This window comes from Sorghum bicolor, chromosome 3 (genome assembly GCF_000003195.3).
Source record: "Sorghum bicolor cultivar BTx623 chromosome 3, Sorghum_bicolor_NCBIv3, whole genome shotgun sequence".
Lineage (NCBI taxonomy): Eukaryota > Viridiplantae > Streptophyta > Magnoliopsida > Poales > Poaceae > Sorghum > Sorghum bicolor.
The window spans coordinates 53,563,794-53,705,163 of record NC_012872.2 but is presented as its reverse complement, the minus strand read 5'-3'; the positions used below and the strand labels follow the sequence as shown (position 1 = coordinate 53,705,163).

The following is a 141,370-nucleotide window of genomic DNA, read 5'->3' as shown; positions in this document are numbered from 1 at the left end:
AGACACTATAGAGGGTGTGATCATATTTAGTATAGATAGACGTACTATAAAAAGGTGAATTCTTTTCTAAATGGTCTATCGAGTGCCACTAGGTGTTATTAATCATGTGCATGCATTTAGAACCCATTGAAAATATTTATAAAAATATGCTAACACGCGTGCACAAGGTGAAACACTTGGTGGTTAGCACGTTTAAGCATGGGTTGAAGTGGTAGAGCAGAGTTGGATTTCTATCTCTCTCTCCTTCCCGCCAAGCTTGCAAGGTAGGATTTGGCGTTTTGAGAAAATCAAATGTATATTTTCTATTGCATCGACACATCAGACACTGACTCTTTCTATTGCATCGACACATCAGACACTGACTCTAGAAGCGTCGGACACTGGGCCATTGTCCAACGCGTGCTGGCTGAGTGGTGTAGTTGTGTACAGTGTGTCGGCGCATCTGACGGTTCCGCGTCGGACGCTGGCCGAGCACTGTTGAGCGTCTAGTGAGTGCAGTGACGTCAGTAGGGTTGCGATCAAGGATTTTCAGTGTTGTGCGCGTCGGACGCTAGCTGTGTCTGATGGCCTATCGTTGGATGTGTCCAATGCGTACCCGAGCGGTTTCTAAACTCTTTTAGTAGTGTCGAGTGCGTAGAACCTAACACGTTCGATGCCTTATAACTATGAACTTTAACATTTAAGTGATTGTTGGAGATCAACGGATCATGTTTGACTAAGCACATATGGCAGTGATCTGGCAGTGCTGTCAAGGCAGCGTTGGACAGTGGGGCTGTATCCGATGCCTAGCATCGACATATCTGACTCCTAGCATCGGCGCGTCCGATGCCCCGGCAGAGGCTACTTCTAGAGCCTAACGGCTCTATTCGTTGAGGGGCTTATAAATACTTGTTGGCTGGCTCAAGGGTGTGTCTCTTGATACTTTGATATACTTGACATTCTTATGAGCCTAAGCAAACACCTCCCACTCATCTTCATCATTGATTCATTATCATAGTGAAATTGAAAGTGATTCCAAGTATATTTGCATGAGTGCTTGCATCTAGTGGCATTTGGAGATCATTTGAGTTATGGTTTTCTTGTTACTCTTGGTGGTTGCTGCCACCTAGAGCGTTGGCATGAGTTGGTAATTGTTTGTGGCTATCTTCCAGTGATTGTGAGAGGTTCTTGTGCCTTCCTCGGCGAAGCGCCAAAGACAACTCTAGTAAATTTCTCGTGGCTTTGAGTTATCTTACTTATTGCGGTGTCCAATTGTGTGGACGAGATTCATGCAACACCTCTTAGCCACCGAACCACCAAGTATTGGTCGACACAACAGAGACTAGTGTGCCGATAAAAGGTCCTAATATGGCTTGGGGGTGAATAGCCTATTTAAAAATTCTACAAACTCACTAGAGCAAGAGGTTAGTAAATAACAAAGCGAAGCCTTTTGCTCTAGCTCTAATGGGGTGTTTGCAAGCCACCTATCCAACAAATTTAGTTGATATGATCACTAGACACACAAGAGCTATGTCACTACAAGCTACACTAGTGAACTATGCTACACAAGGCAAAGTAAACAATTAAACTAATTACACTACTTTGCGGTAAGTAAATAGATAGGATGAAATATTTATACCACCGTGTAGAGGATGAACCAATCACCAATATATGAACAATCAAGTGGAGAATGCTAATCAAACATAATTAAGACACCAATTTTTCTCTCGAGGTTCACGTACTTGTCGGCATGCTACATCCCCGTTGTGTCGACCAACACTTGGTGGTTCGGTGGCTAAGAGATGTAGCACAAACCTCATTCTCACTAAGACACCACAAGAACCTACCCATAAGTGAGATAGCTCAATGGCACGAGCAATCCACTAGAGTTACCTTTCGGCTCTCCGCCAGGGAAGATACAAAACCTCTCACAATCACTGGGAGATGGCCACGAACAATCACCAACTCATACCAATGCTCCTCCGTTGCTTCAAGCCGTCTAGGTGGCGACAACCACCAAGAGTAACAAAAAAACTGCAGCCAAATCGATCCTCAAGTGCCACTAGATGCAATCACTCAAGCAAATACACTTGGAATCACTCCCAATCTCACAAAGATGGTTAATCTATGAAGGAGATGAGTGGGAGGTGTTTACTTAGGCCCACAAGGATGTCAAGTATGCTATAATGCCAAAAGCATAAGCCCCAAGCCAACCAATACGTATTTATAAGCCCCTCAAACAAATAGAGTCGTTGGCTCTTTCAGTACTAGACAAAATATGGGGTCACCGAACGCACAGTAGGTGACCACTGGACGCTCAAACCCTACGTCCGGTGCTCCAGAAGCGGCCACGTGTTAGCTACTTGAATCACACGCGTCGATCTCTAATGGTCAAATTCAAACCATCGATCGCAGTCAAGTGAGCACCGGACTCGTCTAGTACACACCGAACCCATACGCAGAGAGGTTTGTCAAACGTGCGGGGTCACCGGGCATAACCATCGGACGCGCCAGTTTAGCACCGAACCCTTACTCAGAGAGCACTGCAAACTCATTGCTGATGCCAAGCCACACCGGACGCAGGAACAGGGTCTACCCCGCGTCCGGTGCACGCTGCTATCTTCGCCAGAGACTGACAACACACCGGATGCGCAAGCTCAGCGTCCGATGCCTACGGTCAGAGCGTTCGGTGAGTGTTTTTCAGTGAGAAACACTCCGGCGGCTTATCCAAACTTTCCATCGGTGCAATAGAAAATATGCATTTCATTTTCTCAAAAGCGCCGAACCCAAACCCCTCTCTACCCTTCAAGCTCCACCTCCTTCTTAAAGTGTGCCAACACCACCATGTGTGTACCAACAAGTGCAAGTGTGTTAGCGTTTTTACAATCATTTTCTTTGAAGGAGTTAAGTTAGCTCACTAGGTTCTAAATGCATACACATGAACAATGACACCTAGTGGCACTTGATAACCGCTTAGCCAAAGAATTCTCCTCTTTATAGTATGGCTATCTATCCTAAATGTGATCACACTCTCTATAGTGTCTTGATCACCAAAACTAAAACCCTAAGCAATACCTTTGCCTTGATCTCCATAGGGTTTTGGTTTTCTATTTCTTCTTTTCCAAGTTGAGCCCTTGATCATCTTTTGGTCATCACCATTATCACCATGATCATCTCTTGCTCCATCATTTGGCGTGTACCAACCTCATTAAGTCTACACACACTTGGTGTAGAGGTTAGTACTAGGGTTTCATCAATTATCTAAAATCAAACTAGGGCTTTCAGCCGACAAGCATGTGAACCTTAGGAGGAAGAATCTTTGTATCCATCTCTTGTGATTAATTGGATTTCTTCCAGTGATTGGTCTTTATCATATTGATTGGTTCACTTGCCTCTACACGGCGGTATAAAAGTTCATATTCTACTCTTTTATATTCCCACAAACTAGTATAGCTTGCTTTCTTGTATAGAAACTTTAGGTAGTTTACTAATATAAGTAGTGACTTAGTCTTTATTTGAACCTAGAGATTATAGCTACAAGAATTGTTGGATAGGTGGCTTGCAATCCTTATAGAGCTAGAGCAAATTTGCATTACGCTATTTGTTATACTAATCTTTTGCTCTAGTGCTTTGTAGATATTTAAATAGGCTATTCACCCCTTCTAGCCATATAGACCTTTCAGCGTAATACCTACGTTCTACGTCAGATTGTATTATTTCGTATGATGATATATGCCATGAGGGGGTCCCGTGTCCGCCTTTATATAGTCTAGGAGGCAGGGTTACAAATGTGAAAACTAATCCTAGCTGATTACAACTGCCACAAGCACCCAGATGATGATTCCTATTTTAACCAACTAGAATCTTGCTTAATCTCCAAGTTTGCTTTCCTTCCTTGCGCGGGATGCCAAACAGGTCAAGTGGGCCACACATCGTGCTTTTGGTGGGTTGATCCCTCAGGTATGGGCTAGCCCAACCCTAGCCGTGAGGATATAGGGGTTAATACCCCTACACGAGGCGGGATCAGTGCTCCCAGTTCTCCTTATTTTCCTTAAGATAAGGGAAGAATATTTCTTTGCAATATTTCATTGTCGTCTGCAACACTTGATACCATGCCAAAGTACTTCTTTCTAAGAATTGAGCACCATTTTATCATGCTCACTAGATCTAAAACTACAATCCTATTTTTTTTGAAAATCTTTGGCATACAAGCACCAATGCCAACGTACCATTATTATGGCAACCACCTTAGCAACAACAATATTGCAACTAACATGAAACTAACCTTTATTTTTACTGTCCTCACCAACCTACAATCTACCACACCATATGATACATGTGAAGGGTCGAGATGGCAGACTAGAGGAGGGGTGAATAGTCCTTTCTAAAATTTATCACGCCGGCTAACCGAAATAAGTGCGAAATTAAAACTATCGGTCTAGCCAAGACTACACCCCTCTATCTAAGTTCTCTAGCACCTTGTAAAATATTCTAAACAAGCAGACAAGGTACCTCCGTAGCAAGAGCTCACCTAACCAATTCTATGAGCAATGTCACACAAACTTATGCCACTAGTGTTGTGCAAACTAGGGAGCTCCTACACAACTAGTAAGCAAAAGCACAAAGCTCCTAAGCTCACTAGCAATACTCAATAACAAGACAACTAATGCCAAATTAGAGAGCACAAATTACTTATCTATACAAACTAAGCAATGTGATTAACAAAATTACACAAATCAAATTAGCCACGTAAGAAAACTACTTCTAGCTACACAAGTAAGAAGATAACTAGCAAGCTACACAAACTAATTAATTACAAGAGAACAACTTCACAAAGCACAAGGATATGAATATAAATACAAGCTTGTGTTGGGGATTTGCAAACCAATGAGAAGGACAATGTTGACACGATGATTTTTGTCTCGAGGATCACTTGGTTGCCACCAAACTAGTCCCCGTTGAGACAAGCTCCATGGTTGTCGTCGGTTCTCTTGCTAGTAGTGACCCACAAGCTCTAGCACTTGACTCGGCCAAACCACTTGTCGCCCTTCACATCTCGCTCTACTAGAGTTGCTCTTCGCGATCCCCGCGGGGTGAGCACGGTACCTCTCACAATCTTCTCTGGAGCACCGTACAATCTCCTTACGTGCTTTGACGGAGTCACAAGCCACCAAACCATGTAAAAGGTGGCAACCTCCAAGAATAACAAACAACATGGGCTTGCAATATGAACACCTAGTACCACTCGAAGCAATCTCTCAATGCAACACACTATGAATCACTCACTCGCTATTTGTTCGCAATCTAGCAAGCATAAGTGAGTTAGAGGGCTCCTAAGCACTCTCAAGCAAGGACACAAAGTCCCCAAGGTGCTCAGCCATAGCCATGGCCGAGGCACACTTCTATTTATAGTTTCAAGGTCTAAACTAGTCGTTGCTTCCTCACTGGACAAAACGCGTGGGCGTCGGATGTTCCGACGCTAGGGGTTGGACGCACGACCCTAGCGTCTGACGCTCTCCATGCTGCCACATGTCGCTAGCCGTTTGTACTCGACCATTGCCGCCAACGGCTAACTCGCACGAGCGCCACACATAGTCACATCGAACGCTTTGACGGTCCATGTCGGACACGGAGCCTCAGCACCAGACGCTACTTAGAGAGTGAAGGATCTTGATGTCGTCTAGGAGGCCTAGAGGAGGTGAGTAGGCCTGCAAAAAATCAGCTCAAACAGAAATAAAAACTCAGGGCGACACTGCCTTTCTTTGAGGGCGGCACTGCCTTTCTACAACTATGTGTCCAACACAACCCAAATTTGGTGAAGATGTACTAGAGATATCCAGTGACATATCTACAAAATTTCAACTTAAAATTCTATCAGATTAGAGGGTGGCACTGCCGTCCTTTAAGGATGGCACTGACGCCCTATGCAGGAGAAACTTAGCACAATTTAAATTTAATCAAGGAAATTTAGATCAATTAAATCTCCTAGCTTCCTACAAGTATGTTAGTCACTAAACAACAATTATACGCAGCGGAACAAGTACCACTAAATAGATCGGCCACAAACCCTATAAACACCTCAACAATAATATGAATTTGCAAGAATATAAATCAACACACACGATATTTATCTCGTGGTTCAGTGTCACCACTAAGGCTGGCCTATGTTCACATTGTTTAGATGTCCACACAAGAACCGGCTTGCCATCAAGACTTGCCTTTTTTCTCGTTCCCTAAACAAGAGTGTTACCTCTTGAAAGAGGGGTAATTTTACTAGTTGTAAGAGTGTTCCGGCTGCTCACCACAGGCAGAGGAGTTCACCGGGTGATGCCGCTCTGCTTGTGAGCCATATGACATTGTTCAAAATCTGATCAAAAACCACGCGTGACTATGTACGAGCCGTGCTCGTAAGCCACGTGTAGCCGTGTGCGCGAGGTATACATTAGAGGTCCGGAGCAGTCGACGAACACTGGGAGTCCCCGAGCTCTGCAGCTCTGCTCGTGAGGTCGAAGGAACAAGTCCCGAGCTCCGCTTGATAGCCACGTAGAACCATGAGCGAACTCTAGGAATTGAAGCAAAGGGAGTATATCGGGGCAAATTAAACTCCCAGCCAAAGACAGAGATGGAACAAACAAACAGCGGCAAGCACCGGAGAGCACGCACCTGCTGCAGGCTTGGCACGTACGTCGCAGAAAGTTCGGTTCGCAGAACAGGTGAGAGGTGACGTACACACGTCCAGCCGCAGATCCAACTATATATCCAAGAGACGGTGTGCCCGAAGCGACGATCATGCCGGAACCATGAGCTGCCGCATCACATCCGCGTTTCCCGCCCCGGCCTCCTTGGACCTCCGGAGTCGGCCGCGCGGCGTCCCGCGGGCAGTGCATGCGGAGCAGGCGTCCGTCCCGGAATCCCCGGCAATATAAACCGGACAACCAGATGCGCCATCCGTCCGTCCGCGACGACCGAGGTGAGAGCTACTAGGTCTCAGACTCTGATCACGCACCAGCGGTGCTAGAGGCACGCGGCCGGCCGGCTGACCGCGCAAGCAATGGGTATCGGCGGCAGAGGCATGGCCGCACCCGCACCCTTGGGCGTCATCATCGTCGTCATGATCGCGGCGGTGTTGTCGTCGTCCGCGCCCGGGGCAGGATCCGCGGCGGTGGATCAGGGCGGGCGGCCGCGGCCTTGGCCTTGCTGCTTCCACGCGTGCTTCGACCAGTGCGTGCTCCGCGACGAGTTCTGGTTCTGCCAGTTCTCCTGCTACCGCAGGTGCGCCGCCGCCGCCGGAATCGCCCCAGGTCGGGACTGCGAGCACTCGTGCGCTCGCTCCATGTGCGGCCAGCTCCGGCCCGGCAGCAAGATGATGGCCGCGTGCCGGGACACCTGCCGGAAGAGCTACGCGGTCGCCGCGTGCAGGCAGTAGCGCGGCTGCGTGATTGACGACTTGATTAAAGTGCCCGTATCTATCACGCGAATCGATCCGGAACAATTCACACAATAGTTGGTCACTCCGCCGTAAGTAAAAAAGTTGCTCACTCGGTTTTTAAATAGGAAAAAGTCTACATCACCTCTAGACTATGGAGTGGTGTCTACTTTTTATCCTCAAACTATAAAACGGTCTAATTTATCCTCTGAACTATCCAAAACTGTTCAAATCACCCGCGGGCGGTTTTTTATGACAATGGTTTTGCTACCGTAGCTGTGGTTTTGACTTTTTCCTATTTGTTTTCATATAATCTTTGAAAAATCATAGTAAATCACAGAAAAATCATAAAATAGAAAATCTAATTTTGTTGGACTCCGCATGAATAGATCTACACAATAAATATATAATATGGTATAGTTTAGTATAAATTTCATACTCATTTGATCATATATAACTTAGTTATAGATTTATTCAGGTTTACGCTCGTTAAACATAAATGTTGATGCAAAAGCGGATCTGCAAACACAAAGGGCTAATACCCGATTTAAATGTTAAGGCGTGCTACTTTGGTCCCGACAACAGCGATGCGCCCGGATGCCACGGTCAAGAGGTATTCACGCGGAACTTGAGAACACGTGGAGCTTAAGTCGACGAATTCCTAAGAACTCGTAACGAAAAGAAAAAAGTATGACGAAATCGTCGAAAAGTAGATGCTTGGAATATGAGTAAAAACGTGTGTTTGATTGATTGATAGATGTATGTTTACAAAGCCTCAGGGTCTACATTTATACCCTGTTCGTCGACGTGGCAACAATCGGCAAGGAAAACTCATACTTCCTTCCCCGAGGGGAAATTAATACTATGTCGATTCCTGCCCCCCGTTCACACGTGGATCCATCAAAGAAGAGCATCCAAGGTACAATTTCCAAAGCCTCCACTACACCACAATGTTGAGTTACAAAGTCGGCCATAATCTGTCCCTTGACTGCCTTGGCCGATTCATAACGCAGATCGAATTCTGACAGCGCCAAAATCCATTTACCGATCCTGCCACTCATGATCGGCATAGACAACATGTATCGGACCACATCATCCTTGCAAATAACAGTGCATTCGACCGATAGCAAGTAGTGCCTTAACTTGACACAAGAGAAATACAAGCACAAGCATAATTTCTCAATGGCCAAATACCTAGTCTCAGCATCAATCAACCTTCTGCTTAAGTAATAAATTACACGTTCTTTCGCTTCAAATTCTTGAATTAAAGCCGAACCGATAACCATCCCATCGGTAGACAAATACAATCTGAAGGGCTTCCCTTGCTGAGGTGGAATCAGAACTGGAGGATTTACTAAATAATTCTTGATTTCGTTCAGAGCCAACTGTTGTTCTCTTCCCCAAACAAATTCTTGATCGGCCTTTATCTTAAGAAGAGGACTGAAAGCACGAATTTTACCAGACAAATTAGATATAAATCTTCTGATAAAATTTACCTTGCCGATCAAGGACTGGAGCTCAGTCTTATTGGTAGGGGCAACTATTTTGTTGATGGCATCAATAGATCTTCGACTAATTTCAATCCCCCTTTGATGCACCATGAAACCAAGAAACTGTCCTGCCGATACACCAAATGCACACTTATTGGGATTCATTTTCAAACCATGCTTCCTTGTGCACTCTAACACCTTTCGTAGATCGGCAAGATGCTTTGTGAAGTCTCCAGACTTAACCACCACATCATCAATATAAATTTCCACCAACTCACCGATGAATTCATGAAATATAAAATTCATGGCCCTCTGATAAGTAGCACCAGCATTCTTCAAGCCAAAGGTCATGACTATCCATTCAAACAACCCAACATGACCAGGACATCTAAATGCAGTCTTTGGAATATCCTCTTCAGCCATGAATATTTGATTGTATCCTACATTACCATCCATAAAGCTAATAATCCGATGCCCAGCCGCAGCGTCAACTAGTAGATCAGCAACTGGCATTGGGTAGCCATCCATCGGTGTAGCTTTGTTAAGATTCCTGAAATCAATGCATACCCGAAGCTTCCCGTTCTTCTTGTAAACCGGAACAACATTGGAAATCCACTCGGCATAGCGACACTGCCGAATAAATTTGGCCTCAATAAGTTTAGTTATTTCGGCCTTGATGTCAGGAAGAATATTAGGATTACATCGGCGAGCTGGCTGCTGATGTGGCCGAAATCCAGACTTGATAGGCAACCGATGCTCAACAATCGATCGGTCTAAACCAGGCATCTCAGTATAATCCCAAGCAAAGCAATCTTTATATTCTCTTAACAAATCAGTTAACTGTTGTTTACACTCAGGATCTAACTTAGCACTAATAAAAGTAGGTCTAGGTTTATCACCACTACCTATATCTACTTCTACCAAATCATCGGCCGATGTGAACCCTTGGCCTAACTTTCCATCATCGGCGAATCTATCCATTAAAAACCTTCGTCAGAACCGACTGCTTGGATCGGTGGAATTTCATAATCGGCAACCTTGAGGAAATCTCTTTCCCAGACTTCTCCTGAAATACACCTAGTCCTTTCGTAAGTGTCCGCTTCTGCCGATGCAATAACATAGGAAGAATCTCCCGGGACAATTTCAATCTTGTCACCTACCCACTGAACCAAGCATTGGTGCATTGTAGACGGGATGCAACAATTGGCATGAATCCAATCTCTTCCTAGCAACAGATTGTAGGCACCTTTCCCACTGATCACGAAGAAGGTCGTCGGCAAGGTTTTGCTGCCGATGGTCAATTCTACGCAGATAGCTCCTTTAACTAGAGACACATTGCCCTCGAAATCCTTCAACATCATATCGGTCGTGGTCAAATCTTGGTCTCCTTTTCCAAGCATCCGATACACTGCATACGGCATGATATTGATAGCCGCTCCACCATCAACTAGAATCTTGGTCATCGGCTGGCCATCTACTCTTCCTTTGACAAACAGAGCCTTAAGATGTTGCCTTTCATCATCGGCAGGTTTTTCAAAGATAGCTGTCATCAGATCTAGAGCCAACTGAGCTATCTGGTCGGAAAATTCTAACTCATCATCACTGGGTGGTGCAAGGAACTCTGTCGGCAACATAAATACCATGTTGACATCTGCCGATGGACCTTTCCCCTTGGGATCTGGTTGTTGCTGATCCTCAGGCTGTCTAGAGTTCTCCCCCTTGCTTAACTCTTCTCGTCTTTCGCGCTGCAGTCTTCTTTTCTGTGTTCTGGTCAACCCCTCTGGACACCATGGAGGAAGTTGCTGCTGCCTTACCGTTGGGCGACGATTTTCCCTTGACTCCATCCGATAAGTATTGGCATCCCTGCAAAATATGAACTCATCGGGAACTCGTGCATTAGCCATTTCTTCAAGTTCTTCCTGGTTCCTGGGAAAATATTCAACACAAACTCCAAGCCTGTCGTGCACACTGAGCCTGCCCCCCAGCCGATCATGAACGGACACTCTTCCCCTAATCGGCCCGTTAAATCGTCGATCATCTTCGTGATAGCGCCGATCGGATCTGTCATACCGATCATAACCGTTGCACTCAGGACAATCTCCGATAGTTGGAAGCTTTAAATTCTCCTCCCAGCAATGGATGAAGAACGGACAGTTCCAGTGATCCCTATGCCGATTCCACTCCTGCCGGCGTCTTTCTTCTTCTCGGCGATAATCCTCTTGCTGGCGCCGATACCAATCCTCACGTTGTTGCCAAGTCTCCCGAGGCCTTCTGTGAGTTATCACAATACCAGATCGGAGAGGCCGCCCTGAGTTGGCTCCGTCCTGGACTAGGCCTTTTCCTTTTGCATCGGCAGTAGTGATTTGATGCTGAGGATCCACCGATGCACCTCTTTCAGCTGCTTCCGATGTTAAGACCTTGGCTTTTCCCTTAGCATCCAGCATGTTTGTTGGGAAAGGATGTTGATCAATCTTCATCGGCTTCTGAGCTTTGGAGCTGTCAAATTTGATCCTCCCTGACTCTATAGCCGATTGCAGCTGTTGCCTAAACACCTTGCACTCGTTAGTGTCGTGAGAAGTTGCATTGTGCCACTTGCAATATCTCATCCTTTTTAATTCTTCAGCCGATGGGATCACATGATTAGGTGACAGCTTGATCTGATCTTCCTGAAGTAGAAAGTCAAATATCCTGTCGGCCTTAGTGGTGTCAAACACGAACTTTTCTGGTTCTTTGTGTCCAAAAGGACAAGACATCGGCTTTTTATTTTTCACCCATTCCGCCAAGCCGATGACCGGTTCTTCATCAGAGAGCTTGCTGCTTCATCAACAAAGGACACCTTCTTGTTCCATGCTCTCTTGGGCTCGAAACGCTTGATATCTTGATCATAAATCCTCTGCACCAAATGACTTAAGCTTTCAAACTCCTGAGATGCATACTTGTCCCTTATGTGTGGCAACAAACCCTGGAAAGCCAAATCGGCTAGCTGCCGATCATTCAGAACCAGGCTATAGCATTTGTTCTTGACTTCCCGTATCCTGTGCACAAAACCTTCAACCGATTCATCATTGTGTTGCCTCAATTTGACCAAATCGGTGATCTTCTTCTCATGGACCCCAGAAAAGAAGTATTTGTGGAATTGTTTCTCCAAATCGGCCCAAGTAATCACTGAATTGGGAGGTAACGATATAAACCAGGTGAAAGCCGATCCGGACAATGATGACGAGAATAAGCGAACCCTTAACTCGTCCCTGTTACCAGCTTCCCCGCACTGGATGATGAACCTGTTGACGTGTTCCATGGTTGACGTGTCGTCCTGCCCAGAAAACTTAGTAAAATCCGGTACCTTGTACCGATTTGGAAGCGGGATCAAATCATACGCGGGAGGATACGGTGTCTGATAAGAGTAAGTGTTGATTTTGGGTTTTATCCCAAATTGATCTCTCATTACTTCGGCAATCTTATCGGCCCAATAAGCATCGGCGTCTTGCCGATGAGGTGGTTGCAGATCTGGCGCCTGCTGGTAAGCTTCCACGTGTCGGTGCAGTGCGCGATCTGCATGGAACATTGGATTAATAATTCATCCCCCAATCTGAGGACCACCGAGCTGTTGTGCGCCGATCTGCGGCCCGCCGATCTGCTGGCCTCCCAGATGTTGACCTCCAAATTGCAGACCAGCGATCTGTTGTCCGTGACTCATCGGCTGATTGACTGCCCCTTGGTTCTGGAACCCGAGATAGATCTGGCATTGCTGGAACCCTGTAGCCTGATGATTCGGTTGGGGCGTTTGCGGAAAGACTTGTTGCCCAAGCCATCCACTATTAGCATTCATCGACATAGGTCCTGCCGATGACTGGTAATTGGGCATCATCATTGAATTAACATACCCTGGCTGAGTCACAAATCTCTGTTGCATCAGTATTGAGTCTACCGATGCGTTAGGCATCTGGAACGTCAGAGCTTGAGAATTCCCAGTATAAGGTCTTGCAGTGGTAGTTGTAGTATACTAGGGACTCTGATTCATCGGCATGCTTGGGGGTGCCGATGCCGTAGGAGCCTTGCCTCTGACATCAGTTGTCTGTGATGTACCCGGTGTTAACTCTGGAGGCATACCATAACCCCACCAGTTAGGAGGAGGAATCGATCCTGACATTGCCGATGCCAACAGATCTGTAGCGAGTTTAATCTGCCTATCTGAAGTCGGTGGATTAGTTGTCATCGGCGTAGATCGTGCATTAGTGGCTCCTAACGTGCTTGGAGGAACAGGAATTTCCGTGCCCGCAGCGGCCGTAGCAGCCGATGGAGCTGTGACCACTGGTGACCCTGGCTGATGATGAGAGGGGCCCACATAATCTGGTGGCAATTGTCCTTCCTTGAAAGTTCTAGCCACGACATTGAAAATCGTATTGGACAGCACACCAGCTTGGTTGATCAAGGCACGGTTGATAGCACTATCGACCATCTCTTGAAGTTTACCAGGATTGGCTTCGAAAGTAACCTGCCGAGGCATCGGCAGCGCATCCTTCTGGATCACCTCGCCGCTCCTGTTTATGCTGAAGGACCTCAGGCATTGCTTCTTGTAATCCTCCATGGCTTTAGCAATAGCTAGCTTCTGCTCATCTTTGAGACTATCTTCTGTCACGGGTATAACGTTCTCCAAGTCGAACTCAGTATTCGACATGTTGATTTTGATCTTGAATCTTGAATCTGGTCCCACTGGGCGTGCCAAAAGATGTGTTGATGCAAAAGCGGATCTGCAAACACAAAGGGCTAATACCCGATTTAAACGTTAAGGTGTGCCAGCCGATTTGACCTTACTATCGGCGAAGGTGGTAACTCGAATACTTTGGTCCCGACAACAGCGATGCGTCCGGATGCCACGGCCAAGAGGTATTCACACGGAACTTGAGAACACGTCGAGCTTAAGTCGACGAATTCCTAAGAACTCGTAACGAAAAGGAAAAAGTATGACGAAATCGTCGAAAAGTAGATGCTTGGAATATGAGTAAAAACGTGTGTTTGATTGATTGATAGATGTATGTTTACAAAGCCTCAGGGTCTACATTTATACCCTGTTCGCAGAGCTACAACCAGACACGACTAGAATTCGAATTCCAAATTAAACAAAATCCGTATACAAAACGATCTAAATAACTAAGGAAAACATAAAACTATCCTCCCATGACAAACTGGAACACCTCCACAAGCCGATCGGCAACCTTTAGGTTCTTCCTCCGCGTCGTCGGCAGACTCCCCTGTCGTAGTCATCGGCACAAACACATCATCACCTATTGACTTGGTCATGTTCAGCCGTCCCTCCATCGGCAACCATCCTCATCGGCAACTCATCCTGTAGACCAAGCACTGCCGTTTTGTCTTGCCAACCTGTATTCTACCGACCATGGACACGTGCCCAAAAACAGTGTCAACAATAAATAAATCTATAACTAAGTTATACATGATCCAATGAGTATAAAATATTTACTATAGTTCAAGTATAAAATAATTAGTCCACCATAAAAATTTCACCACAATTGGACCATAGAAGTTGCAGCTATGAATTATTCTAATTAATTACAGATAAAATTTGATTTTTCTAACTAATTTAAAGCTACAGAAAAATTTTGTACTAAAGTATACCATATTATATATATTATTGCGTAGATCTACTCATGCGGAGTCCAACAAAATTAGATTTTTTATTTTATGATTTTTCTGTAATTTACTATGATTTTTTAAAGATTATATGAAAACAAATAGGTAAAAAGAAAAGTCAAAACCACAGTTACCGTAGCAAAACCGCCATAAAAAACCGCCCGGGGGTGATTTGAACGGTTTTGATAGCTCAGGGGTAAATTAGACTGTTTCATAGTTCGGTGGGCAAAGTAGACACTAACCCATAGTTTAGGGAGTGATGTAGACTTTTTTCTTTTTAAATATATGACGTTTACTAGGTTCATGCCGGTGCGTTGCTACGGGTTTAAAAATCTATATTTTCTAGTATTTCAAGAGATCAAGTGATGACTCTGATTGTAAAATATAAATTACTGATGTAATCTCATAACTATTTTCAAAAGCTACTTATATATTTTGCCATTTTTTAAGCAAGCAAGAAAAAAAGCAGCTTTGCAAATCTGTAGCATGCATGGTGCTTGCCATGCTTCCACCCAAGTTTTTGCTTTCATCTTGCAATCACAAACATAGGGAGCTTGGCTTCTCAAACTACCGATGTCGCCCTCCTCCAGAAGCCATATGCTATGGCCGCCCTCCATTTCTCCCAAACTTGTGTGGCAGTTGTGGTCTTGCTAGCAGCGGTTTACATCCCTTCCGGAGCCCATCGAATCAAGAGCTCTCTTACTGTAAGCTCACATTGATATTTGCTAAAACCTGCTAATAGATAATCAGTTACAAGCCAAGTCATAATAAGGCCATTTTATTTGCTCGTGCAATAAATAATTTGACTGTCGTAGTTTTCTGACAGGCTTGATGCTTGCAATTTGCTGACACAGAAAAGATCTTATAGATAAGAATATTCACTCGTCTTGTTTGTTTGGCTGATAAATTGCAAAAGTTGCATCCAGGTGGATTCACTAACTGCAGTGTTTGATGCATGCAGTGAGTTGGGTGCAGATAAAAAAAACAGATTGCATACTACACTCAATAGTCTATATCTATGAAATAAGAGCATGAATAAAGGAGGGTTTTCCTAAATACATACCTAATCTAGCTAGTACATGTAAAACTGTAGAATCACTTTTCTGAATGTAAAATAATTATTCACAATTGGCTACAAAAGTGAATCCAAGAGATAGAGACTGAGATAACAATGCAAACCTAAGCTGAATTTAAGAGAACTGCTTTTGTAATATGAACAACTGAACATGAAGTTGACATATAGAAGTACCTGAATTTAAGTAATATGCTCTTTGTTGCTCCCCCTCTCCGATCTAGTCGATGGCAATTCCAAGGACCAGGACACAGCTCCAAAGCTGACATATAGAAGTACCTGTAAGCAAGGTATGCCGGCTGTTGCAATTAAAAAGGAACAAAAAAACACATATGTGGCATCTATAATCGAGAAAGAAGAATTTTGAGTAACCAGACCAAACTGGCCACTACCGAGCTGGGTTGAAAAACCAACAAATCAATGTAAATCATGAGTGGACACTTCAGCCTATAAGAAATTAAATGTCTGATCATACAACAAAACTATGATTTTACAGAGTCCATTAACACGGACCAATGAATCACAGATAACATACACGATAAAAGTGATCAATACCAATTTAGACATGCAAATATTATCCGGGAAATATAGTGTAAGTTAAATAAACAAGAAAAGGGTTTCTTTGTGTATTCCTATAAATCATTATTTATTAGTAGCACTTATGAAAACAGGAGGTCCTCCAGTGGTATAAACTAAGTCGTATGAAAAAACATTGTTTCTTTCATAGATTCATGAATAGAAGTTAATTTTTCATGAATTCCATTTTATCTGTGAAATTCATAGCAACAAGGGCAATGCAATATATACTATATGCCAACGAATAGTAATGAACCAGCAACTAATAGAATAGACCCTCTCGTCCAGAACTTACAAAAATAGCTTGCAAAAAAATACGCACCTGCACAAGCCTGTATTTCTGAAGAGTGATCTGCATAAGTATTTGATATGTTTCGATCACATAGAGAGCAGCTTCTCTTATGATCTTACCTTACGAAGCAGAAAAAAATGTTCTACCACTCAAGATGATCCAGAGTAGAAAAAAAATGAAGTCTATGTTTTGTTATTTCAAGAAATTTGTAATTGTAAGTAGAAGTTAAATTCTGCAAGCAGATATGATCACTGAACAATAAAATTATGAACTTGAAAATATTCAGGAATGACCATTATTTCATATACTTGAGTACTTGGTTGTGGGCAGACCATGCTTTAGTTTATGCTTTATTATGAGATGGTTGCATGCCAACACTTGACGATTGGTGCATTGATTCAGACGGTGTATCCCCCAAGCAAGGTTGGTCCCTTAGGTAACAAAAAAGTAAGGAAGATGTTGGCAGTACTGGCAGAGATAACACAAATATCCAAATACCTAATAATGCCCTATATTTGCAGTAGTGGCACAGGAAAGCACTATATAGTAACTCATTATCTTGGAACTTGAGTACTCATTAATTTGTAGGATAAAAAAATTGACAACAACCATATTAGCATTTTGTGCCCTTTTTATTTTTTTCCAACTGAAGACTACCATTTAATAAATTATTGTCACATGCATGTTATGTATCATATTTAAAGCAATCTGCAATCCAGAATGTTATATGATACTAACCCATGTGAAGTGAAAACTGGATACTAACTCTGTTGCAAAGCAAGAAACCAATATTTTGTAAATATTGTATTTCTCTAAGATGTAATATCTAGAAGCAGAAGGTACAATAATACAAAACTATAGCCATACCAAAATTCTTATTTATCCAAAGCAATTAAGTGATATTGATTCCCATTTACACATTATGATTCAGGAGTAGTGCTGATGGTAACTATTATCAGGCCTAATTTACGTGTTCGACTGCTAAGATATAATTTCCAGCAATGAAGCCCAGTTGAAATATGCATCAAGTAACATAATTGTCTTATACTCAATTTTCAAATATTCAGTAAGCAATTGATCCTTGTCAGGTTATTGATCCTTGTTACAAAAAAACACACCTCACACAGGGAATTAAGCATGCATGCAAAGGTAACCATATCTTTCAGTAACTGATATCAGCGGGCCCCAATCACTAATTGCCTAAAAAATTTTGGTGGGAAATTGTAGAGGAATTTTTTTATCGATTGAAGAGTTCCACGAATTCTTTAATTAACCAATTTTTTAGGATCAACATCAAGACGACAGAAACAAATCATTGAACCTTTTAATGTCAACTACCTTAAACTCTGAAGTGAGGTCTTGAACAGGGAGGCTACCTGGGCGTGACCTGACAAGATCTTGCTAATAGGAAGAGAATGGAGGGAAGAACCAGATGGGAACTCACCAGGCACTGGGGCCGCGACGGTCCGGGGCGCCGGTCTTCGGGGATGTGGTGGTCGACTTAGGAGCCACTTGGTCTAGAGCAAGGAAGCCATCATCGATCCGCTGGCTAGAACCTCACCTCTTGCCAGCGGTCGTGGAAGGGCATGCACCAGGCGAGGATGAGATGCTCATCATCTCTCCCTCGGTGGTGGCAGACGCGGCTCCTTCTCCTTCTCAGCTTGGCGCGGCTCCTCCTTATTACCGAGCACTGGTTGGGGAGAGGGGGAGCCGGGAGACATGGAAGCGAGAGATCGAGAGCTGACTGGGGAGGGGAAGCGGGAGGCACTGGTTGGGGAGGTTGGCCATCTCAGCCAGCACCAGGCCCTCCGGCGGCTCCTGGAGTGCGAGACAGCGGCGGCCCTCCCGTTCAACCGGCGGCGGCGGTGCACCATGCACCCTCGCGAGCACACGCAGCAGCAGAGGGCACAGGTGAGCGCTCTGCAGAGGAGGGAAGGGGGGTCGGGGTGCGTTGGGAGAGGAGGGGATGGGGTGGGTGCGTTGGGAGAGGAGGGGATGGAGTCTGGATGCGTGGGAAGGAGTGGAGGACAGGCACGCTCTGATTGGGGAGGTGCAAGGAGTGAGGCGCGGGCTGAGGAGACTTTACCATGGGAGTTTGGTAGACCCTAGATACATGTTTTAAGTAGGAGAGATGACAAGTTAATCAGTTATAACTGGCCTCTCAGCTCGCAATTCTGCATGCCTGAAAAAAACATGGACGTTTACTTTAACCAAACAATACAATGAAACACACATATAACCAAACCCAGCACGTCCCTCCGCATATGCACCCGTGCATTTGCTATCCGGTGAATCTATCAGCTCCAGCGGCATTGCCGTGATCCTGGCAGCCGGCGGGATCGGAATGGTGGGTTTCCGCTTTTTTTTTAAGTTTTTTTAATCTATTTTCCCATATGGGCATTCTGACCGCCTGCGGAAAGATGTTTTGAAAATAGATTAAAAACAACCTTGACGAACAAATGACCAAATAAAAATAAAAATAGACGTTGAATAGTAAAAATTAAGTACTAAAATTTGAATTTTTTTAAACGATTTTAGATGGAGAAATGATTAAAACAAAAGTTGTAGATCTCGAAAAGTTATAAAACTTGATGTTTACAACTTTTTTATTTGAAATAATTTAATGCTTCAAAATATTGTTTGAAATTTAAATTTTAAATTGTTGAAGAACTTTGATTTCACTTTTAATCTGTGGCTAAAATTTATAATTAGTCTTTTTCCCTCGTACTAACTTCAAATTTGATGATTTTTTGCTAAAATTTTCTAAAATCTTGCTTTATCAATTTAATGTGTTCTTACCGCTATTATTTGAGCCAATCTTTTTATGTGACTTTTTTTTATCAATTTAAAATTTGAATTTTAAAAAGACAACTCCAAACAATATTTTGAAGCAGTAAATAATTTTAACTCAAAAAGTCACTAACATAAAAGTTGTAGAAGAGACCAAGATCTACAACTTTTATTTTGATCATTTTTTATCTAACAAAATGATAATAACATTGTTCACAAAAATTTACTATCAATTTATCGGATGAACAAACAACCAAAAAAAGTTGTAGATCTTGATGACTTATACAACTTTGTTGTTGGTGACTTCTTCAGCTAAAATCATTTATTCTTTCAAAATATTGTTTGAAGTAATCATTTTCTTAAAATTCAAATTTTAATTTGTTCAAACAAGATCACATGAAAGGATAACTAAAAGGAAAATTGTAGATCTAAAAAGTTATAGAAGTTTGTAGTTGACAATCTTTTCATTTGAGATCATTTTGTCAAGTAAAACTATATTCGAATTTCTCAAATTTGAATTTTGAATTTTTCAAATGACCTCAACCAAAATGAAAGTTTTAGATCTGAAAAAATTATACAACTTTGTAATTGACAACCTTTTTATTTAAAATCATCTTGTTAAAGAAAACTACACTTTGTGGCACCTTTTTTAAAGTTTGTTTAGTGTCCGTGTTTTGGAGTTGGGTCTAAGAATCTCCTTGTAATTTTGGACCATAAGCATTCAACCGTGGATGTGAAAGCTAAAATGGTTGTTCTCTTATTAAAAAAACACTTCGGTTGCTCGTCATGCGCCCGTTCTTGCCGCCTCCCGCTGTTAGCCACCGTACTAAACTATAAGTCATTTTAAAATTTTTTGAGAATTAAATTATCCTAAATTTAACTAAATTTATATGATAAAATAATAATTATTATGATACCAACTAATAAGTATCATTAGATTTGTTCTTAATTCTATTTTTATAGCATACTCACTTTATGTTACAAAATTTAGTATTTCTATCTATACTTTTGGTCAAATTAAAAAATGTTTTGACAATTTAAGATTCTTAGAATGACTTATAATTTGGAATGGAGAGAGTAATTAACAGCGACGACGGATTGGATGCAGCTAAAAAAAATTCAGCACAAGTGTGCAAACATACATCTCAAAGCAGTTTCGTATTGAGAAATGTGTTTGTACACTTCTTAAAACAAATTCAATTAATAGAAGAGTGAGGGCACGTGCTCTCAACAACAAAAAAACAAACTTTACTGATTGTCCACGCGCCACGCAAGTTTCTTCATTGCACAATCACTGCTAGATAGCAGGAGCCACTCGCGTGCGAAAGGTGCCACGAAGAAGGCACGGACTAGTAGTATACTTATATAACAATTAGAAGGAGAACTTGAAGAGCATGTCGTGGCGGTACACCCCGCCGGGCCTGACGATCTCCGACGGGAAGTTGGGGTGGTTGACGGCGTCGGGGAACGCCTGCGTCTCCAAACACAGCGCTCCGTACTTCTGGTACACCTTGCCGCCCTTGCCCTTCTCGTCCTTGAGCCAGTTGCTGGTGTAGAGCTGCACGCCGGGCTGGTTCGCCCACAGCTCGAACGCGCGCCCGGACGCCGGGTCCCGGACGAACGCCACCTGCTGCGTGAGCGCGGACGACGGCGACGACCCCTGATCCACCGCGTAGTTGAGGTCGTAGCCCACCGCGCCGCCGCCGGAGACGAGGCCGATGCGGGCGCCGACGCGGGTGAGGCGGCGCAGGTCGTAGGGCGTGCCGGCGACGACGCCCGCGACCTGCCCCGTCGGGATCATCGACTTGTCCACGGGCGTGTACCGCGACGCCGACACCTGGATGAGGTGGCCCAGCACGTCGCCGCTGCCGTGGCCGCCCAGGTTCCAGTACGCGTGGTTCACCAGGTTCACCGGCGTCGCCTTGTTGAGCGCCGTCGCGTTCATGTGCAGGCTCAGGTCGTAGGGGCTCGACAGCTGGTACGTCACGTACACGTCCAGGTCGCCCGGGAATCCTGCACTTGATTTGAACAAGTGCGAAATCAGCTCATCATCATCGGCACTAATTAACTGGGCACAAGGTCAGAAGCTAAATAAAATAAATAAATATTCTTTCTTTTTTTGGCCCGTTTATTTTGCGTTCGTTTTTACCTTGCTCTCCGTCGAAGCTGTGGTAGTAGAAGGTGATGTAAGGGGAGTCGCAGTCAGGCACGTACTCCTTCACCGTCCAGATGACCTTGCTGAAACCCCTGTGGCCACCTGATGAACAACGACGGCGAGACTAAGCTAGCTAGTGAATCCGATCCATGGAAGATAGCACGAGAGAGTGACCTGCTGAGAACGATCAAGAGCGTACCGTGGAGTGCGTTCTTGCCGTCGTTGATGTACAGGTGGTAGGCTTTGCCGTCGAGCACGAAGCGGCCCTTGGCGACTCTGTTGGCCACGCGGCCGACCAGCGCCCCGAAGTAAGAAGAGCCGTTCTGTTTGAACACCGGAGGAATAAAGAGGAATGATGCATGCACACACACGGCAAGCACTAGATCGAGTGTGACAAGGACAGAGAGATGTGTGATCTTACCACATACTCAGCAACGGTGTCATACCCAAGGACGACATCAGCCAAGTTCCCTGCAGCAAGAAATTTTCACATGATCGAGCGAGCATGCATGTATGTAGACCAGCGTTATGATGCAGTCACAAATTAAAGCATGCATTACGAAATTAAAAAGGACTCTGCTTGGATGGGGAAGCTAAGGAAACCATGCTTACCTTTGGAGTCAGGAACGATGACAGACATGAGGGTGGCTCCCCAGTTGGTGACCTTGATGGAGAAATCCCACTTCTTGTTCTTGAGCTCGTACACCCCAACCGTCTTCCTCGCAGCATCGGCACGGCCGGCCAATGCAAGGCACAGCAGTAGAGCGGCAGGGAGGACCAACGCAGCTCTCGCCATTGCTGCCAAAGCTGCTGCTCGCACACACTAGGTACCGTGCACGTTACAGAGAGGAGATGTGGCGGGCTGACGGCGCAGCTGGGACGACTACTCGAGGGTGTATATATGCAGATGATTACCTGATGATCAGCTGATCTTCTCCATTCTGCTCCCCAAATGGTCTTAAACAAAAGGATCAAGTGACAGCCTTTTCAATTCCTATATATGCTGGCATCCAGTGCTTCTTTTCTTTCTACAGATCTGAGATCTACTCCTATAGTTTTTGGCGGCTAGTCTCAGCTTATTATTATTTGCACGATCGTTTACTTTGTCACATTATTCATGGCACGTTGTGCCACGTTGCATCTTTTGACCCAGAGATCTGAGATGCTGCTAACCATATATAGGCAGATGAATGGTAGATCTCTTCGGTTCTGATCTGCCTCTAGTTCACTGACTTTGGTTAATTGTGAAAATATTTTGTTCAACAGAACTCTACAAACCAGCAATTGTTCTAGGGCAGCAATATATGTTTTCCCACTGACAGGAGCTACATCTCAAAAACTGGTGGGACCAGCTAAAGCTCAACTAACAAAGAACCCTACAAGTCTTTACTGCACACATTCTTTTTCTCAAATACAGTGTGCGTACCATTGTATTAGAAGAAAGCAAGTTTACGTTACAAGAGATTGTGACCTGAGGCCACCAATGGAATGCTCTTCTTTGCCGGTAGTCGGCAAAGGCCATAAAACAGGTGGTAAAGACTTTGCCGACTACTTTTCAAGTGGCAGTCGGTAAAGAATACGTGGCAAAGATTTTATCGGTAAAGAAATCTTTGCCACCTGCTAAGTGGAAAGCCATCGGCAAAGCCTTTGCCACCCGTCAACATAGCAGTCGGCAAAGGAGATGTACGCCGTTGTGAGATGACGGAGCGCGTTCTGTTTGCCGACTGCCACGCGGCAGTCGGCAAAGGCTTTTCTTAAATTTTTTATAATAGAATTTCTTTGCCGACTGTCTAGATGGGCAGGTGGCAAAGACATTTAATTTTTTTCAGAACAGAAATTCTTTGCCGACTACTTTTATTGGCAGGTGGCAAATGATTCTTTGCCGACTTTATTGGCCGGTGGCAAAGGCTTCTTTGCCGACTGCCTTTATTGGCAGGTGGTCATATTGGAAATGTCTGGGTTTTGTTCATTTGATACTGCAACTTGCTCCAAACTTTCTCAATTTTTTTATAGGGTCCACATGTGATAACATTAAACCTCAAAAAGTTTTGTAATTTTTTGACTTTTTTGAATTTTATATAATTAATAATCACCTCTACCACACTTGGATGGTCATGTTCCATAGACAAGAACTTCAAAATTTTGGGTAAGTTTCTGGACACGGTCTCAAAATAGACTCTCCAACATAAATATCATTTTTTGAATGGCTAAGTTTCAATATTTTATGCACATGCAGATCAAAGTTGGATTAGGCGACCAAAAATACAATTAAAAAAAATACACAAAACTTTTTAAGGTTCACTCTTAATGTATCTAGAGGCTATGAAAAAACTTTGACCAAGTTTGGAACAAGTGACGATATCGAATGATCAAAACCTAAATTCAAATTTCAAAAATAAAAAAAATGAGTCTTTGCCGATTGCCTAACGGCAAGCCAGGTGGCAAAGGGACCGGTCCAATTATTTTAGGGTAAAGACCTTTGCCGACTGCTCCCAGGTAAAGGCAGTCGGCAAAGGCACTGGGCAATTTTATATTATATCCTCTTTGCCGACTGCCCTAGACCATGGCACGGCAAAGATTTTTTGTGTTTTCCTCCTCTCTTTTTTCAGCTACAACTTGCTTTTAATTTTTTGAAATTTTTAACATAGGTTCCACAAATGATAGCATTAAACCTCAAAAAGTTTTGTGATTTTTTGACTTTTTTTGCTATATTTCATTAATTAATTTCTTTAAATTGATTTTTCCGCTGCATAATCCTACTTTGAACTATAGGTGCATGAAATAGTAAAACTTAGCCATTTGAAAAATAATATTCATGTTGAATAATGTATTTTTAGACCATATCCAAAAACTAACCCAAAATTTTGAAGTCCTTATCCACAGAACATGATCATCCAAATGTGGTAGAAGTGACATTTAATTATATAAAACTCAAACAAAATCAGAAAATTACGAAACTTTTTGAGGTTTCATGTTATCACATGAGAAGCCTATGATAAATATTTGAAAAAAATTTGAAGCAAGTTTGTGACGTCAGATGTACAAAACTCAAACGCTTGCGCATGTGATCATATTGGAAATGTTTGGTTTTTGTTCATCTCATACTGCAACTTGCTCCAAACTTTCTCAAATTTTTTTATAGGGTCCACATGTGATAACATGAAACCTCAAAAAGTTTTGTGATTTTTTGACTTTTTTGCTATATTTCATTAATTAATTTCTTTAAATTGATTTTTCCACTACATAATCTTACTTTGAACTATAGTGCATGAAATAATAAAACTTAGCCATTCGAAAAATGATATTCATGTTGAATAATGTATTAATAAAATATAGCAAAAAGGGTTACAAAATTACAAAACCTTTTAAGGTTCACTCTTATTGCATGTGGAGGCTATGAAAAAACTTTGACCAAGTTTGGAGCAAGTGACAACGTCGAATGACCAAAACCTAAATTCAAATTTCAAAGATAAAAAAAGAAGTCTTTGCCGACTGCCTAACGGAAAAGCAGGTGGCAAAGGGGACGGCCATGGGCGTCGTTTGGCCCCAGCCACCTTTGGCTCTTTGCCACCTGCTTTTCCTTGCCACCTGCTAGGCAGTCGGCAAAGGACGTCTTTGCCGACTGCTGACAAAGAGCATGTTTGCCGACTATCCTATATTTGGCAGGTGGCGAAAGGTGTTAGCAGTCGACAAAGAAGAGTTTTTCTGTAGTGGCCGCGCCAGATCTGAATTAAGGGCTACATGATGACATAAACAGCCAGATTAAAGAAGCCTCAAAGGACGACGATACACCATTACCACCCCACCAAGCTTCTGAGCCCGTTCACGCCGGCTTGTATCCATCAAGCTCCTTCGTCCTTGATGATCTGTAAGAGGTCGTTCACTGAGGACGAAGAACCACTGAAGCATCTAGCGTTGCCCTCTTTTCACACATGCCAAGAGACAAAGGGTGAACAAATTAAGAATGCTTGCCGGATCGCTGCAGGTTGTCACAACCGGACTGAAGGCGCTTCCACCAGCTCAAGCTCAAGGTTGTCGATGCAGGTTGCGGTAATTGTCGGCCTAGGACTTGGAGGATGCGGTGCCACAGGTCACAACGTATAACGTGTGGTGATGATGCGATCGATTGATTCCTGCTCTTGATCACAAAGGAAGCAAGTCTCTCGCCTCTAGACCATGTCTCAGTCGTCTGTCCCCGGTCCAATGTCCACGTCAAAGGGCTAGCCAAAGAAAGATTTTCACCTTCAGCGGCTTCCATGTCTTCTAGATGAGTTGGTGACCGCGGAACTTGGTGGATCCAGTATGTAGCATCTTATATGAGGACTGGGCGGAGTAATTACCATATGAGCTTGTCCGACTGTTTACTGAACTGGATGGACTCCATGGCTTCCCAAAGCTCCAGCTATTTGCAATGGCTATTGTTGATAGCCCACCCGTGATGCTCCGAACCCTTTGCCTTTGTGTCAATGCTTGCCTGACCGTTTGGGTTGCACGAGTGTGCCTCGATACTAGCTGGTAGAGACATGATGCCTTGTCCTTGTTCATTCTCCTTGCAGCCAACGGTCTTCCCAAAAGAGGCCCATGCGGCCATCACCGAGCATCATAAAAGTTTGACGCCCTAAAGAAATCCTCTGAATCCGTGGTGCAGTCTTCATCGGCAACTGGCTCCACGCCCGATCGTGATCCGTCTTCTACAACCAAAGCCATTTGGTCTGGAGAGCATACCCGACAAACTTGAGATCGCAGACCCTGAGCCCCTAGCATTATTGTTGGCTTGCAGACTGACGGCCAGACCACCATGCATTTACCTTGTAAAGACGCGTCCGAGCCTTCGCAAAAGAACTTCCTGCACTACAGGAAAATCATACTTTGCCGAGCGCTGTGGAAGAGGCACTCGGCAAAGACGGCCCTTTGTCGAGCGCCACGTCAGACGCTTAGAAAAGACCTCTTTGCCAAGTGCCAAACACAGGCGGTCGGCAAAGAGCCTCTTTGCCGAGCGCCACGCACTCGTAAAGGCGCGCGCTCGGCAAAGTTCCAGTCCACCTAACGTCGGCGGCCGCCGTCCCCTTTGCCGAAAGTCTTCCGTTTGGCATTCGGCAAAGACAGGTTCTTTGCCGAGTGCCAGCTGGCCCGACACTCGGTAAAGCCTTCTTTGCCGAGTGTCTATCGTGGCACTCGACAAATAATTTTTATTTTTTTTGGTTTTTTGAACTGAGTTTTTTTTATGCTTTGTGTCACTATTTGAAACTCTATTTTAAAGTTTGGGGCCATTTTGACTTTTTTTTGCTATATTTAACTAATTTATTTTGTTTTTTTGTGTTTTTTTGGATAATTCAAATTTCAACTGCAGGTACATGAAGTATCGCAACAAAGTGATTAAAAAAATGATAGTTATGGTATTAGGTGTATTTTGAGTCCGTATTCAGGCCCTCACATGAAATCTCGACCATCTCGCTGAGGTAACATGTCGAGTTACGTGCGTGGAAAGTGGATTAAAATTATATAAAATCCAAACAAAGTCCGAAAATCACGAAACTTGGCGACGCGTCGTGTTATCGCATGTGGAAGCTATGGTTAAAATTTGAGAAGATTTGGAGAAAGTTGCAACGTCGGATGTCTAAAATCCAGACATCGCCACCAGGCCCGCACCGCCCCCCTCCCCGCCGGTCGCCGGCCGCCCCACGCTGGAGTGCCGCCCCTGCTCAGCCCCCACGCCGCGCCTCCCCCGCAGCCCGCCCCCGCCAGCCCGCCTAGCGCCGCCCCGCCTTGGCTAGCCCATCCCGCCCGCCCCTGCCCCCATCCCAGGCCGCCCCTGCCCCCATCCCGGCCAGCCCGCACCGCCACTGGCCAGCCATCGGAGCCGGGCTCCCCATTCGGGACAGAGAGGAAGAGGAGGGAGGTTGGAGTAGGAGAAAGAGGAGAGGAAGTGGAGGAAGGAGGAAGAAGAAGAAGAAGAAGAAGAAGAAGAAGAAGAAGGGGAGAAAAAGAAAGAAGAAGGGAGGTGCCGTGGATCCTCACATCGCTTCGGTCGTCCCCGCCGTCGCCTTGGTGTTGTCACCGGCAAGGTGGTAAGTTCTACTATTACTAGTATTAGTAGTAGTAGTAAGTAGTTAGTGTTAGTAGTTCTTGTAGTAAATAGTTAGTGTTAGTAGTAGTTGATATGTATGTGTTAGTAGTTGATATATATATGTGTTAGTAGTAGTACGTAGTTAGTGTTAGTAGTAAGTAGTTAGCGGTAGTAGTAGTAAGTAGTTAGTGTTAGTAGTAGTAAGTAGTTAGTGATAGTAGTAGTTGTAGTGTTTTTAATTGTTTTTTGTTCTACTACTTTGAAGCAATGTCTACATGTAAAGAGAAGTTTAGTACATGCCTTGTGTTGATATATATGTGGTTGTTGGCCTTGTGTGGCCTTCGTACCGTATATGTGCTGTTGGCCATCGAGCTGGCTTCTTTTTTGCAGGTTTTGGAAACCTCTCCGTATAGGAAAGGTTCTGCCGAAATTTTTTTACTTATATTGTTGTTTTTCTTATTTTTGCAGAGCAGGACCTGTCGAGGGGACTCGGAGCACCTCGGCACAGCGTCGCCTCGCCACTGCACCGACTCGTCACTGCGCTGCTAGCCTGTCTTCACCACCACCCTAGACATAATTAACCTGCATCCCTTATTCTTATCGTACTTAGGTCGCGTAACCCAGTTAGGCGTCTCCCGTCCAAAAAAGATACAGTCATTGGTATGCGTGTCTGTGCATATTCGTCAGCTGTATCTGCTTAGGATTGTCCACGTTTTTTGGACAGCCTATGGATGCGTAGATGGTTAGCTTCCATGTTCTGCTCCCGTCCGAGTCGGAGTTTCGGCAGCACCTCCCCGTTGTTCTCCACGGGTGGGATTAGGACCTATCCTTCACCTATTAGATGGTAGGAACGTCATGTAGATGCAATTGCTGGTTGTATTACTCGCTTGCACATATGTATGATAGAGGATGGCTAACCGTAAGTGGATGTACAATGGCTTTGCAACAAAGAGCAATGCATGAATTAATGGGACCGTGGAGTTCTTGAATAAAACATTTGGTGAAGTCGCAAAAGCGTTCTACCTTATGATGTCTTCGGCCCAGAAGCCCCTTCATGAGAAAACTTCAGTTTCACAACTGGATGCCATTTGGACGTCTATTACATGTGAAGTCACGGTTGAGCCTCAGTTGAGATGGCTTTGATTTCTTGTTGACAGTTCTGGGCACAATGCTTCCGGAGGGTCACACGCTGCCCAAAAATACGTACGAGTCACAGAAACTCCTTCATGCACTTAAGATGCCGTATGAGTTGATCCATGCTTGTTCCAATGGGTGTGTCCTATTTAGGGGAGACGACCTTAAGGGAGCAACGCACTGTCCAAAGTGCAAAGCCTCTAGGTTTATGGAGGTAGAGAGCAGTCCTGACCAGAAGAAACAGTCTATAATCCCCGAGATGGTCCTATGGTACCTTCCATTCCTCAAGACGGTGCTTCTCCAGCCATGGGTGCCCGGTTGGGCAGACTCCACAGTAGACATGGCCAGGTGGCGCTCCTCCTCCGCCTCAGACGCACGGGTGGTCGTCGTGGTCAGGTGGCGCGCCTCAGCACCCAGTAGGTTGGCCGCCGCACTACGCGCAGCAGGGGTGGCCAGGTGAGGGCTCTTTTCAGGGACACGGGGACGCCGGGTCGCAGCCGGACTTGTGATATGGACATGTTATGCTTGTGGTGGACATGTTATGCGGATTTGTGAACTTTGTGTATGCTGATTTGTAACTGGATGAATGTGAACTATTGTGTATGCGGATTTATGACCATTGATGGATGCATGTGTGGATTTGTGACTATATATGTTATGTGGGTTCTATTACATATGTTATGTATGTTGTCGTATTTGTCTAGTGTGAATTGAGTGAAAAACAGAAAAAAAAAACTAAAAAAAATAAAATCCCAGCTTTGCCGAGTGCAGGCACTCAGCAAAGCTGGGCACTGCGTGGCTGTGGTTCCCAGCTTTGCCGAGTGTCAGCCACGTGGCACTCAGCAAATAATTTTTCAAAAAAAAAACTTTGTCGAGAAGAGCCGTCAAGTAACGCCTCCCGTGAGCCGGCTGTTAGCCTTTGCCGAGTGCTGACATGGCACTCGGCAAAGCCTTGGCCGAGCGCCTGCCACGTGGCACTCGACAAAGACTGTCTTTGCCGATTAAAACTTTACCGAGTGGACGCTCGGCAATGCCTTTGCCGAGTGCTAGAGGGCCCTTTGCCAAGTGCTCGGGCGCTCGACAAAGTCCGATTCTATAGCGTGCATATGACATCTATTTCTTTGCGTGCCCAAGGTGGTAGGATAAATTGGGACCGCTCGAAGCACCGACCTGACCCAAACCAGACGGCGACCACTTCTGGCCATGAGCGAGCCATGTCATGGTGGCAGCTTCCGAGCGACCGCTTCCACTAATTGGGATTCGGGGATCGACTTTGGCCTTGTTTGGCAGAGGTCAAGAGTTGTTTTTTAAAAAAAGAGCTTTATGAGCAACTTTCTAAATAAAAATGAATTATTTTAAAAAAAATGTTTTAGCAAAATAGCTTTACCAGCAATTTCATGCATAGATGAAAAAAATAAATAAAAGAGAAAGAGAGCGCGCACTAAGATAAGCTACTTTTTTCAGCTTCATTCTAATTCATGTCTTTGCAAGAAGAGAAGAAAAATAGCTTTATCTATAAAGCTATTTTAGAAAAGAGTGTTTGGTAAAAAAAAACAGCTCGCAACAACTCATAAAGTTGCTGTGAGCTACGCCAAACACATCCTTTGTACTGAGTGGCAAGTACTAGAATGGAAAAGGTTACACTTAACTAGAAATGAAAACGGTACGGATATTTTCCGACCGTATTCGAGACCGAATTCGTTTAGAGGGGTTCAGATCTGTCTGTATCCGAGTCCGAATATTCAACATCCGATATCGTATCCGTATCCGAATATTTAAATCGTATATTTGTGATGTCGACATCCAATTATATCTTTTCCGACATGATTGACATGATCCGTATTCGAATCCGAATCTGATCAAAAATATGAAAATAAATATAATATCAGTGATATCCGTCCGTATCCGATCCGTTTTCATTACTACACTTAACAATCGAGAATGCTGACTATTGTCTAGCGCTTTTCCTCTGTCGTATATTAGAATGATAAAAAATTTGGCCACGTTTGTCTTAAGCCCAGAAGCCTCTTCGAAGATGATTAGGATTTGCTTGACCGCCCTTGCCTCCTAGATGGTTGGGCAGATGAATAGAATCACGTCATCAGCGTACATGGCTGCACTAAAATTGGATTTCTGGTGGTTCCATCTTCCGCAGCACCCCATCGGCCCCGGCCTTGAGGAAGAGCCCATGCAGCACGTCCATGGTGATGATAAAGAGCATTGGTGATAGCGAGTCACCCTATCGCACCCCACTACCCCCTTTCCTGGCGGATGGTTGATAGATTGCCATTGATGGCTGTTTAAGAAGGATCCACGACGATGCCGTACGTGCAAAGAGCTGTCTCGATCCATCGTCGTCAGGTTTTGCCAAAACCCCGCGCTTGCAGGACCAGGACATCTAGAAACGGCTAGGATATAAGGTGTCGAATGCCTTGTAAATGTCTAGTTTCAGCAGTAGCATTGGAATCTTCTTTATCCTGATCATCACCATTGCTCTCTAGACATATTTAAGTTATCATGAATTGTTCAATTCCTGATAAATGCATTCTGATTCTTGGCCACCATGTCAAGTCGTGGCACCAACCGCAAAGCCAGGAGCTTGGAGAGCAGCTTTGTGAAGCTATGTATCATCGTGATTAGATGGGAATCACCGGGGGAGGACCTGGTAGGGCGATCGCCCTATCTTGTCCGCCGTGGATCCCGAACCCTAAGCCCCTCCCGCTGATAGTTGGTAGCCATAGCGTAGTTTGGAAGTTTGAATGACTGAGTCTGAAATCTGAATATGAACACAACGCCCTGGTAGAAGATGAGCATCAGTTGAGATGAAACGTTACTTGAACTGTGGGCTAGGCACTAGACTTAGGATGTTGTTGGCCTGATGGGGTGCTGCCGGCACCAACTTACCGACTTTCGGTCTGACCGTCGACTCCGATAATTTGTGATCTCGCCTTTTCGTCTTCTCCACCGTGAGATCGTGAGGGCACTGGCCATCAGGGAGGCATCAGGCGTTAATGGCGACATGCCAATATATACAGCACTTCCTGATTCATAAACTTTCTGCTCTTTCCTGCTCCTCTATAGCAAGGTTGCAACAGGCCAACAATCTTAGATTGAGACCGTTCCTCCACTTCCTGCTCCTTCTTGCATCACGGCCACAAGGTAAGGCCTAAAACCTGAAAATCACTTTGCTATCAATATTATTGATTTCGCCATACCTTAACTTTTTCCGTCCTCTGCCATTGGGGTAGCAGGACAACAAGCGCATTGTTGAGCTTGCCCATCTTCCTGGTCTCGTGCTGGGCTAATAGTTTATGGCTCAAGTTATTTCCTTTTCACCTTACTTTGTATTCAATCTCATCGTGTGATTCCGACACATAGTTAGACTGAGCAAATACCTGTTTTACTGTTTAAAAGGAAATAGGCTTCATTTAGGCCAACGTGGGCCTCGGCCTCACTGCAATTGAACAATTTCAATGAAACAAAATCAGGGCTGTGGCCATGCCAAGGCTTTTTTCTGTTTTTTTTTCTAGGATATACATTGGTTTTACTGAGTTGAATTTTCCCCCACCAAAACCTAGCTAAGGACGAACTCCACGCATACCTCATTGGTAGAAATTGATTCGAGTGTTGAAACCCAAGAAACCAAAAGAGTTGCTGTACAAAAATGATGAATCAGATCAAATTATTGTACTACAATGGAACAAATAACCGAGCATGATCGCAAGGATAAGTATTCAACACTCACTTGACACGTATGGTATGGATGGAACGCATCAACGCAATGCGCATGTTTTCCGGTTTATTGTGGTGGTCTGATGGGGGATAAGCAGGAGAGGACCTTTTTTTTTTCGACAATTGCTAAACTTTTTTTTTATCATCGCGGGAGCATTCAAATTACTAGCTTATAGTTTGTTTAGTGCCTGACTAGTCTGTGTGGTTGGGTATTTCAGTGGTGTATATTGACCTACAAATTCTGTGCATACCATCGATCATTACATTCCCATGGCACATTTTTTCCCGATTGAAAATGACGCTCCGATCCATCCATGCATCCCAGGCTCCCTGCCGTTGAAATATGGAACCGCGACATGCGAAGCTGCTCATCTGCCACCCTGCTGCCAGTGCCATGCATGAACAAGAAAAACATGAATCTAACCGCGCGGATCTCACTCACTCCATCGGCTCAGCGCTCACTCTCCGTTTTCCGTGCACGCATCGTCCCCGGCGGCGTTGGGCACCGCGGCCTCACGCGTTCGACGTGCACGCGCGCGTGAGTGGACTTGTCGGTCTAGCTGCGGCTCTTGTTGCATCACACACACACACTCGACCCATCCACGCACATAAATAAGCTACAGCATCTGCTCGCCTACCTTGGACGGTGGAGCGAGACACCAGCCAGCTAGCTAGCTCGCTAGCGGGAGGATGGCCGGCAGGGCGGTCGGCGTTCTCCTGGCCGTGGCCGTGGCCGCGCTCCTCGCCGCGGCGGCGAGGGCGGCGGACGACGACGACAAAAAGCAGCCATGGAAGTGCTTCAGATCATGCGCCAGGGGTTGCTACCACCACCACGACAACTATGCTGCCACCGTGTCGACGGACTTCCCCTCCTCCGGGGACGCCGCCGAGGTCTCCGCCGTCACCGGCGAGTGCAAGAACGGTTGCCACGACGACGAGTGCTTCAAGGACCTGCCGGCCATCAGCCACACGCAGTGCGCCATGGCCACCTGCCTCAGCCATCCGCACAGTATGTGCACAGTCAAAAGCCCATCAAACATTTGATTTTAAGCAGTAATTCATCAGTAAATCATGTGATGCTTCTCCTGCCCGTCTCATTTTACAGATAGCAGAAAGAAAACGGCGTGCTTGAAGGACTGCTGCGAGAAGTGCTTCGGCAATAGCCCACCTAAGCCCGGCCCACCTAAGCCTGGCCCACCTACGCCTGCCCCGCCAGAGCCTCCTGGCCCACCTGCGCCTGGTCCCGGCCCGAAGCCGACATCTCCGCCAAATTAAGCCGAAGCAATGGGCAAACCGAAGGAATACTTGCTTATAATTCCTACAAAATAATACGTATAGGAGTACTTACTTGGAAAAAGAGATCTTATGGCTGTTGCCGGAAGTGATATTTTCTCTTGTGTTGGCCTATAACAGCAGCCAACCAACTCCAAAGCTATTTGGCATTCCATTCCAGTTTCAATATTGATAACAATACACTTAGGCCAATCTCAATGAGAATTGTATTAGAGTTTCATGCATATTAAATATGCTGACGTGACATTGTATTAATGAACAGAGAGATAATAAGAGTTTTATGTGATTAGAGAGAGTCTCATCCCCATAAAACTCTTGAGCACCGTTTTCAAAATATAGATATGTTGGAAACTGGGTCACGAAACCTCCACTGAGGATGGCCTTATCGGACCAAGAAAGTGAAATTGCTCAGTGCTAAGAAACCGCGCAAAAATGACAGAGGTATATGTGTCACTTCCAAAGTTTCTCATGCATCCAACGTTTTATTTCAGATATTCTTCTGATCTGATGATGATGCTAGCGATGGTCCATAGTTGCCACCTTCTGAAAGATGTTTCCAGGGAATTGATTTGGTTGTAATTGAGTATTTATACTCCTAGTGAATGGTTTTGAGCAAGGCCCAAACACAAGAGGTACGGTAAAATAGCACTGCATCATCAAGCGTTTAGACCAGCTGTACAGAGGGACTGAGGAACTAGCAGGGAGCAAGTCTGGTTAGCAGCCTTGCGGTTGCAGGGCTAATTCTTCTTAATCCTGACCAAAGAAAGCATAATTAATGGCATATCATAACATAGGGGATCATCACTCAATTGTAAAGTTTTTCATGTACTTCGTTTCAAAAAGATTTCAAATATACTTGTTTTTAGATAACGGATGAGAGTTCCCGGGTCACGGCTTCATTCTCTTAAGAAAAATCGGTCCATCATTACTAAAATGAAATGCAGTATTTAACCCTGTTCTGGCATAACCAAGAAAAAATGTTCAACATTATTGACCAATTCTAAAAATAAATTTCCATCCATGACATATAAAGAAAGTGCATTACCGTCGTCTTAAGAGAACGACACTCTTATTTTGGACTTCACATTTATGCAGAGATGTAGAAAATAAATTTTTTTATTGCATTTGTCAAATTGCACTATCATCAATCGGTCCCAATTTCCATCCTTGCTTGAAAACTCCTAGGGGTATACATGCGCATTGGCGTTGTCTCCATCACTTGAAGTAGCTGCGAAAAGCAAATGAAATTCAGCCTTGATGATGCGAACTAGTGGCCCTGTTCCACGGAACTCACTCTTTTAGATTAGCCAGCAATATGGAGCTAATTTATAAACGGTTAGATCTGATCAACAAATGTCATTGTTTAAAGCGGCTTCATTCTGTCCAATTATGGTTATCTTATCGATCAGCCTACTAGCCTAAGCCAGCATGCATCGGATTTTAGGTTGAGCCTCTCGCCTATATTGTAGAAGAAATGGTTCCATGCATTCAATTAGGCCCACTTCCAGCCACCAGAAACATCATCCTCTCTTAGCAGTGGCGGACCTAGGATTTGGTTAGGACTAGGGCCAAATCCTAGTAGCAAAAAGCCAAAAACTACACCATCATCTATATAGTCTATGTATAAAAAATTGTTATTACAAAGAAAAGTTTTTAAATCAGAAAGTTCTCCAACTACATATTGCCATACAATTTTTAGAAATACAACATTGAACTACAAAAATAAATACTTAGCAATGACAAGAATAAAACATTGAACTACAAAAATAAATGCCTAGCAATGATCGTAACATTGTCCATTCATTTCCAAGATTCATGGTGGAGTTTTCTTTTTGTTAAGATCAGAACAGATGTAGTAGAAGAATTACATGGGATTCAATTACTTCATAAATTGGATCAGGGCTTTCTTGAGGCCGCGACATAACTTGATGAAGCGTTAGTTGATCTTCTCCTGCCCCTTCCTCTCAGTGATGATGTTGTCTCGCCTACTCGCTCGACTATGGCGTGGTGAAGCACTGGCGGACAACGAGCACCAGTTACGAGCGGCGGCGTGAGCGAGCAAAGCAACCAAGCGAGAGGGCGAGACAACCAGAGAATAGGCGTCGATTCCTAGTCCGCGGTTGGCATTAAAACTATTGGGCTAAGGCCACTGGCGGAGCCACCGCCCGGCCACCCCGGGTGGCTGGCCGGGCTCGTCGCGGACGTTTAAAAAGAAAATTTCTGTAACACCCTAAAATTTGTCCTTTGAAAATAAAGCTAAATTGATTTAATTATTGTATTTTGTGCTCATAAAACATAGGAAAATAATATTTTTCATTAAAATTAAAATTCATCATAGGACCTAGCAACATTTTTGTGCACTCATGCTCTTGCATTCTATTTTTGTGATGAGTGTATTTGAATCTAAAATTCAAAATGATTTAAAAATGATTTGAAAATAGATTTGAAATAAAAGAAGAAGAAAAAAACAAAACAAAAACCCTCCTCTCTCGGTTCTGGCCGCAGGCCAGAATTCCTCTCCCCTCTCTGCTTCGGCCCGAGTGGCCATCTCCTTCTCGGCCCACACCCTTCCCCGCGCCCTGGCCCACTTTCTCCTTCTCGGCCCAGCTGCGCGCGCCACCCCCTTCTCCTTCTCTCTGTCACCGGGTCCCGCGCCTTGAGTCATTGACATCTGGGGCCCGCCCGCCAGCAACCCCTTCTCTTCTTCCTCCTGACGCCGAGTTCGACTGGGACTCTCCCAGAGATATCGATCCCCGTTTCCTCGGGATCTCTTGCCAACCCACGTGCTATGCCCCTATAAAGATCCCAAATCAAACCCGCAGTCCCCCAGGCGCCTTTCTTAAACGCGTATTGCGGTTTTGAAAACGTATTCTCATTGGTTGGATCAGTTTACGTTTTTTAGAATTTACAAAAATGCCATTGAGTTTGTTTAGGCCATAAAATGCTCATTTTAACTCCGTTTTTGTCCATCCAAATTTCGTTAGACTCATTTCAACGAGCTCTACATGTTAGAAGTATTAGTTTTCTGTTTTGAAACTTTTTAATTCTGCAGTAGCATTTAATTAATTATTTCTCTATAGGAAATCTTGGAAAATGCATATCTTCCACGTTTTAATTCTGATTTTCGTGAACTTTACGTTTATGTGATCGTAGCGCTGTGTAGAATATTTTGATAAACTTTTATAGTTGTTTTACTACTGTTTGGTGTATTGTTCTAATTATAGTTTGTTTGCTTTGTGTATGATTGTCTACATTGGATTGCGTGTTGTTGATTGATGATTGGGATTAGACGGTGAGCCGTACGTTGGTGAGCAAGATCAAGCCTTTGAAGACCAGCAGGCTCAGGAGAGCTTTGATCAAGGCAAGTATAACTTGGGACTATCCTTGTTACCTATACATAATTAATACAATATTTATCATATGCATGTGTCCACTTTGATGACCTTAGCAAAATCATAGATGATTGTTATCCTGAATTCCTTGATACCTATTTGGATATGCATTTGGGTAGTTCTTGCTAGTGCTTGATTATAATCCATGATCTTGTAACATGAATATTTGAATATATAATAGACAATAAAATAAGCTTTCTAGCAACTTGAACATAAAGGGTGGAAAGAACTCTAGCTTTTGCTGGATTGATCTTGACCCTCCATAAGGACTTATCCCTTGGCAAAAGCTGGGACAACTCGTACAACCATGAGGGCTATATGGCTCTGATTTTAGCTCAGTATGAGGACCTTTTTCTAGCTTGTTAGCGGTTACTTTAAATGGCGTAAGAATGGCTAGACATGTTGGGTATAGTGTGGCCTCTGTCCATGTGTATAGGCTGCGAGTTATGTGCCATGGAAGGGGGGCTCTATATCTGCCTGCCGAGTGAATCTAATGGCCCTAACTTGTTAGACGAAACCTTTGAAAGGCTTCATAGTGATCCCTGCCGACCTCCCTAGGAAGGGGGTTAAGAGACTTGCAACCTCGGGCGAAAGGGTAAATCACAACTCATGGGTAAAGATGTACAACCTCTGCAGAGTGTTAAATCTGGTATACTAGCCGTGCCCACGGATACGGGCGGCCCGGAATAGACGGACACTGATGAACATGATTAATGATAATAAAGGATGGTTTATTATGTTGTTTAATTGTGTTATTCTTAATTCTTGTATACATTGATCATGTGGTTATGAGATTAATTATGCTACCTTGATATTTGCTATCCAATGATTAAACATGCTATCCACTATTAAAAGCTGTCGACGAAAGCTAGTCGGCAGTCTACCTTGGGGTATACCCACGGTAGTAGTTTATCGGTAGACGGTGCGCAAACTACGAACTCGATGGTGACGCAAGACACGGACAAGCTTTTTATCCAGGTTCGGCCGCCGAGTTGGCGTAATACCTACGTCCTGCGTCTGGTTGTATTGATTTGTGCTGAGAGAATATGATGTCCTAGGGGGGTCCCTTGCCCCTCCTTATATAGTCTGGAGGGCAGGGTTACAGATCTGGAAACTAATCCTAGTCGGTTACAATTGCCACAGATAATTCGATATCAATTCCTATTCTAACCGACTAGAATCCTGCTTGATCTCCACGTCTTGTTTCCTTGCGCGAAACTCCGAGCTGTCGGATCAAGCCTTGAACTCGTCTTGTAGTGGGCCAACCTTCCCGGCTGAAGCCTAGCCGTAAGGGTATAGGGGTTTATACCCCCACAGCTAGTCCCCGAGCACCATGTATTGTGATGCAACACGCCGTCTTGAGCTTCTTCGACCAGCGAGGCTTGTTGTCTTCAATAAGTGGGAAAATCGCCCAAACAGTTGCAACGGTTCCTTGACCGACTCGAAAGACAGTTGATCAACATTGACATCGAAGAAGCAGGTTGTTCGAAGAATGCATGGTGCTCTAAAAAAAATTTCTTTCCTGGTGAAGTGTGCCCACTTTACCTTTTTGAAAGGTAGAAGCATCAAAAAAGCAAGCAAATTCACCGCTAGGTGAAGTGTGCCCACTTAGTCCCCGAGCCTGGTAGTAGGTGACGTAGGCACGTGGTGCCAGGGTCAAAAGAAAATTCCCCAAAGTAGTTTTGAGACTGAGATGCATCGCTAGATGCATCGTACCGATGTAGTCCCCGAGCTTGCTGGAAGGCGAAGTATGAGCCTTGTAGCAAGGTCTAAAAAATTGAATTTACCAGTCCCCGAGCATGTCATGCTCGTCTGCAATTGAAAAGACCAATCGACCAGTCCCCGAGCACTTAGTGTGCTTCTTGGAATTATATGTTGCTATACTGTACGACCAGTCCCCGAGCGTCGAGTGCTCAGTGGTCGGTGCATGCTTTAAAGCTTTGAGCTGATAGACTGAGCGACCAGTCCCCGAGCGTCGAGTGCTCGGTGGTCGGTGCAGTCCTTGAAGTTCCGTGCTGATAGACTGGGCGACCAGTCCCCGAGCGTCGAGTGCTCGGTGGTCGGTGCAGTCCTTGAAGTTCCGTGCTGATAAACTGGGCGACCAGTCCCCGAGCGTCGAGTGCTCGGTGGTCGGTGCAGTCCTTGAAGTTCCGTGCTGATAAACTGGGCGACCAGTCCCCGAGCGTCGAGTGCTCGGTGGTCGGTGCAGTCCCCGGATTGTTGACTCACTGGCGTATGTGTCTTCTTACTTTTGAAAAGATCTTTCCAGTTAAAGTTGACGTGACGGGGTCTCCTGACGATATGTCAGACGGATGCATGAAAAGTTGCACCTGGCAACTGTACAACCGCTCTTTGCATGGTTTGAGAAAAGGAAACCATCAATTGGTACGAAAACTCCGCCGCATTAATTGTCTATAATCATTGTAAACCGAAACGCCGCGTCCGCCGCATGGCCTGCCCACTTCCCGAGAATACAGGAAGTGGGAGAGGTGGGGTCGCGGGTTTATAAGGGCCTAATAGGTCCGCCTGTACCGCTTCGCCTGCCATTGCCTTCAAACCTTCCGCTCTCATCTTCTCCAATCTCCTGCATCTTCCTAACTCCAGCCCACATTCGCACCTCTAATGGCGAAGAGCGACTCCAGGAAGAGGGCCGAACTGATGGCCAAGGAGTGGAAGAAGTCTCGCAGCACCACAAAATCTCTTGGTGACCTCGTCGATATGGGGCTTCTGCACGGCGCAGAGCTCGGCGGCTGGAGGGCACCGGAGGGGGAGAGCTACCCCGACCCTCGCGCCGGTGAGATCGTCGTTTTTGAAGATTTCGTTAAGAGAGGCTTTGGTGTTCCTGTTCATCCTTTTCTTCAAGGTCTTCTTTTGTACTATGAGATCGGGATTTGCAATCTGCACCCGAACTCGATTCTCCTTATTTCCACCTTCATCCACCTGTGCGAGGCCTATGTTGGCATAGAGCCGCACTTCGATCTTTTCCGGTATCTTTTCTGCTTGAGGAAGAAGGGAGCAGTTGGAGGCTCCAAGGTTGCAGGTGGAGTATACCTCAACCTTCGTGATGGGATGAAGAATCGCTACCTGCACTGCCCATGGAACACTTCCTTGACCGAATGGTACAGGAAGTGGTTCTACATCAGGGAGGAACCGGGCAGCTCCACGTTCTGCGACGTGGGATACATTCCTAAGAAGAGGACGAGCTGGACCGACCGCCCGGAGTTCGACGGTCCAGTGGCGGATCTCATGAAGCTGATCGACTGGTCGCGCCTAGACGGGCTTGGCGTGGTCGGCAACTTCATTTGCCGCCGGGTGATGCCCTGCCAGAAGAGGGTGCACTCGGCGTACGAGTATGCCGGAAGCGCCGACCCGACCAGGATGCGGTCGGAGATCTTGGAGAAAGCGGAGGTACAACAGCTGTTGAACGAGCTGTTTAACTTCGCGGACGGGGGCTTCATCCGTGGTAGTGATCGGGTGCAAGCCTTCAAGTTAGGACGACCAGCACCAAAGGTATGTAGCAGATTCTGTTTGATCATTCGTATATCGTCTGCAGTTGACTCATCTCTGTTGCTTTTGCAGGTCGGCGATGTCGACCGGTGCACAGTGTATGTATCACTGGCACCGGGGATGGAAAATCCTGCGGGAGAGGTCCCGCCAGAGGAGGACGCTGCTCGGTGTACTCATTACACCAGCAGTGAGGAAGACCAAGCCCGCCCCGTCCCGACATCCGAGGAGAGGATAGCGGGGAAAAGGCCATTGCCGGCAGATCCCTTGCTGACACCGGGGCTGCCGGCAGATCTACCGGCGGAGAGCAGCCAAGCACCGAAGCGTCGTCGGCTCGTGCGGATAGTCGACGACGACGACGACGAGGAGGCTGCGCCGTCGTTGGTCCGACGGCCTCGGAGCCGCCCAGACACTGCGCCGGTCGCCACTGATCAAGTGGCCAGCGGCGCCGCTGCCCCGCAGGTTGTCGAGATGGGGGCACAGGTGCCGACCAGCCGGGCGAGGAGGAGGTTCACCGCGACCCACCGTCGGTCAGACCTGTAAGTGTTCGACTTACGTATTTTGGACTCCTTTTTTTTTAACTTTTGTTCCTGTAGTGCGGCATCGGATGTCGACCCTGGTCAAACTGCCAGCCAGGGAACGGGCGAGCCTGCCCGCGGTTCTGGGGATGCGGCCCCCCAGACCACAGAGCAGCCAACAGCTGCAGTCGCGCCTGGGAGCACCGAGGGGCTCCCGAGCGCGGCGCCGACTACAACAAGCAGCCCGACCAGGGCTGGAGAGGCTCCCCCAACTGACTCCTCGGAGAAGGGAAGATCTCCGACCGCTCCTCCTGCCGGGGGGAGTGAAGTCCCCCCGCCGCCCCGAGCAGGAGCCTCTTCGGCTGCGGGCTCCCCAGGTCTGGTCCAAGGGCCAGTAATACCTGGGACCACCACCGGGGGTGACGCAGCACAGGAGGAGGAAACCCGGGCGGCCTCCGATGACGAGGTGGAAGAGATCGAGGGTCGTCCCCGTGATGGCCGCCAACACGTGTATGTGTGGCGCCAACGCGGGGATCACTTTATCGGGCATGAGGAGCTCGCCGAGACCGAAGAGGCCGCCAGGGTGGAGCGCGCGGCCAAGCGCCTCGTCGACGAAGTCAAGGTAAGCGGCTTTTTGTGCTGCTGCGCATTCTTTTGCCTTGTCTTGCATGGTCGTTATATGCTTGCTTTGTAGGACGTAATGAAAACGGCGAAGTACCGGAAACGGTGCTTTGACCAGATAGAAGGCGTCATGGCCGAGAACAAGGCCCTTGCCGCGGAGGTAGACCGGTTGCGGGCGGAGGTCGGGGAGAAGGTGGTCGAGATGAGTGCCGAAAAGGAGCGTCGTCTCGACCTCGCTCGTCGTTTGGCCGACCAGTACCGGCTGCAAGAAGGTTAGTCACACACTCCGAGCAGCTTCGCGTACTTGTATAGTTTGCTTTGCTGACCAGTTTAGGATTCACGCAGACTTGGAGGAGGAGGTGGCGAGCCTCCGACAAGAGAAGGAGCAGCTCAGCCAACAGCTCGCCGGTGCGCTGGAGTCCGGGCGGCGAGCAGAAGAGGAATTGGGTCGAAAAGACCGGGAGCTATCTGGTAATGGGTGCCGCCTTGTTGGTTGCTGCCTGCCCCTTTGTTTGTTTAGTATGCCGAAAATAACGCTTCGTTTCGTTTGCAGTGCTCAAGGTGAACACCAAAAAGCACCTGGATGATCTGATCAAGGACCGGGACTCCTGGAAGGTCAACTGTTGCAGGATCTGGAAAGGAGTGTCCCCGGTCCTAGACCTGATCAGTCCCGAGCTCCCGGAGAGCCAGCCCCGCGCGCCGCAGTTGACCCCGGTCGAGAAGGCGCAACCGGCGTGGGACTGGCTCCAGCAGTTTGTGAAGGACGCCGGGGAGTTTGCCGGTGCGCACGTCCTCAGCATGGTGCGCGCCCACTACCCCCTGGTCGACTTGAGCAGGCTGGAGAAGGGGTACCCGAAGGAAGTCGGCCCACAGGAAGCGGACGAACTTCGGGGTAATCTGCTGGACTTGTCGTCGACAGTGATCGGCGACATCAATCTGTGCGGAACGGCCACTCCTCCAGACCAGCCGAGTTCAGATAGGTCGGCCAGGGAGTTGTCGGGCGCGTCCGTTGCGGGAGATGGGCGGTCGACGCCTGCGGTCTCGACCAGCCAGGCGCCGGTGGCCCCGACCCCTTCGTCCGGGCAGCAGGGCCAGGCGGGTGATCAGCCCGAGCAGCTAGGCCAATAAAGTAGTCTGTAGGAATAGACTAGTGTCTGCCCGTCAGGGTATTTATTGTAAACTTTGTATGTAAAGTTTGTAATAAAGTTTGCTTTTTGTCATGACTGTTGTTTTGAGCGCTGTAAGAATATCTGAGTGACGTGTCACCGTATTTGTCTTTGGTTGTCGCTAAGAGCATCCATTGCAGGAGTTTTGCCGAGTGCTGTGTGTGACAAGGTATAGGCAAAAAATAGAGAATTTCATTGTCAAAAATTATAAGATACTTACAAAAGAAAGTCATTAAAACTTTATGGATAGAAACGTCGCAGTTTGTCGATGTGCCAAGAGTTAGGCACTCGTGTTCCGTCTGGGTATGCCAATCTGTAGGACGTAGGTCGTGTGACCTCGGTCACCACGAAGGGTCCTTCCCAGGGAGTGGATAGCTTGTGCATTCCCTCCTGGCTTGTTTTCCATCGAAGCACCAGATCGCCGACCACGAAGGAACGGTCCTTGACGTTCCTGTTGTAGTATCGCCTGACTGCCGCGAGATATTTTGCTGTTCGGAGACATGAAACTAAACGCTTTTCCTCCATGCAATTGATTTCGAGTTCTTTGGCGTTGTCGGCGGTCGCCTGGTCGAAGTGCTCGATTCTAGGAGATCCGAAGTGTATGTCAGACGGCAGGACCGCCTCTGCACCGTACACCATGAAGTAAGGAGACACCCCTGTGTTTCGACTGGTCTGGGTTCGGAGGCCCCAGACCACTGCCGGCAATTCTTTCATCCATCGACCGGGTGCTCTGTCGTTTTCGGTGTACAGCCTTTTCTTTAGGGCGTCAACGATCATTCCGTTAGCACGTTCGACTTGACCGTTGGCACGTGGATGTGCCACTGACACGTATTTTATGACTATGCCTCTGTCATCGCAGAAATCCCAAAAAGTGGTGCCAGTAAACTGAGTGCCCAGGTCGGTGATTATGCTGTTCGGGATGCCGAATCTGTGTATGATTTGATTGAGGAACTCCACAGCCTTCTCGGAGGTTGCCTTGACCAGGGGCATGTATTCAATCCACTTGGAGAACTTGTCGATTAACACGATGACAAACTTGAAATTGCCCGGGGCTGGTTTAAATGGTCCGATCATGTCAAGCCCCCAGCAAGCAAAGGGCCAAGACGACGGGATGGTTTGGATTTCATGGGCAGGTACGTGGGTCCTCTTAGCGAAAAACTGACATCCTTCGCAATGCCGAACCAGTTTTTCTGCGTCGCCGACCGCGGTTGGCCAATAAAAACCTGCTCGGAAAGCCTTTCCGACCAGCGTTCTAGATGCGGCGTGGTTGCCGCAGGATCCGGCGTGTATGTCCTCCAAGAGCTTGATACCATCATCTTGGGGTATGCACTTGAGCAGTACCTCGGAGCTTGCGTTTTTCCGCATGAGTTTTCCGTCGACCACGATGTAGTTCTTTGATCGTCGGATGAGGCGCTCGTTCTCTGTTTTGTCCTGAAAGCCTGTCCCGTCTGATATGTATTTGATGAACGGGGTACGCCAGTCACGCCCACCGGTTGTCGGAGTGGCGTCATCTATGAGCATTGCCTCGGTGGGTTGCTTGTCGACCAAGGGGGGGCTTACGCTCGGCTCATGGATGTCCTGGACGAAAATACCCCGCGGGATTTGGGCCCGGGATGAGCCTAACTTTGACAACGCATCTGCTGCTTGGTTCTTATCCCGGACCACGTGGATGTACTCTATGCCATAGAAGTTAGTTTCCCATTTGTGAATTTCTTTGCAGTAGAGATCCATCTTCTCGTGGGTTGCGTCCCACTCCTTGTTGAGCTGGTTGATGACCAAAGCGGAGTCGCCGTAGACATAGAGGCGCTTGACCCCCAGTTCAACGGCTAGTCGTATGCCATGTAAGCATGCTTCGTATTCGGCGACATTGTTTGACGCCGGAAAAAGGATCCGAAGGACGTAACGGAGTTTGTCCTTGTTAGGTGATACGAACAATATCCCAGCGCCTGCACCGTTGATGTTCAAGGACCCATCAAAGAACATTGACCAGTGGTCTGAGACATCTGGAACAGAAGGCTCGTTGAGATCCGTCCATTCGGCAATGAAATCGACCAGGGCTTGAGACTTGACAGTGGTGCGACTCTGGAACTCTAGGGAAAATGGACATAATTCCATTGCCCATTTCACGATTCTGCCATTGGCGTCTTTATTGCGCAGGATGTCCCCGAGAGGAAAGCTGGTTGTCACCAGGACTCGATGGCCGTCGAAGTAGTGCTTCAGCTTTCTTGACGTTATCAGGATGGCGTATATAAGCTTCTGTATTTGTGGGTACCTGGCCTTGGATTCGTTTAAAACTTCGCTTATGAAGTAAACGGGTCTCTGGACTTTGAAGACGTGACCTGGTTCATCTCGCTCGACCACTATTGCCGTGGAAACAACCCTGTCGGTTGCAGCAATGTAAAGGAGTAGGTCTTCATTGGGCTGAGGCGCTGTGAGGACAGGCGGTGAAGTGAGGAAGGTCTTAAGCTGAGTGAACGCAGCGTCGGCTTCCTCTGTCCAAGAGAATTTTTCTGACGCTTTCAGTAGTTTGAAGAAAGGGAGGCCTTTTTCTCCCAGCCTTGAGATGAAACGACTGAGGGCGGCCATGCATCCGGTTAGCTTCTGAATATCCTTGACGTTCTTCGGTGGTCGCATGTCGAGTACGGCTTTGACTTTTGAAGGGTTTGGTCGTATGCCGTCGCGACTGACGACGTTGCCGAGCAGTAGACCGGAAGGAACGCCGAAAATGCATTTCTTGGGGTTGAGCTTCCACTTGTACCTATTGAGTGCCTTGAAGGTTCGGTCTAAGTTGTCGATTAGGGTGCTCGCGTCCCTTGTTTTTACGACCACGTCGTCCACATAGGCCTCGACGAGGTCATCGCGAATCTCGTCGTGGAGGCATTGCTGGATGGCCCTTTGATAAGTGGCCCCGGCGTTTTTAAGTCCGAAAGACATGGTAGTGTAACAGTATGCGCCGAAGGATGTGATGAAGGATGTTTTGATCTGATCTTCTTCCTTTAACGAGATCTGGTGATAACCAGAGTAGCAATCTAGAAAGGAGAGGAGTTCGCATCCGGCCGTTGAGTCGACCACCTCGTCGATGCGAGGAAGACCAAAAGGATCTTTAGGACAGTGTTTGTTGAGATCGGTGTAATCAACGCACATTCTCCATTCATTATTCTTTTTGCGTACAAGGACCGGATTGGCGAGCCAATCGGGATGATACACTTCTTTTAAGAATCCGGCTGCTAGAAGCCGTGTTATTTCTGTCCTAATAGCCTCCTTTTTGTCACGAGCGAACCGTCGCAGTCTTTGCTTGATTGGTCTTGCGGTCTTCGAGACATTTAAGGAGTGCTCGATCAGGTTTCGTGGGACACCGGGCATGTCTGCGGGTTTCCATGCGAAAACGCTCACGTTGTCCCTTAGAAACCTGACGAGCGCGTCTTCCTATTTTGGATCCATGTTAGCCCCGATGAGGGCTGTCTTCTCGGGGTTGCCTTCGACCAGCTGCACTTCTTTGTACTCCTTGGATTTCGAATTCTTTCTGGCTGTCTCCTGCTCAGGTAATCGGAGCTGGTCGGGAGGCAGCTGTGCGGCTTGGTTTGCTGTTTCCGCCATGCGGATTGAGAGGTCAATTGCCTCGGTGATCTTGAAGCTTTCTTCTTCGCAGGTGTACGCAGTGTAGACGTTGCCTCTGATGGTTAGGACACCCTTCTCCGTGGGCACCTTAAGGACTAGGTATGAGTAGTGCGGGACTGCCATGAACTTTGTCAGCGATGGGCGGCCCAGTATGGCGTGGTAGGTCCCGTCGAAATCCGCGACTACGAAGTTGATGAACTCCGTCCGGAAGTGATCGGGTGTGCCGAATTGGACAGGCAATGTTATCTGTCCGAGGGGCACCGAACTTTGACCTGGCAAAACCCCCCAGAATTGGGCGTCGTAAGGTTTTAGTTGTGCCGTTGATATCTTGAGGGCGGGCAGGCTGTTGCGGAAGAGGATGTCGATGGAGCTTCCCCCGTCCACGAGCACGCGCTCGAATCTGATGCTATTGATGCAGGGATCAAGAATCAGTGGGAAACGACCCGGCTCTGGGATAGCGGCCCACTGGTCCTTCCTGCTGAACGAGATCTCCCTGTGGGACCACGCGGGAAATTTTGGATCTGCGATCAGCCTGTCCGTGCTGTCTATGTTGAGGCAGGCTCTCTTTAACAGCTTTCTTTCTCGCTTGGACTCAGTGGAGACCTTGCCCCCGAAAATGGAGTGGACCACGTCGGTGGGGCTGACGTATTGGTGTCGGGGGTCCCTGTCTTGGTCCTCATCCTCATCTTCGTGGTCGTGCCCGTCGCGTTTGTTATTTTTCTTGGCGGAGTCCTCTTGGGCGGCCCGCCGTGTATAGATACTTTTGAGGACGCGGCACTCTTCCATGGTATGGTTAGACTTTGGGTGTAGCTGGCACGGTCCCTTCAACGTTTTGTTGTAGTCGTCCTGGTAGTCCCGTCGTCCGTTGAGACGTTTGACCGTATTTACTTCGTGGTCGTATTCACGAGGGCGCTTTCCTCTGAAGTCGTCGCGGCTGTCGCGCCGCCGATCCCAACCCTCTCGGTGATCGCGGTTGTCGGAGCGGCGGTGATTTCTGTTGTCGTAGCGACCACGACCGTCATCTCGCCGAGAAGGCTGGTCGGGGCCTCTCGCGTCGTCTCGGATTAGTTTTTCTGCGTCATCAGCATCGGCGTAGTTTTTAGCCGTGGCGAGGAGCTCTGCTACCGTTGATGGGCGCTTACGCAACAGCTTGTTCCTCAGCGCTTCATGGAAACGCAAGCCCTTGATAAAGGCTGATATGGCCTCGTCATGAGAAATCTTCGGGATTTTGAGGCGCATATCCGAGAATCGTCGGATGTAATCGCGCAGAGGTTCATTCTTCCTGTCTCTTATCCTTTCAAGATCATACTTGTTTCCGGGCTGCTCGCATGTGGCGATGAAGTTGTCGATGAAAGCCTGTCGTAGCTCTTCCCAAGAGTCGAAGGAGTCCTCGGGCAAGCCGAGAAGCCACTGATGACCAGCCTGGTCGAGGACTACGGGGAAGTAGTTAGCCATGACGTGCTCATCTCCTGCCGCTGATCGGACGGCAATTTCATAGAGAGTGATCCAGTTCTCTGGATTTTCCTTGCCGTCGTATTTTTTAAGTTTTTCGAGCTTGAAATTTCGGGGCCACACGACCTGGCGGAGGTGTGAGGAGAACTGCCTTAGGCCCGGAGGACCGTGGGTCGCATCGTACTCGATGCGGCGCAGGTTCTCGTGGACTGCTCTCTCTGCGGCGCGCCTGTTGATGCGGTCCCGGGCATCTTTGGGAGGGGTGTTGTGGCGGAGATCCCTGTGTTGATCTTCTTCTTCTTGGCCGCGTGCGCGGTTCTGCTGGCGGCGGCCATCGGCGTCCCGACCACCATCGTCGCGCCGTGAGTCCCCTCGACGGTTGTCGGGGGAGCGGCAGCGGTGACGCCTGCTGGGTGAGGCCCGGCTACGATTACTCTGGTCGGAGGCGGCTTCCGTATAAGAGACGTCCTGGACTCTCTTGAGCAGAGTGGCTGTCTGTCCCATTGCGGCGATCAGGTGTGCTCGGATGCTGGTCCGGACTCCCTGGCATTCGGGGGTGTCAGGAAGCCGATCCAGGTTGGCCATGGCGACAGCCACGTTGGCGCTTGGCGTTTTGTAGACCGGCTGGTCCCCGACCATGTCAAAGGCATCGTTGAGGTTACTTGGTGGCATCTGTTGTTGCTCGTCCGCACGTCGTCGGGCGCGATCGGCGTTACGCTGTTCGCGGAGTTGCCTCTGGTCATCTGTTTCTCCGTCAACAGCCGGTTCATCGGCGCTGACATTGAACACAATATCCCCTCGCCGGGGGGGAAATATCGGGAATCGGTCGAAACCCGGGGGGTGTGAAGGAAAATCCAGGTCGTAGCCCTCGTCTTCGGTGTTTATAACCTCGGTGGGGACGGAGCCGGTGCTTGAGTTGGTGCTGGAAACCTGGCCGTCCCGTAGCTCTCGGATTGTCACCATGTTGACATGGTGACGATTGTTCCTTGTCGGCGACCAGTCCGCCTTACTGAAAACGGATTGGACATGCTGTGAGTAAACAGAGGCCGAGTTGTTCAGGCCGCAAGGATAGTCTTCCTTTTTGAGCTCGACGGATCGTCCTGAGGGGGTTGAGGTTATCGTCAGGGACGTTCCCAGCCGTTCGTGTGTGGCGACACGAGTTGGCCGGCGGGATTTCGAAAAATCCGCTCGAGCAGCTTGGTGGGGCCGGCGCAGAACTCCATCTATTAGTTGGGAGACTTCGAGTAGCTTGGAGTCGGCGCGATCGAGCGCTTGGAGGAGGTCCGAGCAGTCGATCTCCTTTCCCTTGTAGAGTGGGAATGGTGGTCGGGAGCTTGGTGCCGTCATGCGTGTGGTCGGAGACGGCGTGATCTCAGATTGGATCTGGATCTCTTTCGGAACCGTGGTCGCGAAGCCGCCGCTGCACGTCGTCCACGTGATCTGGCCGACGGTGAACGTGAGGCCTTCGGGCACGGTCGTGGAAGCTGGGATCGTGACCATCTTGTTCGCCGGAAAAGTTGTACGCACACCCCCTACCTGGCGCGCCACTGTCGACGAAAGCTAGTCGGCAGTCTACCTTGGGGTATACCCACGGTAGTAGTTTATCGGTAGACGGTGCGCAAACTACGAACTCGATGGTGACGCAAGACACGGACAAGCTTTTTATCCAGGTTCGGCCGCCGAGTTGGCGTAATACCTACGTCCTGCGTCTGGTTGTATTGATTTGTGCTGAGAGAATATGATGTCCTAGGGGGGTCCCTTGCCCCTCCTTATATAGTCTGGAGGGCAGGGTTACAGATCTGGAAACTAATCCTAGTCGGTTACAATTGCCACAGATAATTCGATATCAATTCCTATTCTAACCGACTAGAATCCTGCTTGATCTCCACGTCTTGTTTCCTTGCGCGAAACTCCGAGCTGTCGGATCAAGCCTTGAACTCGTCTCGTAGTGGGCCAACCTTCCCGGCTGAAGCCTAGCCGTAAGGGTATAGGGGTTTATACCCCCACAAAAGCTGAATGCAGTCAAACCTGTGTCAGCTATTTGAGCCTCATGAACCCCTGGTTATACTTGTTGAGTACGATATGTGCTCACTCTTGCAATTTTCCCCACATCTCAGGAGAAGTTTTGGGCTTGTGATTAACCAGTCTGTTGGATCCTGTGGAGAGAAGTTAATACCTGAAGTTTAGAGTTGTCTATCCGCTGTTTGATGCTAAAGGTTATCTCTTTTATATTATGTACGTTATATATTTATGCATTGTCTTTTGATATTACCCCTTATTTGTAGCTGTATGTGAGATTTGACTTCTAAAACTCACATATGGTGCATATCTGGTTTTGTCCTTAAAATCGGGTATTACAATTTCTTTATATCAAAGTAGAACTCTGTAATTTTCTAGCAAAATATTTTGCTTATTAAAAATTGCCCGGGCTCATGAAAGCTTCTGGCTACGCTAATGGCTAAGGCCTAATTTAGTTGGAGAAAATTTTTGGCTTTGGCTACTGTTGCACTTTTGTTTGTGTTTGATAATTATTGTCCAATTATAGACTAATTACGCTCAAAAAATTTATCTTGCAAGTTACAGGCAAACTGTGTAATTAGTTATTTTTATATCTATATTTAATGCTTCATGCATGTGTCTAAAGATTCGATGTGATAGAAAATCTTAACTTTTTGAAAACTAAACAAGGCCTAAACTCTGTTAAATTAACAAGGTACTGGTCCAAAAATTAAAGAGCTGTACCTAGATACATAGACTACGACTAGGGCCAAGGACCTAGTGGCCCTAGGCCTGAGTCCGCCAATGTCTCTTAGTGCAATCAGACAACATAACATGTTTTTCATCCTCTCATATCATTTGCTCGCTTTGCCTACCTCAACCCCTCCCCCCAACCATTAACACCATAGCCACTTGTGTGCGCACTTACACTCATCACCGGCACCGCCCTACACGGGTTTATAACTCATCCACTATTAGTCTATCACTAAACTTGCTCAATTATCTTGCCTACTAGCCTTTCGCTCTTATAACCCCTTAAATCCTTCAGGAAAAGGAGCATCCTATTAACCCTAAACCATAAAGCTTAGACCTAATGGCTCCCGGTGGTGATGAGCTACGATCTACACTTACGAGGATGTTTGAACTAGTGACGATGATTAGGATTAGGGTTTGCGGATAGAAGGAGGCCACAAAGGATAAGTCAAGAAAATAGGAAATAGAAAAATAGAGTGAAGAATCCAATGACGATCCTAAGAACTATGAGTGTCAATCATTCTTCTTTAGTGGAACAAATTTTATTCATAAAGTAATAAGGAGAAATGGATCTCCTTGCGTTGATAGGGTCATCGATTTGCACTCCTAAATGCAAATATTTGATGATTGATGATGCTTTTATCTATATGTTTGTCAAATTTATTTATTATTTCATGAGAATTAGTAATCAGATGATTTTCTAGCATTATATTATATATTTATATTATTATTTTTACTTTCTGAATGCTGACATGTAGAAATTCCGTTAACCAATTAATTATATAAAATCTTTTGACAATGCTATTCAGTTTTCACATGTTTCTTTGCTGCCTTGACTAATAAACTAACCAAAATAAACAAGTAATTAAGGTCATGTTTGGATCAACTAAACTTTTTTTAAGCTACAATAACCGGAGGGAACCAGCGTATTTTTTTGTAAGTTGGGTAGTTGAATAGTTCAAAATAGGTTATAAGATGGACTATAAACTATACTGGACTGTTTTTTATGTAATCAGGAGGGGTTTCTCCCTACTGTCTTTTATTAAAACAAAGGTAAAAAACTTTACAACTGTGATCAAGACACAAAGAAAGAGAGGAAAAAAAATAAACAAATTTACACATAGTGGTCTAGCCATTGACTAATATGAGGTTGATAAGCAGCCTTTGCTCTAAGTATAACAAGAGCAAATTCTTTCCTGAAGATGGCTTTACACCTCTGAACTGAAGGCTGAATGCCTTTGAAGATTAAATCATTCCTGATAGACCAAATACTCCAACTCATGGTGATTAAAATTTCCAAAGCAAAAGGGCAGTGAAGTTGAGCTTTAAACATGACCACTGTGAGAAAAGGATCTTGCAGATGAGGCACTATCAGACCCAAAGTTGCCCAACATGTCTGAGCAAAGGGACAGTCAAGGAACAAATGAGTAACAGACTCCTCAATTGGCATGGAAGTACAGAAAACACAATTATATGTTAGAAAATTAGACATTTTAATGTTTGATTTAATCCAGAAAAATACGCATAATATTGTGGTGGCATATATGTGCACATGTGCAATTTTATCACTACTCAGATTAGAGATAAATATTGCAAGAACAACTGCAACTACAGTAGACATACTGAAAGTGAAAAATAATCGTTTAAGATTGTACCCCGAGGAGGGACCAGTGCCGAAGGCACCGGCGGCTCCATTCGCACTAGTCGACATAGTGCGTTGCTTGCAGTAGTAGACCACAGTCGGTGCAGGAAGATGTTCGTAGTGCAGTCCCGCGAACGTCCACCAGGAAGATGATGAAGTAGTCGCAGTCCCGAACGTCCACTAGGAAGAAGATGAAGCCGATCTCGATCCCAATTCGTCGGAGTGGAAGAAGACGATCTCGCCGGCGAGCAGTCGCGGAAGACGCTCTTCAAAAACCTGATTGCCCGCAACACCCGAGCAGGTGTCTCGATGCTAGGCGTCGGGTTCCGGAGGCCTGCTCTCCCGATCTCTGTGCGCGCAGAGGTTCGGGACGGGGATGGACAGAAAGCAACGCGACTGGAATGGAAAGGAATGACTGATTGCTGATTGTGTCTCGCAGGGATGGAAGGTGACTCTGCGTATGGAATATATAGGCCACAGGAGAAAACGTAAGACAAGACAAGACAAGACAAGCAAGCAAGCACGCACGCATGCACGGCTCGGCTCGGCGGCGGCGGCGCGCACGCGCGTGTGGCACCCCTTTTCCCTTTCTCAACTTCTCCATAGGAGCTAACAAAGGCCACCTATTTAAGTTGAGTTAACACATGGTCAATCATCAATACGGTAGTAAACCGTTTTCATTATAGCATTAATTATGGGTCCTTAAATTAATCATCAAATATAATTATGGGCTAGAGGCCCATTATATTCAACAATCCCCACCTATTTCTAGGGCATATAAGAAAAGCTCTCGAATTTTCATGTCGTTTCATATACCAGTCGTTTCGGTGGAGACTATTAAGTTGAACTTCCACCTAGAGTACAGACTACACCTAGTCACAACTTGAACAATGGACTATGCCTTGAATTGCAAGTTTTGTGTGATATAAGTTTCATCTACACTCATAACTGATACCGGGTTGCATGAACATCCTCTCTGGTTGAAGCATATAAGTCATACTTCTGGCCCATTCATGAGTATCTTAGAGATCACCCAAATCTCATAGACTGTGACTAGCAGTCAAACTCATATAGGTGTATTCCTTAAAGATGTTTTGTAGGACAACATCTATCGCTTCACTAGCCGCTTTGGAATACATTAGGTATATAACCAGCCTTCCTTACAGACTTAGGAAAGAAGTGCAATTGAGATGAGTTATGTAAAGGGTCTTTCCTCACAGTCTACTTCTGGCTTGTTTCACCATTCTACTTCATGCGATCTCCGATCATATAGAATAAGTTGCCACCATGGTAGACCTCACGTGGGTCTCAAACCCATCTCACTCGATGCACTATCTATCACATTACGTGATAGTCCCTTTGTGAATTGATCTGCCAGATTCTTAGACGTATGGACATAGTCCAACACTATAACTCCAGAGTTTCTCAATTTTCTGACAGTCTTCAAACGCCGTTTGACATGCCTTGTGGACTTCATGTTGTCCTTAGAACTGTTGACTTTTGTGATCACCGTTTGATTGTCACAGTTCATGAAAATAGCTGGCACAGGTTTTTCAACCACCGGTAGATCCATCAGGAGTTCACGAAGCCACTCGGCCTCAGCGCCGGCGGTGTCTAATGCTGTGAGTTCTGCTTCCATGGTTGACTTTGTTAAGATCGTCTGCTTGCAAGACTTCCATGAAACAGCGCCACCTTCAAGCAGAAACACATATCCACTTATGGCCTTTAACACATCAGCATCAGATATCCAATTTGCATCACAATAACCCTCTAATACCTTAGGGTATCCGGTATAGTGAATGCCATAGCTCACAGTACCTTTCAGATAGCGCATCACTCTCTCAAGAGCTTGCCAATGAATATCTCCCGGATTTGACACAAACCGGCTAAGTTTTCTCACTGCAAACGAGATATCAGGCCTCGTGGCACTTGCAAGGTACATCAACGAGCCTATAATTTGGGAGAATCTTAGTTGATCCCTTTCTATTCTTCGATTTTTCCTCAATAGCACACTAGGATCATAAGGTGTAGGAGCAGATTGACAGTCACTGTACCCAAAGCGACTTAAAATCTTTTCCACATAGTGGATTGCACAAGTGTAATCCCACCATTGCCTTCTCTTGAAAGCTTAATGTTTAGAATAACATCAGCTTCTCCCAAATCTTTCATCTCAAAGTTATTAGACAAAAAGTCTTTAACTTCCTTGATCACATCAAGGCTTGTCCCAAGGATCAGTATGTCATCCACGTACAGACACAGGATCACACCTTCACCCCCACCAAACTGATAGTACACACATTTGTCAGCTTCATTAACAGCAAAGCCGGCAGAAGTTAAAGTTCTGTCAAACTTCTCATGCCATTGTTTTGGAGCTTGTTTTAGGTCATATAGGGATTTTAATGACTTACACACCTTGCCCTTTTGACCACTTGTTACAAATCCATCAGGCTGATCCATATAGATCTCTTCCTCTAACTCTCCATTTAGGAAAGCTGTCTTCACATCCATCTGATGAATGAGAATACCATGAGAGGCAGCCAAAGATAATAACACTCGAATTGTGGTCAAACGGGCAACAAGTGAATAAGTATCAAAGAAATCTTCCCCTTCTCTTTGGGTATAACCCTTAGCCACAAGCCTAGCGTTGTACCTCTCAATTGTACCATCAGGCCTAAGCTTTTTCTTGAACACCCATTTACACCCTATAGGTTTACACCCATAAGGCCGTTCAACCACTTCCCAAGTTCCATTAGACATTATTGAATCCATCTCATTCCTTATTGCTTCCTTCCATACGTCAGCATCAGGAGAGGAAAATGCCTCTTTAATGGTTGTTGGGGTATCATCCATGAGGTACACAATATAGTCATCTCCAAAAGGCTTCACTTTTCTTTGTCTTTTGCTCATTCGAGTGACTACATTATCATCCTCCTCAGGATAGTGAACATGGGGTTCCTCAGATTGTTCTATCGGAATAAATTGCTCATGGGAATTTATAGACTCATGACTAGAAATATTAGGTGCACTTTTCATAGGAAACTCAGTTTCAAAGAATGTTGCATCTCTTGATTCCATTATAGTACCAACATGCATATCTAATACTCCAGAATTTATGATTAAAATCCTATACCCTATGCTATGAGTAGCATAACCAAGGAAAATACAATCAACTGTCTTAGGTCCGAGTTTGCGTTTCTTGTTTATTGGCACATTCACTTTAGCCAAACAACCCCAAGTACGTAAATAGGAGACGTTTATTCTTTTCTTTTCCCATTCCTCAAATGGTGTGATTTCTTTATTCTTTATAGGAACTCTATTCAGAACATGACATGCTGTCAATATCGCCTCGCCCCACCATTTCTTAGATAGTCCCGAAGTCTCTAACATGGCGTTAACCATCTCAGTTGTTGACACTTGCTCACACAACTTGGGTACTTGGTTGTCATCCCCAGCATGGTGCTAGAGTGTACAAAGGTATTTATGAATGTAAAGGCTCTCTAGAAAATAATCTATTCTATCCGCAAGCGCACAGATAAAATACCTCATTGTAGCATTTCACCAGGAAAAGTATTCTGGGTATCGTTATTTATAATTTTGCTTAAGAGAAAGGTGGAGGTAAATAAAATCTATCAAGGCATAAACTAGAGATAAACTTGCAAGAACATGATTACTAATGAGGAACTCGTCACACAGTCACTTACTTTGGCAGGGGTAAGCCATAATAATAATGATAATGAAATATAAGCTCATGGGTAAATAACACAGCGATTAGAAAATAGACTACTCCTCATATATGTAAGGTGACGTCGGATTTGCTAGAGAATGGATTATGAGTTACCTACTATCTATTAAGTCACAATCTACTCTAGTTATCTACAAGATCATATATAGCATAAAAGACTCTTCATTCATGTATAAGGAACATTGCTAAAGTAAATCAGAACATCACAAGACTTACTCCGCAATACAAATTCTGCCTGTCCTATCAACGGAGGGTGGACTATATAAGAATCAACGAAGCTGTCACCATCGTGAACTACCACACGACCCGGCCAATCGGATACATTTGCAGATAAATAACATCTAAGCACCACGCCCACATGTGATCTACCACTTAACTCCCGCGCGTCAAGAGCTAAGCGCTTTGCAAACTTATACATAAACTCATTATCAATCATAACTATATCAAATATAGAACTAGAGCAAACTAAGAGCATAATAAATAGAAACATAATGCAATTAGAATAAAGTAGTAGAGAAAGATATGAAATAATACCAATCTTTATTGATGAAGGTCCGAATCCAGAGCACTAGGCTCTACTTCTCTAATTCTATCTAATCAACCCTATAGAACTTGAAAGATTAGAGAGTAGCTAATTCTAATTCTCTGTGGGAGAGAAGTTCTAAAACCCTAACTTTGATGGCTTCCTCTGATAATGATTTCTCCTCCTCCCCTGGGGTGGAGAGGCCTTGCTTATATAGCCCCCTCAAGTGAATTTGAGCCGTCGGATCAAACCGACATTGATCGCACGGTTTTCTTTGATCCTTTAGGTCGGTGGAGCATAATCTGCGAGGTTGGTTGTGATTGGCCCTGAGGCCAGGGTGGGCGCCCTACTCCCGGGCCCGTTCGGCTTTCCGTTTGTTCCCGTGGCTTCTGGACTCTTCTAGATTAAGGAAAATTGCGCGGCACGTAATTATCTCGTTGTAAACCTGACATGTGGGCCTTCTCTCCATATTTTCTGATAACCCCCTGCAGAAATAGACAAACACCAAAGCTCGTGGAATTTTGTCAGATAAAACCCTAATTCTAGATGTTTGGTGCATATTGATCCTTTTCCATGTTTAGTTGATGGTTAAATTTAGTACTTAAGGACCGTCAACATAAGTTAGAGTACGGTTCTTTCTTTCAGCAATCCCATTGGACTGTGGTGAGTATGGCGGTGTTCTCTCATGAATAATTCCATGTTCTACGCAGAAATCAGAAAAATCACTTGAAAAATATTCTCCACCACGATCGGACCTTAAGCGTTTAATTTTCCTCTCAAGTTGATTTTCTACTTCAGCTTTATAGGCTTTAAAATATTGTAATGCTTCATCCTTTGTTTTAAGCAAGTACACATGACAAAATCTAGTACAATCGTTTATAAATGTAATAAAGTATCGTTTACCACCTTTAGTCAACTCACCATTCATCTCGCATAGATCTAAATGGATTAGTTCTAATGGTGTCAAGTTCCTCGCCTCCGTAGCCTTGTGAGGCTTGCGAGGTTGCTTGGATTGCACGCATACATGACACTTAGAACCTGTGACTAAATTAAATTTTGGGATTAAATTCATATTTGCTAGCCGCGTTAAACAACCATAATTAACATGACAAAATCGCGAATGCCAAATATTCGACTCATTTGAAAACACAGTACGGTTCACGCTTTTATTACACACATCATGCATAGACAAGCGGAACAAGCCTCCGCAATCATGACCTTTACCAATAAAAGTTTCAAACTTTAAAAGTATAACTTTATTGGCCTCAAAGACTATTTTGTAGCCATCTCTGCAAAGTTGTGAGCCACTAACTAGATTCTTTTTGATGGAGGGGACATGCTGCACGTTCTTCATCAGCACCGTCTTTCCCGAAGTGAACTTCAGAATGACCGTACCAACACCAAAAACACGCACATGAGAGCCATTCCCCATCAGTAAGGCTCTAGTGTCGCCGGCTTGATAAGAAGAAAACAAAGAGATATCAGTACATACATGAACATTAGCTCCAGTATCCATCCACCACTCAGGTGAATGATAGACTGAAAGAACAATGGGTAAATAATTACCGTAAATAATTACCATACCCAGATGTTCCTCCTTCAGCCTCGCTAATGACCATGTTCACTGACTTTTTCTCTTCTCGTTTAAATTTGCGGTCTGGACAAACACTTGCCCAGTGGTCATCGCTACCGCAAACAAAGCAACCTCCATCTGCCTTTTTCTTCTTAAAAGTTGCTGTTTGCTTTGGCTTCGGATTTGTCCCTTGCTTATTCTCTTGCTTGTTCTTTTTCTTATTACGGAATGCGAATTATTTTTTTTTCTACACCACATTGGCACTAGAAGACTCAATGCTTTTTTATGTGTATCTTTTGCTCTCGCCTTCTCCTCAACATCAAGAGTTCCTATGAGTTCGACAAGACCAAACTCTTTCATCTGATGTTTTAGAGAAGTAGCAAAGTCCTTCTAAGAAGGTGGCAGCTTAGCGATTATACCGTCAGCCACAAACTTTTCAGGCAACACACAAGAGAATTGTTCTAGTGCCTGTATCTCATGTGCTTGTTCAATCACAGAACGGTTATCCACCATTTTGTAATCAAATAGTTGCTCCATGAGGTACAGCTCGCTACCAGCATCAGAAACCCCGAACTTGGCCTCAAACGCATCCCATAATTCCTTAGCAGTGGTGCAAATGATATAGTTATCAACGTACTTTTTGTCGAGCGCACTAATCACGGTGCCTCTGAAGAGGTTATCGGCTGCCATGAATGTTTGCTCCTCCTCAGGAGTAAACTGTTCCGGCTTCCCCTTCGCGGCGTGATAGCAACTCATAGCAGTTAACCACAATATCATTCTCGCGCGCCACCGCTTATAGTTTGAACCATTAAAGAGATCCGATTTTAATGCAGCAGCAAAACAACTAACAGAAAAAATGCCTAATATCAGGTTTTTGGATTGTTAGAAAATTAGACATTTTAATGTTTGATTTAATCCAGAAAAATACATTATGTGGTGGCATATATGTGCACGTGTGTAATTTTATCACTACTCAGATTAGAGATAAATATCGCAAGAACTACTGCGAGGAGGGACCAGTGCCGAAGGCACCGGTGGCTCCATTCGCACTAGTCGACATAGTGCGTTGCTTGCAGTAGTGGACCACAGTCGGTGCAGGAAGATATTCGCAGTGTAGTCCCGCGAACGTCCACAAGGAAGAAGACGAAGTAGTCGTAGTCCCGAACGTCCACCGGGAAGAAGATGAAGCCGATCTCGATCCCAATTCGCCGGAGTGGAAGAAGACGATCTCACCGGCGAGCAATCGCGGAAGACGCTCCCCAAAAACCAGATTGCCCGCAACACCCGAGCAAGTGTCTCGATGCTAGGGACAAGACAAGCAAGCAAGCAAACACGCACGCCACGGCTCGGCGGTGGCGGCGCGCGCGCGTGTGGCACCCCTTTTCCCTTCCTCAACTTCTCCATAGAAGCTAACAAAGGCCACCTATTTAAGTTAAGTTAACATATGGTCAATCATCAATACGGTACTAAACCGTTTTCATTATAGCATTAATTATGGACTCTTGAATTAATCATCAAATATAATTATGGGCTAAAGGCCCATTATATTCAACATTATAATCATCCAAGAACATATTTCTCCGTTTCAATATCTGCCTGGTGCTTAGCCTGTCTCATAATAGGAGCCAAAAGAAAATCTTTCTTCTTTTCTGGCAACAAGTCTTCCAAAGCCACTGAAAAACTATATGTACATGATGTGAACCTTTAAGATGTTTGTAAACCTTTTTTGGAGTGAAAACTGTAGAACCCCAGACATATGTCCACTTGTCAAAATCATCACTCAGGTGAAGATCATTAAGGATTATACCAAGTTTTTGGAATTGCTGAAAGGCTTCCTCAGAGAGGGGCAAGTGAAAAATTTCAACAAGTTTGTAGTTTGAGCCACCTGTAACACCGTAAGCCTTCGATCTTTGACAAAAGAAAAGAGATGTGGGAAAACATGAGATAGGATCTGATCATTCCACAAATCCAACCAAAATAAACAGGTTGTACCATTCTGAATCATAACTGAGGTCATCCTTTTAAAATGATGGAGCAGCTTGAGGGAGTCCCTCCACCAGAAAGATCCTCTTCTTACATGAGCCATTGGCAAGGAACCATGGGAATAGTAACAGGACCAAATAAGATGTACCAAGGAATATTGGCCTTATTAAAAAATTTATGCAGATTCCTCAGAATGAGACTCTCATTTTGAGTCTGAAGATCTAGGACTCCCAAACCACCATTTTCCTTGGTGTTACCAACAATTTCCCAAGCTACTTTTGACGGTTTTTGCTAGAAACATCTGACCCTCTCCACAAACAATGCTTTCTATACATATCCACTTGCTTGATTATTGTTTTTGGTAACAGGAATGTGCTCATAGCAAAAGTGGGCAAGGCACTAAAAATAGCATTCACCAGCTCTAAGCTGCCAGCTTCACTAAAAAATGCAGCAATATGAGCTAATCTCCTTTCACAACGATTAACCAGTGGCCAGAAATCAGCAACAGTGGGTTTGGTTAAACTTAGAGGAAGACCAAGATATGTAAAAGGAAGAGATCCTTTGATACAACCAAAGGTATTAACTAAGATATCAAATCTGTCTGGTGGACTATTTAAAGGTACCATCATAGACTTTGAACAATTGACTTTCAAACCTGTGAGCTCTGCAAATGAATTAAGGAGAGGTTTTTAAAAAAATAAATCTCTCTAGCACTTCCATTCATAAAAATTAGGGTATCATCAGCGTAGTGAAGAATTGAAAACTCCTGACAGTGAGGCAAATCAATTGGCAAAGAGATTAGACCTTGAGATCTTGCAAAATTTAGGATGTCCTGAAGAAAATCAGCAGCTAAGACAAAGAGAAGAGGGGATAAAGGGTCACCCTGTCTGACCCCCCTCCTACGGTGGAAGACTTTGCCCGGTACTCCATTCAAAAGTACCAGAACTGAAGATCATCTGCATCCAATCAAGCCATACTGGACTGTTTAGATTATAGATTAGCTAGAACTATTTTTATTAGAAACTAGCAATTTATTTTAGTCAATTTAAATAGTGCCTTACATTCATAAAAATAATCCATGGGATTGAGAGTGCATTTAGCTGGGCGAACGTCTTATCTCAACTTGTCATGAGAGATCGGACGTCCTTTCGACATTCTCCAACTTCTTTGAACACACTAGAAGTCCAAAAATTGGGAGAAAATCTAACTTTACCCATTGGTAGAGTGGAACGCCCAACCCATGTCAGGAATGGTTAGATACTATATGGGCTAGCCCATTAAATATTTAATAAATCAAATAAACTCTATGGTCTGGTTAAAAGTCCATTAAATAGTTTAGTACCCGTCAGTCGTGGCGAGACAGGCAATGAGCGGACGGGCGAGCCTTAATTTTACCAATCAATTCCTTTGATGGCTGGAGTACTTCCTCTCCCTTCTTCTAGTGCCTACATAAACAAAGTACTCCTCCTTCAGTTAATCTCTCTCAAACACACCACAAATCCAGCAGCGTTTTAGTCTCCATGTTACATCTCCTATGTGCACAGGAGATGGAAGACTAGGTCTCTGGAACGTCTTCGTCCATCGGGTTGCTTAGGTGAGGATGGTAATCACGTGTTTGGAGAGTGTACAGCAGCGACATGACTACTCGCTTCGTCCCCTCCCTATTCCCGACACCGGCATCCTCCTGATCATCTTCCTCCCGGTGACACGGTCTTCACGGCATCTTAACGACACTGCACCAATCAAAATGACTACAACAACAAAGCATCATGTCTCTTGCGGATGCTTCCGGCTCTGCCACAAGGTATACAATTCTTACATGTCCTCTCATTTCTTTGATCAAAACCTTGCTATTTAGCGTTAATTGGATGATAATCATGCTTTGTTTACATAATAAGTTGCATGATGTTATTCTGGTTAGAGCTATATTCATATGTATGATGTTTAGGCCTTGTTCAGTTGGTGAAAATTATTGGTTTTGGGTACTATAGCATCTTCGTTTGTATTTGGTAATTATAGTTCAACCATGGACTAACTAGGCTCAAAAGATTCGTCTCGCAAATTACAGGCAAACTATGCAATTAGTTATTTTTTAATCTATATTTAGTACTCTATGCATGCGTCGTAAAATTCGATGTGACGGAAAATCTAGAATTTTTTTTGGAACTAAACAAGGCCTTAATGTGAACAAGCACATGTATGATATCATGGTTATTATGCATATGCCATTTTTCTAGAATAAATTAAACATGAATCTATTTATATTTCTAACAATCAAAAACATGATTATAGGCAATTTTTATCAGTTGGCTTTGTGGATTTGTTGAAACCATTGCCGTTTGAGAGCACTCACTACAAGAGATGGCGCCAAAAAACTATTTTGTGATTGACCTCTATGCATTGTTTTCATGTGGTGATAGAGCAACCTATTGGAGTGCGGACCTCCAATGAGGAGTGTGCATTTCAACATGCTAATACTACTTGCAAGGCTGCTCTGCTGAGCGTCATAGTGGTTGATGCGTATGTGCAACTTTTGACTGATAAGGCTATGTGGGTCGTGGGATGGGCTTGAGGCTTGTTATGGCATTTCTGATGTCACTTCTAAGTTGTACATCATAGAGCAGTTTTATGACTATCAGATGGTTGAAGGTCGTCCGATAATCGAATAGAGGACTGTAGATGTTGAGGACAAGGCTAGAGCAAAAGATGTTAAAGGCAAGAAAGTCATTAAGAGGAGTTCATGTGGTGCAAAAGAACCGTCCCAAATCACAGAAAAAAAAATTCAGCAAGAACTTAAGCAAAAGCCTACCACTTTTTTCAAGAAGGGTAAGAAGATGAATAAGAAAAATATGAACCGTTTCACCTATGGCAGACACTTTTCTAGGGAGTGTCATGAGACTAAGTGGAAGCCTCCTCCGCACAGCAAATGCCGTTGTGACTGAGGCAGCTATACGTGAGTATGGTAATTTATTGCCTTCTATATTTTTTAGTTTGTCATTCACCTAATTAGTGGGTTGATACCGGTGCAAATATTCATATCTGTGTTGACATTTTCTTGTTTTCTTTTTATCAGGTCAGGCAGGCTGGCTTCTTGTTGATGGGGAACGGGCGCGTGCGGCTATTCGTGGTATTGGTACGGTTGATCTAAAGCTTACTTTGGGAAAGACCGTGCAACTCAAGAACATGCATGCATCATGTCCCCCCTCAATAAAGAAGAACTTAATTAATGGCTTATGTCGTGATGACTATAAACTAGTATCTGAATCCAATAAGTGTGTTGTTTCTGAGTATGGAACTTTTGTTGGCAAGGTATGAGAGTGGAGGCTTGTTCTGCTTGTATTTGGTTGATACTTGTTTTAAGTCTGTGAATCATGTGGTGAATAATGTTGAGACAAGTGTTTGGTATTCAAGGTTATGTCATGTTAATTTTAGCCGCATGTCCTGCTTAGCTAGTTTAAATTTGATCCCAAAATTTGATATGGTTAAAAATTTTAAGTGTCATGCTTGGGTTGAAGCAAAATAACCACGTAAGCCTCACAAGGCTGCTGTGACAAGGGAGTTGGCACCTCTTGAACTTATTCATTCTGATATTGTGAGATAAATGGGATATGGACCAAGGGCGTTAAAAGATATTTTATTACCTTTATAGATGATTGCACTCGATTTTGCTATGTATATCTAATGAAACCTAAAGATAAAGCATTGCATTATTTTAAAATCTATAAAGCTGAGGTAGAGAATCAACTTGGGAACAAAATCAAATGGTTGCGGTCCGATCGTAGGGGAGAGTATTTTTCTAACGAATTTTTGAGTTTTGCGTGGTGCATAGAATAATTTATAAGAGAACACCTACTCACCATAGTCTAATGGGATTGCTGAGAAAAAGAACCGCACTCTAACTAATTTAGTGAATGCCATGTTGGAGACTCTAGGTTTATGTAAAGAATAGTGGGGTGAGGCTATTTTGACAGCGAGTCGTGTACTGAATATAGAGTGCCCACAAAGAACAAAAAATTACACCATTTGAGGAATGAGAAGAAGAGATTAATCTCTCTTACTTGCGAACTTGAGGTTGTTTGGCAAAAGTAAATGTGCTGGTAAACAAAAAGCGAAAGCTTGAACAAAAATTATAGATTGTGTTTTCCTTGGCTATGCTATTAACAGTATGGGCTATAGATTTTTAATAGTAAATTCTGCTGTTCCTGAGATGGTTGTTGATAAATCATGGAATCTATATTGTGTTTTCCTTGACAATATTTTTTTTGGAATCTAGAGTTATCATGGAATCTGAAGTTTTGTACTCTTCATTTGGAGTCGGAGAAGCTAACTGGATCATGCACAGTCCTTCGGACGAGATTTGGAAGTTGGATCATGAGCAAATAAAAGTTCGAATTAATTAGCAAATGAAAACGACACAGACAGAACTCGAGACAAGTTCAGAGTCAGACATGCACCTCGCCTGAGGAGCAAGTGATGAGGAAAGCACACGAACGCCATGCGGCGAACCGCAACGCTACGCATTAATTGCCAGGAGAACAAGAAAAGCATGAATCCGCGCGGATCGGCCAACATTCAGCTCGGCGCATTCCGCAGCCCAACCGCTTCATCAGTCCCTGTTTTCCGTGCACGTACGCATCGATCAGGCCGCGAGCTGAGCCGGGTGCCGCGGCCTCACGCTTTCAGTGTGTGCACGCATGGCGCGTCGCGCACGCAGCGGCAGCAGCGCCGCAGCATATATATAGGGTCCGCAGGAGGCGCCATGCATCCAATCCATCGAGCTGCGCGCGGCAGTTAAGCTCATCAGCTCACCGAGGACGACGACCGCGAGAGACCAGCGATGGCGGGCTTCAAATCGCTCGGCATTGTCCTGGTTGTTGTCGCGGCGCTCCTCGCCGCCACGGCGAGGGCGGTGGACGACGAGCACATGTACCACTGGAAGTGCTTCAAGTCGTGCACGGGGAACTGCCACGACGAGGACGCCGCCGCCGCCGCCGTTGACGACGACGTCGTCGCCGCCAACGACGGCAACCACTCCGGGGCCTCGAACATCTCCGGCGGCAAGTGCAAGAACAGGTGCCTCAGCGAGTGCTTCGAGGACCTGCCGGCCCAATGCTACCACCAGTGCGTCGTCACCAACTGCCTCTCCTTCCCACCCTGTATGTGGTGCACAGTCATTCAGTCAAGCTAAGACCCATGAATCCTGTAAGACAATTACTATATGCATCATTTCTGGAATCCTAATGATCTCTCTCTCTCTCTCTCTCTCTCTCTCTCTCTCTCTCTCTCTCTCTCTCTCTCTCTCTCTCTCTCTCTCTCTCTCTCTCTCTCTCTCTCTCTCTCCCAATTTGCAGTTAGCAACGAGAAAACGATGTGCCTGAAGAGCTGCTGCGAGAAATGCTTCCACCACGGCCCGCCAGCGCCTGGTCCTGGCCCGAAGCCGCCTGCCCCGACGATGCCGAAGCCACCGCCGAGGCCGCCAGCGCCAAAGCCGCCTGCCCCGACGAAGCCGAAGCCACCAAAGCCTAGCCCGCCTGCCCCGACCAAGCCGAAGCCACCGACGCCCAAGGCGCCACCACCGCCCAAGAAGCCGTGTCCTCCCGGCAGCGACGAGGTGAACAACAACTGATACGATGGATCCACCGGTCATCAGAATATATATATAACTCATATACTTAACGTGTGCATCAAGTGGATCCGGCCCACTATATACGACGCATATATATTGTACGCAGTTTGGAGAGTGCAGTTAACTGCTGCGAGCAAAAGAAGCAATATAGTGCTATTATCTCTGTTGCTCTATAGTGCTAGAATTATAGAGCTCCCGGTGGCAATGTATATATGTGCTATTATCTCTGTTGCTCTATAATACTAAACCAAGCTTAGCGTTAAGGGCTCTCGGTGGCAATGTGCGGATTTACACTTATGGGTGTTAAGTTGGATGAACGAGTTGCCCCTTAGGGTCTCGGTTGTGTGTTAATATATGCGTGGGAAGAGCCTCCACAGTGGCGCTTACATGAAACAAGGAAATTACAACAAATAACTTGGCCTACAAGATCTCATCTACTTAGATTATTACAAGACATCCTAACAAACCTATCTATACACGGTTCATTGAACCAAGACGGTGCTCAATACCGTTTAACAATGGGGTCATTCAAACTGGTGACGACGACTAGAATTAGGCCATTTGTGGGCAGAAGGAGGTGAAAGAGGACAAGTCAAGGAAATAGAGTGAAGGATCCTATAAGCACTATGAATAGAGTGAAAAGACCTAGTGATCCAAACCGGTGACGACGACTAGAATAGAGTGAAGGATCCAATGATATCCTAAGCACTATGAATGTCAATCATTCTTCTTTAGTTGACCAAATTTTATTGGTAAAGTAAGGTGGACAAATTGATATCCTTACGATGATAAGGTCATCAATTTGCACTGCTAAATGCATATCTTTGATGATTGATGAAGCTTTTATCTATGTTTGTCCAATTATTTCTGATTTCATGAGAATTAGTAATCTGATGATGATGATTTTCTGGTATTATATATATATATATATATATATTATAACCTTATGGTGATGAGTGCTGACGTGTAGAATTCCGTTAACTAGTTAATTATACAAAAGCTTTTGACAATGCTTTTCACATGTTTCTTTTGCTACACACTGACTAAACTAACCAAAATAAACAAGTAAATAAGGCTCTGTTTGAATCAATTAAACTTTTTTTAACCTACAATAACAGGAGGGAACCAGCTAGGCCTTGTTTAGTTCCAATTTTTTTTGACAAAATGAGCACGCTAGCGCTTTCGTTTATATTTGATAAATATTATCCAATCATGGACTAAATAGGCTCAAAAGATCCGTCTCGCAAATTACAGGTAAACTGTGTAATTAGTTATTATTTTTATCTATATTTAATGTTTCATGCATTTGTCGTAAAATTCGATGTGACGGAAAATCTGTAAAATCTTTAAAACTTTTTTGGGAACTAAACAAGGCCCTAGCAGTTTTTTTTAAAAAAAAATTGAGCAGTTGAATAGTTCAAAATAGGTTATAAGCTGAACTATAAAGTGGATTGTTTAGATTAGCTAGAGCTTTTTATTAGCAGCTAGCAATTTATTTTAGCCAATGTAGTGCCTTACATGTAAATATAATACTCGTGGAACTAAGAGTGCATTTAGTCAATGTAAATAGTGTCTTACATATAAGGTCAGTTTAGCACAACCCAGCTTCACTAGTAAAGTTATTTTTTTTAAACTGTTTTACAAACAATATTTTTACTGAAGCAGAGCTGTTTTGTAAAAAAGTGTTTGGCAAAATATCTTCACCAATAACTCTTGTGTGGCTGAGAGAAGATAATAGTGCAATATACCCATGAAGCAAGGATAAGCTACTATTTTCGGTTTCATTTTAACTTATGTCTTTCCTACCGTAATAAAAATGTGTTTGGCTAAAAAAACACATGAGTGGTGAGGTGTGCCAAATATGCCCATAAATACATATCTTCTATTTTGTCGCGTGTGCGTGTTGTCAACTTGTCATAAGAGTTCGGATGTCCATTCGAAGGTCATCCAAATTCTCCAATAACACTTCTATTTGAACACTAGAAGAAGTCCAAAAATTCGGAGAGAACTTAAATTCTTTCCCATTCACTACTGGACTCATGTACTTTGCCGAGTGCCTAACGGTGGACACTCGGCAAAAGGTGTCGATGTGATCTGGGTATACTCGTCTTTGCCGAGTACTTTAGTTTGCCGAGTGCTAGACACTCGGCAAAAAGAAGCTTTATCGAGTGCCTTTCTTTGCCGAGTGTCTAGCACTCGGCAAAGCATCTGTTTACGAGTGTTGTTCTTTACCATTACCAAGTATGACACTCGGCAAAGAGGTGCTTTGCTGAGTGCTCAACTTTTAACACTCGGCAAAGCTTATTGCACTTGTTGGCAAAAAGTGCGTCTGTTGTAGTGATTGGAAGTTTTGAACCCACGCGTTTGAAAGGCTTCTGATCCATTCGAAAGCTAACTGGATCATTCTCCATGCACCGTTGAATTTTGAGTCTAGCGGATTACGAAGTCGGATCATGAGGAAAAGTTCAAATCAATTAGAAACTCAACAGTGAAAACGACACAGAGAGAACCGAGACAAGTTCACAGCAGTGACGACGAGGAAAGCACACGAACGCGCACGCATGGCATAGAAACCGCAGACCTAAGCATAGCCAGGAGAACAAGAAAAGCATGAATCCGCGCGGATCGTCGGCGGCCCATCGATCGTTCAGTTCAGCTCGGCGCACTCCGCAGCCCGCTGGCTCCAACCGTTCCGTGCACGCATCGATCAGGCCGCGAGCTGAGCCCGGGTGCCGCGGCCTCACGCTTTCAGTGTGCACGCATGCCCGCGTCGCGCACGCCGCAGCATATACATATATATATATATAGGGCCGGCCCGAAGGAGACGCCATGCCGGCCGCATCCCATCCACAGAGCTCTGCGCGCAGCAGTTAATTAAGCTCATCGATCAGCTCACATTGGACGACCGACCGAGAGAGAGACCAGCGAGCTAAGGTGGTAGCGAGAGAGCGATGGCGGGCTGCGGCAAAGCGCCGGGCAGCGCGCTCGGCGTCGTCGTCCTGGCTGTCGCCGCGCTCCTCCTCGCCGCGGCGGCGAGTGCGGTGGACGACGAGCACATGTACCACTGGAAGTGCTTCAAGTCGTGCACGGGGAACTGCCACGACGACACCCCCGGCTCGAACGTCTCTGCCGTCTCCGGCGGCAAGTGCAAGGACAGGTGCCTGAACGAGTGCTTCGAGGACCTGCCGGCCGTCTGCTACCACCAGTGCGTCGTCACCAACTGCCTCTGCTTCCCACCCTGTATGTACATACAGTCGTTTCTGTAGACATTATTTCTGGAACCCTAATCACATACTGTAAGTACTATATATCTATCCATGCGTTGCTTTAGTTCTGTTTGTATATATAATCCATTTTGCAGTTAGCAAAGAGAAAATGACGTGCCTGAAGAGCTGCTGCGACAAGTGCTTCCACCACGGCCCGCCAGCGCCTGGTCCTGGCCCCAAGCCCCCTGCCCCGATGCCGCCTGCCCCGAGGCCGCCATCGCCTGGTCCTGCCCCGAGGCCGCCGTCGCCTGGTCCTGGCCCGAAGCCGCCATCGCCTGGTCCTCCGAAGCCGAGGCCGCCATCGCCTGGTCCTCCGAAGCCGCCTGCGCCGAAGCCGAAGCCGAAGCCTTGCCCGCCTGCCCCGAAGCCGAAGCCGAAGCCGAAGCCAAAACCACCGACGCCCAAGGCGCCGCCACCGCCCAAGAAGCCGTGTCCCTGTCCCCCCGGCAGCGACGAGGTGAACAAGAACTGAGAAACGGTGGATCCGCCTGTCAATAAACTCATATATATTGTACGCAGTGGGAGTACGCCAGTTAGTTGCTGCGAGCAAAGAAGCAATGCTATCTCCGTTTTCTGTATACTGTCATATACACCATATATATGAACCAAACTGCCTGCTAGTAGTTCTATAAATGAATGCATATGTGCTGTACTGAAATTTATCTTCTATATCGTGCGCAGAGCCACAACGCGCATATGTATAACATACACATGTATTCAACTTTACCCTCTTGTTCTTTTTTTCCCTATCTTTTGCAAAAACCCTCTTGGTCTTTGATGAATAAAAATCGGTGTAACGGGAAAAGATATAGACCCTTTGTTCCAAAAAAAAGTGTTATTTTAGTTATGAATATTGTCTAGATCCATAGTTAAAATAACACCTTTTTTTGGAATGAAACTAATTAAGTAGGTGTCCTATTTGTGCCGAAAAATAAGACAGCATGCTTCGGATTTAATAGGCCCCACCGAGCATGACGGGCCTTTCCATAGGGCTATAGCTAAATCTGGCGCAAATCGTCTCAGTTGATTTTTTTTTCTACAAAAAGTATTATTATTCCAATATGTTCTCAGTTCTAATGTCTATATAGTGGCAAAGTTTGTCACTAGGAGTTCCCAAGTCAGTTATGAGTTCAGGTGTTCGAATTAATATTGAAAACCATATGTCACTACTGCAGAAAGAATAACCGTGGTGGACGTTTTCCCTTTTCCGCAGCGGGCAAACCGTTGCCAAACTTTTTTATTAATCGGTGGAGATGAGTATTCTGGGCATTCGGTACTTCGTTTTGGTTCGGTACTTCGGTTCTCATAAAAATTTGGTTCCTCGAAAAATATGTACCGATCAGTTTCAAAAAATTGGTACCGAGAAAATTCGGTTTCGATACTTTCGGTTCGGTTTCGGTATTTACCGAAAAATATTGAACTGATCACATGAACATGTAATAGCGAGTTCAAAAGTTAATTTTGATATAATTTGGAAATGATTTCACAGAGAATAATAGTGCCAAATACACATACATATACAAGTCTACAAGATTATATGAGTAGAGTACCACATATACAAAATGTAATAGACCCCGAGGCAAAGTACTGAATTTATCTTGGTTCTTGAAAATTAGGAACCAAACAAGATACCGAAAAATTCGGTTTCGATACTTTCGGTTTAGTTCTCAGTATTTTGTGCCCAAACTGAGATGACTGTGCTCTGTGTATCTTCAGTTATGAGGTCCGCCAGTTATATTGATCATATATGGCAAAAGTCTACAGTAGACAACCTTGGGAGGTTGCTTCCAGTTAAACTTTGAAGCCTACGTTCAATTCCCACTTGAAGCCTCATGGGCATGCATGGCGTGGAACGATCCGAATTGGCCCTCACTCAATCTTCCAAGCCATCTTGGGAACCAGATCCATGACATGTCACGGTTGTTACACATCTCTGTCTGGGTGCAGCGCTACATGCATGTTTCTGCAGCAGCATGATGTATGGCTTTTCCCTGTGTGTGACGATGTGGCTGTTTAGACAGGTTCAACAAATATTTAAAGCGCCGCCAGCTTGTCTTACATTTGGTGTTGACAATGTGAGTTGTGCTTGTGCATGCCATGTTTCTTGAGATCATGTATCGAATGAACTTTTGACTGGCCAATTTCTGGTAATTCACTACTCTTCAATTCCATTGTTGTCATATATACTCATATGTGTTTCACTTTGTCCCTTTTTCTTTCTTTCTCTTGCTCCTGCACTGACCAGAAAACTAATGTTTTGATAGTTGCTCTTGCAAGAGCTGTAACTGTAAGTTTGATTTGATAAGCCGCGAAGCATGGTTCTGCAAGACAGTGTTACCAACTTATCATGCCCAAGAGAAGAAACTAGAGCTGCAGATTTTAATAGAATTGATTCAAATAACGACAAAGATGGATAGCATCTATATAGGTATGCTGATAAATTCAAAGATGAGTAGAGACCTTTGCAATCAGTACAATGATAATACTCCAGCATCTAGTATTAAAATTTATATCATGCAGAGTTTTCTTTAATTATGACCTGAACTAGATACTCATATATACATCGCATTTAGGAATCAAGAAATGCAGTACTTCTTGAGTTCTTCTCAAGAAGCATTTTGATCCAACGTTGGGGTTTTGTCTCCTGATGAGATCAAGAAACAAATTGATAGGCGTCTGAGATTCATCATCACCCTTGCTTCTTCAGTTCTTCTCAAGTACAGTTCGTAGCATATATTGTTTTCCCGCCTTCTCGAAGGTGAGGAGCTCAAATGCTGAGAATATCAGTTGGCCCGGTCTGTGTCTCGGAACCGCTTCACACAAAGTTCACACACTTCCTGCATGCTACAAAACCCTGCAGCTTCATGCGTTCCACACGCGCGCAAATGGCGCTGCCTCTCCAACAGCACACAGCCACACAGGCATTGCAGGCTGCGGCTACCTCTAGCTAGCTCTGGGCCGGGGCAGCAGTACATATGCGAGTAGCTCGGCGCGAGGCCACCACACACACCCATCGCCATCGATCCATCGCGCTAATTGGCTGCACCTCCCCAGCTTGGAGGTCGCGGCCAGCAATGGCGTGCTCCAAGGCGGTGCTGCTCGCCGCGCTCCTTGCCGTCGCAGCGCTCTCCTCCGCCACGGCGCGGGACGACGACTACGACCACCACATGTACCGCAAGTGCTACAAGTCCTGCGTGAGGAAGTGCGACGACGACTACGACGACGACGACGATGATGACGATGATGATGCCTTCAAGAATGGCATCCGCCCTGTTGCAGTCTCGGTGTCCGATGATCACGACAATGACGACCACCACGATGATCACGACCACGACCACGACCATGACGACCATGATGACCACCACCACGACCATGGCGACCACGGCGACGACGATGACGATGACGATGATGACGACGACGACGACGACGACGACGATGACGATGACGACGATGACGACGACGACGACGACGACGAGTGCCGGGTGGAATGCACCGAGGACTGCGTCGACTACATACCGGGCATTTGTTACCAGCACTGCGTCTCCCACTCCTGTCTTTACATGCCACCATGTACGTTCCGTGCTAGAATATATACCTATCAAGTCCTACTCCTGATTAATTTTAATTAAGCCCATGACTCTATTGATGCATTGTTGTGTTTCTATCTTCCTACAGATAGCTACCAGAGAGAGGCGTGCTTCCAGCGATGCGGCCACAGATGCTACCACCATGGTCATGGTCATCATCATCATCACCACCACCACCATGACGATGATGACGATGACGATGACGATGATGATGACGACGACCGCGAGGATGGCCCAAAACCAAGCCCACCTAAACCTGGACCCAAGCCGAAACCACCCAAGCCAGGGCCAACGCCCAAGCCACCGAAGCCTAGTCCAACGCCGGAGACACCGCCCATGCAGCAGAAGCCCAGACAGCCAAGTACCCCGAAGCCACCACAAAAGCCGACATTGCCGAGTACTCCTAAGCCACCACCAAAGCCGACATCTCCAAGTACACCGAAGCCACCACCAAAACAGACACCACCTAGTACCTCGAAGCCACCACGAAAGCCGGCACCGCCGAGTACTTCAAAGCCACCACCCAAGCAATCCACACCGCCTAGTACCCCGAAGCCACAAGTGAAGCCGGTAGCGCCAAGTATCCCGAAGCCGACACCATCGAGTAGCCAAGAGTCAATAGCACCCCTAAAGCCACCACTAGAGTTAGTAGCACCATTGAAGCGACCATTGAAGCAGACAAATCCACCACCAAAGCCAACTACGTTTGGTACATCGAAACCACAACTAGAGTCAGTAGCACCCCCGAAGCCACTACTAGAGTCAGTAGCACCCTGGAAACCAGCACTAGAGTCAGTAGCACCCCCAAAAGCACTAGAGTCAGTAGCACCCCCAAAAGCACTAGAGTCAGTAGCACCCCCAAAAGCATTACTAGAGTCAGTAGCACCCTCGAAACCAGCACTAGAGTCAGTAGCACCCCCAAAAGCATTAGAGTCAATAACACCCCAAAAGCACTACTAGAGTCAGTAGCACCCGCGAAACCACCACTGAAGCAAATAAATCCACCACCAGAACTGACATTTGTCCAATACTCCGAAGTCACCACTGAAACTGATATCATCCACTAAACCGAAGCTACCAACACCGTCTGGTACACTAAAACCACCTTATATTACACCGAAACCACCGGCACCGCCCAGGGCCACCTCATATTACACAGTACACCAAAGCTAGCAACTCCCAAGCTGCTGAAGCCATCACCGAGAAGCCAAAGCCAGGAGTGCGTAAACTAGCTAGGACCGAAGCCATATATCTCAGGCTACCCACAGCAGTTGATGGATAACTCATTTCATGACTGGACGACATACACATGATTAAATTAAGGTCGTATACTGATTACTCTATTCAGTAGAAATATGAGAGGATTATATCTCATCAATTGGTAAATGTAAATTGGGCATAAATAAACCTGATATAACGAACAAGCCTAGTTCTGTGGGTCCATGTCTGCATGATGTACTGAAGGGTCACTCTATTCTATATAGGGTAAGAATTGCATAATCCTTTTGTTCTCGATCTTTTATTTCACAAATGGTGGGGATCAGGGTACGAGACTACAGAGGATGTATGTGGTATATGTTACACGCGGAAACCATGTGTCCACATAGCCATGTAGGCACAATAGTCAAATTACAATTGTTTAGTCATTTTTGTAAAATAGGAATTTTTTTTAAAAGGAGATAGCTAGTGTCAATGGTTGGCTATATATGAGCACTGAAAATCAAATGATAGCCAACTTTCTATTTTACAAAACCAGGTTTAGGGTTTTTATGGTATAACTAGTACATTGCCTATGCTAATGCCATGGTAACATTCTAGGGGATGCAAATTAACAACCAAACTCGGTATAAAATAAAATATATTGATAATTTATAGAAAAAGGAGCGATACAAATTTACATGGTTATTATATTATTTAATCTAAAATGGATCAAGCTATATTGTTGAATACAACAAGGATTAACTTATGTTTGTCTCCTCGTCCAACCTAAGACCAAAAGATATCATGTAACGTTGCAGAACACACCTAATAAACATATATTCATCCTTTGGTGCATCAGTTGCATCACCTTCATCCCACTTGTCTCAAGATTCTAATGTGTAGGCCTGCCACATGAATCAATCAAGTCAAAGCTGTAATCGTGGAAGCTAATCTGGTCCGTGCTAAAGCCAAAACCAAAGCATGCCTATGCTAACGCTACGGTAAAAATAAAAGAACAATATATTTCCTAAAAATAGAATAAATAGTGAGATAGATTATGGTTCATGCCAAAATACATTGGATCCATAAGTCCTATAAAAATTAAGAAATAAAGCCATCGCTACCTTGAGCCTAGCAGCAGACTGTTGGATAGTGTTGAATCAGGAGATTTTGACAAACAAACAAATTATCCATACATCTTCAAAAGAAAGCTGCAAGTAAGCTACATAGACCTTGTCAAATTGGCTTTTATGTACACAAGGACGGGGGTACCACCATACAATCTATAGCGGAGAAAACAAATACCTCAAAAAATTAGAGCGTCTTTCTAAAACCTGTAACAAATTAAAATAGAACTAAATAAATTTATTTAATATCAAAAATATTTATCAGCACAACTTTTCAACCATGGAACAATATTTTCCTCTCACAACAAAATCAGTAGCTGCATCAGCCTTTTTTCAGACAGCCAAATTTATCCGGATGATAGAATTTTTCATCATTTATGAAAATTTTTGCTCCTATGGTATATGTAGCCTACAAAGCCAAAACTTGAAAGGGGCCATGTATTGTCTTCAACAACAAGAGAATGGAAACAACTCAATCTGAGCATCTACTTATGTGCACATAGGAAGCAACATGGAGCCATGGATCAGGAGTAGCTATAGTTTCCAAACTAATACCATTGGACACAAGCCCTTCTATACCTACATAAAGAAATTGCTAATTTGATATGAATTCTAATTCAATTGTATAAAGTAAGAGATCAACGGGGATAATTTGATATGATAATTCTAATTCTATGGAGTACCACCAACCTGATTTGCTTTATAGTCTAAGCTCATGAGGGAGTTATATATCTGGCTTGTTATCTATATGAAAATAACTAGAAGGCATTAACTTGGAGAAAATCCACCAAATAAAAATTAAAGAATTGAGAATTTTTACATGTATGTTTCTTAAGTGAAAGAGAGCATGGTTATTTTGTGACTGTGAAAGAGGGCATGCATATAGATAACAAAAGCTAACCATTTGATCAGCTAGCATAAGTACTGTTTTAACAAAGAACTTGTTGCAGTAATTGAACAAGTCTTCGAGACTTGGACCCCCAAAACCACTTCAATTGAGCAATTCCAGTTCCATATGAAGTTTCCAAAATAAATATATTAATTATAAATAGGTGAAAGCATACTCAACAAGCGACCTATGTCCTTGTATTAGTACTTGCTTCCCCCTTGGAGATAGGGGGAATAGTTTTGACTCAAGAAAAGGTTTGAAAGTCTTGTTATTAGTCATATAAAAATTTAACTCCATACAATGCCAGGAACCATGCCAATCTTTGTTTAAAGCAATTACAAGCAAAAGACCATTCATTTTCATAATTATGCCATGCCACAATCTAATGTTGAATGTTAGGCTAAAAATGGTCTTCAAACAGAGTATCAGATTATGTCATGGGAATTTGATAGCCAAACCTCCTCGTCACCTACTGAGTATATATACTCAGTATCATTGTTGATTACCTGGAGTTTATTCAACAAACAATGCAAGCTGTGGAGAAGATAGGAATTAACCAAATTCAAAAGGTGCAAGTTGTGGGGAAGCGTCGAAAGTTGAGTGTTGATGATAGATAACTACTAAAATAAATCATCAACTAAACATGAATAAGGCATAAATGAATCTTCAACATAGAATTAGGGGTTAAACCTATAGAATTCTATAGGTTTTGGTGAATTTATGTTTTTGCAGGGGTTACTCAGGAAAAGAGCCAAAAAAAGACTCACATGTCGGGCTAAAAAGCATATTCTATGTGAGAACCAATGTAGGAAGGATCTAGAAGACATGAGAAGGTGACCCACCAAAGTGGGGCCCACTAGCATAGAGCCAGGTCAGTCGACCCCACCCCTAGGTTGGCCGACTTGTGGCCCCGGCTGTCAGCCACTGCCTCTGCATGTCAGTTCTCCACCGCCTCTGCACGTCAGTTCTCCACCGCCTTAAGGATATCATCTGCACCCTTGATTGAAGTTAGTTTGATCCAAGGGCTCTGGTTCATTGCTCCAGTCTATATAAGCAAGCCCCTACCCCTAGGTTCAAGGCACCAAGTTGTTTGATCAAGTCATCAGAGTTAGAAACCGTAATGTTGTCAGAGCTCCACCATATTCTAGGGCATATATAGCTACCTAGGCTAGAATTAGAGGGAGGCAAGCTTCACTTGGATTCTGGATCTTGTCAAGAGCGTGGCTTGGTAAAGCCTTTTGTAACCTCTCTCTCTCTCTCTTGTATCATTTTGTATTTATTAGCTATAATGGATTTGACATTGCTCTATATGTTGTCTATGTTCTCAATTATATTGTTCATTGTGTACCTTGATTATATGCTTAATATAGCTATATTGCTTTTTATATTCAAACACGTGATCGTATAGCGCTTACTCTTTGAATTCATAGGTGAGTGCTCGATAGTGTGTAAGCATGATGCTTATACCTTATTTACTTGAGAATACACTCTATATTCTAGTCCATGTGATAGATCACAAATGTGACACTCCTATTGAGTCCTTTATAGTCTACTCACTAAATATAGGACAAGTAAGACATGGTTACGAAAGATGTTGCTTTGTTCCTGATCTTCCTTAGTAATGTCCCTTATATTTAGATATGAAGTATTCTTGGCATTTTTATTAGGTGTAATTACAGTAATCATAGTTTGTTTTGACATGTGATTAAAGGAATATTTCTTTATTCTACCTAAACCATGCTAATGCTAGTACTCTAAGTGAGCTTTATCATTTATGACTTATCATTTATCATTCATTATATATATTTATCTTGTGACTTATCCCAGTTATAAGTAGATGAATTAGATATGATTAACTCTCCAATTGTATATACAAGTGATTATCATAATCATTTAGCCATCTCTTGCTAGTGGCAAAATATAAATAACGATACCTAAAATACAATGTAGCGACGAGGTACTGTAGCATCGATACAGTATTCCCAGTTTAGTCTCATACTGGAAATAAAACGAACGTTAGAGTAGTTTAAAAGTTTAGACATGGGAGGTTGTTAACTCTGGGTAGATCCTTTTGCTCGAAGCAAGGACGAAAGCGCGAGAGAGTTAATTAGCCGGTGTGGTTCAAGCAACATGTAGAATGAGCCTTAGCCATCTTCTTAGGTCGGGGCATTACAAATACTCCTAGTAAAATACTATAATGGTATAATTATATGTGCGCTTGTGGATATCTTTTATCTCTGATCTTTATATTTCTTCTAGTCACATGAAATAATAAGATAGCTACTTAGTAGTAATGCTAGGTAGTGCCAACATATATTTTTAGCTCCATCACTAGGGATGAAAACCTGGTACAAGAAAGCTAGAAGTGTAGTGTAGGTAATTAATAGGTGGCTACTAAAACAAGTATCAAGTCAACAAATACCAACAAGTATTTTTGGTGCCGTTGTCGGAGAAGGTTGTAAGACATTCAAAAAGGAATATTGATATCCCTTATACCCCACTCATGAGTTTGAGGAAACTATTGATCTCTACTTAAATAGGCTTACTGTCACACCCATATTTTAAAAACAAAATAGGATGCATAAAAGACTCATATGTGCCCCAGAAACAGTCGCACACATAAGTAGACAAATCTCAAATGTACCATTGCAGTGTTTATTACATAGCGGAACAATAATAAATCACATAGATACAATAATGATATTAAGATAAAACAACGCTCTCGACGAAAGCACCACACAAGGACACTGTTGACTGGTTGACTCCAAGCCTAATACTCATAACGGTAGTCCTCATTCCAAACATCATCATTTGCATAACCTGGGGTGTTGGGAAATTGCAAGAGTGAGCACATATCGTACTCAACAAGTATAACCAGAGGTTCATGAGGCTCAAATAGCTAACACTAGTTTGACTGCATTTAGCTTTTAATAGTGGATAGCATGTTTAATCATTGGATAGCAAATATCAAGGTAACATAATTAATCCCATAACCACATGATCAATGTATACAAGAATTAAGAATAACACATATAAACAACATAATAAACCATCATTTATCATCATTAATCACGTTCATCAGTGTCTATCTATTCCGTCAGTTTTTCGGGCCACCCGTATCCGTGGGCACGGCTAGTATACCAGATTTAACACTCTGCAGAGGTTGTACATTTTTACCCATGAGTCATGATTTACCCTTTCGCCCGAGGTAGCTAGTCTCTTAACCCCCTTCCTAGGGAGGTCGGCAGGGATCACTACGAAGTCTTTCAAAAGTTTGTCTAACATGTTAGGGCCGCAAGGTTTCCTTTGCGAGCAGATATAGATACCCCCTTCTGAATGGCACAATGACGCGCAGTCTATACACATAGGGACAGGGGCTCGCACTATACCAGTGTCGGTTCAGCCCCTCTAGCGCCCTTTCGAGTAACCTCTAACAAGCTAGAAAAGGTCTTCATACTGAGCTAAAGCCAAAGCCATATAGCCCTCATAGTTGTATGAGTTGTCCCAGCTTTTGCCAAGGGATAAGTCCTTATGGAGGGTCAAGATCAATCCAGCAAAAGCCAGAGTTCTTTCCACCCTTTATGTCCAAGTTGCTAGAAAGCTTATTTTATTGTTTATTGTGTATCCAAATATTCATGTTACAAGATCATAGATTATAATCAAGCACTAGTAAAACTACCCAAATGCATATCCAAATAGGTAACAAGGAATTCAAGATAACAATCATCTATGATTTTGCTAAGGTCATCAAGGTGGACACATGCATATGATCAATATTGTATTAATTGTGTATAGGTAACAAGGATAGTCCCAAGTTATACTTGCCTTGATCAAAGCTCTCCTGAGCCTGCTGTTGGTCTTCAAAAGATTGACCTTGATCATCAGTGTATCGCTCACCGTCTATACTCGATCATCAATCAACAACACGCAATCCAATGTAGACAATCATACACGAAGCAAACAAACTATAATTAGAACAGTGAGAAATCAAAGATAGAAGTTTATAAAAATAATCTACGCAGCGCTACGATCACACAAACGTAAAGTTCACGAAAATCGAAATTAAAACGTAAAAGTTATGAATTTTCTAAGATTTCCTATAGATAAATAATTAATTAAATGCTACTGCGAAAATAAAAAGTTTTAAAACAGTAAATAAATACTTCTAACACGTAGAGCTCGTAAATACGAATCTAACGAAATTTGAATGGACAAAAACGGATTTAAAATGAGCATGTTATAAGCAATTTAAATCTGGTGGCAAAACTGTAAATAGTAAAAATATATTTTGAAATCAGCCCAACCGAAATACGTTTTCTAAGCGAGCTTGCATACTCCTCAAATACGCTAGGGACGGCGGGTTTCATTTTACCAAAGTGGAGGGGTTCTTAAACAAATTAGCCAGCCGAAGGGGTATCGTCCAAGCTGGTAAGTGTGATGGTTGAGAGTACCCGTGCGGATGACTTACCAGTTTGAGAAATTTGACAATTAGTGTTTAACCACAAACTAACTAAGTTTAAAAGATTTGTCTTATAATTTACAGATAAACTGTATAATTAGTTTTTGTTTTAGTTTACATTTAATGCCTCATATGTATGTGTCCAAAGATTCGATATGATGAATAATCTTGTAAAACTTTTAGAATTTTAAAAGCATCTAAACAATGACTAATTATCGTCCTTCCTTTTTGCGAATGACTAATTTCGTTCCCGTTAGTAGGCGACAACATGCTTTTACAAAAGAGATGCACTGTCAAATTTGTTCTAGGGTCCTTGACAGTACGTATCAGCAGTATCACTAATTAATTTGACTTGGCGAGTTGCATGAAGTTGATAGGAGTGGTGTACTTGGACGGTCCATCATAGAGCGCTCTGGCGATGAGAAACGCCGTCCGCTGGGACGGATGGACGCGGTCCCAGAAGACATGCTGGTCACGGTTGACGCAGAGCGTGGAGTTGCGCGAGCACCACGCCTCGGCGCCCAGCCGCCCGCCGCCGCAGCACGTGCCCGCGACGTCGGTGTACCCTGACGCCGCCGGGTCCGCCAACACGTCCTCCGTGAATCCGAAGGCGTCGCCGAGGGAGTAGACGAGGCCCGGCAGCCTCGCGGCGAGGTCGACGAGCAGGGAACCCAGCGCCGCGTTGAAGCCGGCGGCGACCTCGTTGAGGGTGTCCGAGCACGCGCCCGTCGGGCTCAGCACGCGCTGCCCCGGCACGCATCCGAGCGGCCAGACGTTGATGACGGCGAACTTCCGGGCGCCCAGCGTGTAGAGCTCCGTCACGGCGGCGGAGTAGTTGGAGATGAGGCCGGCGTAGAGCGCGGCGGCGGCGGCGTCGCTCCGCTCGTCGTCGGCGGCGGACCTGTTCCGCGCCCGCTCCGATGCCGCGAAGACGTAGAGGTCGTTGTTGCCCATGCCGATGAGGAAGATGGACTGAGAGATTGCTGGGTTCGCCGTGTTGGGTCCCACTGCGGCGACCATCTTGGCCTTGGTGGCGCCGAAGTACTTCACCTCCTTCGACAACGGGATGGTGCTTCCGGCGTTCTGCATACACAGCACACAGATAGTACGGTATATAATACTACGATCACTATATTTATATAAAATGCTCGATTGTGCGTTGATTATTAGTACCTTTGATTATTACGGTATGATGAGTAAATTCCTCATTTTTTTTTACTTAGTTTGATCTGATTCTACTCAACGATGTGAAATATACTTACGGTGGAGTCAAGGATCCCAGCTCCTCCAGAAGCATAGTTGATACCACTGGTGAGAGCGGTCTGGACCAGAGGGCCGGATGAGCTCTGCACCATCGACAGATAAGGAGGAGGGCTACACGCGAATCCCATGTTCTTTGCTGCAGACATCAAAGCACTACATGTTCTAAAGATATATATAAACTGATAATAAAGGCTCATCAGGCAACTAGACATACACAAGCACATGATCAACAAATTAAGTTCAGCGGTCCATATACATGAGCAGGAAGGGAAACATATATACACAAATTCAGAAAATATATATCAATAAAGATGCTCGCAAGAAAAGAAAAAAGATGAATAAAGAAACGAAATCCCCTTACCGACGTAGTCGGCGATGTTGTAGCCGTTGCTGAACCTTCCGGTGGGGACGGAGCCCGGGAAGTCGACGCCGTTGTAGGGGCTGTTGGCCCTGCCGACGGTTGCCCCCTGGAGGTAGTTGTTGTTGCCGACGTCCAGTATCGACGACCCGAACACGAACATCGCCGGTGCCCGAACGCCGCCGCCGCCGCTGGCGACGGTGGTGCCGCCGATGAGCGCCACCTGCATACATATCCCAAGGCACGGCAGCAGAAGAACCCCTATCCTCATCGTTGCCTAGCTGCTTGCTGCTGCTTCTTTAGGCTGTAGCCCACTCCTTTCTATGCCCAGGTTGGTTGCTTGCAGTACAGCTATGACTACTTGTGACTCGTCGTTTTCCTAAAGCCCGATTTAGCCCATTCCTTTCTATGCCCACCTTTGATGCTTGCTTGCAGTACAGCTGTGACTGCTGTACTTGTGACTCGTTATTTTTCCTAAGGTCCTGTTTATTTTCTATTAAAAAAATTTTCAATGATCTTATCAAATATTTAGACAGGAGCATTAAATATAGATTAAAAATAACTAATTATTATAAATATATTTGTAAGATGAATCTTTTAAATCTAATTAATTTATAATTATATATTGATTACTATAATTACAAATCTACTACAGTATCTAAAAAAATTTATTTTTGGAAATTAAACAAAGCCTGGAGGATCAAAAACTCGTGAGGTTTCAGTCAACTATATGGGCGAAGGGGTAGGTGTGGACGTGTACTCGACTACTGGTGCGGTGGTACAGTACATAAAGCACGCACGCGCTGACTAGTCGATTGTCTGAAAGCGACGAAACTGGAGATGAACCGATAGCGGACACTTTGGCAATTTCGATTTAGGCCTCGTTCAGTTCCGAAATTTGTTAGGTTAGATACTGTAGTATTTTCGTTTTTATTTGATAATTATTGTTTAATTGTAGACTAACTATACTTAAAAGATTTATCACGGTTTACAGTTAAACTATGTAATTAGCTTTTGTTTTCGTCTATATTTAATGTTTTATACATGTATTGCAAAATTTATTGTGATAGAAAATCTTGAATAGGCCTTGTTTATTTCAAATTTTTTTGGAAAACGAGTACTGTAGTATTTTCGTTTGTATGTGACAAATATTATCCAATTATAAATTAACTAGACTCAAAAGATTCGTCTCGTAAATTATAAGTAAACTGTATAATTAGTTTCTATTTTCGTCTATATTTAATATTTTATACATGTGTTTAAAGATTCGATGTGATAAAAAATCTTAAAAAATTTTAGGTTTTGATGAGGAACTAAACAAGAAAATAGGCTACTAGTATTTTTAACGGCTAGCGTACGCACACGTACGGTGGTGAGAGAAACAAATGTTGGCTAGTTTAGAAGCGGCATCACGGCACTAGATCAACGCGCATACTCCTTTTTTCTTATAAGGACAAAACCTTTTTATGTAACTTTGTTAAAAATATAGAAAACAGGAACAAGGAAACGGAAAAGGATGACTAAAAAAGGATGAGATACAACGACCTAACTATCGCAGAGAGAATGAGAGATGACAAGAGAGAACTTAGGAGTGCTAAAATTCTGCATAAACAGCTTCAGATTACCAATTTTAAGCTCCTCCACTCTAAAACTGGCCTCTCTCACCCTTATAAAAAAAAACTGGCCTCCATTATAATTCATACATGTGTTTAACTTGCAGTAATAAAAATACTTTATGTGGTTAAAAAAGGATCCAGATATAGAATATTAAGGGGTGAAAACAAAAAAAATAACATAGGCAACCATGGGGGTGTGTGGGCATGGCATAAGCGAGAAGGCAATGGTGGCTGTGAGTAAGGGCCTGTTTAGATTGGGAACGAAAATTTTCTGGATGTCACATCGGATGTGTCGGAAGGATGTCGGGAGGGATTTTTAGAAACTAATAAAAAAACAAATTACATAACTTGTCAGGAAACTGCAAGACAAATTTATTAAGCATAATTAATCTGTCATTAGCATATGTGGGTTACTGTAGCACTTAAGGCTAATTATGGAGTAACTAGGCTTAAAAGATTCGTCTCGCGATTCTCAACTAAACTGTGTAATTAGTTTATTTTTTTATCTACATTTAACGTTCCATGCATGTGTTCAAAGATTCGATGGGATGGATGAAAAATTTTTAGGTGGGGAACTAAACAGGGCCTAAGGATGAAAACGTAACGGAAATATTCCAGATGAATCGTATTGTTTTTTATATATAATTTGATCGAATTCGTATTTTCTTGTTCGACTTTACCGTTTTCGTTTTTATATTTTAGGTGTTTTGTATTTCAAATATAAAAGTAGAAAACAGTTTAGATATTTTTCAATTATTTTCTACTTTTCTACTTTTAATTTGAAATATTTCAAATTTAAATTTTAGTTTAAACCGAATTTAGCCAACTGCACAGGTCATACAGTCCAATTTACAAGCTACTCATCATGTAGCTGCATTATTTCTACTGATGGCTAGTTGCCTTCTCTTTTATGGACGACACCTAGTCTTATCTTCCTTGACCTCATGAGGTGTTGTCCTCTCAGTTCGAGTTCATATTTCTATAACATTTAATTTTAGTTCAGATTCTAAAATGGTATGTTAGTTGCTACATCTTATTTTAATTCCTATTATCCTGCTAGCTATTAATTATTTGTTGTAGATTTATATTTATGTACGGGCTATTGTGTTAAACGCCTAAGACCAATGATCATGCACTTTTTAATTATTATATGTACTTGAACTTGATCCATGCATGTACTTAGTTATACACTTGGTACTACGGGTTGGTATTTCGTATTGGGTTTCGTATATCAATCGTATTCAACGTAAATCCGCTCGAATTGGTTCGTTTTTAGAATTCTTGATATTTCGTAAGTTTGCGTTCATTTTTGTGTCTGACTTTACCATTTTTATTTTTGTTTTCGTATTTCAAAAGTAAAAGTAAAAAATAATTGAGGAGTTTTTCAACTGTTTTCAACTGTTTCCATCCTTAGCTGTGAGCAAGCGAGCGAGCTGATGGCGCGACGTGTGGGCGGTCATTGATCTGTGTGTGGCCAGTAGTTGTGAGCAGGTGGGCCGCAAGTCTGGGGGAGTGGAGACGTGGTGGCGACGGGCACACACAAGATGGATTAAGGTCAGTCTCAGTGGGAGTTTCATCTGAGTTTCATTCACATTAAATAGGTTGCCATATAGGCATTTTAGATAACATGACATTGTATTTAAGAAGAAAGAGAAGAAATGAGTTTTATCTAGATGAAACTCTCTTGGCACGATTACCAACTCTCTATGAGTCTTGAAATTAAGTGCCTATGAAACTATGGAATGAAACTCTCTATTGAGAGTGGGTGTTTCATCTAAGTTTCATTTCATTTCATATGACATGGCAACCTTGGCAACAACGCTATGAAACTCTCCACTAAGACTGGCCTAAGGGTGGTGATGCCTCCATTTCCCAAATGGTGGTGGTGGATGGAGGATCTGGCTGACTTGGGAATTGTCAAGAGGAACGAACATACCAAAACAAAACGGTATCTTAGAATTATATAGTCAGTTCCATGATGGGTAATTATCACCTGATGACCTTCACTAGATTCATGGATTACTTGGCCCATAGATTTATATTTTTTACGGATCTAGGGTTTGTGGAGCTAGAGCGTTTTGACTTGAAATTGGTAGAATTGAGCCATATTTTGTGGATTGAAAGTTGTGATCACTTGCAGTTGAAATTTGAGTTATCTACCAAAGTTCAATCAAATGAAATAAATCAACTAAATATAGTAAATAGATCGATAAATTAATCATATTCCAACATGAAGTATCATGCACTGGACAAGGAGAGCATAAAAAGGTGTTTGTCGAGTGCTAGAAAAAAACACTTGGCATACTATGTATTTGGCGAGTGTTGTACAGGAACACTCAGCAAAGAACAGTCACGAAACCAGTAAATATATTACCTACAGTCCTACTAGATAGCAATTGGTAAACATTGTGAGGTGCGATATAAGAAGTTCTTATCCCATTTTAGGCGGGACATATTTATTTAGAAACTAACTAAAGAAAACAACTGGCATGGAAGGCTATACTTGTGGCAAACTATATAAAATAGATCAATAGATGCATAACATCACCAATCAAACAAGTGGCCTGGTCCAAGGCCTGGAGGAAAAAAAAGGAAAGGGAATATGCCCATAAGAGGCGCAGACGGGTCATGGCCAGCTACAGGGTGGTGCCGGTGGGGAAGATCTGGCGGGGTGGGGGCGGCAGTGAACCCTAGATGTGGGATGGGAAATAGTCACTGAAAGAGCATCTAGGCCCCTAGTGATTTCGGTGATTAATGACATTATTGTTTACTATGACTAACGTGTGTTTTGCAGAGGCAAAGTCATAGGTAAGGTCATGGTATATAGGTACTCGATGGACAGGGACGTACATGCCTACTTAATTGTGGAAATCGTTTCGGTTTTCAAAGAATGGATGGACATCGTCAAGACTAGACTAGGTCTAAGTGCCATATGGTGAAGAAGGGCACTTAGAGTAGTTTAGGACTTTGTTTTCCTTTGACCGTACTATTAAGAGGGGCTTTGATCTAGTAGCTTGACTTAGGCAAGGCTTTAGGTTTAGGTGTGGTGCACACTTGGTAAACCTAGCACTAGGCAGCTCAGAGATAGTCCTTAGATCGAGAGGAACAAACTTCGTGTTGGAGCGATTGCGTTTCGACGAAGTTTGGGTGCCCAAAGGGGCACCGGACGCTGCACCGGACGCTCTGTGAGTGTGTCCGGTGAGGTCCTTAGCCGTTAGAACAGTGCCGTGCTTAGGGTTAGGCACCGGACACTAGCACCGGACGCACCGGGTAGCGTCCGGTCCCTTACCCAGGGAGCTTGCAAAGTTCCCCTGAGCACCGGACGCTAGCACCGGACGCACCGGGTAGCGTCCGGTCCCATGCGCAGGGAACATGTAAAGTTTCCCCGAGCACCGGACGGTGCACCGGACGCTGAGAGTTAGCGTCCGGTGACCTGTCAGAGAAAAGAGCAGGTAGCCGTTATGAAGCACCGGACGCTCGGTGCAGTGCGTCCGGTGCAACATAATGTGCGTCCGGTGACCCCGTTTTCAGTGGAAAACGGTTGGCCGACCTTTGGACTTGGTGGATAGTATTTATACTCCTCCACCTCGTCCATGAGAGCTCTCTTGCCCATTTGAACATCAGAGAAACTTGTTGTGGAGCAAGAGAGTTGCAAAGAGCCTAGAGAGGATTGAGTTTTGAGTGAATTCTTGAGAGAATCCTCCTCTAGTGAGTTCCAAGAGTCAAGTGTGCATCCACCACTCTCTAGTGCCTTGTTTGGGTCAAGTGAGAGTTCTTTGCTTGTTACTCTTGGTGATCGCCATCACCTAGACGGTTCGTGGTGATTGGAGGCACGAAGACCACCCGGAGTTCTTGTTGGTGGCTCGTGTCAAGCTTGTAAGCGGTTTTGGGCGATTCACCGCGACGGAGTGTCGAAGAATCAGCCCATAGAGAGCACTTGGTCCTTGCGCGGACCAAGGGGGAGCAAGACCCTTGCGCGGGTGCTCCAACGAGGACTAGTGGAGAGTGGCGACTCTCCGATACCTCGGCAAAACATCGCCGAGCACTTTCTTCCACTACTCCTTTACTTTCTAGCATTTACTTTGTGTTTTTACATTCTTAAAATTGCCATGCTAGAATAGGATTGGAACTAGGTTGCAAAACTTTTTATCCAGTAGCTCTCTAAGTCACACTAGGCACAAGAGGTTGAATTGGAGCTTATAGGTTGCTTAAATTTTTAGAGAAGCCCAATTCACCCCCCCTCTTGGGCATCTTGATCCTTTCAGTCACGAGTCACGGGGCAGTGGCTGACCTCGGAGAGGCGCAGACGGGCTGTGGCCGGTTGCAGGGCGGCACCGCGCGGGGTGGCAACATTGAACCCTAGCCACGAGATGGGAAAGATTCGCGAGTCATGGGAGTACGGGATGGGGAGGCAAGAGGACATGATGATGTTTTATATTTTTTTTTTAAAAAAAGGGACAACCCAAGGATGGAGCCTAGACTACTTAGCGTGGGCGTGGGGGGCTGGCTGTGGGAGGAGGACGTGAGCCGCGGGAGGACTAGACACATTGAAAGTTGGCCGTTGCATGTGGTTGAGTAAAGAGAGAAAATATAGAGGTGATCTAGTGAGAATATAGAGGTGACCTGGTGCATCTGTTTCGATGGTGTTAGATTTTCTAGATGCATTTGTAGGTGTGCATGTAGCATAGATCAGTGACTGTGGAGCATACATTTGCTATGGCCTTGTTTAGTTTCGAAAAGATTTCGGATTTCGGTACTGTAGCACTTTCGTTTGTTTGTGACAAATATTATTCAATTATGGACTAACTAAGATCAAAAGATTCGTCTCGCGATTTCCAGTTAAACTGTGTAATTAGTTTTTGCTTTCGTCTATATTTAATGCTTCATGCATGTGCCGTAAGATTCGATGTGACGGGGAATCTTGAAAACTTTTTGCTTTTTGGGGTGAACTAAACAAGGCCTATGTGATTGTGGATTGACTCTAACAGGTGTATTACAGGAGTAGAGATAGAAATAGATTACCAATTCCGAGCTCCACTCTAAAATTAGCCTCTCATAATAGAATTGATATATGTACATGTGTTTCACGTGCAGCTTAGGTTAGGTCCACATCTAGAAATTGAAGGTTTTGGCTGGAATGGCCCTGTTTGTCCTTGTGAGACTGGATTGATATGTAATTATAATATACTTTTAGGTGGTTAAAAGGAGTATTCATAATATTTTTTTTTAGATAAGAGAAAAAAGAGAAGAATTTGGATAGAATATCTAGGGGCAAAACAGAAAAAAAAACAACACAGGCAGCGATGGTGACTTGATGCTCCAGTAGTGGTGTTGGATGGGGGATCCAGCCGAGCAGATCCAACGATTGGGAATTGTCGACAGGAAGGAATAAAACACAACGAAATGGTATCATAGATTGTACAGTCACCTGAAACTATGTTTTTTGAGCACCACTTGATGACCTTCACTAAATTCGTTGTTTTGGCTTCTAGTCCGACATCTTTGTCTATGATCTGGAGTTGTAGCGGTTGGCTTGAAATTGGTGGGGCTGAGATATATTTTGTGGAGTTAAAATTTGTAAAGCTCTCCTACACACCCTTTAATTTACAGCTTACAGCAAAGCAGAGTTTAAACAGAACAAAACTATGCCCCCTAACAAGAGTGCGATCATATTAATTTTTATCAATATGAACAAAAAAATATTTATTGAAAATCTATCTCTTTGTAAAAAAACTCTCATATTAACTATCAAAAAAGTTGCATCTATAAAACTCTGGATCAGGTAGTTATAAGCATAGATTTTAGTTCTGTTTTATAAAACTCTGCATCACTAAACTCTATGTAATTAATACGAGTATAAAACTCTGCATTTATAGAAACGAACAAATCATCTCTATGACTATCTCTATGTAATTTGCTTTGAAGAGTGCGATCAAGTTTTGTGACCGAATCAGTAAATATTACCCGGAGTGCTACTAGATAGCAACAGGCAACCGTTGTGAGGTGCGATAATATATGAAGTTCTTTTGCCATTTTAAGGAGGGCATTTATTTCAAAATTAAGGAAAACAACTGGCATATGGAAGGCTATACTTGTGGCAAAATAGATATAGATCCATAGATGTAATAACATCACCGATCAAGCAAGTGGTCTGGTCCAAGGCCTAGAGGAAAGAAAAGGAGATAGACCCAAAATTGTTGGATTTAGCTTAGGCCAGGAAAGTAGATATTTCATTCGGTAATGACAGGACGCGGGCGTCCGTTCGGTCCGAGCGCCGCCGCGCGTTTGGGCCTGCGGCCCAACTAAACTGAGTGGTGGTTATACAACAGAAGAAAAAAAAGACTGCATCAATTCCTCATTCCGCATCACAACCTCCACCGCAGACCGCTTCTTCTTCGTAGCTATGGCCGTGACCCTCTCTCTCCACTCTATGTGGTCGCTCTCCTTACTCCATGGTGGCTCAAGCAAACCTCCTTCCCTCCCCTTCTATAGATCCAGCCATCCTTCCTCTATGTGCAGCTTCCTGATCTAGATCTGAGGCCTCTCTGCCTCCTCCTTTCCCACTACAAGAAATGTGTCATCTTATGACGATTATGGCATGACATGTGATCAAAGTGTCACTAAATCGATCAGTTTATGACGTTCTTTTGAAAGCCATCTCAACTTAGTGACATATATAATTTCATGTCACAAAAAATGTCTTCAATGGAGTTAAACTCCATATCATGATAATGTTTTCCATGTTAGGGGCTGTTAATTCCTAAAAATTTGCAAAAAATTTTATGATTCTTCGTCACATCGAATCTTGTGGCACATGCATGGAGTATTAAATATATATAAAAAAATAACTAATTGCGTAGTTTGTCTGTAATTTACAAGACAAATCTTTTGAGCCTAGTTAATCTATGGTTGGATAATAATTATCAAATATAAAGAAAAGTGCTACAATAGCCATTTTACAAAATTTTCTACAACTAATTCGAGTCTTCTCCTGAACTCAGCCATGCAGCCAAAAAAAAAGGAAACGGACTCCCTTCTCTCACAAAAAAGCTCGAAGCCTCTCTCTCGTCTCTCCCGACGCGGCAGTGGGCAGAGCGACGGCGCCTCCAGCCGCCGGGGTGCCCCACCGCCGCCTCACCTCCTCTGCTTCCCCCACCACGGCACCGCCTCCTCTGCACCCTCTCCCTTCTGGATCTCTCTCATCGCGGAGTCTCCCAGCCGCATAGTGGTGGTGTCCTCGCCGCGTTCACCTTCTTCTTCCTGGGCTCTCGTCGGTTCCGGACGTCCACGACCGGATCGAAGGCCTCCATGTCCGGATCCGTTCGTTCCTCCACCGGATCTGGCCTGGAGGCGTCTACTCGCTACGTCCGGCGTCGAGGGATGCGGCATGGATGGGAACGTCCTGTGGATGTGTACTTGCTACGTGGTGTTCATACACTGCAGTTGAGAAAACTCTAGGTACATGTTCTTCCTTGTTTCTATTTTTTAGGCTTTTTCCCCAAATCTAATTCTGATGCGTTTTGCCCAAATCTTATTCTGATGCTTGGTTCTCTATATTAGTAATGGTGAAACAACAGCTAAGGCTTATCAACAGAGTTGAAAAGAGGGAAGGGGGTCATACCTGATGGGGATGAATGAGTGGAATGGGTGGAGGTTGACGTCAATCTTCCTAGTTTGTGCGTCTTCATTTGTGTGATCCAAATTATAGTCTAAAAATCAATATAAATTGCTAGGACCTGTCAGCGACATATGGTCTATTTTTCTTGGTTTTAGCACCTACGGAGTACTCTCTGTTTATATAAAAAATTGATAATTTTGAATGGAGTGTATGACACTCCTGGTGTACCTTCCAGCTGAGGAGGGCTAATAATTTGGCTTTTTGCTTTGTGCCTCTGATCGACATCCGTCAATTATATCAACAGATGCATATATGTTTTCCTACATGTTCTGTGTTCAGTACAATGTAAAGCTCCTATTTGTAGACTACATGGTTGAACTGGGACTGGTATACTCATGCTCTGCCCTTGCCTTCATGGCTTGGTGATGTATCTTTTTATTATTAGGCATTGTTTGTGGTTCCTTTAATATCTTGCACGTTCAAGCTGATGCTTTGATTATTTCTTTCAGGTTCCATATTCACTTATTCAGTGCCGCACTAATGCTTTGATTGTTTCTTTCAGTTCCATTCACTGTTTTTAATGAAGCATATTTGATGTTCCTGGCCAGTGGCGCTAGTCGGCTATTTTCATGGTGTATAATGGGAGTGTGCAGTTCATCTTGCCCATCAAAATGTGATTGTGATTGGTTTAACTGTTGATCTTTAATGTTTGCTAAGTCAGAATATTTTCTTAGAAAAGGTGCACCACAATTTTTATGATGTAACCTTATATCGATCCTATAAATAAATTATCAGAGCATCCTTACTTTTCCTCCTAACGCATTTCGGCTACAGATTATAAACCACGGACGGACCTTGCTGCAAACTGATATTTCAAAATGCTTTATCAAATGCTCCACAAACGAAAGTTGGGACGTGACTAGCTATTTTGGTTTGTACCTGTAAGGTATAGTGTCCTCTTTGAATTATGAAGCTTTTGGATTTCTAATTCATGTTATTTTGCTATATTTGCTGATCCTCCGCGAACAAAAAGTTGGGAGGTCACTAGCTGTTTAGGTTTCTACCTGTAAGGTATAGTGTCGCCTTCGAATTATGAAGCTGTTGGATTTCCATCTTATATTATATTGCTAGATTTCTGACAAGTGATTCGATGCTCGTCTTAATTTCTCTAGGCTTAGAGGCATCCTTAATTAATTTAAAATGAAATACTGGTTCAGATTATTATCTGCTACTCTATATTTATATGATTTGATAAAAGATGCAACAAAAGTCCAATACTTTATTAGAATTTGCCTACTTTGTTCTAATCAGTTTTTTTTGGGCTTCTGTACGTAAGTCTGGCTGGCACTGAGTTCCTGAATGATGTCTTAAATGTATATAATTGAAACTATATATTCCTCTATATTATGCAGACGTGCCTCGGTTTTACATGGCTATACTTATTTCGTTTGTGTATAATTTTCTGTAGGACCGTAATTGTTTCAGGTGTGTTCACCTTTGTCATTGCTGCAGAACTGGCCAGTCCCCTGATTCTTGTTTTTTTCTGACAAGTAATTCCAACAACTACCAAAAGGTGAACACATATTTCAGCTACTACGTCGATAACTTTGTTATGTTGCATTAGCTCTCAAATTCAGTTTATATATCCAAATGTCTCACAACTCATTAGGTTCAGCCTATTTTTTTAACTTACAGATAATTAATTACTTAGGCTATCCTATTTTTTAACTTACAGATAATTAATTACTCAGGCTATCTAACTAACTGACCTCCTCAACCTACACTCACTATACCATAGTTATCAAACAAAATTCATTAATAAATGCCTGTTCTCTTTAATAAATGCCTGATAAAACAGTTGTTGGATTATGGGCTAGTTGTTGCCAAGTGCTTTGTTTTATAACTTATATTAGTTTATGGATTATGGGCTAGTTGTTGCCAAGTGCTTTGTTTTAGGAGTATATAAAGATTAATGCAAGGATTTTCATGAGATGGTCTGAGAAAATTTTAAGAGTTTTCCTCACAACAGCTCTAGTTGTTAACTTATGGCAGCCCCTGACTTTTATTTTAGAGCATATATGAAACTTCATTCTGAAATATTGTTTCATGCATAAATAGCAGAGTTGTTTTTAGTATCGAAAAATATGTTCATAACAGCAAAGTGTTTGTCAATGTTCTGTGCAGCAAGTAAAATGCTAGACAGTAGAGCAATGTGAGGCTAATAATAACTGTCTAGGAACTTATCATTTGCTTCTCTACACATGATCAACTACTAATAATCTGAGGCTGCTGCTGGTACTCGCTCTTAGACTTCCCCTTTGCCAACTGAAGTTGTCAACAAGAATACCAAGTGAGCAGGCTAGAAAATACTTTACTGCATCATGTCACTTAGCATGCTAATTTAGAGTTTAGATAATTTAGTTACAAATGCATTTTAACTGAGCACGCCATTGCATCCTGTAGTTTCCTGAAGCATGTTCAGTCACATTGATGCAGTTGGCAACAACTCAGCTCACCTATCCTCTGCTTTACACTTTTTAGCAATTACAATATTTGCATTTATAGTTGTGACTGTGTCAATATGTACTAAGTTTTCAGTATTAACTAGAGCAAATATTTGAACTTTATTCTTGGTATGAGAATTGTCGGTGTGAATTAGTGTATTTTCCTATAAATGCTCAAATATATGTTAAAGTGGAAAAGATTGTTGTTGCTTGATTTCTTCCAGCAGTACACATGTAACGTTCTTTATTGATAATTTTATTTGTTTCAACAAGTGATGGTTGTTTCTAATGTGTTGTGCATCTGCAGGACATGGAGAGATTTCAGCAACTTAAGTTATTTGCTCATGACACCAAGAATAATTAGCTGCTAGCACTGTCTGTTAGGACTATTAGTTTGGTGACAAATGTCGCTTGTGAGACAGGGATGTGAAATATCTATTTGTTTATTTTATCTAAGATACCTTTGTGACTAAGGTCAATTCTTGAACAAATACTTTGGTGTTTGCGATGAATGTAACAAAGATGTTGATATGTGACTTGTGAACTTGTGTATTTGATCGTGCATGGAATATATTGTTGGGCACACATGTTATTTTGGATTGTTTGTGCGGCTGTGGGTCTTGAATGATGTCCAAATAAATATTGGTATATATAGAATTCACCACCTGGCAAGATCAAAGAACTTGTGACATAAAAGCAAAGGTCATAAAGGTTATGACGTTCAAAATCAGTGTCATAATGATATGACATTAACACTTAAATGTCACAAGTTGTCGTTAAAGACGCTTATCTTTTGACATTTGATTTTTCGTCAACTTGGTGTCATAAATGAGGACCTATGACATATTTTATAGGTATTGTGACATATATCAAATGTCAAAAGTTGGCACATTTCTTGTAGTGTCCCCACAACATCCATGGCCGTCACAGTGGGGGCCATGGCGGGCGACTTCCGGTGAGCCCACGCGCCTTCCCTTCCTCCCTGCTCTCTCATCCTCGTGCGCTGTGACCTCTATGCATCTAGAGACGAGGACGACGCCGTGGCTCCGACGAGGTAGGTAGGGAGGGATCTAGATCTGAGGTCTCTCTCCCTCTTCTTTCTTCCACTGTATCTGTATCTAGATCTGCTTCCTCCTTCTGCACCTCCTCCTCTTTTTTCCCTTCTGGATCTAAGGGTTTGGTGGTAGCTAGTGTTTCGGTGAGTCAGATCTCGTCGTTGTTCTGCAATGATTCATTTTTAATGTTGCAACAGATGATGTGGAATGTTGCAACGGTATCTTTTTTTGGTTGTTGCAACAAACGTTTCTCTGATGTTGCAGAGCAGTTCTTGAGATGTTTCATTTTGCTTTTTTTGTTGTTGCGGTAGATTCTCCCTTGATATTGCAGTAGATTTTTTTGTTGTAACAAGCGCTTTTTTGATGTTGCATTAGTAGTGTTTGAGATGTTGTAATAGCTTTTTCTTATTATTGCAGCATATTCTCTTCCGATGTTGCAGTAGATTTTTTTGTTGCAACGTGCGTTATGGTTGCATTAGTAGTGTTTGAGATGTTGTAATAACTTTTTCTCAATGTTACAGCTGATTCTCCCCTGATGTTGCAGTAGATGTGTTTTGAATGTTGCAGTAGACTTTTTTTGATGTTGCATTTTCATATTTTTGTTTGTTGCATTAGATATTCTTTTTTATGTTTTAATAGCTATTTTCATTTGTTTTAGCAATTTTTTCTTTATGTTGCATTTTTAGATGTCATTCGATGTTTGCAATAGCCTTTTTCATATTGTAGCTAGAGGATAGACTATGGTGGCGACCTGGTGCTTGGATCAGAGGTGTTAGGTTGGCAAAGTTGGAGGCGGACAGATCCATACACGTGATGGTCGCTGTTCTTCTCTGTGTGGGCGCGGGGTGGGAGTCACTTTCTGTGGGAACGACAGTGGGCGCATGTGCTAGAGGGCAGTGAGGTGAGAGACAGAGCAGATCCCGTGCTCGTGGAGATGGGGACGGGCTCCTTGCGCGAAGAGCGGACGAAGAAAAGTCCTCCGCGCGGGCCGAGTTGGTTGGGGGCGGACGGTTTTATTTTTTTTTTCTCTATAGGTGCGGGTGGAGAGCTTGGCGTCCGGACGCGCTGCTGGCGCCGAACGTCCGGGCGCTAGCAGTATCGTATTTCATTAGAGCGTCCAAATAGGTAGTCTAGGAAGAATTTTATTGGCTATGAGAGAAAGGAATCAAATAGAGGTAGTCTAAACTCAAAGAACTCTCCACTACTGTGCTGTTTTTTAATTATTTATAAATCCAATCTAGCTACCTATTTTAAAGTTGCCATTGAGAACGCCCTTAGATATAGCCGATAATTTAGAGATCAGCCATTCATTTTCCACCCAAAAATGCCATTGCCATCGGATGCTACAGGAAACCTTCGCAGTCGACTAGAGACCCCAGCAGTGGCTGTGGCCCCCCACAATACAGTGGAATTTTTAGGCTGTGTTCGTTTTACTAAAGAGCTTGATTTGTTAATTGTTATAAAAGAAAATTATTGTTTGTTCGCTCAAATAATATGGCTCATAAGACAAGCAAAAAATATTTTAGTTTATAGCACAATAAGACTTCAACTCACCTATTTCTATCATAGTATTGTGATCTTTAGTTATGAATACGAACTACATATATAAAAGTATTAGAACAGTTGCTAAGCACTTATGCATATACTCACTCTATATAAGATTTAGAAGTCATTTAGGACAGTGATACGGTTTCCAAAACACAACTTTAACCTTTTATTTTTTTATAAATATTTAAAAAATGATATATGTATACTTTTATGAAAGTATTTTTCAAGACAAATCTATTCATATAATTTTTACATTCGCAAACTCAACAATTTAAAAATTATTGATTATTTATATTCTTAATGTTTGACACAAATCTTGTCCAAAACGACTTCTAAATTCTATATGGATAGAGTATTTATTATATTTAGACTTTGTTTGGATGTAATTGTATTTGCATCAGTTCACATGGGTTAAGGTGGATTGAGATGTAACTTAAACTAAATTCTATATCAATCCACTTTTGATAACATCTAAACAAGGCCTTAGAGATGTCATCATATTTGTTCGTCCCGCTTTGTATAGTAGTTTCACAAAGTTTTTCCAAATCACAAGTAATTTCAGAGATTTTTTTTCAAATTGCAAGTAATTTCACATTTTTTTATCACTTATAGCAGTAGTGAACTACACCAACATCATCCAAATTGTCATAGGCTCCCGGAGAGAGAGAGAGAGAGAGAGAGAGTAAATACTCAAATTGTCGTGTGCTTGTTTTTTGCAATCTTCTCTTGAAATCAATTTAGTATGTTGTACTCTCTCCATCCCAGAAAACTGATGTTTGAGGATTCAAAATTCGTCGAAGAAAAAATAGGGCCTGTTGGTTCTCACTGTGGGAAACGTGCCTGATGGATCAGACACCAACGCTAGGCGATTTCGAACACCTGGGGTTGGATAAGGGTGTGGCAACCAAACGCCTCTAGTGTTGGATATTTCACAAAAAAAAATGTATATATCAATATGAAATTTCAAACGGAGGAGGAAGCCAGAAGATCGGATCAGCACAGCCATCCGGCGAATCACAATACAGTTGATGATATTGCCTCCAACCGCTGCCGACCGGCGCGCGCGCCCCCCCGAACCAGGCAACCGCCGCACGCTAGCCGTTGGACGCAGCATCAGCGCAAGACGCCTGCGGCGCCGCTGCCCCGCGCGCGCACGGCGCACACACAACTCGCCCGCACGCTTGCGCGCACACGCTTGTACAGTAACTCCCGTCTCTCTCACGCTCCCGGCGTGAGTGACGACACACAGGCCGCCGGCTTATAAGAGCGGGGGTGCGCTAGGACGCAAAGGAAATCTGCAGCCAGTGCGAGAGACGAAGTGAAGTGAGCGGCCAGGAAGAGACTGCAGGGATAGATGGCTGCCGGACGAGCGGTGGCAATAATGGCGGCCACGGTGGCGGTGGCGGCGGCGGTGGCGCTGCCGCTGCTCGCGGATGGCGCGTACGAGGACTGCTACAACTACTGCTTCAACGACTGCATCTCCAAGGACAAGTCCATGCGAGAATACTGCAGCTACGCCTGCGACAAGACCTGCGCCCCCGACGCCGACGCCGACCCCATCGTCGCCGCCGGGCTCCCCATAAACTGCTGCCAGGTCGCCTGCGTCAGGGACTCCTGCCACCGTCGCCGTGAAGGTGGTAATAATCTTTGGTTGCGCCATGCATGCATGTGTGTGTGTAGTGTGTATAGTTGTACACTACACACACCTTTTTCGCCGATTTGGGAGCGATTTCAATTTGAGTACGCATGCATATATGTGTTTAATTTAATTACTTGTGCAAATACTGCTGTGTATGATCTGTCTGACGACGGCAAGGATGGATATATAACCGTACGTGTTCTGTCGAATGGTTGGTTTGCAGATGGCGACGACATGAAGGCCTGCTACGGGCAGTGCGACGACCGCTGCGAGACCAAGCTCGGCCTGCCGAGGCCTCTCCGTGCAGGACGCGGCGCTGTCCGGCCGGCGGCGTTGCCCGACCACCCATTCCACAAGAAGAAGCAGGACATTGTCCGGCCGGCGGCGTTGCCGGACCACCCATTCCACAAGAAGCAGCAGGACGCTGTCTGGCCGGCGGCGTTGCCGGACCACCCATTCCACAAGAAGCAGCAGGACGCTGTCTGGCCGGCGGCGTTGCCCGACCACCCATTCCACAAGAAGAAGCAGGACGCTGTCTGGCCGGCGGCGTTGCCAGACCACCCATTCCACAAGAAGCAGCACGACGCTGTCTGGCCGGCGGCGTTGCCTGATCACCCATTCGACAAGAAGCAGGATGTTGTCCGGCCGGCGGCGTTGCCGGACCACCCCTTCCACAAGAAGCACGACGCGGTCAGGCCGGCAGGAGAGCCGGATCCAGGAGACGTCATCTCTCCGGCATGGGGCCTCGTCCGCCCCTGATTCGTCGTTGGACAGCGACGACGCTCCGCCGCCAACGGCGAATGCCACATGCATATGCTCGTGGCCCCCGTACGTTATCAGTAAGCCCTACTAGAGGAAAGTGTGTGATGTGTCAGACGTATGTATGCATGCCTATTCTCATGTTTAAGCATATGGGTACTAATTGATGATGGACGATGGTGATGTTCGAACAGACCCATGAATGCCGACTGCAGAGTGGCGATACCAAGGATGCCAACTAACTCATCTCGTAGTTGGCTGCTGGTTCACGTGTCTTCTAAACAATTCTTCTAAAATGTAGAGATATGATCTTCGAAACATATTCAGGCCTTGCTTAGTTTCCAAAAAGTTTTACAAAATTTTTCAGATTTCTCGTCACATCGAATCTTGCGGCACATGTACGAAGCACTAAATACAGATAAAAATAATAACTAACTAATTGCACAGTTTGTCTGTAATTTGCGAGACAAATCTTTTGAGCCTAGTTAGTCCATGATTGGACAATATTTATCAAATACAAACAAAAATGTTACAGTGTGCATTTTGCAAAAAAATTAAAACTAAACAATGCCTCACAAGGGTTATGAATTCTTTGTGAACAAAGTCATTCTGTGAATCTACTGTATCTGTCTTGAGAATCGAACTATCATCTGTTACTCTATTATGTCAGCTAAGGAAAAAGGGGCACCCCTGTGTTGTGGGTGTCACACAATTGAGCTCTTTCTGTGTCGTCCTTGTACTGAGGAAAGAGGGGCACCCACCCACTCATGGAGTCTTCTTTATGTGCTTCTGCTGGCATAGCTAGTGAGTCTCCTGAATTGGCAAGTGCTGCAACTTTATTTACTGTGAGGAGTCTATATTGTGTTGATGACTACTTTGGATCGAATCGAGACTGGTTGTTACCCTCTGATACTGCATCACTCACAATCAACGAAACACAAAACAAAATTACTAAGGACCAATGCACCATAAAATCAATAACTTTACCCAAAAAAATCAAGAAAAAACAAGCTATGTATGACAACACAATTAAGAGATGTCATTTAGAGTATTCAAAGGATTTAAATGCTATTATACGTAGTCCAACACTCAAATTGGAAGGGGACCGGAGAATTTGGGAGTAGGGTGTGAAAGAAAGAGCCAGAAGGGGCTGTGATAATTTAATGCGATCAAGACTTTGACGAGGAATAAATTGACATCCATTCTGGAGATTGATTTTTTTGTGGACAAAAAAATTTTACTTTAGAAATTGATTTTTTTCAGTGACAGAGCGAGCTGTAAGATGTCAACATGTTATTGTATCAATATGTTCATCTCCTTATTGCGATTCTGGCAACAAAAGAGGCCCAGCTAGCATGGCCATGTCACATATATTTCTGGGCCGTCGGATCGGATTCACGAACGGTTGAGAACGTGCTCTCTCTGGTTTTCTTTGCAAAAAAGCCCTCAAACTTCAGTGTAATCAGCCCGCGGTCCATGCCTCTTAGTTTTTTTTTAAACAAACCCTCACACTTTATTGAAATCAGCCCACAATCCAAGCCTTATAAATGGGCCAGCCTGACTCTGCTCAGGCCGTATATCATGGACCTGGGCCTTAATGGACCGGCATGACACATCTTCCTATTTTTATTCGAATTTATTCTTTTATCTAAAAGGGTTGGAATTTTGTAAAGGACATAATAAAACAAATAAAAAAATAAAAAAAATGCCAAACCAAGTTTGTTGAACTATAGACAACTAACACTACACTGCAAACACATAACATCACATATTTTAATGATTTTTTTGTTATTAATGGTAGCTTAACCATACCATGAATAAAATAAAATGATTGAAGATTTTACCAGCTTTATAGTCATAAAAATATATAAACATACTTTCTTCAACAAAATACTGTTATGTTTATGTATTGCAAATTTCATGATTCGAGAACAAATTCTCCTCATATCGCAATTACATTTAGCTTTCGACTACTCATGATCTTCCCTCCTTAATAAATACTTTTAACATTTCTTCCTCCATAATAAATATAGCCAAAAAAAGTTGTACCTCCATTTCTACTTAAATAATATGAGTTTACAAAATATATACCAAGTGCAACAATGAGCTGCAAACCATAACACCTACTCTCTCCATACTAGAAATACATGACGTTTAGGACATGATTGTGCTTACCGAAGAGTCATTAATTAGGGGATAATCTTCCGGTTTTGTCCTTATTAAATAGAGGCGCGGGTGTATCCTCGACATCGACCATTCTCTATTTGAATGGTTACCAGGGCTGGTTTCGAAGTGCTCGTGGGCGAGGGTGGGGGTTCGATTCCTGTTGCGTACGCCTTTTTGTACTTGGACGTGATTTTGCATGGGCTGGTTTCGCGTCCGTTAGTATGCATAGTAGTCGGCGTCCGTTTGTGTCTGTTAGCATGCATGCATTGGAGCCGGCGTCCGTTAGCATGCATGGAAGCCGGCGTCCGTTAGTATGTCCAGTTCGCGTCCGTTAGCATGCATGCATTGGAGCCGGCGTCCGTTCGATGCATGGAAGCCGGCGTCCGTTCGCGTCCGTTAGCATGCATGCATTGGAGCCGGCGTCCGTTCGATGCATGGAAGCCGGCGTCCGTTCGCGTCCGTTAGCATGCATGCATTGGAGCCGGCGTGGAGCCAGCGTCCGTTCGCGTCCGTTAGCATGCATGCATTGGAGCCGGCGTCCGTTCGATGCATGGAAGCCGGCGTCCGTTCGCGTCCGTTAGTATATGCATTGGAGCCGGCGTCGTCCATTCGCGCGTGATTGATGCGGACGGAAGACTGAAAGGCAAGGGCAGTCCAGTCCATCAGACGCCTTCCCGTCATTCTTTGCGAAAGCACGAAGAAAGCTCAGAACGTCATCTAATGTACGAAGGGAATATACAAAATAACGAATCGACAAATCTGTTTTACCTATGTTACTCAAAAAAATATGCATCTACCTACATACGATTATTATTACTCTACGCGTGAAATAAAGTCCGTACTACTACAACGATACAATATAGGCTATACACTCTAGGAACAAACATGTATTACTGAAACAAATAATTTTTTATAAATATACTAAAATAAATACTTATCCTACTACACTCGACAAAACAACTCATTCGCTTTGTATGTTGTAACCTTTCTTTTTAATAAAAACATAGTAGGAGAGTCCCCCTCCTGTTTCACTAAAAAAATAACTCATACAGAAAAAGAGTCCATCAAGCATTGCAATCAGTGCACACACTGGCCATACACGGCAACGCCGCGTGTATTTCTAGTGATTGTTGTAGAGCATCTGCAAGAGACTAGGTAAAATTATATTCTAAACTATAAGATTTAGCCATTATGTAAAATAAAAAACTCACTCAAAACATAGAGTTTTACAACAACCTTTGTATATGATAGCTAGTGAGGATGACATGTTATATATAACAAGCGAAAGTTTAGAAATAGCAAACTTGCTATTTTAGCAAACTAGATAGCACACCTGTTGGACTTTAATTTTTGCTTTAAAAATATAAAAATAGCATAGATAACGGATCTGTTGGAATTGCTTTAAAATAGTTGTACATTGTATGCATGTTACCAGATAGATTACTTTGTACAAACCCAAGAAAAGGCTGAGACAAATTTCGTAGTTCACAAATCAATAAACTTCTACAATGTGATTGGCATGCATGTCGTGTGCACATGGTGCTCCGCCTGTAAATTCTGGCGCACATGTAACACACCAGACCTCCCTGGTGATATGTATGCCCCAAAAGACCGACGACCCAGGGCTGGTAATTAAAACCACGACCAAATGATCGTGCGGCGTGTGCATAAAGTCAGAGCGAATCGAACCCTCCACGTGACTGGGCTCTTTCTTTGCTTGTTGAATCAGTGCTCTCGTAACCGTCCGCCCTGTGTTAGATCGATCACCGTATAGGAGTAGGAGGGAGATAACGCATGACGTGCCGCACATTATGGAACCGAGTGAACTCGTCTCCGCCCTCCCACCCTATGCTCATCCCCTCTGCACGACACCATCTCCTGCCCTCCTCACCCCACCCACCGTCCCGCCACGAGAACTAGGGCGGCGATCCCTAGTGTCTGCGGCAGCCTCCCTCTTTCATTTCCTCGGCTTTTGCTATCTTCTCCAACTCCCGAGCTCGTCCATCGTCATATTCTCCAACTCTGGCGAGTCTCCCCTACCTCGACGTGGCCCGACCATCCCTACCACTGATAGCTCCCCCTAAGTCGTTCGACCACTATCCCACTGTCTAGCCTACCTACATCCCCCAGCTTGGCGGAACCCTAGCCACTACCGCCATCGTCGTCGTCGTCGTCATCGTCTCTGGTGGAGGAGGAGGCCTACCTCGCCACTCGAGAGGAGGGAGGGAAGAGCTCACTGGCACAGGTAGGGCACAGGTGAGAGCAGGCACATGTGCAAGGTAGGCTAAGAGAGGAGAGGAGTGCAACATCCTCCGTCATGGGCGCTAGCGGCCTCCCTCCGTCTGACGGGCTGCGTAATAGACTTTTGAATGGTTGTTTGCTTATTTAAAAAGTCATGGCTAAAAGTATTGTTCGCTAATTTGTTGTGAGAAAAAAACACTGTTGAATGGCTGACAGATTCGGTACGTAGGAAAGCTCAAGCGAACAGGCTCTTTGCAATAGGAGTACCTTTATTCTCTTTGTTCTAATAAGGCGCAGTTGGACATGACATATAGTCTCCTAAATTATACTTTCACCATTTATTTATTTTATTTTATATTATTTATATTTAAAAATTATAATAACTGAACAATATATTTAGTTAGAATTCTATTAACAATTAGAAAATATTAGCTAAATTATCGCTCAAGTTTTTAAGTTTGAAATTGATATACGTGTGTACCTTATAAAAGAGAATGAAATAAGGAGTATCACCTAAACATGGTAACATCGTATTAGCCCCAAATCATAAACAGGAGGCATGCATCTTTTTTGTCTCCCTCGTCTCTAAATAATTGTTATCGTTAGTGTGCATGTCATAAGTCTGATTTAATTTATATAAAATATATGCAACATTTGTAGCTCTAAATAAAATTTATTAAAAAACTAAATTCAAAGATATTTTCAATGATATTTTATGTACTATAAATATTAATATTTTTTATTATATATTTAGTCATTGTTTCTTGGGAAGCGCAAATGATAGATACTCCCTCCGTACAGGATTTAGATGTCGTTTTGGATAAGGTTTAGGTCAAACATTGGGAATATAAATCATCAGTAACTTTTAAATTGTTGAGTTTACAAATGTGAAAATCATATGAATATATTTGTCTTGAAAAATACTTTTATAAAAGTATACATATATCATTTTTTCTAAATATTTTTATAAAAACAAGAGGTCAAAGTTGTGTTTTGTAGACCGTGTCGCTGTCCTAAACGACATCTAAATCCTATATGAAGAGAGTATTTAGGAACAGAGGGAGTAGCTCCCTCCATTCTAAATTATAAAACGTTTTGGTTAATTATTGCAATTAAAATGTACTTTGCTGAAGATTTAATTGGAGGATGAAGGCTTGGCTGGGTTGTGTGGAGTTTGTAAAAAGAATTCCCACTGATATGAAATAGCTTAGATCAATTTATATAGTGCTGTATTTGTGACCACCGTCCAACCGTCTAATAACTTACCAAAACCGTCTTGGCAACTTTGGCTTTTGTATTCTTATTATACTTTGACTAAAGCCCTATTTAGATTCATCCAGGTAAGCAAGGAGAAATTAACTAATAGCTAATTGTTAGGTAGATGGTATATAAAACTTTAGCTAATTTATTAGCTGATGATCTTAATATGACCGTAACTAATTTTTAGCAGCTAACTATTAGCCATATGGGATCATCCAAACAGACTCTTAACAATATTTGTTTCAATATCTAGTGAACTAAAATGGTGAATGTTGAAAGGTCTTTGTTTGGTTTTGGTAATTGAGTGACAACTTAGGTGGACTAATAGTGTTTATGTGAGATACACAGGAGATTAGTCCACAGGTGATTATGTGATGATGGAGGAGCTCATTGCATATGAGACATGACATGGAGTCATGTGACCAAGGTGGAGAAGATCAAGATGAGGCTTGGCTTGATGGACCGGTTGCAAGAGTGAAGGGCAAGTCGGAGGCTTTGAAGCGAGGGACCGCGTGTGACGGTGAAGCTTGAGCAAGACTTGGCGCCGATGGACCAAGGCAACGGTGAGGAGCAAGTAAGGTCAAGATCGATGAACCAATACGGTCACGTGATGATATGAAGTGGATCATATCATTTGGTGTTTGGTTGGTGCATGTGTTGCATCAACATTGGAGGAGATGAAATGAAATGCGCAAGGCAAAGGTATAACCTAGGGCATTTCCATTTCACCGGTCATAGTTGTGTAGAGAAGTTTATGACCGGATTTAGGATAGATGGCCGTACTATCAAGAGGGGCAAACTTGTTTGCATATCGGTCATCTAGTGCCACTTGAGCGATCTAACTTTGCATACGTGTTAGGATCGAGTGGCGTGGCAAGTTTGAGAGGCTAACTCCTTTGGGAAAATGTTTGTGAAAATGCTAACACACTTGCACATGGTGGTGTACACTTGTTGGTGTTGGCACACTTTACAAAGGAGGTGGTGTTCCTAGGGTTGAGAGAGGTGTGGGTCTCTCTCTCCCTCCCGCCGAGCTTACGAGGCGGGATTCGGCACTTTTGAGAAAATTAAGTGCATATTCTCTATTGTGCCGGTGGGAAATTTGGAGAAGTCGCGGGAGTGTTTCTCAGTAGGAAACACTCACCGGACGCTCTGCGCGGAGGCACCGGACGCTGGCCTTTAGCGTCCGGTGTGCTGTCGGGTGCAGCAGAGTGCACCGGACGCACCGGAGTGAGTCCGGTGCTCAGCGTCCGGTGTGCGGGCGGTTTGGCGACCGTCTCTGCGCATGAGTCCGGTGAGCACCGGACGCTGGGGGTTGAGCGTCCGGTGGCTTGCGTCCGGTGACCGTGCGAGTTTGCGGAGCTCTCTGCGCACGGGTCCGGTGTGCACCGGACGCGTCCGGTGTGGACTAGTTGAGCGTCCGGTGGTGCTGTGTCTGGCGCGAGCGCGTGGTAGCCGTTGGCGGCAACGGTCGACTTCAAACGGCTAGTGACACGTGGCGGTCAGCTGAGCACCGGACGCTGGGTGTTGAGCGTCCGGTGGCTCCCTGTGAGCGTCCGGTGCCCTCGTGTTTTGCCCAGTGAAGGGGCAACGGCTAGTTTAGCCCTTGGGGCTATAAATAGAAGTGGTGGCCGGCCTTGGCTGGTGCTGAGCACCCTTGGGACTTAGTGTCCATGCTTGGGGAGTGCTAGGAAAGCCTCTAACTCACTTGTGCTTGCAAGAGTGCGAATCAATAGCGAGTGAGTGATTCTAGTGCATTGCATTGAGAGATTGCATCGAGTGGCACTAGGTGTTCGTGTTGCAAATCGGTGGTGCTTGTTACTCTTGGAGGTTGCCACCTCCTAGACGGCTTGGTGGCTTGTGACTCCGTCGAAGCGCGCAAGGAGATTGTGCGGTGCTCCGGAGAAGAGATTGTGAGGGGTACGGTGCTCACCCCGCGGGGATCGCAAAGAGCAACTCTAGTTGAGCGAGACGTGAAGAGCAACAAGTGGTCCGGCCGGGTCAGGTGCTAGAGCTTGTGGTAAGCACTCCACGTGGGAGAGTGTGACTTGCGGGTCACCACTAGCAAGAGGACCGGCGGCAACCTTGGAGCTTGTCTCAACGGGGACGTAGCTTGGTGGCAACCAAGTGAACCTCGGGAGAAAATCATCGTGTCAACATTGTTCTTCCCGTTGGTTTGCAAGTCTCTAACACAAGCTTGTTCTTACTTTCATATACTTGTGCTTGTGTAGTTGCTCTTAATTAGTTTGCTTGTGTAGCTTGATAGTTACCTTCTTGCTTGTGTAGCTAGAAGTAGTTCTCTTGCGTGACTAATTTGGTTTGTGTAACCTTGTTAGTCATATTGCTTAGTTTGTGTAGCTAAGTAAGTCGCGCTCTCTAATTTGGCATTAGTTGCCTTGTTATTGAGCTTGCTAGTGAGCTTAGGCTTTGTGCGCTTTGGCTCACTAGTTTGAGTAGGAGCTCCCTCGGTTTGCAAAGTACTAGTTGCATAGGTTTGTGTGACCTTGCTCCTGGAATTGTTTAGGTGAGCTCTTGCTAAGGTAGCACCTTGCTTGCTTGTTTAGGATCTTTTCAAGCTGCTAGAGAACTTAGATAGAGGGGTGTAGTCTTGGCTAGACCGATAGTTTTAATTCCGCATTTGTTTTGGTTAGCCGGCGTAATATATTTTAGAAAGGACTATTCACCCCCCTCTAGTCCGCCATCTCGACCCTTCAAATGTGTCGTTGGATTTTCAATCAAAATTACTTTAAGCATGTTTTTAAGAAGTTTAATTTGCTGGAGGGATCTCACTACACCACAACACTAATATAGCGTCACATGTCTGTCGTTATAAATCTACTAATACCGTTAAACCATCGGTCGGTATAGATGGCCCACGGATCATGTGTCGCTAAATGTATTGTTTGTGTCAAACGATCGGTCGGTATAAATATTTGGCTATGCAAGCTAACAATCAGTCGCGATAGATCCATAAAAAGAACAAACCATCAGTCGGCATAGGGCTGTGGCTCTTGCGCGCTCTCAATGAAAAATTTTTACCGGGAGACCACTGCACGCGGGAGCTGAGAAGATAAAAAAGTTTGGGGAAGCTGAAAATGAAAACGGGCCTCTACACGGTGAAACTTTGGCCCAGAACGAACCAACCCTAACTTCTAGGCTCCTATTGACGCCGCCACCCACCCAATCCTGCATCACCCGCTCCTGCTCCGCTCCCACCATAGCCGCCGCCGCCGCGAGCCAAGACACTCGCCGCCGCCGGCCAAGACAGCCGTCGGAGGACCTCAGTTGGTGACCCTGCCCTTGCCGTGCCGTGCAGGACCCAGCCCTTGCCTTGTCGTGCAGGACCTCAGTTGGTGCGAGGGAGTTGTGCGTGACCCCTCCCCTCATCCTCGTCGATTCCCTCTGACCAGCGATTTGATCTCGTTCTTGACACTTCTTTACCGCAGTTTCTGGGATCCGCGACGACTGGGCTGGAGTGGCTGCGAGGGGGAGGTGCCCTGTGATGACATCGACACGGGGAGGTGCCCTGTGACGACATCGATGCCTGCTGCCGCGACGACGACCGCTGCGTCCAGAGAAAGGTAACATTTGCTTGCTTCCCTGCCTACCTTGTTGTGTCGTTAGAGAGATGGCTGGATGGATGAAGCCATGTCAGTGCTATGAGGTAGGCAAGAAATCCGATCTGGACAGCAAATGGAATAGGTGGTGATGCTTTTTCTCATTGGGCTGCAGTCTATCACCTCACCTTTCTAATTGCAGCATAACACCTCTGCTTTCTAAATTTGATTCAGACTCTGCTTGCAGCATAAGAGCATCTTCAACAACTCCTCAAATCCACTTGGTATTCTTATTATTTTGACAAAAACACAAAAACACCTCTCCAACAACTCTTTAAATTCACTTGGTATATTTCCCAACTTGGTAAACACCGAGTCCGCACGCGTATATCTCCGCGCGCGGCGTGGACTGCGTATCGCGGTTTTCGGCTTCGACGGCCATGTCCCGCGCGCGCGAGAGAAGTTTCCAGTGCGCTAATAGAAAGTTTCTTGTGCGCTAGTAGAAAGTTTTGTGTAGACCGAAACCCTCTTTTGTGCGCTAATAGAAAGTTTCTTGTATACCGGTGGAAAGTTTCTTGTTTAGCAGTGGAAAGTTTCTTATTTAGCAGTGGAAAGTTTCCTGTGCGCTAGTAGAAAGTTTTCTGTAAACCGGTGAAGTGCTGGTCCAACATCAGCTAAGTTAAATAGAAAACATTTTCTTTCATGTTTTCTGTAATAATAAAAAAGAAGTGAAAGCATATATAGCTGAAATCTGGCAGCATATTGCATCTTTAATATGGAATAGGTGGTGATGCTTTTTCTGTTACTCTAGCTTGTCACTATATATCTTGTTTTCTGCTTTTTACCTTTCATGCTATGAGTTTACTGTACTACTTTGTTTTGCAATTTTGGTATCAACATAGTAGTACATGTACTGATCTGAGGTCATGTGTATTCACACTACAGCTGCCTTGGTGCATTGGAGGTATACCCGAAAGAATCTACACAGGATCATCTACCCCAGCCTAGAGCCAAAGTGGGCAACTTGCAACCTTTTGGAGATTATTTGAACAGCCACAACATTGGCAATTGCTCTTCTTGTGCGTAACGGTATGATCCTCTTTCTGTATTCCATCTTGTTTAATATTGCGTGTGAACATAAACATGACAATCGTGTTTATGTTAAAGCCATTCTGTTGATTCATGGATATGAGCATGATTATCAAAGTATGTAGCTTATTTGATCCTTATGGTCTATTTTTTTATTTTATAGTCCATTTCTAAAGCTGCTTGATCTTTCACAAAGGGGAATGGATAAATCATGGATCGATAATGATGCTAGGTACAAAGACTTTTCACAAAGACTGAAAGTTCTATCTGTAGTTAACTTGGGAATTAACTTAGAAACTGCATGTAGGCACACCAAGATATATCAACAAGGGGTGAACAATTTCATAGCTTTTGCATTTGAGAATTCAGCAGTAGGAAGCAAGATATTATGCCCTTGCAGAAAGTGTGTTAACTCATTTTGGAGAGAGGGAAGTGAAGTACGTGAGCATTTGATATGTGATGGGTTTCTAAAAGGGTATAGAACATGGACCTTACATGGAGAAGTTAGCTCTTCTGTGAATCATGAAAACTATGATGGTGTTGAACTTATGGAGAAGACTGACGAAGATGATAACATCTCTGATTTGCTTAGAGACTTAGCTGCTGGTTTAGATGATAATGGGGATTTTGATGACAACAGTTCAGACCTAGAGCCCTGTGAGGAGCTAATTGTCATTCAAAAGTTAGTAGCAGAGAATAGCAAAGAGTTATACCCTAATTGCAAGAAATATACACAGCTGCGTTTCCTAATTAGATTACTCCATACCAAACTCCTTGGAGGATGGAGTGATAGGAGTTTTAATCTGCTACTAGATTTGCTTAATGATGCACTACCTGAGGGTTCAACACTGCCAAAAAACTTTCATGAAGCTAAGAAATTGGTGAAATCTATAGGAATCGGATACAATAGTATTCATGCTTGTGAAAATGACTGCATTCTATTTTGGAAGGATAAAGAGGGGTTGGATTCATGTCCAAAATGTAAGGCTTCTCGGTGGAAATCAGTAAGGAAGAGCCTAGATGGAAAACATGTATATAAGGTTCCTAAAAAGGTTCTCCGCTACTTTCCAATAAAGAAATTTTTAAAACGGTTATTTCTATCCTCTAGAACAGCAAGTCTAGTGAGATGGCATGATGAAGGCCGAAAAAAGGATGGTCTGCTTAGGCATCCTGCAGATTCATCACTATGGCAAGACTTTGATGAGAAACATCCAGAATTTGCTTCAGATAGCCGAAATATCCGTCTAGCATTTGCCACTGATGGTTTTAATCCATTTAGAACCATGAATGTTAGCTATAGTGTTTGGCCTGATATTTGTATTCCCTACAACTTTCCACCTTCAATGTGCATGAAGAAATCAAATTTCATCCTTTCTTTGTTGATTCCTGGTAAGGAAGCTCCTGGTAGTGATATGGATGTCTATTATCAACCACTAGTTGAAGATCTGTTAGATTTGTTTACCGAGGGAGTTAGAACATATGATGCTTCGAAGGGTGAGTTCTTTCAGTTGAAGGCAGCGGTAATATGGACTATTACTGACTTCCCAGGTTTAGGCTATGTGTCTGGGTCTGTCACATCTGGTGAAGCCGGATGTCCTGATTGCCATAGCTATACATGTTCTCTTAGACTTGGTAATGGTAGCAACACTTGTTATATGGGTCATCGCAGATTCTTACCTGAAAACCACCCATTTAGGTTTGATGCTAATAAGTTTGGTGGTAAAACTGAGTTTAGGGCTGCACCTACTCCACTTACTGGGGAGGAGATTTTGGAGTGCACCAAAGACCTTAATACAGTTTTTGGGAAGGATCCTTCTAGGAAGAAACCAGCAAGCAAGAGACGCAAGGAAGGAGAGCCATTGGTCATATTGAAAAGGAGATCTATTTGGTTTCAACTGCCATACTGGAAAGATTTGATGCTGCGACATAATTTTGACTTCATGCACATAGGGAAAAACGTGAGTGAAAGCTTAGTTAATACATTTATAGGCACAGAAGGAAAATCCAAGGATAATTTGAATTCTCGTTTGGACCTTCAAGCTCTAGGTATTAGAAGTGATCTCCACCCTATTGAAGTGGAAGACCAACTTTATTTACCACCAGCACCGTACTCAATGAGTCCTGATGAGAAGAAATTATTTTGTCAAGTACTAAAAGGGGTGAAGTTTCCTGATGGTTATGCATCTGATATACGTCATAATGTACATGTTAGTGAGAGGAAGATATTTGGGCTTAAGAGTCATGAGAGCCATATTATTTTACAACACTTGCTTCCACTTGCCGTGAGAAAAATATTGCTAGAAATTGTGTGTGCTGCAGTGATCCGTATATGTAATTTTTTCAAGAAACTTTCCTCCCCTATCATTCGAATAAGTGATATGGAAAGTTTAGAAGTTGAAATAGCTGAAACCTTGAGCCTTCTTGAGACTATATTCCTTCCTTCCTTTTTTGATATCATGGTACACTTGATGGTTCATCTTCCTGCCCAAGCGAAGATAGCTGGACCAGTTCATTTTCGCAGCATGTGGCCTGTGGAGAGGTATCTGATGAGATTGAAGGGTTCTGTTCGTACAAAAAGTCACCCTGAGGGATCAATTATGGAGTGGTCTAATTTTACTGAATGTCTTACACTTTGTTCTCGCTACTTACATGATGGGAATCAGAGTAGCCATCAATTTAGAAATGAAGATTGTAGTACAACTCCTTTCTTTCGTAGCATTGGTCGAGGATTAGCTGGAAAGTGCATAGTGAGTATAGATCACAAGACATGGCTACAAGCCCATAGATATGTTTTGTTCAACTATGACAATATACAGCCCTACTTGGAGTAAGTTATCTAGCCCCATTATCAGTTGGGTGTTCAGATTGGAGGCTTGTCGATGTTGAAAAGTAAGACCAAGTGTGGGAAACATTAAAGGTATTTTTCCTCTTCAATTCTTTGGACCTTGATTGCTAAAATCTGCCACACAACATGTACTGTTTTCTGTACTGATTTGCTATGGAGTGTGGGTTGTCCCATCCTTATGTTTAGTATTAGATTACTATCTTAAGGACTGATTTGCTGTCAATGGAAAATTAGGAATTCTATGACGTTGATGAGGCTGCCAAAAACTGGTTTCTAATCACCGCTGCAAGGAAATGGAAGGATTTTAAGGCAACCTTGAAGAAGGAATTTTTTGATGAAAAAATAACAATTGAGGCACTGCAGCGAAAACATGGTGATAGAGTTAAACCTACTGACTGGAAGTTCCTCATTAAGCATTGGACCTCTCCTGCATTTGAAGTAAGGAGTAAATTTTGTTATATGCAAATTTGGACTACAATATATTTGCTGAATTTAACAATTTCTATCCTAGGCTCGAATGGAAATATCCAAAGCTAATCGTACAAAGTTGAGGATAGGAAGCAAGAGCTTTGCTTGTTCTAGGCATGAAATGGTATAGAAAATATGTCTAGCATTCAATATTAGTGCATTATTTTGCTGCAATTTTAGTACTGAATTAAAACAATTTTAGGCTATAGAGCTAGGGCGTGTGCCTCGAAGAGATGAAATCTATATTAGAACACATACAAGAAAAAATGGAGTTCCATCGCAACAAGCAGAGCCAATAATTGTAAGTTCTTCTTCATAAAAGACTTTCAGTTTGTAATATTTCACTCTAGTGTATAAACAACCCTATTCTATTTTGCTAGAACAAACTTAAATCAGTTGTTGAAGCCCACCCAGAGTTGATAGAAAGATCAATTCAGCAAGGTGATGTCTTCGCTGTTGCTTGTGGAGAAAAGGAGCCAAGAGGGCGTGTTCGTGCTTTGGGTCTAGGACCAACTCCCCAAGATATTGGAACCCCTGGTTTGAAGTGTTACAAGCCAACAAGGCTACAAATGGAAGTTCTAGCTCGTAAAAAGGTTGAAAGTGACAAAGCTTCTCTAGAACGGCGCATACAAGAATTGGAAGAGAAACTGGATGAGGCAAGGATAGTGCAACAAAGAAGAAATATGGAAATTGCCTCACACAATGGTTCTAATTTACGAAATCATGTGGTAAAGAACTTCAAGACTTTGAATTGCTAGATGATATGGTGACATGTGAATAATACATATTAACCCTCTTGTATTGTTTATGTAGAGCCCAACGTCTGAAGAACATGTTGATGAGGCACATGACGCTCAACCATTTGAAGATGCTATTTTTGAAGATATTAATGAAAACTCTAACCACTATGATGAAGATTATTACGCCCTTGTTCCCAGTCCTCAGGCTGCCCCATCTGAGCATGATGCTAATTTCCTATCAGTGGCGCGTGCTGCTGCCCTATCTGCGCGTGTTGCTGCCTTGTCTGTGCAGCGTGCTCCTGCCCTATCTGCGAAGGAAGCTGTAGCCCCATCCAAGCAGCCTAGTTCCTCTCCATCTGCCTTGCATACTCTTGCCCCATCTACGCAGCGTGCTCCTGCCTCCTCTGTGCACAGTGTTGTGGGAGGATCGATTGATCTTCATCGAGAGTCCATTACGACTAGTCCCATTAAAAATGTTGACCCACAAAAGAACAATAAATCCCCTCGTGTTTCACTTGCTGACCTTGTAATTTTCTTAATATAACCTTGCTTATAATTCTAGCAGTTCTATACATTTGTTCAATTTTTGCTGACAAGTGCATAAACCATTTCAGGTTGGAAAGGAGGTCACATTATATGCGTTGTTGCGGCCAGAAGTTGTGGCTAAGGCAACAGTTATTTCAACAAATCCAAGAAATTTACTAGGAGGCCAGCCTCTTGGAAAGCACTTTTGTGAAGTTGTTGTGAAGGTTGTGATTAAAAGGAATACAGTGCTTCCTCGCCCTTATGGTGACATTGAGACTTTGGCTGATGCTTTGTCAATGCCAATTCAGTGGCCATACAACAGAGTAATAAACTATACTTGCACATGTTTCTTTTATTCATTATGTGATAAGTGAACAAAATTTCTAATTAATGATATTTGTAATAGTTGAGCGTCACCAAGGCATCACATTCATCCAAGTCTACTACAGGTATGTATTTTTTTAATTTTACTTTGACCAAGCTACAATTTGTTATGGTTATGGTCACAAACTTACATACTTTCACCAAGCTACCAAGTTACTGGACTTTTCTTTTTTTATACTGGTTATGGTCACAAACTTACATACTCTTCTGACCTTGGGTTACTGGTCTTGTCTTGCAGCAAGGGAGGAGAGGCGTGGACACAAAACTGATTGAAGTGGCTGGCTAGAACTAGGGTAGGTGTACAAACAAGTTCCATTTCAGATAATACATGAGCTGAAAATATGGTAGTACACATTAGTAGTTGGAGTTGAAAATGTGTTGATTTTTCAGGTGGAAGGCGCCGGATGTAATGTGATTATTTTGTATTAGCAAGCAGATTGATTAAACATTTTGTGAGATGAAGATGAAACATCGATGGATGCTAGCTGCTTTGGATGACATAACATTTTGTAATGAACTGCTTGGGGATGGATGCTAATTGTTTTGGATGATGTAACATTTTGTAAAGAACTTCTTGTGCATGTTAGCTGTGAGGTGTGCAAGCTAGACTTGTGTGTTGACTGTTACATGTACCAATTAGCATGAATGAAATCAAAGCTATGTCTTCGTTACTTGATTTCTTGTCCGATGTTGAATGTGACCTTGTATGTATAATGTATGAAAGAAAATTGCAATTTGCTTAATGTAAGATTAGTAATGTGTTTTGGGTCATGTGATCTATGCGTTGGATTGTTGGTTGGTATAAATCCCATTAGCCTTGCACTGTTGGACGGTAAAACTGCTATATTTCATCAGCTTGTTGGTCGGTATTGCTTCAACATTTCTATCAGACTATCAGTCGCTAAAAGTATGTTGGTCGCTATAACCCTATCCCGACGCCACTTTCAGCGGCAGCAATTAAGTGTCGCAATAGGTCTATAGCGACCGATGGTGCATCGCTATATCCACCTATAACGATCATCGATACGTCGCTATTTTGGGGCTGTGGTGTAGTGTCTTTTCTTCTTCTTCTTTTTGTCCAATAAATGAAACAGGAAATTCATTTATTACAAAGCTCTTTCTAAGTTTTATAAAGCTGCCTTCTCTTTGCTGTTGCAGTTTACTACCAAAAAAAAAAAGAAGCCCGATCGGACGTGTTGGAGTGAACTCCAACTCATCTCGTTGGCTCGTAAAAGGTGGGTGGCGACTACTCTACTACCTGCTTGCTGGAGATGAGAAGGTTCGGTGCACGTTGTCTTTGGTGCCGGCGCAAGACGTGGGTTAAGTCAAGGGAGACCACTGAGGGAGACGATTATGTATTCATTGTAGGCCTCGTTTAGTTCCGAAAAGATTTCGGATTTCGCTATTGTAGCACTTTCGTTTATTTCTGATAAATATTGTCTAATTATGAACTAACTAGGATCAAAAGATTTGTCTCGCGATTTACAGTTAAACTGTGCAATTAGTTTTTATTTTTGTCTATATTTAATGCTTCATGTATGTGTCGAAAAATTCGATGTGACGGGAAATCTTGAAAAAATTTTGGTTTTCGGGATGAACTAAACAAGCCCGTAGATTTGTAGCATTGAAATAATTGTGTAAAAAGGTTTGAAGAATCCAGTGGGCTAAATAATAAGTATACAGTACTACATTTTATAGACCGAACAGGTGATAGGAATATGATAATGAAAATGAAAATAGATAAAGAAAAAAAAGGGTGAGCTGGCCGTGGAAAGAGCCGACGATGGACTTCCATTTCCATCCAGCTAGCGAGATGCCCGGGCGGTGCGCATTTCCAGGCAATCTGCGTGAGCCGTTGTGCGTGTGCGTGTGAATCCACTGCTCTCCATGTCAACCTCGTCGCTCGTCCCAAGGCAGGTCTGCAGTCTGCTGGAATCTGCGCCTGCAGATGAATGTTGCCAACTTGCCATTCCGGCAACCGGCAATCCCGTCCCGTGCCAACCACAACTCGAGATAACTTCGGCCTGCCTGCTGCTGTCTCCAGCTGACTTCATTTTTTTTTTCCTCCAGCTACTACTGCCAGCCGAGCACTAGAGCTTTTCGCAGATTGCGTAGCTCGATTCTTCCGTGTTCAAAGTTCAAACCAGTCTTAGCTGCCCTTTTATTAATTCTAACTATTTTGCTGCTACCTTACCGGGCCTGTCTGTACATTTCTGGAGACTCATTTGCACAAACAAATTTCAAATGTGACGCTGGACGAACCAAACTGATAATGTGATCGAATAGTGAAGCAAACAACTGAAAGATCCAGTGACAATTTGTAGTATATTTTTGAAGGGAAACAATTTGTAGTATATGTCCTAGTAGAGTAGTATATTATTATGTACTCCCTCCGTCCCTGAAAGTTGCAATTTCTAGAGTTGTCCTAAGTCAAACTTTTACAACTTTGACCAAATTTATAAAAAAAAATACTAAGATTTATAGTATCAAATTAATACTATTAAATTTATTATAGAATATATTTTTGAAAGATACTTATTTTATGTCATACATATTGATACTATTTTCGATAAAGTTGGTCAAAGTTAGAAAAGTTTGACTGACATGGATTCTAGGAGTTGAAGCTTTCGGGAACGGAGGTATGTCATAGATATTGATACTCTTTTCTATAAAGTTGGTCAAAGTTAGAAAAGTTTGACTGGCACGGATTCTAGGCGTTGAAGCTTTCGGGGACGGAGAGAGTACTATGTATACCCCATATCTTAATCCAAATGTGTACCGATTACAACTCTCTCGTCACTCTCTGCATCTTCTTCTCTATACCCATTATATCCATTCAGAATGGAGAATTTGCAGCGGATTTCGAACCAAATCAATCATGATCATCATCAGTAGGAAAAAGATCCAAGAAGAAAATTTTAAATACAAAAGGAAAGAGGAAACGAAACAAAGGATTAATTCAGTAACGTTTTCTTTTTACCACAACGAATTAAAACAATGTAGTATGATCACAAGGAAGGGAAAATCTCCTCGATAGAATCATTTCTTTCTTTACGGTGTCGAACCGGCCGCCGGCGGTGGCGGCGACGAGTAGTCGTACACGGGCAGCTTGGGCAATGCCCGTGGCGGTGGAGGTGACGAGTAGTCGTACTTGGGCAAGCTAGCCGGGGACGGCGGCGGCGGAGAGAGGTACCGGTCCTCCGGAGACACCTCGTAGTAGGGCGGAGGTGGCGGGTCGTGGTGGACTGGAGGCGGCGGCGGCGAGAGGTACCGGTCCTCCGGTGATACCTCGTAGTAGGGCGGCGGTGGGACCTCGGTGTAGGCCGGAGGCGGCGGGGAGAGGTACCGTTCCTCTGGTGACACCTCGTAGTAGGGAGGTGGCGGTGATGGGGATGGTGGAGGTGGAGACGGCGGTGGGGGAGAAGGAGGAGGAGGGGATGGGGATGGTGGTGGAGGAGATGGTGGGGGCGGAGAAGGAGGAGGAGGGGATGGCGATGGGGGTGGAGGAGACGGCGGAGGAGGCGAAGGTGGCGGAGGAGATGGTGGAGGAGGCGACGGTGGGGGAGGGGATGGTGATGGCGGCGGAGGAGATGGTGGCGGAGGCGAAGGTGGCGGAGGAGACGGCGACGGTGGAGGTGGCGATGGCGGAGGAGGAGACGGTGGCGGCAGAGGTGGCGACGGCAGGACGAACTTCTTGCACTTGAAGGCATCGCAGTTGACGTGGTGGTTGTTGAAGAAGCTGCACTGCTCCGGCGACCTCTGGTCGGGGCGGTAGGGGATGCAGTTCCGGCGGTCGTCGAGGGTCTTGACGTGCAGGCAGGCGGGCGGCTCGCCGGTGATGAAGTTGTAGGAGTAGGTGAAGTTCTGGAGGTGCGGCAGGCGGCAGATCCCCTCCGGCACGTCGCCGACGAGGCGGTTGTGTCCGAGGTCGAGCTGCTGGATGCTGCGAAGGCTGGCGAGCTCGTCGGGGATGGCGCCCATGAGCTTGTTGAAGCTGAGGTCGAGCACGGTGAGGCCCGTGAGCGCGGCGAGCTCCGGCGGGACGCAGGACTTGAGCCCCGTGTTCATGAGGATGATCTCGTCGAGCGTGCCGGACATGTTGGCGACGGACGCCGGGAGGCAGCCGCCGAAGTCGTTGTTGGCGAGCACGAGCACGGACGCCGGCGAGTTGCCGACGTTGTCGGGGATCCGGAAGCGGAAGCGGTTGGAGTTGATGAAGATGGCGTCGAGCGGGCGGTCGAAGAGGTCGCCGGGCACGGGGCCCTCGAAGTCGTTGAAGCGGAGGTCGAGGTACCGGAGGCTGGGCAGGCGGAGCACGACGTCGGGGAAGCCGCCGACGAAGCGGTTGTTGCTGAGGTCGAGCTCGTGGAGCGCGTGCAGCCTGTGGAGCGACCGCGGCACGAGGCCGCAGAAGCGGTTGGAGTTGAGGTGGAGCACGGCGAGGTCGGCGAGCCGGCCCAGCGCCTCGGGGAGGTGGCCCGCGAGGTCGGCGTGGTTGAGGTCGACGGAGGCGACGACGGTGAGGCCCGGGTCCTGCGGCGACGGCGCGCAGTAGACGCCGCCGTAGGCGCACACGTCGGGCCCCGACCATGAGCCCGTCACGTTGTAGGGGTCGGAGAGGATGGCGCGCTTCCACGCCTGCAGCGCCACGTACGCGTCCCGGAGCCGCGGGTTCGGGAACGCGTACGACGCGTCCACCACCACGCCACCGTCGTCGCTGCCATCGTCGTTGTGGTACTGCAGCAGTTGGCGCCGCCTGATGTGCGCGGCGTCCGACGCGCTGAGGCCGCCGCGGCTGGCGAATGGCGCCGCCGACGACGACGCTGTGGCGAGGAGGAGGAGGAGGAAGAGGAGGACTGGGAGGGTCGTGTTGTGCGGTGGTGGCGTCGTCATCGCGGCGCGCGCATTGGGAGTGGCGCGGCGGAGTGGATTGGGAAGCCGGGAGGGAGGAGCGGCTATATGATATCGCGGCGCCGGGGGAGGCGCGCGGGAATGGAATAGAATAGAATAGTGCGGGGGTGGACGGACGGACGGCTGAGATGGAGGGTGAGTTGGTTGCGTGTCCGCGTGATCGGCGTTCGGGCATTGACGCGTCAGCCGGACAGGAGTGGGGTGCCACGAACGACTGTCCTGGATTGAGCTGGGGTGTTTTGAACCACCATGATTGGCGCCCACCTTTGTTTGATTGGGCGAATGCATGCTGCAACTGTTCTTCTTCTTGTTGTTGTTGTTGTTGGTTTTTTTTTTTTGTGTGTGTTTTGGGTTTACAAGGAGAGGCTGCAACTGTTCGGGGTGCATGTCTATCCTGCACTAGTCTGGGGTGCACATCAGCTGGTTTCTCGCTGGATCGATTGGATACTTGCGTTGTGCACGGTTTTGCTGGACCGGTGGTACACCGCGAAAACAAACAAAGCTGGAGTGCGAGCGCGCATCGACGCGACGACGTGCAGGCAACCCATATCGATCCAGTCTCTTGCTCACGCGTTTAGTGGGAATCCACCCCTCTTCTATGCTTTAGTTTCCTCAATCAATCAACTAGTTTCTCTCTCCAAATTTGAGATACAATTAATAATTTCCCAAAATCAATCAGGCTACCAATACTCGATCAGGTTCAGTTCCGCCGACCGGCCAGCTCAACACGATCATTAGCTGTGGAATGCTGCTTGGGTTGAACACTGCAGGTTTACTTTCCTTCCATTTTTGTTTGTTGTCGTACGTCGACATAGTAGGAGCAGTATTTGATTTGTCATAGGGTAGTCCACCCAATCTGACGCGTTAATCCGTTTCGCGCATTAATTCTCAGCCTGTTCCGCCTTGAAACACGGGATGGAGGGGATGATGAGGCCCTTTCCGTTACACACCCAGCCTGTCTCGTGCTTGCGCTCTCAATGCTTCAAAGAGCTTGATTACCAGGTATTGTTGGCAAGTGCTCAACGGCTCATAGGAGTATATTAATACGTACATGTTTTTTTTGGCTGTAATCGGCGTCACGCATGGATTCACGGATGCTGCTGGCTACGTTACCACTACTACTGATCGACACTAGTCCACGCGGTGTTGATCATTGCCAATTATATACTACTAGTACTTACTACTAACTAGTGTTTTCTGATCGTCTGATTAATCGCGATTAATCGTTCTTATCGGTCTGTAGCACTCGATTAGGGCCTCCGATTCGATTAGAGCGATCAGAAACCTGATCGTCCGATTAATCGTCCGATCAGGCCTTCTGATCGATCAGAGTTGACTGGCAGATGGGCTGCTTTTGGCCTGCGATATATTTAATTGGGCTAGGCCCATTAGGGTTTCCCTTATAACTTCACCCCCACTCCCTTCTCAGTCCTCACTCCCACTCCAGCTGTCAGCTACTGAGCTGCTGCTCCTGCTCGTGCTGCTTGCTGCTTGTTTGTTGCTTCCTCCTCCCTCTTCCCTGCTGCCTGCTTCTTCCTCCCTATTCCAGCTCCAATCCAAGCAGCGGGCCTTAGCAGCCAAGTTCCCGGAACATAGGGTACGTGGTACGGAAACGTGGTACGCGGTACGACATTCTCATAAACTATGGAACGTAGGGGGTATATAGCTTCGTCTCGTTCCTTTAAGTTGCGGAACGCGTTCCACTTTCTAAAGGAACGTGTTTGGGACGTAGTGGTTGGCTCAGGTAGTTTTACGTGTTGTTTTGAACCAAATGAGTTCGATTCCTAGCGTGATATAATTTACTATTGTATTTTTGTTTTATTTAGGGCTGTCCAACTCCAACCTTAAGGCTCATTGCAGGTCTAGGCCAATGAGTCGATCACCATCTAGATTTTTCGCCGACCGCTCACGGACGGGCACGGCGCAGTATGCACACACACCACGAAGTTCCATAGTCGCTTGGGACTGACGTTCCTATGATTGCTCCTATATATGATTCGTGTTCCACCGCATTTGGGAACGATGTTCCATGATGTTTCCGTTCCACGTTTCGGGACGAAGTTCTCGGAACGAGGAACGTGCCCATGTTCCCGTACCCCGGCTGCTAAGCAGCGGGCTGCTTGCTTGCTGCTTCCTCCTCCCTCTTCCCTGCTGCCTGCTTCTTCCTCCCCATTCCAGCTCCAATCCAAGTAGCCCGCTGCTGCTTGCTTCCTCCTCCCTCTTCCCTGCTGCCTAGAAATATAGTCAACTAACCAGAAATATAGTCTTGATGCTTGATGTGTAATATATAAATATATAGTATTCCCTCCATCCCAAATTGTAAGTCATTCTAAGAATCTTGGAGAGTCAAAGCATTTTCACGTTTGACCAAAATTATAGAGAAAAATATTAAAATTTGTAACATAAAGTGAATATACTTTAAAAATATAATTAAGAAAGAATCTAATGATACTTAGTTAGTACCATAATAATTATTATTTTATAATATAAATTCGGTCAAACTTAGAAAAGTTTGACTCTCCAAGATTCTTAGAATGACTTATAATTTGGCATGGAGGGAGTATATGGTATATATACCATATATATATATGATATATACTTATATAGTCCTGCTTATGTTGGTCGATTATATGGACGATTAGACCGATCAGGAGTCGATTAATCGTCCTGATCGTCGATTAATCGTCCTGATCGGTGCCAGACCGATTAGAAATGATAAGCCGATCAGAAAACATTGCTACTAACAACCAAAGAAATTAAACATGTTTAGTGGCAAGGAATGGAATGGAATAGAGCACACGGCAGATACTACCATACACCTTATTTGATGCTAGCTGCCGGTGGTGTGGTGATGATTAGTAGTAATAATAGTACTAAGCGAATAACAACAAGGATTGCGATGATTTGGTTCGCGGCTAGGCTTTCAGATCGTTCCTCGGCCGGCCTGCTGCTGCTGCTGCTGCTGCATGTGAGTGGGGCCCGGCTGGTGTTCCCACCGCAGCCTTTGCCGTTGCCATACGACCAAACCCTGCAGCCATGTGGATTGTAGCTAACGCAGACATCCCTGCGTCCTCGCTGGCGATTCCAGTTCAGGTGTTCCATTTCGGCGCATATCTGATGGCACGCAACGGACGGAACCACGTCTCTGCCAAGCTTAACTATACGTGCCGATGCCTAATTGCCCATGCTATACTGTTTGCTTAATTTGCCCGCCGGATCGGATCACAATTCAGACTTCAGATGACTCATCGTCTGCCATGCGCCAAACGTATCAATTCCGGTCCTCAGCAATTCCATGAGCCAAACAGCCATTGGGAACGGGAATCCGCCTGTACGATAACGGGTAAGAGCAGGCCATGCTGCCACTCTTTCTGCACCTAATCGTCGCTCGATTTGGATCAACGCGGGCGGGATACAACAATCAAAACACTAGAGACACACACGGCTAGAAGAGATACAGGAGACAAAAGGGACATGGAAACCCACCTGCTCCTCAACACAGACACCAGAGAGCCTGGTGTACAGTATAGCAGTGTGCTCTCTCTTTTTTTTCATGTGTTTTATTAGGAGAAAAAGAGAACTACAACTCACGATCTATAATTAATCCTAAGAAGTTAAAACCTTGCCGAGACCATAGACCGAAATGCGCAACCTACACAATCAAAATAGTTTGCGACCTGACACAATCAAACACTAAGATAGTAGAACTCAGGGCGCTAGTGGATAGAGGCCAACAACCTAAGCAACATGGAGAATGGTCCTTGCCAGCCTCGCATCGCACACTTGATTTTCCTGTGAGAGAGAGACTGAGGAGGTACGGAAAGGTTTATCCCAAAATGGTCTGATGAGTTTAAAAGTTGGCTTGAATAACACTAACTCTAGAGGTAGAGCGTATTGTTTTAGTTGTTTCTTGTTTAGAGATAAGAAATGTGGTGGGCATAGAGGGTTTGCTAAAAATGGTTGGGAGAAAAGAAAGATTAAAAAAGTCATATAGGCAATGTTGGAGGTTTCACATTGTATCGCAATAAATAAGTGTGATGATCTCTTACAAAGAATTTAACACATTGATGTTGCTCTCCATAGTATTGTATTTATTTTCATTTTGATCATTTTTTCCTGAAAATGAAAATTAAATCATAAGTCATTTGTCTTTTTTACAATGTCAAATCGTCGAGGAAGTTGAAAAGTTGAAGTCAGATGATGTAATTTGACTATATTAGCGATTTTTTCAGATATATGCTAATATAGCACTTGATTTGGTAAATTTCTTTCACCCTTCTTGATTCCGTTGTAGCTTCAAGTCTGCTAGGTTCTAAATAAACCTAAGCATTTTGTAGGCCGGGTCAAAGGAAGCCCGATTACTTCGGGCCAAAAAAGTTTTGTCCATGACCATCCCACTGGGTAACTTGGGCTCAGCCCTGGATAGGCTATTTGCTCATTTTACAGTGTAAAATAGTTAAAACAGTTTCGGGTCAGCTCATATCAAGAAACTTTTTTCTAGACAGCAGGATCTATACCTAGACCCTGTCCACTTGGGCTCAGGCCAGGCTCAATTCGGTTTGGAGCTTTTTAACCTGTTTGGCATGGCGGTTGCTCCAGCCAAGCCATCACTACTCTGTTCTACATCTGCTGCTTCTTTGTTTCTCTCCCGAGTTTATCGACTTATTCAGTTCTGACTCAGGGAATAACCCAACTACCCAACCCCGCACATAGCTCAAATTCACTTCCAGCAAAGAAGAATTTAGCAACCAAAGGAAAAAAAAAATCTCTTCTGGAACGATAAGGAGCTGTTCTCGTAGCTAACTCACCTATAGCCACATAAGGTTTTGAATAATTGGTGATTTGACCTTGTTTATACAAGAACATGAGAAATAAATTTATATGGAATAAATAAAAAACGCTACTTTGACCCGTAAACACTGGTTTAATTAGTGATCCAGTAACCTAAACTTCCATCTTCAATCGAGCTTCTTTTTCTTTGGGCTAAACCCAGTCCTTTCTTTGCCATTGTTTTATTTTCACACGAGCACAGCTGAGCATATCGTCCCTCAAAAGGAGGGGTAGATCACAACCCTCATAGCATGAATTAGCATATAGCACTAGATATATTATTTGCAAGATACATCTAGACAAGAGTCCATGGGTGCTTGCATGTATTAAGAAGAATATATTACTAAAGAATGCACATGTTGATATCTAGACATACATTGTCAAGCAGCAAACTGTAGCTAGAACATAGGCAAGGGGAACTTTTTTTTTTCATAAGAGGAAGGCCTGGAACTCTTTTTCATAAGGGGCAAGGGAGGACTTGAATGTATGATTTTGAGACTGAGCTGCCATTTCCGTTGGTCGGAACTCTGAGATCAATCAGTTTATCATGGTCTACTGGGAGATTGGGCATCAGATGAACGCTCTATGCAAAGTTTGAGAAGTATCCATTGGAAATAACAGAACAAAGCCTTCATTGCGAGTCATTGTATTCCTTAAGAAACATATTAACAAGCACCTCCTGGGATAACACCATTTGAAATCACCTATACTCTTTTAGCATGTGAGATTAAACACCTGAACAGAAGAAACAAACCAATCAGCAGATGAAAAGGTCAAAAGTCAGTATGAAAAATTGATTTAATTTCAAAAAAAAAAAAAGAATCATGGGAGAAGGATAGCAACATGTTGTACTAGAGCCAAGTTCAAATTTTCAGAATCCCGCAATATTCAACACTTGTTCTGATTCAAAATAGTTGACCAATCTATGATTCTTGAACCCTAACAAATGACATTTTTCAACCATTAACCATGTTGATATAATTATAGCAGGGGTAGATAGGAACTCTAATGTTATTGATTTCCCTTATGGACAACTGGGTTGAAACGGAGATAACATGTCATTTCAGTGATTTTTTTACTATGATAATTGGCAAGGAAACACTTGGGCACTCAACCAGATGAAATATCAAAAAAAATTTATATGCATATACTGTTTCAGATCCAGAAAATGATGAGCCAGTAATGACGCATGGCAGCATTTGTTCCAATTGACAGACTACAGCTTTCTAAATTCAGATTTACAGAAGTTGAAAAAAAAAATCGCAAAGTTTGGTTTGTTTCTTGTAAAAATGAATTTTTTTAGAACATATTGTACTGTACTGTGATGCTGTCCAAATATTTACTGTGATCCAAATATGTACTGTTATAATGTCCAAACTGTCATTTTATTTGTTTACTATTACTCAAAATATACAAGAAACAAACCAAACTTTGCGAAAAAAAATTCACACCAGGGGTATTATGGTCTTTTTACTCCACTTAACACCGTTAAGTGCTGAAAACAGACGGAAGGCCATAGAAGGAATGAAAGTTCGTTTGAGGGCCATAGAAGGAAGTTCCAAAAAAAAAAGGTCATACAAGCAAAAGGCATTTTTTTGAGGGCCATACAAGTAAATCTCTCATATAAAATCCTAACTCTGACACTGAAAGCTTATCAGAAACCCAAACCAGTGACCCAAGTTGTTCCACTTTATTTCCTCTCCCTGCTGAGTCCCTGATGGTTTTAGCCATGCTAGCTTTGTAGCCTTAAACCCTAAACATTAGACATTATTACCAATTGGATGTTTATCAGCATGAGTTGCCAATGTGTACAAAGTAGACAGGACTAGGGAAAAGGCTGGAAGCTCTTATTTTCACAAAATGACCTATTTGGATCATATTATCAGAATTTTCAGAAGAGGCTGCTAAACGTACAGACTACATGGTGGTCTATCTTGCTATGGCAGTCGATCTCCCACCATGGGCCATCAAAGAAATTGATAAGATTCGCAGAAGATTCCTTTGGACGGGAAGAAAAGAAATTAATGATGGCCATTGCCTTCTGGCTTGCATTAAGACTTGTTGCCCAATTGAACTTGGGGGCCTTGGCATCTCCGACCTGCAACTAATGGGATGGGCATTGTGAGTGCGCTGGCTCTAGTTAAAGAAAACAGAAACTGACCGACCCTGGCCTTTCCAGGTTGAAGTTCATTCCTGTGTCAGCTATTTCTCTATGGTAGTCTGCACTGAGATTGGCAATGGCGCCGGTACTCTTTTCTAGAGGGAAAGATGGATTCATGGGCAGAAATTTGAGGACCTTGCTCCACTGCTCTTTGCTTTGGTGCCCAAAAGAAGAGCCAATAAGCATACATCATTACTGTATTAGAGACTCTTACTAATAACACTTGGATTGGTGACATGCAAGGTGCACTTTCTGTTGGGATTCTCGCGACACTCTTAAATCTTTGGGTTCTTTCTCAAGTTGTTTTACAGCCTCAGTCAGAAGAACACATATGGCAGTTCACTGCTTCCGGTGTCTACACTGCAAAATCAGTCTATGAGGGTTTCTTTCAAGGCACCATTTAATTTAGTCCATGGGATTGTATTTGGAGAACCTAGGCTCCTAACAAATGCCATTTTTTCATGAGGTTGGTCATCCACAATAAGTGACGGACTGCAGATCGTGTTGCTTGCAGGGATCTTCAGCATCACAAGAAATGTTTGTTGTGTGATGAGGATGAGGAAACCATCAATCACCTACTGGTTTCTTGTGTCTTCTCTATGCATTTCTGGTTTGAACTCTTCCAGAAATTTGGACTGCAGAACCTTGCTCCCCAGCCAGCTGAGCTTTCCTTTGAAGTTTGGTGGAGCTGATCTAGTGAGATTGCCACTGGTCAGGATAGGCAGGCTCTTAATTCCTTAATTATTCTTGGAGCCTGGTTGCTTTGGACCCATTGTAATCAGTGGTGTTTTGATGGTGCTTCGCCTAATCTGCAGGGAATCCTAGCTTCAGTCTTCAAAGAAGTAAGGTTATGGGGTGTAGTGGGTGCTAGGGGCATAACCGGTGCTTCGCCTAATCTGCAGGGTATCCTAGCTTCGGTCTTCGAAGAAATAAGGTTATGGGGTGTAGTGGGTGCTAGGGGCATCACCTTGTTGGCTGAACAGATACTTGGTGTTGCCTAATTGTTGGTTCCTTGGTCATCCATCCCTTATTTGTGAGTGTGTGTACTCTTGTTACTGTGTGTCTGGGAGTGTCTGTTATTGAGTGTGTGTGGGCTAGTTGTGGCTATGCGTGTCAGGTTGTGTTGTGGTGTTTTCTTTGTTGTTTTGGTGTTTCTCATACACCTATTTCCTTCTTAACATAAGTGATACACAGCTCTCCTGCATGTTCTGAGATAGTTATATTCAAATGATTGTACTCAGAGCATTTCCCTTTTCAGGAGGATCACAGGGGAAGAACGCTAACTCAGCAAATGGCCAGGAAGTACTTTTTTTCCCTCAAAGTACTCAAAGTACAGCTTGTCAGAACTTTCAGGAGACTCAGGTGAACACCAACAATTGTAATTAAAACATATCAATGAAAATGTCAGTTAAACTTAAGCTTCAGCACATCGATGGTTTGATGAAAATTATGGCGTTCGTCATAAATTGAGGCCTTGTTTACTTCGACCCCAAAACCCAAAATTTTTCAAGATTCCCCGTCACATCAAATCTTTAGACGCATGCATGAAGTATTAAATTAAATATAAATAAAAATAAAAACTAATTGCACAGTTTGGTCGAAATTTACGAGACGAATCTTTTGAGCCTAGTTAGTCCCTAGTTGGACAATAATTACCACAAACAAACGAAAGTGCTACAGTGTCGTGAAATTTTTTCCTACCGGAACTAAACACGGCCTGAGAAAGAAAGAAAGAAGCAACATCTTAAATGCCATAGCAGGAATATCATTATACTGCAGCCAGTAATTAAATAAGAAGTTAATCCAAACAAGAAAACCAGGTCCTGTATCATGTCACCGCTTCAAACTAAACTACCCCTATACAGATGATGAGGATAAGGAAACAAGTTGCCAGTACTTACTTGATGCTACTGGCAACTTGGCATACATTTGACATTAGCGCAATAAAATATATAGCACATAAAATGTAAAGGCATTAACCAAATAAACAAGCAACTTAGTTGAGCATGTCTGAGCAGTGAGCATAAACTTGTTATATCTCTCTACTTGAACTTTTGGACTCCCTTCTCTACAAGTCCATCAGTGAAATAACCAGGCCAGAAATCTTTTCAGAATGTTCATATTACATTATACTGACACAATATGCCCTATGACTACACTAGTACAGTGTGAGATCTTTTAGTGGTCATCAAAGGTATAGTAAAATGGTAGATCAAGTATTAGGACATGGTTAAGTTGCAAAATTAATGTTGCTATAAAAATGGTGGAATGTAACCTTATTAAATAAATGTAACATGTTCATTGCTTCAGAGTTCATTGTAAGCATGTGTAACTTTCAATTCAATGTAAAATTCTTGCTGAACCAGACTCTTGCGCAGAGAAAAATAATTGAGAGGCTAACTAGGTAAGCAAATACATTGGAATGGAGTCTACATGTACAAACAAAGTATCCAAAGGAAACAAAAAGGCAATTAATGTGAATGAATCACTTACTTGCACGAAGACGTGATATTGGAATTTCTTTCAACTCCCGCCGAATGCATAGGTATTCACCCAAGAGAGCCATGATTGCCAAACCAGTGATGTTAACAACCCACCATGTAATTGAAGCTGGCCATCCACCATACACAATGCAAATGAAGAGATGGATTATGTAGAGTGTTGCTGCAAAGTCCAGGCACTTCTTGGCTCTCTCAATCACATAAAGCATGAACCCAGCTCTGCTCAAGCAAAGCATGGAAGCAAGATTAGCAATAAATCATTTCTCACCAAAACAAAGAAGAGTTGCAAATCTTCAAAAACAATAAATAATACCAAACTGTCAGCTAAAGATGGGATCAAAATGATTACTTTATCCTTCATATTGTTGCTTCAGTTTACAAAATTATCCAGAAGAAAGTTAGTGTCTAAAAAAAATGGGCTAATCCGAGTAGCTAGACTCTGAAAATACTTATTACAGGAAAAGAGCAATTGGTATTCTGCTGTTTTGATACTTGCTCGAGATGCTTTAATTCGAAATGGATACATTGGACACCAGATATTAAGGAAATTAGTGAATTGAAAGGTTGGTACTGTCTAATTGGGGAAGGAGTCTGTTATTCAGAACCTGCTGCCATGTAACCTTGCTGAATTTCCATGCGGATATTTAGGTTTGCCTCTCTCCTTGAAAAAACTGAATAGGAGTCAAGTGCAGCCCATTGTTGACCGCATTGCTGATCAATTGTCGGGGTGGAAGGCAGAGCTGATGACAAGAGCAGGAAGGAGGGTTCAAATTCAATTTGTGCTAACTGCTAACTGGTATGCTCATCTATATTATCGTGGCGTCTGGCCTTCCAGATTGGGCTATTAAAGCAATTGACAAAATCAGGCGTGGCTTTCTTTGGCGCGGTCGCAAGGAAGCGAGGGGAGGGCACTGTCCTGTAGCATGGGTTAAGGCTTGCCGACCAACTGAACTTGGTGGACTAGGAATTTCGGATTTAAGAACTCTCGGCTGGGCTTTGCGAATGAGATGGTTATGGCTGAAGAAATCAGAGCCAAACCGCCCTTGGGCCCATCTCCCAATTCATGTCCCTAATCAAGCGAAAGCTTTCTTTGCGGTGGCTATTATTTCTGAAGTGGGTAACGGTGAGCATACCCTATTTTGGACTGATAGGTGGCTGCACGGTCAGAGTATTGCAGAGTTGGCTCCTCAACTGTTTGCTGTCATCTCCAAGAGACGAATCAGGCAGCGTACAGTTAAGGAAGCCCTCAATAACCGCGTACAGTTAAGGAAGCCCTCAATAACCGGGCTTGGATTACTGATATACAGGGAGCTCTAACTGTTGGAGTAATTCTTGATTATCTTCAACTGTGGGATATCCTTTCAGATATTGTTCTACAGCCAGAAAGGGAGGATAAACATATCTGGAGGTTTTCTTCAAATGGCCAATACTGAGCCAAAGCGGCATATGAGGGTTTTTTCATGGGTGCTACTCTTTTTGCACCATCGGAAAGGATTTGGAAGACATGGGCACCACCAAAATGCCGGTTTTTCATGTGTTTAGTGGCCCACAACAAATGTTGGACGGCTGACCGCCTTGCGCGGCGTGGATTGCCTCGTCTGGAATGCTGTCCGCTTTGTGATCAAGAAGAGGAAACAGTCAACCATCTCCTAGTTGAATGTGTCTTCGCTAGGGAGTTTTGGTTCCTTTTGCTACGGCAGGTCGGCCTCCAGGCTTTGTCCCCTCAGCCCACTGATAATAACTTTCTGGATTGGTGGGAGGGAGCTATTAATGCTACTTCGGATTTGGTGAGGCAAGGGGTTAATTCCCTAAGAGCCTGGATTTTGTGGAACCATCGTAATCGCTGTGTTTTTGATGGAGTGGCTCCAAGTGTGGCTGGGGCTTTAGCAGTGGCAGGTGAGGAACGCCGTTTGTGGACCTTGGCAGGGGCTCATGGGCTTCCCCCCCTCTTGACTGCCCATCTCCCAGGCGATTAGTCTTTGTCAGTCGCCTTGCTGCTAGCCTATGTACGTCCGCGTCTAGGCTGCAGTTTCATAGTTCTGTGTGTGAGTGAGTTGTGTTTGGGTGTGTCTTGTAAGTTCTGGGTTCTTATACCCTTCTTTCTTCTTAATATAATGGGACACAGATCTCCTGCATTTTTTCGAGAAAAGAAAATTGGGGAAGGAGTGATCATGCGAGGCAGCAAAAAAAGATGTTTTCAAAAAAAGATGTTTTCCTCTTTACCTTTGTACCTTGTATCTACTGCCACTATCCTGTCAGAAAAGAAGGAATGCAGGGGGGGTATGTTTTGAATACAGCCAGCTTACTCCAGTTCATCAGAAAAGTATTTAACAAATGTGCAATATGTTAGTGTCATTTATTTTTATATAAGAAAGTAATGGTGTATATAGCCCCAGACCACAGTTCTTCCACCCTTTGCCAGCGAGGCGGCGATGCCGACCGACTCCACTCCACCGTTGTCGACCCTGCCCAATCTAAACTGAGTCGCCAATCAAAATAGCAGTGAAAGCAACAAATATCGGCCCAAGTACAGGTGTGCCCAGCGAAGCTTCCTGCGCATCTAACCAGAGCTGTGAGAAACTGGGCGGATTGCCGGCTATCTTGGCTCCTGTAGCTGCTCTCATCCTCCTCCTGATTCTCACTCCCTGCTCTGATCTTTTCCTCCTGTTTTTCCTGTGTGATTGCTTCTTCCATTTGCTCTATTTGATTTCTCTTTACTCCCCTCTGTGTTTCTTTTCCTTGTTTCTCCTCTTCTTTCTTTTGCCTTCGTTTCTTCGAGGTTCTTTCCTTCTTTTCTCCCCTATTCCCTCCTTTCTTGAGGTGTTTTCTGTGTTTTTCCTCCACTATTCCCTCTTTCCCTGAGGTGTTTTCTGTGTATTCCCTTCCCTATTCCTTTTGCTCCCTCCTCCTCTCTTCTGTCCCTTTAAATCTTGCCCCTCCCATGCTTTACTTTCTCTCTTCACTCTTGGCTTTCCTACCAAATCTCTCTTTGCCCAATATGAGTACTGTTCTTCAAAACTCTGGTGGTCACCCCCCAAATCCCCCCAACCCTCCTGGTCCTCCTTTCGAGGATCACGTTGTCTCTACCCCTGAAATTGATCTTACTAGTGCCATGCAATCGCTCCAAATTTCCAACCGCTTGGACAATGAGGATGAGGTGCAATCTGAATTCTCCCTGCTTGTCAAAATTGCTCCTTCTCTGCCGCCCAGAAATGTCCTTTTGCAAGCCATTAGAAGCGATATGAGGAAAGCTTGGGCCAGGAATTACCTTGCTATCAATGAAATCAGCTCCAATCTTTTCCTTGTGAGTTTTGAGAGCCATGAAAAAATGCTCAATATTCTCAATTCCTGGGTTGTTGGGAGAAGAGACACCCTTCTTTTTGAATGGTACGATCCCAATAAACATCACTCCAACTTCACCTTTCAGTTCCTTCATACCACCATCAAACTTTTCGGGGTTCCCCCTAACCTCCGCAGTGTTCCCTTTATTGTCACGCTCCTCTCCAAAATTGCTGCCCCTTCTGATTACGATCAAATCACCAATAGCGGCCTCTACAGGGACCCTTTCTTCATATCCATCCGTGCCAAAGTTGACATAACCAAAAAGGCTGCGGATTGTATCAAAATTTCTGTCTCCCCCACAGATTCTATCACTGCCTTTGTTCATTATGAGAAAATCCCAAAAATCTGCACTTACTGTGCTGGCTTTTTCCACAATGCCTCTAGTTGCAAAATCCGTGAACAAAAACTTCTTTCCACACCCAAATCTTCTGAAATTCCCTTTGTCATCTATGGTCCTTGGATGACACAGCTCTCTGAAATTCCTATGGATCGTGTCAAAGACCAAATTCAATTCCGCCACTGTTACTCCATCAGGCCAGGCTTCAATTTGCCTCGGCCATTGCGGTCAATGCTGAGCCACCACGTGTTCCCACTGGTGCCATTGATACCAGCCTTGCCATGCTTCCAACTCTACCCTGCATCAATAGCTGCAGTCAATTGCCCCTAGCTTCATATTCACACCACTCAGGCCCCCACTGTTCATGCTGATACTAGTCTGAAATGTCAGACTGAGACAGTGGGTCACCAAGTCAAGCTGAGGCCTTGTTTAGTTCCCACCAAAATCCAAAATTTTTTCAAGATTCTCTGTCACATCGAATCTTGCGGCACATGCATGGAGTACTAAATATAGATAAAAATAAAAACTAATTGCACAGTTTACCTGTAAATTGCGAGGTGAATCTTTTAAGCCTAGTTACTCTATGATTGGATAATGTTTATCAAATAAAAACGAAAGTGCTACCTGTAAAACTTTTTGGTTTTCGGAACTAAACAAGGCCTGAACCCCTTGCCACTTCACATCTGCAGCTGCAGCTTTCAGCCCGGGCCTGTGACACCGGAGGCCCACCCCTCTTGATTGACAGTACACGGGTCCACTGTGCTCTCGATGTTACCACTCAGCCCAGGCCCATGTGTCTATCAGCGTCGCTCGCTCTCCCTCTACAGCTAGCAAGGGCAATTTGGCCCGTTCAACTCAAGGGGCCCCTGCCACCATTGAGCAGCCTGCCCTCACTCCTCCCACTCACTCCCACCCACCAAAGGCCTCCATCGCCTGACCAGCCTCAATATATCTCCCACCCCTCCTGCTACCTCGAGTGGGGCCTTGTTTACTTCCCAGAAAATTTTGCAAAATTTTTCACATTCCCCGTCACATCGAATCTTTAGACGCATATATAGAGTATTAAATATAGACGAAAATAAAAACCAATTGTACAGTTTGGTCGAAATTGACGAGATGAATCTTTTGAGCCTAGTTAGTGCATGATTGGACAATATTTGTCAAATACAAACGAAAATGCTACAGTGCCTGTTTTGCAAAATTTTTTGGAACTAAACAAGGCCTGGGATTCCTGGTTCATCTGCTGATGCTCTTGAGCTTGAAATCAGAAAGAAGAGGGAGGCTGATACCACAAGTCATTTCGCTGGTCTCCAGATCACAAACAGTGCTACCCCTCCATACCAAACAACCATCACACAACCTCATGGAGCTCTTCTTCCTCCCAGCAGGCCTGCTGATGCTCCTTCTCTCCTCGCCTATGAATCATCACCTGCGACCAAGATCAGCCAACATCTCTCCCAGAGCAGCAGAGCATCCCTCAGCCATTACAACACCAGCCCTTCCACTTTTCCCTCCCCCAAAAATCCTCATAGCTCTGTGCCTGCTAACCCTAATCCATTCATCCACAGCCAGCACAGTACCCACAACCCGAAAGCTACTGAGTATGGAGGGTTTCCTACCAAGCATGGAGGGTCTGGAGGGCGGAATGCTGGATCTCCAAGCAGGCTGCTTGGATCTGATGGAGCTGCCGATCCCCGACCAGGAGGAAGTGACTTCTGCCGCCACTCGGGCAGAGCCACTTCAAGCTCATGAGGAAGAAGTGAAAGTGGAAGAGGAAGATCTCAACGTCCCCGAAATGGAAGAGGAAGAGGAGGACGCTCCCACAACAGCCAATCAACAAGGGAAAATCCATCCTCTCTGGGCCAAAGCCAACAGAAAAATCATGGCATACGCCGCCATCGCTCACCCTCGCCTGAAGAAGCTCTCTCCGACGCCACCTCCTTCGTTGGAGGAGATGAACAGGAAGGCGAAGGAAGGGCTAGGCCTAGGCCTCACCGTTCGCGCTGGGACGAACAAAATACCAGAGTTTGCAACGACTCCGGACAAAAGGGGGATCTACTCCTTCGTCTCCCCCTCAATGAAGCAAATCAAGAAGAAGCCCCTGAGTTCAGTCCTGTTTGCAATGGCAGCCCTCTTCATAGGGGGACTATGGGAAACAGTTTGGCTGTTTCTGCTGACATCCCCATATGCAATGCTATCCAGAGCCCAGTACGAATGCCAGGAGAAGCTAACAGGAATGGCAACGAGGCAATGGAAATTGAAGATAGGTCTCTGGACCTGTGCAACGCTCCGAGCCTTCATCAGGTTCTGGGCAACCGGCAAATGGGTGGCTATTCTAGCCTTAGCCATGATGGAGAAGGAGGAGGGGGAAGCAATATATTGGAACTTCAGGATTCCTCTCCCGTCAATCATCTACACAACGGGAATGTCACTCATCCCATTCTTCTACAACAAGACTCGCCTGTTCTACACCAAGATGAAGGGGCTCTGGCGCCAGCCCTCAAGGCGCCACAGGCGCCATCAGTCTATTGGCGTGGAACTGTCAGGGCATAGGGGGGAGCCTTGACAGTGCCAAAATGCGACATCTCGCCCATCTCATCGAATCCACTAAAGCCCAGGTAATCTTTATTTCTGAAACTAAAAACTCCAGCATAAAAAAATGGATCTGATCAATAAGTTTAATCTTGACAATGCTCATATCATTTCAGCTGATGGTCATTCTGGTGGTCTCTGGGTCCTTTCTAGAAGCCAGGTTCAGTTAGATGTAGTTGAGTCCAGTCCCTTTTATGTTCTAGCTAGTTGTTATCACAAGCATGTTAGGAAGAAATATGGTCTTGTATGTGTCTATGGAGACCCTTATCATCGCCAAACTACGTGGATCTGGAAGCAAATTCGTACTTTTGTCATGTCCAACCAGGATCTTCCTTTTGTCTGTACGGGTGACATGAACAATATTATGCATGTATCTGAAGAACAGGGCCTGGTCCAGTTAATCACCGTTTAATCTCGAATTTTCGTTGTTTGGTTAAAGATTGCGGTTTCTTTGATCTCGGCTTTAAGGGTCCAGCTTACACCTGGACAAATAAACGGTTTGACTCTTATCCCACTTATGAACGTCTTGATAGATTTCTAGGGAGTGCTGAATGGTGTGCTACTTTTCCTGAAACTAATGTTTATCATTTACCTATGCTTAAAAGTGATCATGCTCCCATTCTGGCTGTTTTGAACTCCTCAAGAGGTAAGACTTCAAAACCTTTCAAGTTTGAAAATTGGTGGTTACTTACTGATGACAAGCTGGCACAAATCCTGCAACAGACCCTTCCACCTCAAAACCCTTTTCCTTGCCAAAGACCTCATCAAATGGCAAAAAGCCAAGCCTAAAAACTCTGATGTCCTTAGAACCATCGAAGATAAGCTCCTGGCTCTTCAAATGAATCCCCCTGGCTAGCAAAATTCTACCCTCCAAAGAGAGCTCATTTCCCAGCACGAAAATCTTTTAGCAAAAGAGGAGGCCTACCACATACAAAGATACAAGTACAATTGGTCTGTCATAGGTGACAGGAACACCAGATTCTTTCACCAAGCCATTATTAAAAGAGCCAGGAAAACATGATCACTCACTTCCTGAACCTGACGGCTCTTATGCTACCACTCAAAATCAGCTTGCTCAATGTGCTAACAATTATTTCAAGGATATTTTTGCTTCTAACAGCAACTGCAGGCGTGAAGGTGCAGCTTGGAGCTCCCAAACTGAACCGATTCAGCCAATTGAAGATAACAGCTTCACTGACTCTACCCCAGATTTACATGAAATTCAATCTATCATAAACAGCATGAGAAGCAATGCTGCTCCAGGTCCTGATGGGCTCAATGCTGGATTCTATAAAGCATCCTGGGAATGGATAGGATATTCATAACTTAATCTCTGATTTCTATCATAACAATTACCTTCCTAAGGAACTCAATAAAACTCACATTGCTCTCATTCCCAAGGTTAGTAATCCCAACACTCCCAAAGATTTCAGACCTATAAGTTTATGTAATGTTGTTTATAAAGTAATTGCTAAGTCATTAGCTGAGAGAATTAAAACACATCTTCCCCATATCATTCACCCTTCTCAAACTGCTTTCATGCAAGGTAGACACATAGCTTCCAATATTATTATAGCTCAGGAAATCATTCATAGTTTTAATCTTAAAAGCTGGAAACATAAAGCCACTCTCCTCAAAGTTGACTTGGCAAAAGCTTTTGATAGAATTTAATGGTGCTTTATTGTCTCAGCCATGAAAAGACAGGGTTTTAAAGACAGGTTTATTGATTTAATTTACTCCTGTATTTCCACTACCACAATGTCGGTGATCATCAATGGTGAACCAGGTCCTAGCTTCCATCCTAATCGTGGCGTCAGACAAGGTTGCCCTCTTTCTCCCTACCTTTTCATTTTGGCTGTCAATGAGCTTCCCATCTGTCTTCAACAAAATTCATCCTCCCACAACATTCATGGCATCACGTTGGGTCCCAATTGTCCTCGCATCCATGCCCTCCTTTTTGCTGATGATCTTATCATTTGCGGTCAAGCTACTCATAATGAGGCCACCAAAATTAATTCCATTCTTCAGAACTTCTGTGCTGCCTCAGGTCAAACCCCTAACCTGAGCAAATCTTCCATCATCTTTAGCAGAAACATTGACAGTCAAAGTAAGATTGCTGTTAAGAGCATCTTTCCTGTCCAGGATCTTCTACCCAATGCCATCTACCTGGGCATCCCTTGATTTTTAATCACGCTGACCGCTCCAAGGCTTACAGCTTCATCATCAACAAATTCAAAGCCAAACTTTCCACGCTCAAAGCTAACAAGCTGAATCATGCAGGTAGGCTGACTTATATCAACTCTGCTCTTGCCTCCATACCTATTTACTATATGACCACCATTCTTTTCTCCAATAAATTCATCGCCAAAATCACCTCTATTATTAGAAAGTTTTGGTGGTCAGGCTTATAAGACTGTCATAGGATCTGATAATATCAACTTCCTCTGTAAAAATCCCGGTCATGTTGAAGGTTGTCCTATCTTGGAGGCACTATCCTTTGTAAACATCAACGATTGTACCTCCCAATGTTTTCTGATCGTCCGATTAATCGCGATTAATCGTCCTTATCGGTACTTAGCACTCGATTAGGGCCTCCGATTCGATCAGAGCGATCAGAAACCTGATCGTCCGATTAATCGTCGATTAATCGCGATTAATCGTCCGATCAGGCCTCTTGGCCGATCAGAGCTAAATTGGTAGATGGGCTGCTTTTGGCCTAGGCTATATTTATTTGGGCCAGGCCCATTAGGGTTTCTCTTATATACCTCACCCCCACTCTCTCTTCTCAATCCTCTCTCCCAACTCCAGCCATCAGCTGCTGAGCTTGCTGCTCATGCATCTACTGAGCTGCTGAGCCTGCAGTGTGCATCTTACTCCCTCCTCCTACCCTTCCAGTTCCAATCCAAGCAGCCCGCTGCTGCTTGCTGCTTCCTCCTCCCTCTTCCCTGCTGCAACTGCAAGTCTGCACCTATATACATATATGATATATAGTCCTGCTATATGCTGAACGATTATATGGACGATTAGATCGATCAGAGGTCGATTAATCGTCCTGATCGTCGATTAATCGTCCTGATCGTCGATTAATCGTCCTGATCGGTACCAGACCGATTAGAAACGATAAGCCGATCAGAAAACATTGGTACCTCCCTAGCAGCAGTTTGCTGCTAATAATAAAATCTTGCTTTTCGTCCAAAAAAAATAATGGTGTATGGCTCAAGAATAAGCAATCGACAAGAAGACTAAGGTACCTGTTACTCTCAAGCACACTAGAACACCTATGAGTATTTCATAATAAATACATATGGTAGCTACTAAACAATGGATGGCAAAATGAATAGGGCTCATGACAATAATACAAAAACCTTTATCCACACTACTTTCTACATATGTCAATACCAATTGCTCCAACGATACCTCTGACTCTGAGCTTTTGCACTTAACTAGTGCTTAAAGAAATAACAATTTATAAAGACGTTGAAATTGAAATTTCCAAGTCAAACGTACAGATCTGGACACCTGGGACTGGGAACACACAGCCCGCTTAACTTTCCATTGACAAGAGTAGTTGTCGCACCCGGAAGCAAACTTGCGTGAGACAGGCATATTTCGCGTTTTGACTACTTCCAGAAGAATCCATTCCAGTTTCGGACGAACCAAGTGGATGAGAGTGGGGTTAGGGAGCTGCGGCGTACCCTGCGACGGCGGCGAGGAGGAATGATGCGATGGCGCACCAACCCGTGGGGGTGCGCGGGGTGAGCGTGGCGAAGTCGAAGAGGTAGAGGAGGGTGAGTCGCGGGACGCGGGTGCCGACGAGGAGCGCCATGGCGACGCCCAGCGACAGGTAGTAGAGGCACTGCAGGCACACGATCTGCGACACGATCAGCCACGGGTCCCACACCATGGCCCCATAGAACATCTTCGCTCCCCGTCCCCGGCGACCACCGGAGGGAAGGAGGAAGGGAGGCTTCTTCGCTCCCCGTCCCCGGCTACCACCGGAGGGAAGGAGGAAGGGAGTCTTCTTCGCTCCCCGTCCCCGGCTATCACCGGAGAGAAGGAGGAAGGGAGTCTTCTTCGCTCCCCGTCCCCGTCGGCCAACGGAGGGAAGGAGGAAGGGAGTCTTCTTCGCTCCCCGTCCCCGGCGGCCACCGGAGGGAAGGAGGAAGGGAGGGGCCGAGGGAGGCCGCGGCCGAGAAGCGGTGGTTGAGCGCGGGATCTCTCTTCGCGGCTGCTTGGGGAATTGGGGGAAAGGGGATCCATATAGGCTGCCTGTGATTGCCTTGCCCCTGCTGTCTGTCTCCCGGAGCAAGAATATTCTCGGGTGTTTCTGTTAATTTCGTTCATTCATTTCAAAGTTGGAACTATTTTTTAATGATACGTTGGTATTCGTTGGCAAAGAGAAACAAGGGTACAACTTGGAGTAGGAGCATCTCAAAAACTTTTTAGAATAATTTTGGTAAACAAATGATCATGTCTCTTTTCTAAAAAGAAAACAAATGATTATGTCAGATAACAAATAAAATAAATAGAGAACTCTATCGGTATGTTTTCCAAAAGTTTTCAAATCTCACTTTCAATATCGATTTTTTCTGTAAGATAAAAAACTGCTTTCTAGTAACTTCTTATCTCAAATCTAAATCTTTCTTCAGAAAATCGTCGCACTAAAATATATGCATGCATCCAATGGCCAATCCGAAGACGGAATGATAGGGAAGAGGGGTTTTGCCATTATCTTCAACCACTACAACAGCTTGAGAGCCTTCATCGACACCTTTGGCATCAATGTCTATGATGACTTACCCTATCACCAAGCACGAAGGTATACATCCACTTTATCTAGCACCAAGCTACGCTACGCATTCATCAACCGGTTCAACTCGGATGGGCTCGCTAACAACTTTAGTCCGGATATCAACTCCACTACTATGACTACATGACTACACCAAGTGGGTTATGAGCCAATCAAGAGAGTCTAGGGGAACATACTGGATAACCAACCTCTAAAGCGTAAAGTCTTTTATTTGGTTAAGCAAACGATTTTAAAAGTTAAGGAGGTATCTAATTTTCCTTTCTGAGTTATAAAAACCAGGTTTTTTACTTCCTTAATTTTTAAAATCATTTGTTTTTTCATCTTCGATGGTTTTGATGATGGTTGTGCTGATGTGGCGCCATATCAGAGGGGCTAAATCAAACTAAGTTAAAAGTTCAGAGAGTAAATGGGACTATATATATATATTTATAAAAAATATCATAAAATCATAATTTTTTAAAAAATTATGTCTAATTTTTTACATGGAAATGATCTAGCTAAAAATGCTAGTTTTCTAGTAAAGTCACCGTCAAAACCATCAAAGATGTAAAAACAAATTGTTTTAAAAGTTGAGAGAAGACAAATAAAAGGGACTAGTTTTATAGTTCAGATGAAAAATCAGATGATGGCGATAAATTGATCTTTTCCTTAGGCCTGGTTTAATTTCCAAAAAATTAAAATTCTCTGTCAAATCGAATCTTGCGGCGTATGCATAGAGCACTAAATATAAATTAAAAAAAATAATTATATATTTTATCTATAATTTACGAAACAAATTTTTTGAGCCTAGTTAATCTATGGTTGAACAATAATTATCAAATACAAACAGTATTTAAAACCAAAAAATTTTACCAAAATATAATAATGGGCCTCACAGAGCCCAACACCCAGAGCCCACAGTCAAACCCCAACCCCACATCGCTCCACTCTTCCCCCAAAGGACAGGCCGAGGCACCCAGACCCAGCCACTCCCCCAGCAGGCCAGCAGCACCTCGCCCAAAACCCTACGCCGCTCAACCATGCTCCTCCGGCGACCGCTCCAAACCCTCACTCTCCCCCTCCTCCGCCGCCACTTCGCCGCCGCCGCCGCCGCTGAGGCGCTCGTGTCCCCACACCAAGCCGTCGACCCGCTCTCCCCGCCGTACGACTACCTCCCGGGCCACCCGCGGCCAGACGCCAAGCACGATGAGGTGATCCTCGCCGTGCCGCGCGCCTCTTCGGGGCGCCACGTGGCCGCCAAGGAGCGCAAGGCCGGGCGGGTCCCCGCCGTCGTCTTCGAGCAGGAGAACGGACAGGAGGGCGGCAACAAGCGCCTCGTCTCCGTTCAGTCAAAGCAGATCCGCAAGCTCGTCGACCACCTCGGTCGCTCTTTCTTCCTCTCCAGGCTGTTCAGGCTGCAGGTGTGGTCAGAACACGCCGGGCAGGGTGAACTCATCGAGAGCGTCCGCGTCCTACCCCGAAAGGTGTGCGTGGGTCTTCTGTTGGATTTGTAGTATAATTGCTAGTGTCGATTTGTCTGCGACGATGGCTTAGGGGTTACTGCATTTTTTAAAAGCTTGCACAACTCAACTGAAGGACTCGCAGGCATTTTTGTGCAAGGGTGTCGTTAGGAGACACGGATGTGTGTTTTGGATTGAAAAAAAAAATTCTGTTACGGTTCTATAATTGCTCCATTTCTTGGTGAATGTTTAAGCTTGTCTATGAAGACGGTGTTGACTTGTTGAGGAATGTGGAAAACAAGATTGAGCAGTGGCTTTACAAACGGTATAAAAATACAATTGAATGGCAGCGTGACCTAAGTAGTTTGTTGAACGTCAGTTGTTACGCTGGTTCAGAGGTATCTGAGCAAAAGATCTGTTAGATTAGTTTATTGAACAAGATGATGACACCCCTTGGTTGAATGTTGTCCCTGTGGTTATGCTTTTTCATTGAACTTTGATCTAGTTGTAGAAAACAT

General features: G+C 44.3%; 10 protein-coding genes and 1 long non-coding RNA gene across 17 annotated transcripts in view; 7 read left to right on the top strand and 4 right to left on the bottom strand.

The window, feature by feature from the left end:
* Nucleotides 20,482–22,384, bottom strand: LOC8082481 (aldose 1-epimerase). 2 transcript variants are annotated; one of them, XM_021457704.1, is made up of 6 exons: nucleotides 22,348–22,384; nucleotides 22,045–22,255; nucleotides 21,854–21,903; nucleotides 21,632–21,755; nucleotides 21,427–21,534; nucleotides 20,482–21,290 (listed from the first exon to the last, which is right to left on the bottom strand). In XM_021457704.1, exons 2-6 carry the CDS (start codon nucleotides 22,226–22,228, stop codon nucleotides 20,650–20,652), a joined length of 1,107 nt encoding a protein of 368 aa, XP_021313379.1. In that variant the 5' UTR covers nucleotides 22,229–22,255; nucleotides 22,348–22,384; the 3' UTR covers nucleotides 20,482–20,649. The 2 variants fall into 2 exon arrangements, with proteins under 2 accessions (XP_021313379.1, XP_002455882.1); XM_002455837.2 differs by lacking the exon at nucleotides 22,348–22,384 and having other exon boundaries at nucleotides 22,045–22,334.
* LOC110433276 lies at nucleotides 33,017–33,947 on the top strand. The gene is made up of 2 exons (XM_021455055.1): nucleotides 33,017–33,374; nucleotides 33,471–33,947. Exons 1-2 carry the CDS (start codon nucleotides 33,056–33,058, stop codon nucleotides 33,638–33,640), a joined length of 489 nt encoding a protein of 162 aa, XP_021310730.1. The 5' UTR covers nucleotides 33,017–33,055; the 3' UTR covers nucleotides 33,641–33,947.
* Nucleotides 64,928–66,032, top strand: LOC8082480 (sulfated surface glycoprotein 185). Its single transcript, XM_002458045.2, has 2 exons — nucleotides 64,928–65,299; nucleotides 65,495–66,032. Exons 1-2 carry the CDS (start codon nucleotides 64,981–64,983, stop codon nucleotides 65,767–65,769), a joined length of 594 nt encoding a protein of 197 aa, XP_002458090.1. The 5' UTR covers nucleotides 64,928–64,980; the 3' UTR covers nucleotides 65,770–66,032.
* LOC8082479 (sulfated surface glycoprotein 185) lies at nucleotides 68,600–69,780 on the top strand. The gene is made up of 2 exons (XM_002458044.2): nucleotides 68,600–69,009; nucleotides 69,131–69,780. Exons 1-2 carry the CDS (start codon nucleotides 68,721–68,723, stop codon nucleotides 69,505–69,507), a joined length of 666 nt encoding a protein of 221 aa, XP_002458089.1. The 5' UTR covers nucleotides 68,600–68,720; the 3' UTR covers nucleotides 69,508–69,780.
* Nucleotides 72,110–74,237, top strand: LOC8082478 (protein PFC0760c). The gene is made up of 3 exons (XM_002458043.2): nucleotides 72,110–72,605; nucleotides 72,711–72,983; nucleotides 74,167–74,237. Exons 1-3 carry the CDS (start codon nucleotides 72,110–72,112, stop codon nucleotides 74,235–74,237), a joined length of 840 nt encoding a protein of 279 aa, XP_002458088.2.
* LOC8082477 (GDSL esterase/lipase At5g37690) lies at nucleotides 79,679–82,210 on the bottom strand. 2 transcript variants are annotated; one of them, XM_021455457.1, is made up of 4 exons: nucleotides 81,922–82,210; nucleotides 81,560–81,696; nucleotides 80,686–81,380; nucleotides 79,679–79,738 (listed from the first exon to the last, which is right to left on the bottom strand). In XM_021455457.1, the coding sequence occupies exons 1-4, from the start codon at nucleotides 82,187–82,189 to the stop codon at nucleotides 79,732–79,734; spliced, it is 1,107 nt and encodes a 368-aa protein (XP_021311132.1). In that variant the 5' UTR covers nucleotides 82,190–82,210; the 3' UTR covers nucleotides 79,679–79,731. The 2 variants fall into 2 exon arrangements, with proteins under 2 accessions (XP_021311132.1, XP_002455881.1); XM_002455836.2 differs by lacking the exon at nucleotides 79,679–79,738 and having other exon boundaries at nucleotides 80,454–81,380.
* Nucleotides 90,529–94,252, top strand: LOC110433934. 4 transcript variants are annotated; one of them, XR_002451387.1, is made up of 6 exons: nucleotides 90,531–90,992; nucleotides 91,095–91,187; nucleotides 91,715–91,891; nucleotides 91,987–92,098; nucleotides 92,621–92,725; nucleotides 93,964–94,252. It is a non-coding gene; the product is annotated as an uncharacterized LOC110433934 (long non-coding RNA). The 4 variants fall into 4 exon arrangements; XR_002451385.1 differs by having other exon boundaries at nucleotides 90,529–90,992; nucleotides 91,095–91,891; XR_002451386.1 differs by lacking the exon at nucleotides 91,095–91,187 and having other exon boundaries at nucleotides 90,533–90,992.
* Nucleotides 97,424–98,920, top strand: LOC8082476. Of its 2 annotated transcripts, none has more exons than XM_002458041.2 (2): nucleotides 97,424–97,896; nucleotides 98,122–98,920. In XM_002458041.2, exons 1-2 carry the CDS (start codon nucleotides 97,614–97,616, stop codon nucleotides 98,655–98,657), a joined length of 819 nt encoding a protein of 272 aa, XP_002458086.1. In that variant the 5' UTR covers nucleotides 97,424–97,613; the 3' UTR covers nucleotides 98,658–98,920. The 2 variants fall into 2 exon arrangements, with proteins under 2 accessions (XP_002458086.1, XP_021313414.1); XM_021457739.1 differs by having other exon boundaries at nucleotides 97,425–97,893.
* On the bottom strand, nucleotides 116,661–118,890 carry LOC8082182 (leucine-rich repeat extensin-like protein 3). The gene has a single exon (XM_002455835.2). It carries the CDS (start codon nucleotides 118,820–118,822, stop codon nucleotides 116,981–116,983), a length of 1,842 nt encoding a protein of 613 aa, XP_002455880.1. The 5' UTR covers nucleotides 118,823–118,890; the 3' UTR covers nucleotides 116,661–116,980.
* On the bottom strand, nucleotides 123,918–138,852 carry LOC8082474 (protein SYS1 homolog). The gene is made up of 3 exons (XM_002455834.2): nucleotides 138,299–138,852; nucleotides 128,325–128,551; nucleotides 123,918–124,405 (listed from the first exon to the last, which is right to left on the bottom strand). The coding sequence occupies exons 1-3, from the start codon at nucleotides 138,520–138,522 to the stop codon at nucleotides 124,398–124,400; spliced, it is 459 nt and encodes a 152-aa protein (XP_002455879.1). The 5' UTR covers nucleotides 138,523–138,852; the 3' UTR covers nucleotides 123,918–124,397.
* The window catches only part of LOC8082181 (50S ribosomal protein L25), a 2,537-nt gene continuing 1,523 nt past the window's right edge, over nucleotides 140,357–141,370 (top strand). Inside the window, exon 1 of the mRNA XM_002458038.2 lies at nucleotides 140,357–140,876. Within this exon, the coding sequence (XP_002458083.1) occupies nucleotides 140,433–140,876 (444 nt within the window). The 5' untranslated portion in view covers nucleotides 140,357–140,432. The remainder of the gene's footprint in view (nucleotides 140,877–141,370) is intronic.

Bases quoted from the DNA above. Each gene is read 5' to 3' on its own strand.
- LOC8082481 (XM_021457704.1), bottom strand. From the start codon at position 22,228: ATGGCGAGAGCTGCGTTGGTCCTCCCTGCCGCTCTACTGCTGTGCCTT. The intron at 21,535-21,631 runs GTACGCTCTTGA...GTTGTTCATCAG, and splicing joins CGGCAAGAACGCACTCCACG to GTGGCCACAGGGGTTTCAGC. The intron at 21,291-21,426 runs GTAAAAACGAAC...AATCAAGTGCAG, and splicing joins CAGCTTCGACGGAGAGCAAG to GATTCCCGGGCGACCTGGAC.
- LOC110433276 (XM_021455055.1), top strand. From the start codon at position 33,056: ATGGCCGGCAGGGCGGTCGGCGTTCTCCTGGCCGTGGCCGTGGCCGCG. The intron at 33,375-33,470 runs GTATGTGCACAG...CTCATTTTACAG, and splicing joins CTGCCTCAGCCATCCGCACA to ATAGCAGAAAGAAAACGGCG.
- LOC8082480 (XM_002458045.2), top strand. From the start codon at position 64,981: ATGGCGGGCTTCAAATCGCTCGGCATTGTCCTGGTTGTTGTCGCGGCG. The intron at 65,300-65,494 runs GTATGTGGTGCA...CCCAATTTGCAG, and splicing joins CTGCCTCTCCTTCCCACCCT to TTAGCAACGAGAAAACGATG.
- LOC8082479 (XM_002458044.2), top strand. From the start codon at position 68,721: ATGGCGGGCTGCGGCAAAGCGCCGGGCAGCGCGCTCGGCGTCGTCGTC. The intron at 69,010-69,130 runs GTATGTACATAC...TCCATTTTGCAG, and splicing joins CTGCCTCTGCTTCCCACCCT to TTAGCAAAGAGAAAATGACG.
- LOC8082478 (XM_002458043.2), top strand. From the start codon at position 72,110: ATGGCGTGCTCCAAGGCGGTGCTGCTCGCCGCGCTCCTTGCCGTCGCA. The intron at 72,606-72,710 runs GTACGTTCCGTG...ATCTTCCTACAG, and splicing joins CTGTCTTTACATGCCACCAT to ATAGCTACCAGAGAGAGGCG. The intron at 72,984-74,166 runs GTACCCCGAAGC...GGTGGGGATCAG, and splicing joins GCAGAAGCCCAGACAGCCAA to GGTACGAGACTACAGAGGAT.
- LOC8082477 (XM_002455836.2), bottom strand. From the start codon at position 82,189: ATGAGGATAGGGGTTCTTCTGCTGCCGTGCCTTGGGATATGTATGCAG. The intron at 81,697-81,921 runs GTAAGGGGATTT...TGATGTCTGCAG, and splicing joins CAACATCGCCGACTACGTCG to CAAAGAACATGGGATTCGCG. The intron at 81,381-81,559 runs GTAAGTATATTT...CTGTGTATGCAG, and splicing joins CTGGGATCCTTGACTCCACC to AACGCCGGAAGCACCATCCC.
- LOC8082476 (XM_002458041.2), top strand. From the start codon at position 97,614: ATGGCTGCCGGACGAGCGGTGGCAATAATGGCGGCCACGGTGGCGGTG. The intron at 97,897-98,121 runs GTAATAATCTTT...GTTGGTTTGCAG, and splicing joins CCACCGTCGCCGTGAAGGTG to ATGGCGACGACATGAAGGCC.
- LOC8082182 (XM_002455835.2), bottom strand. From the start codon at position 118,822: ATGACGACGCCACCACCGCACAACACGACCCTCCCAGTCCTCCTCTTC.
- LOC8082474 (XM_002455834.2), bottom strand. From the start codon at position 138,522: ATGTTCTATGGGGCCATGGTGTGGGACCCGTGGCTGATCGTGTCGCAG. The intron at 128,552-138,298 runs GTACGCCGCAGC...TTGCTTGAGCAG, and splicing joins CTCCTCGCCGCCGTCGCAGG to AGCTGGGTTCATGCTTTATG.